Here is a 141097-nt window from a genome sequence, read left to right as displayed (position 1 = left end):
AAGCGAAGAAGGAAGTAGTTCAACATCGCTCTCGGAGTCGTTTCATCTTTGGTTAGTAGTTGGCAGACGGGCGAGCCGGCAGACGTGACGTCACTTCCTCGAGTTATTTCCATTTGTTTGTGACAAACGCTGGTAGTTATCTAGTACCTTATACAGCAAAGATAACGTTACTGTTGTAATCTTACAATATGTCAGGGTGGAAGCAGCACTACCTTTATTTTCTATGAAGTAGTGTAGGCAAATTATGTATACAATATAGCTAGCTAGTAGCTTCAAAACGACTTAGCATTAGCAAAGACAGGAAAACGTGCGTTCGCTAACAGAAGTAGTTGATCAGCTAAGGTTAGCTAGCTAGTTTAGGTTAATTGGCTAACTATTGTTAGCTGCTTTGTTCTTGATACCGCTGGTGTTGCAGTGTTGGTTATTACTACTTACTCACTATAGTTAACTGATGGAGTGCACTCATCTGAACTCAAACCTGAGCTGCGCTATCGATTCTTCCAGATTCCCCAACGGTACTCCGTCCTCCTGGTGTTGTAATGGTAAGACAGGCATTCGTCTTTTTTTTCCATTAAACGGTATGAAAATGAACTTTAGTGTAAACACAACATAGGTGTCTGTGCAACACTTTGAGTCCCAGCCTCTGGGCAGGCAACTGACGCTGCCACAATTGTGCCAGCTTGATTAACATTGTAGCTGGAAGTCAGCACAACAGCAATCACAAGGGCGAACCTCAATTCACAGCATCACTGGTATACATCCCAGTGGCACATTGAATGACTCAAAAGCAAATCACTGCAACGCATTGTCTCAGTAAACTGTGAACTCTCAACGCCGCTTCATCTTCTGTCTCCAGTGTGCAGGTCTAACAAAAGCCCGTGGATTTGCCTCACCTGTTTCATGGTCCATTGTGGAAGGTAACTTGGTTTCTTTATATTTTTGGCAGCTAAAGCTGAACTCACAGTAGCAACCATAACATATTTGTAACTTAAGTAGCCTAACACAAGTAGTCCAGTATTCATTTACATATATTACATGTATTTACATGTACATGTGTATTTATGTTCCTTGGTATGTTTATCTTTAGCAAATTCCAGATGTTGTTCTAAAATAAATTTGGATTATTTAGGTATGTCAATGGACATGCAAAAAAACACTTTGAAGAGAACCAAGTCCTTGGCATCAGCCAAAAGAAAAGTGAGAAAGAGAAATCCCATCACTCCGTGTGCATGGACTGCAGTAACTACAGTGTATTTTGGTAAGTGTCCTGTATGGCCAGTCTATCTGTGTCTATAGTGTGTGACTCAATGTTGGGCTCTGCAAAAGTACAGTTGTAAAAAACAAAATGCTGCTTATTAACAACTAGCATTTTTTAACTTTGTTATATCTATCTACTTTGTAATTCAACATTTGTCTAACTATAAAAGTGACCCAACATAACTGTTATATATATTATTTTACAAATGTTGGATGAAAGTCATTTCTAACTTATATCTGTATATACACATGTTCTTAATGCTACATGCTCTCACAGATGTAACATACATATATTTATCAATATTGTGTTTCTCATTGTTATTCAAGGTTTTGATAGGCCCAAATCTTAATAAATGTGTAGTGTTTCAAATAGGTGTGTGTTTTGATTAATGTGGATTTTATAGTTACAGATGTGATGAATTTGTTGTCAATGACACAAAACTTGGGCAGGTGCAAAAGGTGAGGGAACAACTTCAGAGTCTAGAAAAGTAAGTACATTCTTAGTCTTAAGTCTTTTAGACGATCATCACCACACTTATCAAACTATCTAATTAAAATTGAGTATTATTATGATAGAAAGTGTACGTTGTGTTAGGCCAGTAAAAGGCAATTTAAGATGTATCTGCTATAAGATTGGTGTGTGAAAAGTTTTTCCATCTTACAGCTCAGCAATGATGGGCGACAGACAGAGGAAACGAAAACTTCAGGATAGCTTGGCTCCAGACAGCAAGGTGTTAAAAGACAATGTAAGTGCCTGGAAATATTCAGATTGTTTTATTTTGTAACAAGAAGAAACACTGCAGTCTCTCCTTTTACGTTTTTTTTACAGTATAAGTCAGTATAAACCTTAAACATTTCTCATAAAATGTGATCTTTATCCAAGTCAATAGTGTCGTTATTGAGAATAACCAGGGAGTTTTTTTAATGTGTGAGTAGGAAAAAGGTATGTGAAACATTTGAATAATGACCTCAAAAAAGCTAATTGGAGTCAGGTGTTAGCATAGGTTAAGAAAATTAGCTTTCAGAAGATCTACAATCAAGAATTGCTGATTTTCAAAAAGGAAAGGGTTACAAAGTGATGTCAAAGACTTTAGAAATTCACCAGTTCTACAGTTAGACAATTTACAACTGGAGACACTTTGGGACTGTGGCTACTTTATCAAGAAGTGGGTGGCCAGTCAAAACGAGCCTAAGAGACCAACGAACACTGATCAATGAGGAAGAGAAAAAACTCAGAGAGACAGCCAAAGATTTTAAGGTGTCATTGGAACTGGCTAACATATGTGTTCATGGGTCTACAGTATGTAAAACATTGAACAAGCAGGGTGTCTATGGCAGGACACCACAAATGAAGCTGCTGCTTAATAAAAAGAACATTGTTGAACGCCTGAAATTTGCCAAAGAGCACACAGACACTCCACAGCTGTATCGGCAAAAGGTTTTGTAGACTGATGAAATTATATTAAATTATTTGGAAAGAACACAGAACACTACATCTGGCATAAAAGGGGCACTGCATATTATCATGAAAACATCCCAATCATAAAGTATGGTGGAGGAAACATCATGATTTGGTCCTGCTTTGTTGCATCAGGGCCTTGTCAGCTTGCAGTGATTGAAGGGAAGATGAATTCTAAAGTGTATCAAAAATGCTTCAGAATAATGTGAGAATGTCTGTACGCCAGCTTAAACTCTGTAGAAGAAACAGGGCAATTGCCCAAAACACACAACAGAATGGCTTTTAGAAAAACAAAATCCTTTTTGAGTGGCCAAGTCAGAGCCCAGACCTCAAACCAATAGAGAAGCTATGGAACAACTTGAAGAGAGCCACACATGAGACGTCCATTGAATATGACAGAGCTAAAGCAGTTCTGCCTGGAAGAATGGGCAGAAATTTTTTCTGAATGATGTGCAGGTCTGATTCACAGCTACAGGAAGTGTGTGGTTGAAGTTTATGGTTTATTTTATTTATTTAAGGTTGTTCTCAATAAAGACATGAAAGATCAGATTTCTTTGTGTTATTTTAGGCACATTATATTTAATACTCTTGATTTAGATGAAGATCAGATCAGAATTTATCACAAATTATTGCAGAAAACCATGAATTTCCAAAAGGTTCATATACTTTTTCTTGCCATACTTTTTCTATATGTAAAATATACACTTGTCTCTGTTAGGATGGAGCAGCTTTAGGTGCTACAGGCCTGAGGAACTTAGGCAACACATGCTTTATGAATGCCATTCTGCAGTCCCTCAGGTAAGGCTCTGCACTGACAAGGAAGTGGGTGGTAAACTGGGTTTGCAACATGGTTTGGTAACTCTGCCCCTATAGACCCAGGGCCCCACAACCAGTCATCCTTTATTAATACAGTCTGGGGCACAGTCAGGGGGATTACATGAGCTGCTCGGAAACAAGACACAGTCAAAGATCTGAATTTCCTAACACATGTTTTCTTGGTTGCTAAAGGATTATAATACTGTAGTGTGGGTAATAACATTTGTATCAAGTACATTTCACATTACTACAGATAATTTAATTTACAGATAATAATACAGGTTAAGAAAAATCTTTTTTTTAATGTACTTTTCTGGCACAGTAGTGTCTATTCATTTCAGCATGGTGTTAAAATCAATTTGCTAAAATTTGCTATGTGCTTCATAAATAATTAATAATGGTGAATACAGGTGTATCTATGTTGTGGTGTTATGTGTGGTCACAAGACTAAATAGCCACTAAAATTTAACAGAACATTTTAATCATATAATTTAATCATCACTAATAGTAAAATATTGGCCATTAATAATATAGTATTTCTTAATTTTGCAAGCAGCATACAAATAAAACATAAAATCATAGCCTATTCAAACTAAGAAAGGTATTTGTCATACTAATATGCAAGTTTAACTGCATAGGCGAGAGGGAGTAGAGAGGCACAACAATAAAATAACAATGTTAAATTGGAGAAAAATAAAATTATCCTTTTGCTCATTCATCAGAATTGAGACACGCACGTGTAGCTAGCTATTTGCTTAGTAGGTATGTTGTTACTATCGGTTATATTTCTGGCTTATCTCATCAATATGTCATTATTAAATGTGTGTTTCTTTGACAGCAACATCGAACAGTTCAGCTGTTATTTCAAGGAGTTGCCTGCAGTGGCTCTACGCAGTGGTAAGACGGCAGGAAGAAGGATGTACCACACCCGCAGCCAAGGGGACAACAGTGTGTAAGGTCCTCTTCTGGAGGAGGGAGAATTTATGGGCTCTTAGGGAATTTCAAATGAATATTAACAAAAATAGAATTGTTAATTGTCATGGAAAAAAAACCTTCTCAGCAGTACCTTCCTATTAGACTTCCTAGGGCCATAATGATGTTAATTCCACTGCAGTGCAAAACCCAGGGTACATGCTAAATATTACAGAAACTGTCAAAGTGAGTGACAAGAAACGTTTAAACTGTCTGCAGTCTGACATGAGATTATGGTGAGCGTTTGTGTGTTAGTTTCTTATCTAAATTGTAGGGTATCGCACAGGCTTGAGGTGCATTTTTTACTGTGTAAATGGTGTGGTAACAAGGTACTATATGTCAAACAGGTCTTTGGTGGAAGAGTTCAGGAAAACCCTTTGTTCCCTGTGGCAAGGGAATCAGACCGCCTTCAGTCCAGACTCCTTATTTTACGCCATATGGAAGATCATGCCAAGTTTCAGGTATAATAACACTGTACAGAGATGTTTCCAGAACTAAGCTCCTTGTACTGATCAGTTAACAGCATCTTTTTCAGAAAATGTTTCAGTTTATGTGCTTAAATGTAGCATATTGTTTAAAAAAGTCAAAGATGCAGTATTGATTAAACAAACTGTAATGTCATTTGGCATGCCATGTTTATGTGTCCAGGGGATATCAACAGCAAGACGCCCATGAGTTCATGCGTTACTTGCTGGACCACCTCCACAGGGAGCTGCAGTACAGCCGCAATGGGGCGTCTCTCCCAGTCTCACCTCAGGATGGGGTCAAACTCTCCACCACTGAGGGCAAATGCTGCATGTATGTTCATCTGACCTTAGAGTTTTTTTTGCCACTTGGTGTATGTTTGTATGTGTCCTGTGTTTCCAGTTATTTTATGCTGACATAGTAGACATGAGGCGTTACTGTCATGACATGGGTTATGAAATTGTCTTTTTTTTTTTCTCATATAATATATAATATAATATATAATATACATAAATATATTTTTGATTGAAATCATTCCTAGTTTTAGCATTTTACTCTTAGCTTTTAGAAGTTGTAATGATTACATCCAGCAACTAATTAAAAGCGCTTCACGTTTGTCTTTTGTTTCCCCACAGAAATGGAACTTCTAGCGTTGTCACATCTATTTTTGGTGGTATACTTCAGAATGAAGTCAACTGCCTGATATGTGGGACCGAATCTCGCAAGTTTGATCCATTTCTTGGTAAGACAACTAGATAAGTTATTCAGTGAATAACCACCCACAGCAAGGCAAGGCTCAGTTTCTCTCTTTTCCCTTATTTGTGCTCTAGCATGGCAATTTATACTGTCACTGTTTTTCTTGCTATTAGTGTCTCTCCTTGTCAGAATGGTAAATGAAATATTGTCAGTGGAAATGTTGATTTTCATTACTTTGTGTCCAGATGAATGAGGACAAAAAATACCCAGATAGTTTCTTAGTATCAGAAATTAATCAAAGGTGTATATAATTAAAGAACAGCTAAAGTAAAGCATGGCATAACATAATTCAATTTCTTTTTTTCAGATCTGTCTTTGGACATTCCCAGCCAGTTCAGACAAAAGAGAAGTAAGGACCAGGAACCAGGCCCAACATGCACCTTACGTGGTACGTTTCCCAGTGTCAGAGGTGACGACCTGTGACTTTTTTGTGGTATTATGTTCTGATTGTAAACTAGTGATATTACTGACAAACTTTAAATTTTTTTTTTTTGTGCTAGACTGCTTACATAGCTTTACCGACCTGGAAGAACTTGATGAAACAGAGTTGTATTATTGCCATAAGTGTAAAAAGCGACAGAAATCCACCAAGAAGTTTTGGATCCAGAAGCTGCCAAAGGTAGAAGACAGAAATTATTTCATCACAATTTACTAGCCTGACTGTTCATCGTATAATATCCAAGTAAAGGACAGTTAATGCAGTGTGTTTTGGTATAACTGGAGGTTTCATTTACAACTGTAGGTTTTGTGCCTGCACCTGAAAAGGTTCCACTGGACAGCTTTTTTGAGAAACAAGGTGGATACCTATGTGGAATTTCCTCTGAAAGGTCTGGACATGAGGGGCTTCTTACTTGAGGTGAGCTCAAAACAGGAAAAATGCTCACTATGAAATTTCATAATGTAGTTTTTAAGCTGTTCTTAGACAAGGATCACCTCAGGTACATACTGTAGAAAAAACACAAGTGCTGCAGCTTAGTTGGGCAAAGTCAACAACAAAGACCTCATTAATGCCTAACGACACAGTGAAGCACAAAATGTTAGCTGCAGTTTGCAGGAGTCACTGACAAAAACACTGACATGTCCTTTTAAATAAATTTGTATTATCAACTGCTTTTCTGATATTAGCTCAATTATAATTATCACAATAGCACAGGAGACTGCCTTTATGATGACTGTATGGTTTGTCAACTTAAAAAAAGAGACAGCAGTCACACTTTGGATAAATGCTAGACATCTAACTCGGTAAAGCATGTGACACACGATAGTGAGCTGTGATAACTGCATTCTGACCTCAGCAAAAACAGAGCAGCCGCAGACAGCGGGAAGATATAATATAAGATATTATTGAAGTTTTGTTTATATACACAAATTATTAAATTACAAAGCTCCAAAAAATAAAACATTTTTGGAGACCCTTGGAGATTTTTAGAGATCTCTGTTGGCCTTAGCATTACGAGAGATAACAGCACACCTGAAAAATAATGGGCATTATATTAAATGAACATTTTGCACATGTTAGTAGATTTGATTATTACAAATTATTAAAGAAATATAACTGTAAAATTAATTATTTACAGTATTCGGCAGGTTTGTGTTGCAGCACCAACGTTAGTGCATTTATTATTTATTACTTGGATCACTTGGTGGCACCTGCATTATTGTGTCCAGTCAACCATGTTGGAGGTTTGGTGCAGGATGCTCACAGTGGATCTAGATTGGTGTTCATAGAGCATCTGTTCAGTGCTCAGGAAAGCAGTAGAGTTGTATGCAATGTTAATTGCATTTATAAATGCATGAAATGCAATGCACTTCTGTGTCAAAGGTCAACTGAGAATTCATCTAGGTAGCTCTAGGGGGCACTGTTCTACAGCAATTATATTGTCCAACAACTCTGGCAGTGGGTACAAGGGGGGAAACTGGAATTTCCTTCAAATCCTTCTTTTAAATTGTCATTTTTGAGTTACTGTGGTTTCTGTGGGTACGACTAAGAGTGATGAGGAAGTTCTCATCTCACTCTTTTATGTTTGCAGCCAGAGAATTCATTACCAGGAAGTTGCCTGTATGACCTTGTTGCTGTAGTAGTACATCATGGATCTGGGTGAGTAGTTTAATGTTTAATGTTTAGCATGTTTATGGCTTCTTGATATTATTTCCTTATTCTATTTTTACAATGTCAAGTGACAAGAACATGCCATTCTCCAGCTGACAGAGAATCCCAGGGACTTTTGTCACCATAGTAGCAAAATTAACATTTGCACCCATATATATATATTTTTTAAAACACTTTAATCATTAATCCATACATTCTTAGGTGTCAATCAGCTCTTCTGTCAGCATTGACTGTGAGTCACCCAGTAACTGTAAAAACAATTCAGATCCAATTTGCTGAAAAGCTTTGTAAACAGCTGCAGTTTAAAAATTCATGTAGCCACTAAATGCTGAAAGGCTTTAGGCTGAGAGTCCTTGAAAATGCATTTAGATATGTTAAGAGGAGCTGTTGATCAAAGTGCTACTGTTCTACCTTTGACCTCTAGGTGGCGATGTTTCACAGCTGCTGTGAAGTGAAGCTAAACATACCCCTTCCACATTAGCAGAAGAAAATGAAGTCTTTAATAAGCCAGACTGCAGAACGTGATATATGTGTCTGTCTTCACAGGGTTGGATCAGGGCATTATACAGCATATGGCAGCCATGAGGGCCGCTGGTACCACTTCAACGACAGCACAGTGACTCTGACCAATGAGGACACAGTGAGGAAGGCCAAGGCCTACATCCTCTTCTATGTGGAGAGCACTGGCGAGGTTGCTGCAGACCAGACTGCCACAAACAGCTCATCCACAAACAAACCTGCTGTGGACTCTGCAACCACGGATGGTGTTTCATCAAAAGCAGTTTCTCAGGACAAGGTTGCCGCCGACGGCGTTTTGATGGATGCGGCAACTTCACACATGGTGACCTTGGATGAGGAAGCCCCAGATAATGCCACCCTGAAAATTGTGGGCAACAACATGGCTGCACTGGATGAGGCTGACATCACTTCAGTGGAGGCTGCAACAGATATGGATACCTCAGAAAAGGCTGCAACAGAGGAAGCTAGCCAAGCTCTACAAACTGTTGGACAGTGATTCTGTCGGACTTTTCTGCCTCAGACCAGCTCCTCACTCCATTTTGGCTTCACCTCAATCACATTCTCACCGTGCTTGATTATAATAGATAATTTTCACTTTAAATGTATGTGCAACTATTTTGTTTTTTTATGATCTACATGATAGCATCATGTCTAATTTGCTGCTTGACTTTTGTTTAGTATGATTTTTTTTTTTTTTTTTTTTTTTTTTTTTTTTGCGCATTTATTTCCTTGATATTGTATTCCTCAGTGGAGGTAGACCTCACTATGTGTAATAGATTCCAAAGGTGATCGTTTAATGTAATGAAGTAAAGCTTTAGCCTTGGAAAACCTCAGTTGGTCCAATGTTTAGCCTAGACTGATGAGATTCATTATGTCAACACACTGTGTCGTAACTATATTTCTATATTTGAATATTCTGTTGTTTTAAGTTTCTAATTTTATATTTTCCACCCCTTTAAAGCCTTAGTTATGTTTTCAAATTATTAGAGAAGATTTTAGGATTTAGATGCAATGCATTTATCGACTGACAAGTGCTTATTAGGGCTATAGCAACTTGTTTTAACTTCATGGCCGGAGCCAACGTGAAAGAATTGATCATTCTGAAATTGTTTTGTCTGTATTTGTGCAACATGTTTTGTTGATTTTAAATGGGCTTAGATATTGGGCCCCAATGAAAAGTGAGTATGACAAAATACACCAGAGAATCCTTTTTCAAAAGTTGCATGTTTTTTGTCTACAAACTTTACCAATTGTAGGAATACATGAATTACATTAGTCAGTTAATATTATTTAATGTATTAAATTAATTAACATTTCAAGACCTAAATTTGCAGACCAAACGATTAATCACTAATGATAATAATCACTAGTTACAGCCTTAAACACCAACAAAGTCGGATCAAAAAATGCTTAATGTCTACACATAACTTAAATATAGTACATACAGTTGATAGATTTTGTCCTCTTGATTATGTTTTTAAAGAGATTTCAGTAGCAAAAACTTAAAGTAAATATAGACATTAGGTTTTCAAACATGTATATACATTTAGTTTTCATGTTTTAACCTATATATGTGGTTTTATTTTCTAAGTTGGGCACGTGCACACAGGAAGGTACATTGTGTTTGTGTGGCCAGAATTATTGTCTCAACCCCCTTATTATGGCGGTTAATGGAAAACAGTCTTTGATATATCTCACTACCTTGGCAAACCTTTTTTAGCAAGCCATTTGGTTGTTTTTCTCCTTCCTCTATAGTGAACATCTGCACCCACCCACACAGAGAGACACACACACACACACAATTTAAAAGCTCCCCTTGGGACACGTGCCAGCCAGTCAGCCTCCTTGCTCAGGCAGGAACAAGCACTCCTGTATGTTGAGGAACAGCTGCTCTTCTTCGTCTGCTCACAGGTGGCTGTGGGCTCACTACTCTGTCCCCATTGCTAATACAAGTGGCCTTTTTTCCCTGCTTTATATCTCTTGGAGGCTAGATCACAGCTGCTAATAATAAGCTCACATTGCATTGTGTTTGTTGGAGCAGAGGTCCAGTTAAGGACGTCATGACACAGTGAGTCATGGTACAGACTGTAATCAGCCTCCCAGGAGTGGCATTTCCCAATGTCCTGCATTATTTTGGGAGTGGTGATAACAAGTGGAACAGAACACAACAGGTAATGTAGCATGGAGAGAAGACGCAGGTATAATGGTATTTTTCCTTTTGCCGTGTCACCAACTCTGCGTTCCAGCTGAGCAATTTCAAAACCACACACTGACTCATACTTCAGTGTTCCTTCAGGCAAATTCTTACATGGCAGTATGCTTGTGACTTTCACGTAGCCTTGCCAGGTTGAAGTTAGGAAATTATTAGGCTCCATAATTATAGTATATTAGACATGTTACAGAAAACTTCTATAAATATGTATTGTGCCTGCTTTTATTTTATCCTCTCTATTAGGTGTCTACTACTGTAAACACTACACTTTAACATTGCTAATATTAAATTATTCACCTTTGTTGTGCAATCTCCTTAAAAATTCCTCATGGATTTCTAATGGCCCAATGAAACTTAAAGATCCTCTCTGGACACATTTTAAGACATTTACAAACAATCTACTTGAATAATGCTAGTGGAAGAGTATTGTATTGTATTGCAGTACATTGGGGAGGTGTTTCTCAGTGTCTATCTGTATCTGATAACTAGGCCAGGACAGTGTAAACATCTGGCTCAGTCGAGAGCTCGTTGCCTGTTGAGAGCCGTGACAGATGGAAAGGGAGCGTATGGCTCAAACACTTCCATCTTTGACCGTGCCTGCAGTTGTCTTCCCAAAATAACCTGCACTCCACGGCCTTATATGTAGAGGCCTCCAGCGTGTGCCTGAGGAGGCATCATGTATCTAGGTCACACAATGCAGGCTGTGGGCTCATTGTTGCTGCCTACCAGCAGGCCCAACACTGCCCCAGGGACAAGGCCTTTCTTTCTGTCTTGGAACGGTTTAACATGCATCTTACCCAGCTCAACCGTGAGTGTCTCCTCCACCTTTTCTCCTTCCTGGACAAGGACAGCCGGAGGAGTTTGTCCCTTACCTGTCACCAGCTCCGTGCAGTCTTCCTGGATCCTTGCCTCTGGAATCTACTTCACTTCAGCTCCCCTTGTCAGCTGAGGAGGGACAACTTTGTCCTGGGACCCTCATTGCGTTACTTGACTATTTGCTGGTATTCCAGCAGGGTCCTGCAAGTGTGCAACATTGAAGACTGGCTGAAGAGCCCATTTCAGAAGGACATATGCAGTAAACACGAGAGCCTGGTCAGCAGTTTCCTGGCTCAGGTCTGCCAAATGTAAGTGTGTGTGTGTGGTTGCCCTCTGTTTGCTGTGTATTTTGGAATGATGGCTTTAAAATGTTTTTTTTTTTTTTTTACTGATTTCTAGTGATGAAATACACCCAAAGAAGTTGGACAAAATAGCCTATTAGTGTCCTTGTAGCTTATGACTACTTAAACAAATGTCCCATGTTTAACAGGCATTGATGGATTACTGCTACATCAACTAAAGTCTGACCCTCCGTGCTATATTTAAATATATTTTAAATGTTACATTATCCAACAATTCAAAGGAAAAAACAAAACACTTTGAAACAAACAAAAATAGAAATAGGTTTATTATTTATTTAGGATTTCACATATGAAAAATGTGTCTAGGTGATATGGTGTAACTTTAAGAAATATAAAAGTACATAAAAGGAGTCCTACATGAACTATAAATGATGTGCACCCTGATCCACGTGTGCATAGAATTGCACCTAACTGAGTAAAGAACATTAAGAGTAGTAGATTGTGATGTTTTTACATAGTAAAACATTAAAAGCATAACTGTGCAATGGGCCATATGCAGCAATACAAAAGTTGCACTGACATGGTGCGTTGTCCATGAGGTGGGACAAGAGTCTGGAGTGACCTGCGCTGAGGTCAACAGCAGAAGGATTAAACTGATGGAGCACAGCCTGTTAATGAAGAGGAGTTTTTAAAAACGTTTCTCTCTGGGGTGGGAGCAGTCAGCCATAATCTTTCCTCTATGCTTCAGGGTCCCACAACTTTCCAGAATATATCAGAAAACTTTACAGCAGCATAAGCGTCTCTGTTTTTTGTTACCCATTAACATTAAACTTAATTTTATTTTATTTATTTATTTACTTTTGGTCACACGTGTCCTTAGCGTAATCACACAATTTATGCCTTTTCAGGGTCATTCACACCCACCACAGGGAACAAAACTGTTTTCATTTAGAGGCACATGGCTGACTGAAACCGCCATGTTTAGCTGTAGGCAGCGATGAATAAAATCATTAGAAACAGATGGTGCATTTGGAGTTGGCTATAAAGACAGAAAAAATGTCACATCTGTGGGACATGAGACTGATTCTATTAACTAACATAACTGTGGTCAGATGTCAAATTGAATGATATGACAGTTGGATTTGATGGGCCACTGAAACGAAGCTCTGTTTGGGTCGTGTGTGTGCGTGGCTGGCTGCACGCAGGATACAGCCTGGAGAGGCGTAATGAGGTCTCTGGATAATTTCTTCAAGGCAGCCAGTAATAACCACTGATGTGAGGGAGCCTGGCCACTGCAGCTGGCCGGGACAAGAGGAGGGAAGAGGGGCTGTCTCGCTGGCTCAGTGTACGACCCTGTGAAGGTTTCCTGTATTGTGAAATTTGAGACGAAAGACACGAGAGAGTGTTAAGGCCGGTAAAAACACGAAACTCCTACTTTGTCTGGGTCCTGTCTCTCTCACCCTTAATACAGACTCATTGCATACTGATAAACCCTCCCTGAAAGTCTGAGAGAGAAGAAAGCAAGTGCACGTGACAAAGTGGGAGGGGACACAGAGAAGCTGTGGGGGTGATAAAGAGTGATTTGGCCACAGACCCTCCCAGTCAGCTGCAGACTGGAGATTTACGCAGGCAGGTGGAGCCTACAATTGGCTCTTTGTTGCTGTCAGAGGAATGAACATGTGCGTCTGTCTCTGCCTGCCTCTTCCTGAATAAGACTCTGACGCCAAGCTCACGTCTGTCTTTTTTTATCCTCATGGAAAAAACTATAAAACGTAGCATATCTTTAGGCCACTTCATAGCATGGTTTCCAGGGCCATATCCTGGGATGCCAAACGGCTACAGTTAATCACTTATCAAGAACTCAATTATTTGATTCTGATTATCTTGAGGTCACGGTATTAGAATTATGCAACATAAATAAACATGTCAAACATGCCTTGTAGTGTGGACGACACAGTGGCTTTTATAGTTTACAATATAATATATAATTTGTATGCACCATTTCAATAAATGGATGCCCCCCTTATAAAACAGGCTCAGGCATGTCTTAGGCTACTATTTAAGTTATAAGTTGTGACTTTCTGCTTGCAGCGTGCATGCAGTTTTAACGAACAGCTGCTTTAGATTGTGAAAGATTCCCCAAATCCCTGCAGCTTTACAAACCAAAGCAGCAGAATGTTAAATGTATGTCTTAGTTCTTTTTACAGTTCACTGGATAATTTGACCAGTCAAAATAACCGTTAGGAAACCAAACAGGTCATTAGAGACATGATTACAGGTTGGTGGTGCAGCATTCTGCTTTTGCTCAGACCGGATAGTCGTGCATGCCGTTTGCTTTAATGCGAACTACATCATGTCTCTCAGTGGAAAGGAGGAAACTCTGCAGACATTTTATGTGTTATCATATAGACAGACACATAGACTGACACACAGACTTCAGCCAATACAAATCTACCACCACACCAGCTGTAAGTCAGGTGCTTTACGCACTTACTGTACATTTCTGAATGTATGTGTGTGTGTGCAAATATGCGTTTGTGTGAAAATGTAAGAGGGGAATTTGATGGGACAGATTAAGGCATTGTTTTGTGCAGATAGTTGCATACTTGAGTAGAACACCACATACACAAATCTGCACTGTGTGAGAGGAGGGGCCGTGAGGGTAGATTATGTAACAAAGGTTGATGAAGTTTTATTTTTGTCATGTTTACTTCTGTTTACTTCCCTCGTGCACTGTACCATCCCTCCTGAAACTGTGGTAAATAGAGAGCAACTAAATCCCTTAACCACTCGCTTTGTGCTCTTGTCATTCCCCTGTTCCAGCTCTTTATTTTTATCTGGCTAATGTCAATAATGTGCAATCACATCACAGCTGATAAAGCCACACGCTGGCCGCATGCTACAATGAAACAGGACACGTGGACTGACTTTGCTATCCCATGTTCAGAGGTTACTGGGGCAGCACCCTCAACACTTGCAGGCAACTGGAATATGTTTGGCTCACATGCCGTAAAGTGGTAAGATTATATAAGCTTTATGTAATGTGCATCAGTGAATGTGAATGACATCCCTGATCTGTTGCCATCAGTGTGTCTGTCTGCCAGCTCTGTAGCCTACTGCTGGTCTGCCAGTAGGTTGCAGTGCCCTCCTAATATTGGGTGGAAACATGCACTAAACACATGTAGATTTACTGCGACAATCCACTTTCATCTTAATAGGTAATTCCTGCAAACGTAAGCACGAGCAAATGTCATTTTACCATGCTATTCATCAAACGTTCTGGTATTGTTCTCTGCAATGGCCTTATACTCCATTTATTCACAAAAGCTTGTCAAAGGATGGAAACATATGAGCCCAGTGGGGCAGTGTGTAAAGAAAAGAGAGTTGGCGTAGGTATAAAAGTGCTCTGTCGTTAAATGGATCGTGTTTCTGCCTCCCAGTGGTGTTGCTTTCCTCTCATTCACATATGGCTTGGATCGGGCCCCCTGATCTATATGCCCTACTATGTTATTTGATTCTGTTTGAGAGACCAGGGTAGTGTTCATCTGGAAGTAAGCACACACTTCAACAGCATTGCGTACTAGTCCTTATCCAAACAAACTGATGTCTCCTGATGTACATTGTGTCCTGGTGTGATGAGTAAAGCTGACACAACAGGTCTCATTGTCTCATTGTCACGTGTTCAGAGAGCTCTCGTTGTAAATGATATCACTGACTGATATCTGTGCCACAGGTGTCCCAACCTGCTCTCTTTAACCCTGTCTGGCTGTGGACACATCACTGACCAAGATGTGACCTCGACGCTGCGGAGCTGTAGAAAGCTGTGCTGCCTTCATCTGGAGAACTGTGTCCGCATCACTGACTGCAGCCTGGAAGGCGTGGTGGCTCATGGAGACAGTCTAGAGGAGGTGAAGGTGGACTTTTGCAGGAACATCACTCAAGCAGGTCTGCAGGCTGTCAGAAGCAAGAGGCCGGACATTCGCCTGAGTGCAGAAAGGAGCGCTGATATGATCCCTGACAGCAAGCCTGATGAGAGGGTGATGCTCAGGAGGACACTGCAGAAAGTTCTGCAGTTCTCCTGATGGAAGTGCTTCCACAACCCTTCATACGGAGCACAAGAAAACATATAGTGGTGTCATTTGGACATTATTTATGGACTTATTGATGACAGTGTTTGTTGTGATTTATATTTAATAGACATGTTTTTATACACTTTTGATATCTTTAATACGAGTCTTTAAAAACGCTCTTGTTATATTGTCTTCATTCCACGTTATCCTCAACAGGCAAAAATCAACTCACATTCATCTGAAGTATGTAATCTGTCATTGTATGAAATACATTCATGCTACTTTCTTACAGAGAGTTGGACGAGAAGAGCAACACTGGTGTCATTCAGTAAATATGAAGCTAAAGGCAGCATCCAGTTACCTTAGTATAATATGAAGTCAGGAAACCGAGAGAAATGTGTTATGTGGCTCTATCTATCAGTGAAAATTAAAAAAAAAATCTACCTGCAGTGTGATTAATTTACCAATATTTAATCTTTCTTTGTATTAGAACCTGGATTAAAAAATAAGAATCTGTCATTTTATGAGGGGTTATGTGCTGGGCTCTTTATTTCTTGGCCAGGAGCAGTTACTAGATGTGCACAGCCAAACTAGTAGTTTCTCCCTTTTTCCCGTCTTCACGCTGAGCTGTTTGACCTGGCTGCTTTCTCCAGCTGCTTATGTAACACACAGCAAGAAAGTCAATGAGGATATTTCCTGAAATGTTCAACAGTTAATTCCGTAGAAAAGGAATAATTTAATTAAAGATCAAAGACACATTCCCCAAATGAGCGAACGCAGAACTGCACAGCGTAAAATATCAAAAGGTGCATAGTTGAACTGTGTGAGTGTTGACTAGTGTAAGAGATGTCAGCGTTAGGAGGAAGGGCTCTCTAAAGGTGGCCTTGTGCTGGTGCTGCGAATGGAGTCACCAAAATTAAATTGTGAAACATCTGAAAGTAGGTTGATTAGGGGAGGGTGTCTGAGTCTGTAAATGCCATGTGACAAATTTATTGCAGGCTGCTACTGTAGGGCACACCATCTTGTGATTGCCTCTCTAAAAAAAATGAGCATATATTCATAACAAAGGTCAACTTAATACAGGATGGGGCTCCACCTCCGTCACCACCCTCTCTCCAACGAGAACATGTGGTTTTGCAAATACTCTGTGTTTTGTACCTATTTGTTTATTACAATGTTTTTTTTTTTTTTTTTACTTATTTATGAACTGTATCCTTTATACCATGTATCATAATGTTCTGTATATAAATCTGAATATTCATAATGGCAAAGACACAGAAATCAGACATCAATTTATTAGAACATCTTTCTGTTATGGTGCTAAAAAGAAAAAAAAAGATGTTTTTTAGACCCTTGGAAAAGCATTAATACTATTTCTTTAATGGGGAAGTCTAAAAATTTATATTAAATTAAATAGACGAGTACAACATTTTATAAAGGCCAGACTTTGTCATGCTATATTATTTACTATGAAGATACATGTCTTAATTACATGGTTGCTAGAACTGACCATTAAAAGTTATGCCTTCCAGGTGGGAAACCCCCTGAGGCACACCGGTACAGCAACAGGAAAGAGACATGTAACAACATGGCTGTATCAGAGTCACTGATCTGCTTGTTTCCAGTAGCGGTTGTGGCAGGATTTTCTTTTTATGGTTCTATGATTTCAAAGAAGACAGTCTTGAAAGACCTGTTGCCCAGATGTGTGTGTTTAAAAGCATTGCGTTTTGCAGCATTGGCTACTTCAGAATAAATCAGCTGCAGCCATTTTGTTACTTCACCAATGCTAATGTGTGAAACATTGTAAGGCTCCATATGTACGCTGCTCTTTCCATCTATTTAAACTGTGAATAAGGCATCCAGCCTTCACTTTGATGGAATTAATGGAGAAAGTAAAAAAAGGTGTTTTTTGTATGAGAAGAGTCTATTGTGTTAAATATTATCCTGTTGAACTATGAAATAATCATGTTATTTTTGTCTCTGTTATTTCACATTTATTTTATTTTGAAAGGAAATAAATACATAATAGGAAAAGTCACTGTTTCTGTCCTGTAGTTTAGTGGATCACTGTGGTTGACTTTATTTAGCTTTTTTTGGAGCTGTAATATAAATCATCAAAGCAAAAATAAGGATCCTGACGTGCATCTGTTTACACTGTGAAGTGTGAAAGCGCTCAAACGTGTTCAAGCAACCTGACTGGGATGGAGCAGACTGGGTTCGAGGATTAGGGCTAACTATGTCTTCAAACAAACCACACTCTGCAATTATATCCCTCCTTTATGAGAACGATCTGCAGGCAACAGTTTTCTGGTTTAACCATGAATTAAGATGAAGTGTTTTTATTTGTTTCAGAGGATACATTAAAAAGAAGAGAACAGTTTTGTGTGTTTGAGTGTTTGCATTGACACATAGGAAGTCATGGTTTTCTCCTTAACATTCTTTATTGTGCAACTCGTCCCCTGGGGAAACAACATGGTTTAGATTTAGCATCTAAAGTTTTCCTTGTTGATGTACTTTCCATAATACTTCAGCCAAATAATTTACCCAGCACATTCTTGTCTCTAAAAAGGGGTGAAATATTAATGTTGGTGGAGTATTCACATATTTTACTAAATTAATGTGCAAGTATGAGTAAAAGTATTCATTTATCACTCACTACATATCAGTATGTATTACTTTTTAATTCCTCTTTTTTTTTTTTGCTATCGTTTTCTTTCTTAATATAGGTATCGGGCTGTCACTGGATAGGACACATCTTAACTAAATGAACAGCATGATTTTTTACAAGAAACTGTATAAAAGACTAATTCCAATGAATTGATTAAATTAGTTATTCTCGCTCCATTAGAATAACAAATTTCATTAAAATTTTTCAGCTGAGGGAAACAGCTAGCTCTCTAATCACTTTAATTAGCTGCTCTGCTTTCGACAAGTGGGGTCACATGGAGAGACGAGAGACTAGAATGTTAATGATGTGGAATTTTTTGCACGTAGTTTATGAGATTCATGCTTATTTAGAGTCTAATGTGAATTACAAAATACAAAAATCTATACTGTAATCATTTGTTTTGTAATTTGTTGTTCTAATTTTTATATTAAAATGTATAATATTTAACTAGATTAGTGGCAGGTGACAGTAGTATAACAGTGAAGCATCATCTGTGGAAAAACTGATGTTCGAATTTACAGTAAGTGAAAAATGTGCAGACACGTTTTATACTTCTATGCATCCTTATGGAAAGTTTGCTCACTGTGTCTGTCTCCCAGTGAGACTGTTTTAGTTCTTCAGCTTTCACCAAATGACTTCAAATAGCCATCATTTAGACCAAAAGGGAATGTTAAAGTGGTGGAAATTATCCAGTGCAGTTACTGAGGTTTTCAACAGCTTCACAACAACTGTGTCTCCGGAGGTTCACAGTTTTTTCAACCCAGACCTTATAGAAGTACTTCATTGATTTAACATTGCACTGCTACAGTATATAGTCAAAGTTGCTATGGACCATTACAACTGATGCAACAGAACCAAATCTCTTTTTTATATCATTCTTCTTCCTTGTCAAAGCCAGACACATATATTATCCATGACTTAAAGCAGCCACCAACAGTCCATTCAGAGATTTTGGCTTGTTGTACTACTAGTAGCTAATGCGTCATCGAGCCTCTGGCCTCAAGAGCAGATGAGGACAGATCTGGTAAACCAATCTCCTTGTATGTTTTTAACTCCTGTTTTTCATTTTTCAGACTTGTGGTCTGACTGACACATTAAGTTTATCGACTTACATGACAAATCTGCACTTTAAAAACAGAAAGATTCATAATGCAAAAAGTTGGTAAGTACAACCCTTGCTGTCTATCAATAATTTGCCTGTTTCTGGATTTGCTGTAGGCCACAGGAGCAAAGCCAATACAAGATACAAAGTGTACAAATGACTTATTAGGGGTGAGACAAATAGAAAACCTAAACAGTAGGCCTGAAGCTCATTTGAGCGCATCATCAAGCTGCACCAGATTGGGGACTGTCAGTGGGGTTGTACCATCACACAACATCAAATGGTGGTGAACAACATTTTAATTGGATGGATTGAGAACATGTGAATATATTCTCTGATAAAATGTCAACAGAAGGGTAATGCTACTGTAAAATGTCTTTTAAATTAAATATGTACAGACCATCCGTACAGTGCAAAAACATTCTTCCTTTCATCCTGTCATAAGCAGAACAGATTCTCCGTATGATATATAGATGCTCTCAGCTGGCAAAGAACCAAGCGTGTTATCTTAAGGATCCATACTGCAAGATGGCTTTTGTTGAACGAGCTGCGCTGGCCTTTCCCCTGTGTGAAATATGAGCTGATAAAGACAGGATGCTGGTGGTAATAGAGGAAAGGGGGCTGAACCAATGGAGGCAAAAGGCAGAGGGGTGGGGGATGGGGGCATTTCAGTCCTGAAACCTGAAATCAGCAGTTTCTTGACAGCCTTATAAGGTCAGTCATGGGAGGCATTTCCAGTACGCACCCACTGATTACTCACCCATGAAGTGGAGGGGAGGGGGATTTAGAAGAAGAGAGGAAGGAAAAGGGAAGAAAAAAGGAGGGTTTGTGTTTTTAGGTGGTTGAGTACTTGTGTGTGTGGGGGGGCCCGTGACCAAGTGCTCGTCCTGAGCCAGACTCAGGGAGGGGCTGTGTTTATCTCTGTCTCATTCACTACAGAAGACATCTGATCCTCAGCGTGATATCAGATTCAGCGTCACTCATCAGTATCTGTACTACTTTTTACAACCCAAACTAATGGGGACGGGCTGTAACCTACAGTGGCAAGAAAACCTTTGGAACTTCATGGTTTTCTGCATTAATTTGTCATAAAAAGTGATTTGATCTTCATCTAAGTCAAGAGTATTAACAAAGATGATGTTCCTAAAAAAATAACACTTTCATCATACTCCATTTGTTTGACATCATTATGTAATCCTTTCCTGCTTTATGTAAATTATCAATTCTTGATCATAGATCCTCTGAAAGCTTATTTTAGTGAGGCATGACCCACTTAAGCACATTCTTCTTGTGGTTTTTATCAGTTGTAATAGTTCTTGTCCACACCCTCAAAATAATTTTCTTCCAGATAAGCTATTACCTGACTCTAATTATTTATAATAGGGCTCACATAATTCACAGCATTCACAGTTATTATTTTAGGCACATTATATCTGTTTGTTTGCGGACGCATGAAGAAACAAATGTAAACATGTTGGAATCTGAGTTGTCAGAAAACTCCTGGTTCTCGCTGTAATCGCATTTTGCCACTTGGAGCCTCTGTGTACTTCGGTGCTCGCATACACTGCTTGAGTGGATGTGTGTCTGTCTTCACAGCTGGATCTTCAGATGGAGAGACCATTTTAATAATGTAGCAGATCTTTGAAGCCTCTTTCTTGTCCTAGCACACTTCATTCTTAATATTTCCTGCTCTACTATCTCAAAGGCTCCCAATCTGAGACCTCTGGCCCTTGGGTGGTTCTCTGGAGTCTTCCTTGAGGCCACACTTGTGAATTATTTGAGAGCTGTACTCTTTGTAGCTTGTTGCAGATCTATACAAATTCAGCATACACAGAGTTGGTGCGGTTACATAAACCAGAGTTAGGAGCTAAAGAGCTGAAATGAGAGAGTTAAGCACAGGAAGAAGACAATGTTTGTGTCTGTCCCAACGTGACAGTCGTATTAAAAAAAAAAAAAAAAAAAAAAAACAGAAACAAGGAATGGCACAGGAGCCACAACACAGACGGGGGTTTGACTCAGTCATTGGCAGTCTCTCACCTCCTTCTTTCATGCACTGTGAAACCGCATCAAGAATGCATTCCAGTTTTATGTGCAGGCTCTGCTGCGAGAACTCAGCATGAATTCTCCACCAGTGCTTTGCTGAATGTACAGTTGGTCCTCACAGCTAAACTCAAACCATTTCCTGACCAAAAAATTAAGAAAAAAGAAAATTATATCTAAATTTAATTAAGACTTCACTTTTTACATGTTCTCTTAGTGTGTGTGCTGCATCATGTAATAATCTTGAGTAATCTAATTGTCAAACTAAAGGCATCCAGAAGATAAATGGCTACTTTTGTTTTCTCACTCACAATATTCACAGCTCGTTGTTTTCTTGATTTTTTAACACTGTAGAAATAAAGAGAACCCACAAGTCATTGCAAATCTGTTACAAAAGGTGATGTGAGGTAAATGCAGTCACCTACTTCTGCTGTTATTTTGTCATTTCAAATTAAATTGCCTCAGATGGTGTTACTGACTCCAGCTCCAGAAACCAACCTATTTTCATAACAATATGTATTTATGCACACATTTCTCTTTCCCTCGATATTTTCTGTACAATCTAATGATCCCAAATTTGATTTCCCTGTGGTTCTAAGCTAACTTGTTTTGGCCTAAGGCACACATGAAATAGGAGGCAAGAGCACTGAAAAGTGGGGCTACTGTTCCCCTGTGAGCTAGAGAATGGGTCTATTTGTGGAACTATTTCTGTTTCCGTCTGTCAGAGCGTCGACAAAGGCTGCCGAGCTCCGGCCAGAGCACATGTGAGGAAGTAACTGGAGCACTACAGGGGAAGACAGTAAAGACACTGATGATGCTACTTGGCTGGGCTTCAGGCAAGAACAGAATCAAACACAGAGAGGATATGAAGAAGCACACTGAGCTGATATTGTGTATCGTGTGCTGTTATAGTCCCCCATGTGCCCTGGTAATTAGGCAGGCAGTATGAGGGCCCTCTGTATCGGCTGTCGATCACAGCTTCTACAGAGAGGTCGCATTCTTGGATCAGGCTGCCTACCCAACTGGTCGCACCCTGCAGGGGATGTAGGAGGACAGCCAGCCTCCTCTGACGTCAGCATTGGTGGAGGACAGAGCAGCAGATGACATGTGCAAATAGGAGTGGGAGGCTGAATAAAGCATGCTCATGAGTCACAGCATGGGAACATGAGCGCACTACTTATAATGACAGGCTTTCAACTTGAGTTCATAATGCATTCACTCTTTTGTTGCACTTAAATTGCAATGGGAACATGGATGGAGGAACATAGAGAGCTGTAAGAGCTCTATGTATTTCTAATGCTATAATATGAGATTGTAATTGTTGTTGTAGTTGGTAGCAGTAGAGCTGATTTGTAAAGATTTTATAAAGTGTTGGTGAGTTTTATCTGCATGTAAGTCTATGTCTTATAGGTCCATTTATGCCTGTCCAAATATGTTCTTGTTTTTTTTTTTCATTTTGATTATTTTAGTATTTTCTTAAAATGAGTGTCCACATGTTGAAATGTTGAATGTTATTTTGTGTGAAATATACAACTTTTACGATGCACTATAGGCCAGTGCTTTAGAGGACAATCATATATTTTCTTTACAAAAACACAAAACTCTATAACAATTTTAAAAAGTTACTTAAACGTAATATGTCAGAGATTTAGTGGAGTAAAATGTGAAATATTTTCCTGAGAAATGTATAAAGTAACATGGTGTGGAAACACTTTAGTAAGGGACGTAACTGTACTTGGATACAGTACTATGGAAGTAGCACTATAGTACTTCTCCCAGTGAACCCGTGGACCTCTGACCTAATTCACACGATTCTCTGAATGACATATGGCTCAGCTGTGACATTTTTGCTGGCTCTTGTGAATGTTTTAGAAAATCAATTCACTTACAGGTCAAGCTCAACCTCACATTTCACATTGTGTCTTGATACCTTCTACTTAAAAGGCGATGTCAAAGGTCAGGTTGGGTGTGCTGAAAATAGCTGAAAGGGCTTTCTTGTCAGTACCTACCTGCAGAACCTCCATGAACAGGGATTTCCTTTTGACCTAAATTTTTCAGGACCCTATTGTAGTTATTCACAAAACGACGTGATGGAAAATATTTCACCATAGGTGAATATTTAGGACAATTAAATGTTTCTTGTGACTATAGACATTGTGTTTTTACAGTATAGTATTACTCACTGAGTGAACATAAGACATCAGGCTCAATAAACAAATGTCTAGTCATGCTGACAGGAATTTATAGGCTGGTTAAGTAATGACACATGAAATCATTACATGCCACTGTTTATTTACTAATTCCCTAATGAGGGACAGTTTGTTGTCTTTTCATTTGAATCAGTCCATCTTTGCTTACTGTACTGTATAATAAGTACACATTTGTTTTCTCTTTAGATTATTTTTGGGGCATTTTTCCACTGTTGAGGTGGACAAAGATATAAACAGAGAGCGGGGGGAACAACAAGTTTCTATCCTTCATCTTTATCTAAATTTAAGGAAAAAGTAATAAACTTATATACAAAAATGGGGACAGCAGCTTAGCATAAAGCCAGGAAAACAGAGAAAACAGCTGTCCAACGGCTGTCTAGTAGCTGCTGTAAGTGTAAAACGGTAACATTTTGTATTAAGGAAGGTTGTGCAGGATATTTAATCCTTTGTGCCATTACTTGACTGACCACAAAATAGTCTGACGCATACAGTACAGTAACAGAAAGGCAGACATTCTTACATTTAAACTGAGTCACTGGTATCCACCTGTTCCACATATTTATGTTAAACTAACTGGCAGATAGCGGGCACAATTCATATTTACAGTATTTACTAATAGTTAAATCAACTAATTATATAGGTGCCATTTACTGTTTGTATCTGCTTTCTTTCACAAGTATGTAACACGACAATGCAGTGTATGTAACTGGGTCACTGAGTAAGTAGAAGTTGCTACTAGACAAGCCTACTTAGGGTGACACTATTTAGGATTTACACCTAGCTCTTGAAATAATGCATGCAAAACTTAATTTGGAAAAAGAGGTGTTTTTCCTGTACTTCCAGTTATGCTGACAAGAAATCACAGCTGGTAAAAATGGCTTGAACCTTTACAGCTGTATGAAATGAGAGGACCAGAAGGAGGAAATGACAGCTCAGACCAGTTTTCATAAGAGAGCAATAGAAAAGCTTAACTAAAGTCAAGGACAATGAGAGACCGCTGTGTGTTAAGCACCAGCGAGTGCACAGCCACTTTATTTCTCAAGAGTATCTGAATTGGGTGCGAGGGAGAGAAGCTGTTCAAATTTGTCAATTTGGGTATAACTGGTGATTTTCAGTTATGCTTCTTAAACCTGCTACTGTAAACCTCCGCTATGACATAAATCTGAAGTAGATGTCCTCAAAACACAATTTCAGGTTGATTAGTCTTTGGAAAGTGGAAGCATATGGCTTTTAATCTAAATTTCCATTCAGACACATGCACTAATCCATTAAGTGGTTACTCTTAAAGGGACACTTACATAAACACACTAATGCATGAAGCGTTACGCACACAAATCCAGCATGTACACACGGAAATGTACACAAACCTATTGACCTGCTGAGTTGCCATCCTCGAATCTTTGCTCTCTTTGCTCAGAAATACCAGCTCCTTGATTCCTGGGCTCAACCATCTGTGACACACTGAAGCAACTGAGCTTGAAGAAAGGATTACCTGTAAATTTGTTTAAAAAATTGGACTGAACTCTGTCCAGAGGTGCAGTTGTGAGATATTTAGCTATGTTTTGAGGCCATCTATCCTTTCTGTGCAGTGCTTTACCACCATACACGTTTCTCTGGAAACCAAAATATATACGTGATTTCCATTACATCATGTAACCTAAATATATGTGACAAATTATACATAATTATTATTACATCATGTATACTCCTAACCAACAGTTTCCTTTGTATACTGTATGCCCCTATAATAGGAACATTAGTTTAAATTCGCAACATATGTGTTGCCCTGCCATAAATTGCACTTAAAAGTCAGACTTTTCTGTGTTGGATTATAATGTGTTTTACTACTTCATAGCTTTATTCTTCACAAAGAGGAAATATGACACGACACGATTACAATTGCAGACACAGAAATTTATCACAGAGGATGCTGAGAAGCTGTATCTGGAAAAATAACCCACACTCTCACTATATGGTCACATTTTATTGATCAAATGAATATAACACAGAAAGAAGGGGCCGGACTTTGGTGCACTCTACGCAACACAACTTGAACAGTACTATAGATGCACATGCTGAGAACATGCAAGGAAAATCTAGTGCTTTTTGGGCACAGAAACAAAGCATTTAAAAGTCTGGGGGTTTTTGACAAAGGAGGATTTAATGCAGGCTGTAATGTTTACTGTTCTCGACTGGCTTAGTTTGTGGCTATACATAATTAGCTGTGTGACCATTAACCTGTTTTACCAGGACCCCGCAGAGCTGAGCCCCAACTGTTGCTGTGCTAAGTCAGGCCTCTTTGGAAAGTTAATGGGCCATGGGGGAGGCTCAAGCTAAATTTAGGCAATGGCATTTCATATTGACTATGAGATTTGTGCCTAAGTCCACAGAATGCCCGACCCCCCACCCCCCACCCCATCACCGCTACGCTTTAGGTTGTTGGCAGATTAATTCGCACTTGACCTAGTTAATGTCTCTAGAGAGATGAAGGAGTAAACAGACGCAATTGCTCCTCTCCAGAAAACCTGGAATTTTCCACACTTCACACACCCAGTTCAGAGGCTAGGGTGGGCTAGTATCCCCACAAAGGAGAATGAGGAGCATTTTTGGCCTGTAACCTACTCGGGAAAATCCCCGGACTTTACAGCTTCATGACAAGTTAATGTTATACCAGGTCTGACCATACTAAAGTCATCAGCCTGCTATATATTCAATTAAGATGATATTTGAATTATTTTAAATTAGCTCAATACACGTGTATATTTACTATTCAGGGTAGTTTAAGGATCATCACTTAATTGTTATCTAGTCAAAGGAAATGCTATACGGTCTTTTTGCAGACATTTTGGCATGTCAGAGCAGGAAAAGCACTGCTATGTTTTTATTGAAGACAATAAAAATGACTGCATTGTGCATGGTGGCTCCCTGTCGCTTATAAGAGGTGAGCCATTGTTAATTACATTTGTTTTACATGTGCCCTTTCCTAGAAAGACAGTTCAAATGTCACTTGTGAAACATTTGTGTATAGTCATATTTTGAACATGCTGTGTGGTAAAATGCGTCAGACATGACAAGTAAGTATGAGGAACAAGGAACATCCACTATAAATGTCAATGATCCTGTCAAAGCAGATGAAGTAGGCCTGTTTGTTAACATAATGTGTTTTACCTGCCGGGCGTGACAGAGGTGGATCCACCCAAAGTTACATTTTGTCAGATCATTTCTGAACTTAAATGGCAAATACACTAAAAGACTGAACAGAGGAGTTATGCACTGAAGTAAAATTGTTTTATCTAAAAACCTTCTTCTTGTGGTTAATACGTTTTATGAATTAGTGCCCATGACTAGGCGTTAAATATATAATATTCAGCTGTGAATGCTGTGGTGTAGTTGTTACATCAGTCCAACCATTCTTCCATCCGATGTGCATACTGTGGGGCATGAAAGTATGTCATTATTATCAGTTTATAATTTTATTTAAAAATGAAACGCATGCTACAGTTCATCATTTCGTATAAAGCTTAGGCTTTTGTTTTGAGCTCTAGACTCTAGGTTTTGTTTTTCACTGCAGACAATAAGCCATGACAGTAACAATTACTGAGACAGGTCCAGATGTACTCCGAGAGGGGTGGGCCTGCACCAAGGCTTTGAGCTGTGTCCAAAATCACTCCCTCTGTTGCTAATTCACCACTCCCTGCACAGTAAGTAGTTCACTATTTAGTGAGCAGGAACCTGAGACTTTGATCAATGTGTGTGAATGATGACAGACAGATGAAAGCTTTCATAGCTGTAGCGATGATCCCTTCATGCTTAGAGCACATATAATCCCCTGTGCATGTACGTATGGTGGACTTTTTTGAGTGAATGTTCTATCATTCATGGTACATTTATGACCTAATATGACCTATTTATATAATATTATCATTTTAGCTAAGATGCCAGTGGCAGGTGAAACTGCTATCCGAATTTGTCAGCCATTTCTTTTTTTTGACTGTGTTTTCTGAAGCACATAGTGAATTGACAGAGAAAAAATCCTGTGGGACAGTTTCCACTGTCACCTAGTGCCTGCTCAAATGGGATTCTTGGGTTTTCTATAGAGTTCTGTATGAAATTATACTTTGTAAGCTCTTAGTAGCTATACACAGAGATAACTTCTGTTGTGATTTGGTGCTATACAAATAAGATTGGATTTAATTTAATTTAATTTAATTGTAACTTATGTCATATTTTTCCTCAACCTTGCAGTGACTTCAGAATCAAACAGTAGATTCTATAGTTTTAAGTTAGGTTGCACAAAATGTGTTAAAACATGCTTTATTGAGATTGGATTTGTCCCCAATGTTTGTCACATTGGGGAAGGATGGCACATGCATGTTCTTGTGGATTACACATGAACGCGACAGGACGAGCAAAAAGGCAGAGGTGACAGACTGAAAGATCTCTGACGAAAGTAGGAGAAGTGTAAAACTGAGGGGGCAGGAACTGGATTAGTGTACTGTACATAGAGTAATAGGAAGTGTGGGTGTGTGGCTGAGAGAGAAAGTTGGGGGCTGGGGAACGAGAAAGAGAGTGTCACGTGTATGCCAAAATAAGCACAGCGCTACACAGGGGCAATCTCCGGATGCAGCAGCGGCAAGTCAGACTCTCCGTCCCTCAGGTCCCTCATGCTCCTTCCACATGCACTTTCTGTAGCAACCACACTTTGACACCTGACCTGCTCCTCGCTTTATCTAACCTTGCCCCAAGGATTTTCTCTGACTCTTCAGCTGTCTCTTGAGAAGCACCCACCTAATGCGAACACAAATCAGAGTTATCTCTCTGCAGCCATTTAGTCTCAAACCATTTCCCCATGAAAGCAAAGGACCATGAATGAAACACTCTTTGATTATGTACAGTAATTTTAGAGTGCACGCTTTGGTGCAGAATGGCTTTATGTATAAACACTGTTTTTATTGACGTTCGACATAAGCCATAACACATGCTCTGCCTCATTTCGGCCCATGCACAGAGCATATTTGTGCTATGACACAGTACAGTCACCGCAATTGTCATCTTGGTGTTTCTGTTTCACAAGAGGTGAGGAAAGAGGAGTTATCTAGTCGATATTGAATCTCACCACTGCTCCTCAGTAGAAGGCTGGAGAGATGCCAGGTACTTTTTCTTTTTAAAAGGTTTGAATGACGTCCAAAATGAAGGCTGCAGCCCTAATGTTGGCCTCACAATGTTATGCAAGTGTATGACTAAAGCAGCAGCATGATATAAAAAAATACATAAAACCCACATTGAAGCTTTTTTTGTTCCTATTGGTGAGAAAAGCAGAAACCTCATACCTGGGGCAGGGCCAGGGACACGTGTTAGCCACAAACAACCTGCACTATCAAAGATCTGTTGAGGATGGAAATTTCGGAGTTCTGACTAAACAGCACTGTAAAGTAACTCTGAATGGGTGAGTAATGCATCTCTGCTACTCTGTGAGGTGTGACTATGAGGCATCTCAAGGTTAAACTGCACTCTGGCATTTTGCCTCCCAGATCTGGGTCCTGTTCTCCAGGTTAGGTAAAACAACAAACATTATTAGTGACATTCAACAGAACTCTGCAGGACTGACTTTGCAGGAAGACACGATGAGATGCTCTAATTATAACATAGCATGGGCGTTGATTAATCTCTTGTATAATTTAAATTACAGAAAATTAATCATATTATATATTATACAACAATTTTGATTTGTTTAAATACGTTGCTGCTTTTGTCTTCTTACGAATGTGGTAATATTGAATATTTTTGAATTTCGGCCTGTTGATTGAACAAAACAAGACATTTAATGGCATCATGTGGAGCTCGAAGAAACTATAGTGATGACCACTTTTAATAACGACATTTAATTTTAAAAAAAGAGTACGTGTGTGATACTGTGAGAGCAGGCCAGTGATAAAGTAGCAGGTAAAAGAACTACAGTATGATCACGAGGTCTTCTCCAAGTAAGGTTGGATGGTTGCCTACTAAGAAATCATCAGCCCATATCACATCACTTCTAGATAAGATCTCACACTGAAACGCCCACATAATGATCCCATAAAAGTGCTAGCAGAGGGAGCGTGGGCAGTTCTACATTGGACATAGATTTGGCAGCTAGCCTGTTGTTAACCATCTCTTTAACTCACCACAGGGAGCCTCAAGTAAAGACTTGGTCATCCTGTCAAGGAGTGTCTGTAACATGTCGACATGTAATGATTACCTAGTTATCTGTTGATTTCACGCCATATGAGCACAATCTACAGATCAATCTTCACTTAAGAATGACAGATACATGTGAATAGAGTTGTCTGTGCTTGTGTCAGGTTCACTTTTTTGATTCCTGCTTCTTCAATTTCTCAGACATCCCCTTATGTAACCCTAACCTTCACTTTAAGATTATATTATGCTGTTATCACTAACTCAAAATGTTACATCATCTGCAATCAATATTAATGCATTTGCTGATAGCAAAGATAAGCCGCAAAAAACATGAATCACAAGGGAGAGTCTATCTATCACAGTACAGTACAGTTTTTCTTTTTTTTTTGTGGAAACGAAAAATGTAAAATCTATGTATTGGCCCAAGTTTCAGTCTACTGAAGGAATTATTCAATGTGCAGAGAAAGCAATGCTTGCAGTGAGCTCACAGTCCTCTGCATCATGCGTAGCCCTCCTCATCTGTGCGTGGAGAGCGCAGGCTGGAGCACTTACATAACCCAGTTAAAATATACCCCAGTCACATGTAACGTTCAGCCCTGCAGATAGATATCCCACTGTCTCTTGAGCTGCTCTGGCAGCCGTTCAGACATTAGAGAGAATATAAACACACACACACACGCGCACACACACACAAACAGAGCCATAAAAGATTTGACAGTGATTGGTTGCCAGACATACTTAACTGCCTGCATGTGAACTGTCTGCGAGGAAAATGGTCAGAAAGCTTTCGCTCTGAGAGAAGCACATGTGACTGAGTCGAGTTGCACCAGGAAGAAGCCACAAAGGGAGAGGGAGGGTACATGACGGGGTGCCAGAAGTCCAACCCTTTAAAGTTACGAAAATGAGCCCAGTACCACTTCTCCTCTGACTACGTAACCTCTAACACCGACTCTAAACGCTATTGGCTGAGCCTTGCCAGACACAACTGGCACTCCCACCCCCCACGCTGCTGCAGCATGCCCACACAATGTGCAGTCACATTTCTGGTGTGTGGGTGGGGTTAACTCAGCAGAAGTAGCATTTACTGTAACAGGATGACATATCTGGAGGAGTAAACTACACTAGTAAGAAGTGGAAGACATGTTCTCTAAGCAAGATTAACACGAGTCACAGGACTCACTGATGATGCAAGAAACACACTTGTTTAAAACATCAATTCATTTCATGATTTCAGACTTTCTGTTACTGTCTACACGCAGGGCACCTGTGGAGATAATTATAAAACAAGATCATCTGGTTTTCCAACTTGTTGTCTGAAATCCAAGCTGCAAAGTTCTGTTCAGCAGAGCTGACAGCTGCAGTATGATTTTAATTCTTAGAGGCAGACATTTATTTATTTCAGAAGATGACAGGTGACTTGAAGCATCTGGTCCAAGGCCTTGAAACCCCTTACAGAAACCATTATGTAATCTTCTTATTACAATACTGTGAAATGCTGCGAGGGCTGAATGTTTTGTCCCAACATCACCCGTGTCCGCATGGCATGTGCTCGTATTGTAAAGGTTCAATCTGCACCGTCACAGCTCACATGTGTGTGTTTACGTTTGTGTTTGCCTGCAGCGGCTTCACTTGTCATCAACACAGTTATGAACATTCCGGTCTGTCTTCTCCTCCCTCCGGGCTCCAACCAAAACTTGTGCTTGGGTAACACTGCGGTTATTAGTGGTGAACAGTCAGAACGTGCACCATGCTGCACATTGCCTGCTGATTGGTGTCCTAATTTAGAGTGTGTACGGTCTGTGCACACAATGCAGACTCACACGTCACTATAGGTTCAGATTTGGGTACAGGACAGCCTATGGCACGAAGCCAAGGTGTGCTGAGCTGAGTCATACACGCAGCTCATTGTAGAGGACAGTTGCTGGTAAGAGAAGACACAGACAATCATATTTTTATTTTCACATACAATATACACCCATATCCAATTCTAGCCTACTTGCAGATAAGGCTGCACACTCTCAGCAGCAGCATCCATGTGAAACAAAGGTCATCTGAGGCTGACAGCTAGCACTCCCAGCTCCAGTGAATGTATTTAGTGGTTACAAACAGGTATGAAACCCACAAAGCTCCACAGGGCTTTCTCAACCCATGCAGTGCGATGTGGCATTGATGTGCACCCACGCACACGTGCTGCAATTTTCTGAAAGGGAGGGTTTGGACAGATGTTTAGTGTATGCCCTATAATAAAGTGGGCGTGAGTCTCTGATTTGGCTTTCATTTTTTTTATGAATGAGAGTGGGAAACATTCAGTCTCTGTGGGATCCAGAATCAGCCAGCCTCCCTAACAAATAGAAAATCACAGTGCCAGTTTGTGTTGTGTGAGTCATCTCAGATCCTGACAGGAGAATGCACAGATAAAAGAGTTCCCTTTGTGGGGAGATTGCAAATTGCAATGTTCTTTATGCAGATGACAAATTGCAGTGCAGCTGAAAGGAGTCAGATTATTGTTAATACATAAATGTTCCTGGAGATCACACAGAAGATTTACCGAAACATTCAGGATAATCTGCGATTTAATTCTAAACACTTTCGACAAACAAAGTAGCTGTGAGAATCCGTTTCATATATAAATACAGACTCGAGTATAATGTGCTTCACGCATGTGCCTAAAAAAATCTCTTTGATCAAAAAAAAAAAAAAAAAGTAGATGTCTCTTTCCTGTGCTTTGAAGTGGATGTGATGTACTCCACAGTGACATGTAAGCCTTGAAGACAAAAAAGGGAAATGAGTTTGCTGGGAAGCTGTAGGAAGTTCTCAGCCGTCACAAAGTCTGGGGTCACCAGAGGATCCGTGCCTGGGGAACAGAACGACAGGAGACTCTTTATGGGATGTTTAAAAGATTGCAGCAGTTTACAGAGATATTCAAAATTCAGCATGACTGGTCACCTCGACTGGCTTTATGGGTGCTGTGGGGTCTGTGGTGCAGATTGTTAACAGCAGGTTGTGAATAAAACACAGCAGTAATGGGTAAACCCACTGTTAGGACACGGTGCTGCTGTTGCCTTTGCCCCGACTACTCCTCACTTTGACAGCTTCACATAAAACAAAAATAGTCACAAATGTTCCTCTATGATCACTTGCCCACAAAATCTTCTTAGAATCTAATTACCGTACGTGCTTATTATAAAAAGCACACAAAACAGTCCAAGACGTCCTTTTGCACTTTGTTCTCAGACAACCCAGTTGTTAATGGTCTGGGCAGCATCTTTGGCTCTGTAAACAACTTCGAGTGCTTTTTCACATGTGACCTGTTCACTCCGCAGACGGGAGGGAAAGAAATGTGTTGTTTTAAATTCAGTTTGTCCTAGTTGTCAGTTGAAGGAGACGAGGAGAGGAGGCTGTGAGCTATTTCGTCTTTCGAGTGGGCGTCTCCCAAACGCACGTGATCACGTTTGTTGCGAGAGGGTTCATGACTCACTGGCTCCAGGCTCAGGATCCTTGTCTGGCCTCTTATCCCACCCTCTCAGGCAGTCAAACAGTGGTCGTGTGAGTCATGCTTTTACCATCAATGTGTCAAAAAAAAAAAAAAAAAAGAAATGCAGATTGAATATATATAAATATACTTACATGTCCAATTTGAACAAGTTCTGCTTTTCAGAAAATGACTATAGTAGGATTTAAATGAGCTTTTAAAGATGAACAAAATAAAAGAATTACTACTTAAATTGATTATTTATATCCATGTAAACTGAAAAATTAATTTCAGTGGCAGAAAGGAAGAACGTCCTTTGGCTTAGTACACATTTGAGGGTATTTCAGGGTAAAAATATTGTAGTTTGGACTTAGCTGACCTTAACCCACATGCACCGCCCCCATTAGGTGCTATTTGATTTTCAAATTCAAATTCTGCATAAGAAAACAAACCAGTTAATACATTCTGATGCATTATCATAGATAAATATCAGTAAGATTACTGTTTACGGAAACATATTAAAATTGGCAAACACTATTCCACATGATGAGTACTTTTAAAATTGCCACTACTATGATACTTTAAGTACACACAGTTGCTAAGTATTGTTAAGAGTATGGTTTTGTTACATTCATTTAAAACACAGGAAGATGATAAGAGAGTCTTTGTTTGAATGTAGCCTTGTCTGCTGAAGTGTCCCTGAGCAAACTTCACAACACTTGACGCAGTGGCTCCTGAAATGTGCTGACTGCGCCTTTAAAAACCCGCTCAGTGTGCTGGCACTCGGGCATCATCGTTGAGATGATATGATGAAGAAGAAATGCCTGCAGAATGACCAGAACTAGCCCTGGGTTGACTTCTTCACCCAGCTGCTGAAATGAAACCGATCCGCGTGTCCACGTGTTTGTGTCATTTCCATGTCATTTGCATATGTAAACCGGACGCGCCTATCGCTCCGCCGCTGCGCGGAGCGACGCAGCCGATTTGTCAGTCGGGGGCGCTGGAGGAGCAAATAGGAGAGGGGCTCCCCTCTGATCCCGCCTTCCCAGACACGTTGCCTCGGGAGAAGCAACACGGGCTCGATCGCTGGCTGAAGCTGCTGCCTCCTCACTCGCACGCCGCACGTCCAGCACATCAGCTGCTCTCGCACCGACAGTCCCGCTGGATTTTACCGCTGAACAAAGGAAGAGTAGGACCAGCCGCTCCATCCTGGGAAGGTACGTACCCCTCGCTAATCCAGACCTCCATCGTCACAGCACCCTAAGGACCACACTCTTATTATATGTGCGCAATAAGTGTGATCTTATTTTGTTTTTGTTTTTTTTTATTAAATCATCCAGAGGAATTTGACACAGGCGACGATCGCATATGTTGAAATAGTTACAGTATCGGCGTTGAAGGATGAATTATAGGACAGTTTGGACGTGATGAGGACGATTACATCTATTCTTCTATCATAAAACCCTTCAAATTACTACTAACGAGGAAGTCTATTGTGTCTGTTACCCAATTGATTTAAAATCTGCATTCTGGCGGACACATGGGGAAATAGATTTGTTAGGACTGATAATGAAATGATACCTCTGCATACAGGAAACTTTCTCATATAATCCATATTTATTCATTTCTTTTATATTAGTGAGGATATGTATTAAGCGGTATGCATCTCTGTCCACATGCCCCACCTACACAGGTGGATGGAAACATGGAGACCATAAAGACTCAGCTAGTTAATTCTCTCTCTCTCTCTCTCTTTTTTTTTTTTTTTAATCAATGAAATGTGTGTCACGTTAAAACTGGGTTTAACCAGAAGCTGTTATCAGTGCTACAGCAGCTATTTGAATTCCTATCAGAAACTGGAGGCCTGTGTGTGGTGTATTCAAAGTCCCAGGATACGTGAATACAGGAGAAAGTGTTGTGTGTGTGTATGTTTGGTTACAGAATGAATTGGCATTAAACATACAAAACACCTTGTATTATGTCTTTGCGCATATATTGAATATATGCCGGGATTTTATTTGGAAAGAGAAAAGGCAGTAGCTGCTTTTCCTGGTGTTGTATTGATATATTTATTTATAGAGAAGCATATGTGACAGAGAAGTAAATCTTATTATAGGATGCTGCTGGATCTGTTTGAGTTTGGTAATGGACAGCGTTCACAGATATGAATGTATATGTTTGTGTATAATTTTAAATAATACTGATGTAATATACTCTTGATATAATATTACACATTGACCAATGTATCACGACCGTGTCCCTGAGCACTGTATTCATTAATCTTTTATTTTCATGTTACACAGGATTTATATTTTAAGACCTGCAATAAGAAACATTTCTTTTTCTTTCTTTTTAATACTTCTGTGCTGGTGCAGTGTTAGAGCTTCTAAAATTAGGAAATCTCTGCTCCACCCTCCGCTGTAACAATGAAATCAGAAGGTGGTCGACCTGAGACAAAGAACAAGGGAGCAATTAACTTATACTCTCAAATTTCACTGGAAACAAGAGACGTGACAGACATTAACCATTCAAACACCGAAAATAATCCATGTGATGAGAAATGCTGTTCTCACTTCCTCTATCTACTGATCGCCGAGGAAACATAATGGAGAGATGTAAAGATCCCGGGAGCGGTTCAGTTCAGTCCGAGGTGATTTTATTCACAAGGCAGTCTTCACGTTGTAAACCCACAGTGCCAGTCTCTCTTTTTGTCAAATTCTTTTTCCCCCCTCACAAGTGTCACTTGTGTTGATAGGAGGTCTGTTGTCTGAGGCGCTGGTTGTCATGGTGGCAGACCCCTGCCCCTATGAATAAACAAGCTAACTGTGTTTATGAATGAGCGCGGTGGTAGCAGCTGGCAGGCCAGCTGACAGAGCCTGAATAGTGGGGAAAATACTAAAGCTGGCTGCTGCAAAATATAGAAAATTGTTCTTCTCTGACATCACGACGTGGAGATTTACAGTGACAAACACTGTCCTTGAGCGATCGAGGGCTGCGCAGGATTGTTGTTGACACTAGGATGTTTGGTGTTTGCTTTTGATAGTGGCTCCATGTTTACTGGCTCAGGTGTCGCATCTGCAAAACAAACAGGTCATTGTGGTCTCAACAACTGTGGTCTCACTGCCTCCATCTGCTCGGAGGGCTCTGCTGTGCCTCTGTCTGTATTCATTTCTGCCCAGTTGATATGCAGGGTATTTGTTTTGTTTTGTTTTAGGGTTCGGATTAGTCACATTTTAGCCTCAGTTTCTCGATGCTGCTTTTCGCTCCTCTGCGTTGTTGGGTTATACTAACTGTGACTATCTCTTTGTCAGGTCAGTGATGGTCAGTGCTAGTTAAAACCTGCAGCCGAGGATGTCTGCTACAGATTCGGACAACTCCATTGACTGGCTGGCTAGTGACAATGAGGACAATGAGAGCAAACAGGAGCCTGACTGTACCAGACAGCACAGCGAGACGGAGGCTTCTCCATCCCCCGGTGCCTCTCCACACCTGGGCCCGTCTGACAGCAGCTGCTGTCGAAACAGCGAGGTGAAGGAAGCCGACAGACACTTTAGCAAGGTCAGGGAGGCCTCTAGCCGGGGATCTCCCCCGAGCTGCACAGAGACCTGGGACAGAGACAGCACCATTGGACTGTATAAAACACAACAAGGAGAAAACACAAAAAACACTCAGCGAGCACTGAAGAGACACCACAGCTCCACAGAGGAGGAGCTCAAGGAACGGCAGCTCATTTCAAACATGTCAGAGAAAGACAGATTTTTCAGCAGCAAGGTGAGCGTCTCTGTGACTCATGTCTGTTTCCTACAGTAATGGGGGGGAGGGTTTTGGAGGTCAGCAAAAGTAGAGCGTGCCATTTCACCTATATCTGGTATTACAGAGTGCCTCATGCATGACATTTCCAGTAAAGATGACCCTCCCCTATAACGCTATAAGCAGAACTAGTCATGGTTTCTGCAGAACTAGAGTCATTCGACCATACTGTAAGTCAAACACAGTAAAACAGCAGAACAAAAGGCGGAGTTTAGGGCTTATCTAATTCACGTTGAGCAACTTTTATATATTGAAATAACTAACTGCTTGTAGAAGCCGGTCTGATATCAGATTGTTGAACACAGTTTGACAGAGATATCACATACAAATGAATCTATTGTCATTTTCAGTGCGTGGAACTACAATGCTACATCCATCCACTTTCATCAATCTTGAATGGCCTTCGTTCAGGGAGATACAGAGAACGTAAGTCGGTCCTTTTGTATCTTTTTCTGTATTCCTCATGAGAAAGATCTCCACAGATTCATGTGGTTAAACACAATCGCTTCTGAGCCAGCATCTCTTGCCTTTTTTTGTCTGTCTCTCTGTGCTCCTGTGTTTCTTGTGTCTCTGGGAGAAACAAAAGACTAGATAAACAGCGTGCCAGTCTTTATGGAATATGTGTCCCTGAGATTTGAGAACAAGATGTCTGAAACACGCATTGTTGTAGGACTATCAAGTAACCACAAGTATTTCCTGTGTGTGTGTGTGTGTCCATCTTTGTACTGGATTTGGTTTTGTGTAGAGGTTCATTTAGCAACTACACTGTTCTGAATATTCTCTTCAGGAGTGAAAAAAAAACAAATTTAAATGTTATTTTTTTACCAGTTGAACACAAAATGTCAAACTTCCTTGTAAATTAGCTCCTCAGTGGAGACAAGTGAGAACATACTGTACTGCAGTCTCCAGAAAAGCAGCTGCTGTATCTGAGTAGTCAGAAAGGCATTAGAAGTGTCTGTGGAAAGTAGCACCATGTTCAGGCAGGCTCTGAAACTGCTTAGTTTGGGAACTTTGTCAAACCCAAACCTTGTGTGACCCAACACTTCCTGGCCACAAAGGCAGGGAGTCTGTTCTCTTAAACACACACTTACATTTCACACAACCCATCTGCTCCACAGACTCAGCCGTGCTGTCAACACAGTTCATGCGGCTCATAGTACAACTTTCTCCTTCTGCAGGGCTCAGCAGTTTTCAGGAGAGTGTGGCAATGGACAGGATTCAGAGGATCATGGGTGTCCTGCAGAACCCCTGCATGGGGTAAGTGTCCTCAGATTGACCTACATACTGTTCTACAAATAACAATGAGCTCTATCTCATAACATTTAGTATATTATATATATATATTTAGCTACATTTTGAGATTTGTATACTCCTCCTTTATGACTTTTATGAAAATAGGACCTACTTCTAATCATTTCAGATTTACAAGTGTGATATGGTCAATACTTACATATGACAGACATTACAACTCCTAGGAACATTTGTTTGTTATCTGTGGGTTAAAGCAGCCTCCAGGACGTCTATGACACATGGTTCACAGCAGGCTTCACTGCAAGGAGCTACTACCCTGACACATTGAGGATAAATTTACTGCAGAGATGGCTTTCACTATAGCTGGGCATCTTGTTAAAAATGTATCAGGCTTCACTGTGGGAGCAGCACACTTGTGTCTGCTTGATTAGTTCTCCACTGGCCAGACAGTATAATGGAGTATGATATCACCCCTACACAGGAGAAAGTCCCATCCAAATGGCCTTGAGCATATGAGTTGATTATGACATAATTTATTTTTATTGTGATATGACTATCAAGATATCACTGAGAACATTTCCTGACTGAAATATGAATTAAGATATGTAAAATGAATGAAAATATCCCATTTATCCACCCAACAGTGGGAAAAACTAATGCGAATTCATTTATGAAAATGTAAAATAATACATTTGAGAAGCTGGGACATGACTGATAGCTGTCAAACCTATATGGGAAGCAATATGCGTCCTGCCGGGGCGGCCTATCACTGTGACACTTTGCATCAAGGAGTACTGATATAAAATAAAGTGTGCCGAGTTTGGCTCCTACTAATTGGAAGCCTCACCCACCAGCTGCTGCCTTCATAGGGGAGACAAAGAGTGGGTGTGGCGGCTTCCCTGCAGACAGCCGGGGCAGAGGCTGGAAGGTGGACTGAACCCCTCCTCCCCTCTACCGCTCCATGTGCCTGCTCTGTGTTGCCAGCTGGTGGCCCCGGCAGCAGCACAATGGCAGACAGGATCAAAGTGACTTTTTTAGCAGTTACTGTTGCGGATAACCTTTCAGATTAATTTAACATGTTCCGAATGGAGTATAGCAGGAAGGTCCTGATCATATGACATGGGCTAATCCCTACCCACCATCTGGTTTTGACGGGTGGGAGGTAATGGGATGCTGCTCTGCGCCCACCTCCAGCGAGAACTGCGTCACCACGGTTAGTTTATTCTCCCAGCGATGCAGTTTGAAGAGCGTTATGGCTTTGGTGTTTATATTTAGAGGCGAGCAGAACTATTACACCAGGGCACGCGTGAACTCAAAACATGTGAGAAATGTTCTAAAGAAACATGAGGTACAGGCTCTACTGAGTGAGAGTAGGTGTTCGAGATTGCATATTTCCTGTGTGATCTTGATGGAGAGATAAGATTACACAGAAGAGGTCGGCAACATTTGTGGAAGATTACTCAGATTTGTGTACAGTTTATTATATTTCTCTTCATTTCTTTCTCTCTACTCCTTCCTTCATCTTTTTCAGGGAGAAATATATTAATATCATTCTGAAAATGGAGGAAATGCTGAAGAGCTGGTTCCCTAATGTAAAACTCCAAGACGAACTCGCTACCACACAGACAGAGGAAGCAGTTTCTACCAAGAAACCGAAGGTAAAGTTGTAAAAAAGCTGTGATCAGTCAACTGTTGTGTAAGAGCTCTTCAGTAAGACAAGGCCTGCTGCCAAGAACACATGGTAATGGCGCAGTGAAGAGGGACTAAAATATCTATTATTATTTAAACACAGGTCTGGGACAGGGAAGGGAGGATTAAAGCTATTTTTACAGAGGTATTAGTGCAGTCTCAGGTTTGCTGAGAACAATGACAGAGAAGAAAAGGTAATTTTGGAGGAGTGTCCCTAAAGAGATCAGAAAGGTCAAGATCCCCTGGAACATTCCTCTGCATTTAATTGGTGAGGATTTATTTCACTGACTAATCCTGACACACCCTCTAATGAACTGAAATTTAAAGTATCATTTTTCCAGTCACCACAAGTAAGCCGTTGAAGTTAGTTAGCCAACTGTTCATACAGTACTTTATTTCATTACTTATTTCATTTAGAATAACAGGGATTTAGCACTCGAGTTCTCAGTTTCTTTAAGAATCATCGTTCATTGTTTTGGCGTCGAGGCCTGCAGCTTTACTGTTCTATATCAGCCTCTTTGCACTTATCAGCACTGCTGTCTGCAGACGAATCAGCCAGATATTTGGATTGGATTTGTATATAGACAACTGTTCGCTAAAAGCTGCCCAATTAAATATATAAGCGGTAATGTAAGATGATGTCAGTGTCATTACCTGTGTCCCCACAAGTGGACAGAAAAATCAATTTTAAAGCCACAATTAGATACTGTGTTGATGTTGTTTGATGATTATATTAAAGTAATGAAAAGTGGAAGTGGTACAAAATATGCTGTGTTTTGACCATTTAGATTGTTACATGTTTGTGTTAATATACAGATACTGGTGTATTATTTATGAGGTGCCTTCAATATGAAGCCAGAATAACAAGATGACTAACCGGAGCTGATTGCCACATTCTTCCTGACTAATAAACTACTGGAAATTGGATTTGAACCATGTTTCCTTCTGTTTCGACAGCTATCTCCAGTGTCCACCCCAGCAGCAATGAGCCCTGTCACTGTCAGTGATCCTCCAGTCGGCACCAAAGCCCTGAGAGTCACTGACCTCACTCCTCCTGGAGCCTACTCTGCCAGTAACCTGAAGTGGCTCCACACCTCCCCCATCTGCTCCCCCACAGCAGAGCAGGCCCAGGCTGGCCCCAGGCACCTGCTGTCACCCAGAGACAAAGACCTAACGCAGGACAACGTTGTGTCCTCCAGCACAGACAGCCACACTAAGACAGACTCTGTGCCCAGAGGGCCTCCTCCGGGCAAGATCAACGCACCCTGCCTAGAGAGGCTTCTTAAATCGACAGAAAGCATCATCACCCGCAAAGGGACGGGGAGTATGATGGACAGCAGCTGGTCTTAGTCCACACAGAGGGCTGGGTGTCCAGCTGTTAAACACAGTGCCGCACAGCCCAGCCTCGCCTTGCCCACCTTGCCAGGAGCCAGTCAGCTTGCTTAACCCATTCCAGCCTTCAAAAGGGATGTCATCGATTCCTCTTTAATGTGGTATCGAGTATCGACCAACGTGTTGTACTCTCTGTATGGGAATGTGCCCTCTCTGACATGACAGGTGTCTGCTTTAGTTCCCTTTTGTTGACCTATCTTCGTTTGTTTTGTTTTTTTTGTTGTTGTTGTTTGTTTGTTTGTTTGCAGTCTTGAATAGTGTGTGTGAGAGTGGGAAAGATAGATTTCAAATGCAGAGATCACTCGAGATTGTGATTTCATAACTCAGTTGTTCCCACCGGCTTGTAGATGCAATAATCCAGTTCAGTATCTGTGAAACCGCCATTATGCCTGAAAGAGAAGCAACTGCAGGAGTAGTTCGTGCTGGAAGAGAGTAGTTCAGAAATCCAGACCTTTCAGTTGTCTACATATTGTGCTGAAAATGTGGGTGAAATGTGATGTTATGCCCCTGAAACCCCCATGACTCCACTCAGTTAAGTTTATTGATGTGACTGTTACTCATTTGTATACTTTATAAATAAGTCTTTTGGTACAACTGTTCTACCTCAGTGGGCACCATGTCACGGTTAGTGAGTAGGAATGTGAACGCTACACTCAAAGTCTGGACACCTCACCAGATCTGCAGTGAGCCAAATGGCCTCCGACAGAGGGGTCTGCAGTACGAGTTGTCCCGCTTGTACAGACAGAGGATGCTCTCTCCACGGGGATGCTCTCGTGGCCTGACTGGTGCCATTGTAAAGAATGTCAACTGCAGATTTCTTTTTCGAGTCTCCCAGTAGAAGGCAAACAGTGCCTGTAACATCAAGCTGTGCCTGTAAGCCAGTTTAGTACAGAGAGAAAATACGTTCAGAATACTCGCTCCTCTGTGGGATGTACAAATCAGGAATTCTCGCTCTTCTGCCATTTTCCTGTATTGAGTAAATTATTCAGATCTTGCCAACTACTTTCTGTGGTGGAGTAGAACAATTCTTTTATTTTGCCACAGAACTGGACTGTATGCTAGACCACCAGAGAGGGACAAGGCATTTCTCTGTGTAAATCTTACAGAAAGGTTGTCAATTTACCCTGAAAAGTGGCCTTTATAGTGTGAAATTTTATACTTTCAAAATAAATGTGGTTATATTTGTTTGATGCAAAAATGGCTACAGTTGTTGTCATTGTGAACTTTCTCAATAGAGGTGTGATTAAATTATACATCTGTTTGTTTATGTTCCGCTCAGCTGTCACCTTTATGTTCAATGAAATCAATAACACTGGACAGTGACACAAAAAGGCTTATTTTAAAGGTTAAGACATGAGAGAAAAGACCAACTGTGTCAGCAAAAGGAATCTATGAAATAGTCCATAATAAGACTCGGCAGAGCTCCTAAGTCAGTCAATTAACCTTCAAAAAAAATAAAAAAAAGGGTGCTATATGATTTATATCACAGTTAGACCAATTATAGGGTGAATCGACCTGGAACACTTGAAGGGATCTTACTTCCTGGGGATTAGAATAGATTTACTGTTTGTGAGGCAGGATGTCATTTTCAGTACTTCAGCTTTGCTGTAGAAGAAATTTTCAGCTTTTCCAGGACTGCAGTGAAATATGCCACCTCAGTATCACTTCACATTTCTCAGAAAATGTTAACACTTTGGTGAGAAAACAGTTTTCATACGTACCCTGATCTGGTTTTGAATGCCTGTAGACAAACTATAGTATCCGACCTATAGTACCTACTCAAGAAATGATAATATAGAGTAAGAATAGAAAAGTCAAGTTAAAATATCAGGCAAATAACACTTTGACTGTCCCATATTACCTTTACACTAGCAGCTGAGTTCACGTTTGACTGTTCAGTCTCAGTCTCATGTCTCAGCACAGAATTTTCTGATTATTCTGCCTGGAGCTTCTGAGCCTCTGAGCTCAGCTTTTAAGAAAATTTAACTATAGTGGCAACTGACATGCAATGTTTCTGCTAACTAGAATTCAAAAAGAAATGACTATCTCCAAATCTAAAATGAAATACTGCCCTCTATGGGTGAAAAGTTAAACATAAGGAGTAGATCACTAAAGTAGTTTTAGCCTTATAGTTATAATCAAATTCATTCATAATGCTTTGACTCGGACTGTGGATTAAGATTCAGAGAATTCATTCCAGGCCCATGTCTGCAATAAAAACACAATCACAAGTTTGTGGTTGTACTGTGACCTGGAACAATCTGTGAGCAGGTTAAGGAGATTAACCATCGTAGAGGTCTGCTGCTTTTTCTGATTTATCGTTCTCCACATTACACAGTGTAGTCACGTGTCCCTTTTCTTCCAGATGAAAAAAAAAAAACAAGGGGTGATTGGCAGGAGGTAGAAGGGTCAATTACCCAGACTGCATTGTTTCAGTGTTGCCGCCCAAGATTAAATCTCCCAGGGTAAAGCAAACGGTTTGGACTCACGTGCACAGATGACCTGACAGCATCCATGTCCAGAGACAGCTGGAACAAATCTGCTTCGCACTCACCATGAAAAGGGAAGTTGTTATGAATGATAGGAAGAGCTGCATCAACAAAAAGTCACCTTTCTCATAAAACACTCTCAGGGAATTGGACCAAATCACATTGTGCAGTGATAAGGCTGCCAACGGTGAACATGTGGTGTGCTGGGAAACTGCACAGAAAACAAAGGAAAGGGAATATAAATGTAACAAAAATAAAAATGAGACGGTATCTGCTGATTTAATTATTTTATTTAGATGGATTACAGCACAAAATGTCTGTGACTGTGAAGTCTTACAAGGGCATAGGGAATATGTTTTTGGAATATATTTAACATATAATATACCATTGAATATTTTGCCTTTATGTTAAAATAATTTAAATGTGAAATGTATCCAAATAAGACTTGTTCTACATTACTGACAGCTTGTGAAAAAGGCAAGTCATAACAACAGAGAAAAGCCAGCAGGTACCAGAGTAGCACATAAGTGCCTATGAATTACATTCACATTTGTTCAAATTTGTATTTAACTGTATAAGTGGTGCTAGGATTACCTCGAAACATTATAGATCAATTTTACAAAGGAAAAGAAATCATATTGTGTTCCATTTTAAAGGTTCACAGAGGTTGTTCTTTACAAAACTGATTGATGTCAGAGTGTTTTGGTCCAGGCCATGTGCAGACAAAACTACAAAGACTAATCATTACTGGAAGAGCAGAGATAGGAACCTTTTGTTGAAAGCACTCAAAGGTGAGTAGGAGAGAAAAAAGGGAGGAGGACAGGTCCATGGTTCCAATTGCAAAAAGCTAAAAGGAATAATAAATCGAGCTTCTTTGACTCTGGCTAGCCTTTCATTGTAAATTGGCCTTGATTTGAGCTCCAGCTGAGTGTGAAGTGACAAGGCAATATGGTGTTGAATTAGAGCCAAGGTGAGGTGCTTCACTCTGCTGCAGTTATTTACTGTATATGTGTTGTATGATTCATTGTTCAAGTCTTTGTGCACAGAAGGAGGTAGATGTTCAGTCACCTCCCCAGTATCCAATCAAATTATGAATACCATAAAATATGTCAGGCAAAAGTGCATTATTTCACCCTATGAAAAGGTCCAATTACCTGTGTGCAGGTGGTGAATAAAGAGGAGATAATTACACTATCTCCCCTACACACTTGTTCACAGTCCTATTAAAATTCCTCAAGTTGCAAGATGCAATTTACCAACCACATCCCCATTTGATTGAACAGTTATAACGCCTATCGTGGCTGCAGTCTTTAATCCTGCAATTTTAGAAGGCCGTCACAACCATACAGTCATTATAGGATGTGACAAAACTAATTTCCTATCTGTACATTGTAGCCTGTTAGCATCTCTGACACAAACAGAGATTCAGTTATTAACTGCTTTAATAACTAAAGTCTCAAATGTCCTGGTCTTCAAGGAGCATTAAGGTTTTGATCTGAAGTATTATTTGAGTTTGTGGATAGAAAATCATAATCTATTGATTCACTTTGTAAATCAAAAGCAATTACATCTTCTTCTTTTGCTGAAAGAAAAGAAACGAAAAAGAAATATGCTGGTTTCCTTGATAATTTATTGGTTGTTAGATCAACAGGACTTGCAGAGAGGAAGAACAGCGTGTTTCAGGACATTCTGCACCTTTGAACGAGACTGTCACACATTTTGAGCTGATCCCCCGCAAATCAAAGCATGGACTCATTATGTTATTATGAACTGTACAGCTGATTCATTCACACCCTACGGAGTTAATGCTATCCTGTGTCACATAACTGAGCACCTTTAATTAAGAGACGTACGAACCAAGAATATCTCCTGCTCAATTATTAGAAGAGAAACTTCTACACATGATGAAACAGCCCCCGCAGTCTGTAGCAGGGGAGTTTCTCTGAGCTGTTTACCATAAACGCCGGGGAGGTCTGGTCAGTCATGGTATCAGATTGGGCTGTTGTAGCATTCTGCGGCGTACGTTACAAAGCAAATATCCTTGTGTGATTTATTATTTTGAATTTAATTTCACAGTATATTGATGTGCATAAATCAGTGTTTCATAAGCCTAGCTGTTGTTTCTTCCTATGGGAATTTGCTGGCATCTAACAAACCACCAAGTACATTCATCAGTGATTCGGACAGTGGCCTCTGCTATTCAGTATAGTACAATTGATTTTGCCTTCTCCAATAGGTTAACCTCAGCCATCTTAAGAGAAAGAATAATGTTCAAAGAGCACTGTGGCCATTCTGTGTGCACCTTTCCAGCAGAATTGATTTCAACTGTGGTTTTGATATTGCAATGGTAAATTGCACGTGCACAGGAAACTGATATAAAGATACATTTAAAAATGTAAGTAACTTATTACAGTGCTGCCTCTCCTGAGTTCCTCTTTGTGTGCATAATAAACTGTTATCTAGTATGCACACAAAGATGTGATGTAATACTAAGTAGGCCTAGGGGGAAAAAGCATTTGTCCCAAGTTACCACATCCAGAAAACTACTGCATGAATCAAGTCTGGGAAGAGTTTCAAAGCTGTTTCTTTTTGGCAGCATGATGTTGTGTGGATGCTTTGCTGCTTTAAGGCTAGAGAGACTTGCCATAAATAAAGGAAACATACATTTCACTCTACCAGTGACTCCTGAAGAGTCAGTCTTCAAATATATAATGATAATAATATATATAATTTTCTAATAATATATTGTATTTGTACTTTTAATATGAATTACTGAATTCAGTTCACTCGCTCAGAATGTACTCGCTCACTACAGAATATCTTGCACTAGCTTCTTGTTTCTGTGCAGTTTTCAAAATGTGCACTGTCATTACCTATGAGACTAATTATGTGAGCAAGACCTCGTCAAAAGCTCACACCACAACCATCCGCATGTTGCCAGTTAATTAACCGGGTAGCAGAGGAACAGAACTGAATCTCATGGGCTTTTGATCCCTCTAGAAGACTCGCTATGCTCCAAAGGAACAAATAAGTAGCATTTTAGTCCAGTTCACACATCATTTTGGGTGTAAATTTACTCCACATGGACCTGAGAGTGACTGTATATTTGGATGTCTGCGCCACAAAACTTGAGTTCAAAATATCAACCTGAGGATGTAACAGTTTGCTATGTAAGTCAGTGACACATTTTGCAGCTGTGTTAGATTCATAGTTCTTCTTTTAGCTGCAAAACAAAACTTTGATGATGAAAGGTCAACCAGTCATAAGACAGGCTTTCCTTTAAAGGTGCATATAGTCATCCTCTGTATCCTAATGAGCAAAACCTGTCATCTCCCTTGGGTCTAATCACGCACGTAAGGGAAATACAAAGTGCTACACAAGAAGCACAGAGTGGAATGAGACCACTAACGCAGACACACCACTCACTGAGATATCAAGAGCACAGAGCCTAAATATGGTCCCCCTTCATTAAGTCTCATTTCCAAGAATAGAGGGCAGAGTGCGCTCTTGTAGGTATGAATAATGGAATCAGCCTCCAGGAGCTCATTTCCAGGGATCATCATACAAGTGTGGCCTAATGATCACACAGATAAAGTGAAAGGCTGGCATTAATGATTAATGCCTTCATGATTGTCTCCAGAGCTACACAGCCTCCTCCGTCTGATCTTCTGACAGCTCTGTTCACTGATCACACTGCATCACCTAAAACAAGATACATCACTGGGTTCAGGACATGTATAGTTAATTTGTAACTGTGCACACAGCTACTTTTAATTCCAGACATATCATACTAAACACAGAACTAAAAGGTAATGCATGCAAAATTCATTCAGAACTAAAATCACTATAAACGTTAAACTTCAACTTAATCTATACATTAAATGCAGAATAATTTATATTCAACTAATGTTTAGTTTGTCACATGTTTACACAAACTCAGCTTGTATATACATAATAAAGCAAATAAGTAAGTAATATTAATTGTGGCAACATTTTTAAGCCTTTTGTTCATGCTTTGAAATGGAACTACTGTATTTAGCTTTATATAGTCCTCTACTGTAAATTACTCTTGGCCCCAGAGCATATAAATATAAATATAAATATAAATATAAATATAAATATAAATATAAATATAAATATAAATATAAATATAAATATAAATAAAAAATGACCACTAGATGGCACTGCTGTAAAAGAAAAAATTACATCACCCCAGGAAAACTGATGCTGCTTTGAAAGATACATTTTCTTTTTCAGTTTAATGGAAACCAGTCGATGAAATGCTGCCAACATCCCAACAAGGACAAAACAAATAAATGCAGGCTGCTTTGTAGAATCATAAAATGCCTGTGAAATAGTTTCATGCGTCACCTTTTTCCTCACATTTCACACGTGCAGGCAACTTGCAGTAAAGTTCTGAGTCAGAATTAAATTATGTCTGTCTTGGGCTCACCACATTGCATAGTACACTTTGGCCTCTGGACACAGAGTCCAGCAATCCTTCAAAGGTATCTGTGTCTCTGTTGATAAAGGACATAGTTTTGTGTTACACATACCCAGCATATGATTTCTGACAGCACACCTTATTTGTCTGTGTGAGCGACTCATCCATCACATCACCCTACCATAAGTCCGCTGGAATCCCGTGATCCCATAACCCTGTTGCTGTTTGACCACAGAATAAATCCGAATAAATTGGGAGTGACTTTGTTATATGAGATGCTTCAGAGTTAACTGTAATGTCTTACTGGAAGGCATGCCATTTCACTCTATACCAATGACAAAGCTACAAAGGACTCAGCTCATATTTCAGTGAGACATGACTGAAATATTTACAGCCAGCAGCCTGGAGATAGACTCCATCAGGCCGAATGGAGTCAAATGCCATGAACATGCTCTAAATGTTGTCTCTCATCTCGTCTGATGTCGGTAACTCACATGTTGTCATTTAACACACACACACACACACTACTGTGGAATCATGTACATACAGTGTAAGTATACTACAGTATGGACTTTAAATGTATGTAATAAAGTTAATAGTGTAGTAGTGTGATACTGTCCATTTCAATCTGATAGTGGCAGGTTTAGCTGTATAACAGTTTCACTTTATTGTAAGAAGCATCTCTATTAAAGAATAAACTAATATGTTTCCCACTTCAGAGGAAAACAGTAACTGAACACACTTTAACAAATCTAGTATACTTTATTTATTATTTGGAAATCGGTGTAACCATATGAAATGTGTCCTGCTCTGTGTGTGTATGTGCAGTATAATGGTAAACGCCACGTACATTGCCTTTCAGAGCTGCCGTGCAGCTGGCTTGGTCCACTGAGAGGAAACTCGGGTTCAGTGTCTTCTCCAGGGACACTTCAACATATGACAGGAGGGGGCAGGAATTAAACCTCTAACCCCAACCTCCTAAATCTCAACCACACATGTAGCTTTAGAATAAACTTTCTTTTTTCACATAATTACTTAATGTGCCAGTCAACTGGTCTTTCACATGCAAGGGCCAGTTCACCCATCACAAGGAGGGGAACTGCTGAGAGAGAATGTCCTACCTACCACTGTCAACTCAGTTTCAGGGTGGATGTACCCAACGCCGGTGGGTTCTACTTCACTGAGATCTCATACCACAACCTGGTCTCTCTATGACCGTGTTTGTATTTATAGAACCAACGTTGGTTCAAGTTTACTCTGAACTAACTTTATACTGCTTTGAGAGAAGTCGCTTGAACAAGTGCCTACGTTAGTGCATCATCATGTCCCTAACTGTCTCTAATTCATCAGACAGATGCTACAACAAACAACATATCAATAAGAATACGATTAATATAATGAAAACGGTTATTATGAAACAATATACGTTAAGTTTCAAAGTCAAATATTAAATTCAGGTTCTGGCATCATAACCACTGGAGCTGGAACTGAAAAGTCCAGCGTGCCAGAGCTGCTGGCAGCTGTTAAACCTCTCATCATAAAGGCTTCATCAGCAGCAATGACGTCATGATTTCACAGAGTTTATAAGCCTGTTACAACACGTCCACTGAAAGGCACTGAAATGGTGACTGAACAGAAACATGTCTGTCTAACTCGCATTCGAAGTCATGATGTATCAGCCTCGGTAGCTTCATTCAGATATGTTGTTTACACGGTGATTCACCCACTTTTACCAAAGTACAGCACTGAATATCTGGAGTGCCTCTTTAAATAGTTTATACATTGATAATATTATTCATTCTTAAGCTGAACATGAAGCACAGCCATGCTCACAGATTTCAGACTGATCCACTGGTTGATTAAGACTCTTTTCATGCCATCTGTGTGGAACTGGCCTGCATTGTGTCACTGCCAAATGTATTTAGTTCAGGTCAAATTACCCGTTCAATCTCTTTCAGCCTAACTGAGCCCAAACAACATTACTGTTGTCACACAAGGTAAATGACCAGTGGCTTGATGAAAAATCAATAGAAGTGCCCGATGACAATGAGTGGAAGCAGAACACTGGTGCTTATCTGTTTTCAGAGCGACAGGGACATTGCTTTTAGGCATCGCAGGCCTAAAAGCCCATTTAAATAGCATGTTCATAGTTGTCCCGTGGCATGGGCTAAACTACATCTATGAAATCATCTTATGAATGTCTGCATGTAACTGCACTTGGCAGACTCTAGTAAAATGTACTGCATGGTCACACCTAGATCTAAAAACAATCAAAAGAACATCAGGTTCAGTCACTTTCAATAAAAACTAGGGCACAGAAAACATTTTGTGTGTTGAAACATTGAATTATCCTTTTAATGAGCTGAGATACAAGTAAAACTGAACTTAAGACATTTAGCTGACAATTACGTATATTTACACCATAAATACACCAAAGTACAATAAGACATAAGAATCTCATTATAACTAAACTCTAAAATGTCTTTTACATGTGTATGTGACATCTTTAAATGTTTTTATATGTTCATAAGATGAAATACAATTGTCCCATTGGACGTGAGTAATTTACAGAATTCATAATATCCTACAGTACACAGATTGTTCCGTATAACGTACGGGCTTCAGGTAATTACTCTGGTGTGGCAAATGAAAACCGTACACAAACACTGCTGCTTATTAGCAGATAGACATGTAAACATTTGGTTACAAAGAACTGCTACCATCTTGTTATCCTGCAGTATTAAAACCATTTATCTCTCAACACTTTGCACAATACACCTTATGTGAATCCTCACATGCAGCCAGCACAGTGACAAGAAAATAATTTAAGAGTAAAATCATCACATTTTGAACAACATTGGAAGGATTTTTAAGACTGCAGCTATTAGAGGAAGCTGTCTCCACTCTTGTGCATGTGCGAACATTTACTTTTCAGTTCCTGTCAACAATAATAATTTTCATGCCAGAAAACACATTTAAAAATGGAAAGATGCGATTTAACATACAGCAGATGGTGCTGGTTCGGTGGGAGAAACAGACAAACAGACAAAGTTGCCCTGACCGAAGAAAATACTGCATATACTGTCAGTCAAAAAGATACTCAAGCTGATCCTCGCTGACAAGTAACAGCTGCAAAGTGTGAGTCACAAAGGTGCAGAGTGACTGTATTCAATGAGAAAATCATCCAGTGCACTTAATGCTGTGGTTGTTTCAGGAAGTGCTGCTTCTCTTTCTAGTCCTCGGTTTTCTCTTCTGGACTTCTTCTTCTTGGTCACTTTCACAATCTCTCTGAAAAAAAAAACAAAACAACATAAGGTGTTCAGAAACAGCTGTGTCATAATCACAGGTAGAAAGGACTCACAGAGTTAAAGTACCATTGGATAGCTGCACATCACCAAATAATGGCTGTAAACCAGTGCTGCAGAGCATCTGCTGTAATTCTGTCACTTTTAAATAAATTGTTCAAACTCTTATTTTTTCTTGAGAGAGAATTTGATAAGTTTTATCAGTTTTATAATTTTCATGTTTGTACCAAATAGTGATCTCACTGACGGACGCCTAGCAACCTCACACCAACAACGAGACAAATAGTTGGCCAAATGACCCCTCATAAAACCGCATGTTGTTTTTGTATGAAAAAGGAGATTTAATATGATTATTAGTGAGCTTCAGTGATGCCAATAGTGGGATTTGCTACCTTTGGACTGAGCCAGACAGGCTGTTTCTCCTTGACAAGTGTTAGCCTACTCATTCCTCACAATAAAAAAACTCTCTTAGAACTTGCACTACATGATGGTATTCATACGTTTGAAATGCCTCTTTTTTGTTTTTTGGATGAAATCTAGTTTTGCTCCAACATGATTTAAATGTGCTTGTTGTAAGTTGCTTCTGCAACATAAATTTCATGAAGTTTAGTTTAGCATACAGCACTAAACACCTCAATCTTTTGTGCTGGCAACAAAGCAAATCTGCAAAATTCTCCAAATCTTGAAATGTTGCAAGCAGAACAAACTATTCATCAGCTTTACAGCAGTTTGTACTTACCCCCTCCTGCTCAGGCAGGTTGTTCCCCTTCTTCATGATCCGCGTTAGATGGTTGCAAAGAGCCACAATTCTAAAGGACAGCTGTTGAACAAACGCAAAACAAGTAAGACATAAAATCAAATAAAAGTAAGATCATTTTTAGAACTGATTTACTGTTGTGAATTAATCCAGCTGTACTTCAAATACAGTACTTTACCTTCCATCTGCGTCTGGCATACTGTCTCTTAAAGTTATCCAGATTTATCACCGACAACCTCTTCACCATGGCTTGTCTGGGATTCAGAGGCTGCAGAGAAACAATGGGAGGCAAAATGGCAGAGGAAGCATCTTTCATGTTAATGTTAAAGTTCAGAGACAGGATGGTAACATGTCTGTTTAGTTTTCACCAATCAGTGGAATCTAGAATTCAACAGGAAATAGACTGAAATACACAGATATACTGCAACAATTCGAAAATGGTCCGTGTGATAAATTAAATAAATATTTATTTGAGAGTTTTTTAAAATAAAGGTAATAAAGGTCACTGTGCACATTAAAGGTGAGATCAAACTGTGCGAAATGTGTACGTGTGTTTAAATATATACCTGCAAGAAGTCACACATTTTCAAACACCCAAGCTCTTATCATGTGTTATGTTTCCTGCTGGCTCATGTAACAGCTCAAAGAAAGAAATGTTTAAAAAAGAGTTTTAAAATAAATAAATAAGTGAATAAATAAATTCAACCTTCATTAAAAATACACATTTGAATAAAAAACTAAAAAATAAAACAACTACAAAAGTTACTTTACAAATGGATAAAAGTGGATAAGCAAAATCTCAATATGTAGTCAACAAAAACTGGAATGAAAAAATAATCAATCGGTCAAAAAAAAATTAAGTTCCGATACATTCCATTGAAAAGAAGTGTGGTCTGATTACGTATAGTCATGTCTTCATAATGCAGTACAAACATTAATTAAACTAATTACATTAAACAGTCAATAGCAGTGATCAATTCCTAATATTGAGCTACAATTACAGTATTACATTTAAAGAAATAGCTCAACATTTAGGGAAATATGCTTATTTGTCGTGTGGAGAGTTCAGATCAATACCTCTCATATCTGTCCAGTAAATATAAAATAAACATGTAAATAAAATAAGACTGCTACTAAAGCAAAGACTATTGAGCTCTACATTCAAAGGCCTGTGTTGCTGGAAAAGATGAGCAACGTGTTGAATTCCAACATCTTATAAAAATGTGTCTTGGTCTCAGTGTGTTAGTCAGACTCTGTGAGGGACTGTTTGGCCTCATGACACAGTTCTCCTCCACGGGACTCATGCAGCAGCTCCTTCCGTGCCTGCTTCATGCCCATACTCAGACTGCTGCTGCGGATTTCACCATTGGCTCCTTGCGGATGCAAAGCGCTCATCATTTCCTGCATCCACTGCAATTCAGAGTTCAGCTCCTGTCTCAGAGAGTCTAGCTGGCTCTGCCTCCGAACGTACTTCCCACTGATACTTTCCAAACTGGAATCTACACCATTTATATCCTCCTGCAGCAGCCTCCTGGCAGCTTCCACTTTGCGAAACTCGTAGTGGACCTGCGAGAGCTGCTTCCTTGCAGTCTCACTCTCCTCCTTGTACCACGCCTCTTTGTCATTGTAGATGGAGAGCAGTGCCTCTATGTCACCTTGCAGAGTGTGGTGAACCCCTGACACCTCTGACAGCCCCGTCTCCATCAGGCTAATTTCTTCCACCACATGGGCAAAACGCTCAAAGTTGGCATATGTGTTGTTCTGCGGCATGCTTGAGTGCACCTGGATCGTGTACTCTTTCAGGCGCTCCGTCTTGAGCTGCTCTGCTTTTCTCTCGGCCTCGGGGTCGCTGTCCTCATCTATGGATCCACGGGACTTGAGACAGAAGGGTGAATGGGGGACACTCAGTAAGAGGCTGTCTCATTGTCTTTGAAACACTGCAGGCGTGGTACTGTAGGATTAGTGAATGACTCGAACAGCGAAAGCCACGGCAGGTAAGAGTGTCAAAAAACAGCAGGCATTCCTGTTGAGTGTGTTTTGTTTCCTGGCTTTGTGCTTGCGCATCCAAACAGGATGAAGAATCCACAACAAAACACCATTTCCATGCATTTCAGAAGACAATGTTGGAGTGGACTTCTTCAACATTGCAGACAGTCAAAACGTCCATGCCAGTAAAAAACACAAGAGATCGTGCTTCATGTTGATCACTTATATTTCCTGACAAATGAATGACTTCATAGAGTAAAAAAAAAAACAGATGTGCTAGATATGTGGAGCATGTTGACAGGAGAAACCTAAGCTTTTCAGCTGGTGGGAACTGTGGGAATTTGAACCTTTAGTCACTTTTCTGCTCCTATAACAAACAAACCTCTCACCCAGTTTGACATTACCCGTGTTATTTTACATGTCTGGCTGGAGTACTGACAACATGTATTAGGAATACCAAACACATGCCAGAAGTGCATACCTTAATCCAAGGATGGTTTAGGGCGTCGTGTATGGTCATTCGTTTTCTAGAACAATGACAGAAAGAAAAAGAAAAAGCAGCTGGGTAAATACAACTAATCAACCATCACACATGGATCACGTTGACTAGGAGTAGTGTAGTTCACTGCATGCATAATATTTAATTTGCTTATTTTATTTAGTAAATCACACTGTGTACAAACAACAACTGCGCCCAAATCCTTGCTCTAAATTTCTGTGGCCTGACGTGCTTCATTCTCATTTGGATCAACGCTGCACATTTAATGTGCTTACGCTTTCCTGCAATGAAACCTCTAATGCTGGGCTTCTCAGACTTGACCTTTGGCCTTCAGCTGTTTGTTACCTTGTGTTCTTCTCCAGGAGCTGCCTGATGAAGCTCTTTGCCAGCTCGCTCGTATTGCTGAATAACTCTTCGTCAAAGTCGTAGTTCACTGCTGAGATGTTTCCCAGCGTTTCCTGCTTCGTGTCACCAAGAAAAGGCGACGCGCCGCTCAAACTGTAACAGCATTGAAAACATTCACTCAGTGTGTACGCTAACTTTTATTATTGGCCTTTCTCTATTATCTTATAAGTACAATAAGATTTCTATCCAGAATATTGAGTCATCAACTTACAGTATATATGTGATGACTCCAATGCTCCTGTGAAAAACAGCACAAAGTTAATCCAGAGTTATCCAAACTATAGCCTGTTGTATGGAGGGCAGCAGAGTCAGAGGTAATTAAAGGGTCTTACCACATGTCTGCCTCCAATCCCAGTGTCTCATAGTTGACTATCTCTGGAGCTGAAAATAGACAGCACTCACTTATGCATCACATCAGTGCCACACCAAACATCAAGGCTCCTCTTAAAAGTCCCACAGTGCAAACAATAAAAACACTTACCGACAAATTCAGGGGTACCAAAAATGTCTTTGAAATCAGCCCCAGCTTCTATTTTGCGTGCTAGTCCAAAGTCTATGATTTTGATGCGAGGTAGAGAAACGTTCCTGTCAAGCAGCATTATATTTTCAGGCTAGAGTGCAAAAAAAAAGAAAACAGAGATTAAGAGAGATTTTTTTTCTAATGTCAAAATTAGGTTATATGTAAACAACAGTAAATAATATAAGTTACCTGGTGAAAACTGCCTTTTGCGAGAGCATTAAAGAAGATATGTAAGTTTATAGTAGGTTTATGAAAAAGAAATATTAAAAGTGGAAAGAAGCAGCCGCTGCAGAAAAGCAAGACACTCCGCTGTCATAGATAACATTGTGGTGACTGTATCTGAGAATCTGGACTTCAGTTTCAGAAAACAGGAAGGGTATGTGGTTCAGAAAAGCAAAGCTCTAAGACACATATTTTACACACCTGCTATATACAACATATTTCACTTCTGCAGTTCTGCTTAGTCATGCATGCACATAAAAGAAAAGTCCCAGTGGAGGTAAGGGAATCACATACAGGGGATACTATACTGTACCTTTAGATCAAAATGTGCAATTCTCTTGGAGTGGAGGTACTGGACTCCATCTAGGACCTGTTTAATAAACTGTGTGGCCTCCTCTTCACAGAGAGACTCCTTCTGAGCCAAGAAATCAAACAGCTCTCCTCCAGAGACCCTGGAATACATGTACACACTCACTCAGTGACTCATCCTGTGCGGGCTGATAATCTGGAACAAGAGCTCTCTTGAAATTTATCTCTAGTGGTCCTGGATGCCTTTAGATATGTGTGTTTGTGGTAACATGTTGAGTTTGTTTTGAGTTGAGTCTGTCCTTATGAATCAGCGTGGTAGTAAAGAATGCACAAGAGACCCAGTGATGCACAGTATGTGATCCTAAAGCTAACAGTATGTCAGTCAGTTCACCACTGCTGTCCTAATTGGGACCTGTATGTTCCCAGGCACTTGCTGGACCCAGATGGGGACCTCAGTGGCCTCTTTAAGGACTGAAGAATTATTAACTTAGTGATGAGTGAACAAGTGAACTTTCATTTATCTGCAAAAGTAAAAACAGTGCGCTGACTTTGTGTTTTTTATCTGAAACATTTCAATGATAAAAACCTGCCACACGAGAAGCCTGATGTTATTCTGTACTTTTAACTGTATAGATGTTGTGATGGATTGCTGAATGCTGCAGTGACTCACAGTTCAAGGATAAGCACCATATCTGTGCGGTTCTCGTACACATCATGCAGCGATACGATGTTGGGGTGCTGGAGCTCCTGCAGGATGCTCACTTCCCTCACAATTTCCTCTCTACTCACACCTCGCCTGCTGGCATGACTCAGGCGCTTCTTAATGAACTTGGATGCGTACTCAGTGCCTGTGCTCTTCTCTGTGCAGCGCTTGACAATGGCAAACTGCCCACTGTAGACACAAAAGAAACATGAACACACTCAAAGTGGCAAATCATTTCAATTCATCACTTAACCTTTAATGAAATTGTAACAAAGAACCATCAGGATGTTGCTGTGGGTGAAGAGAGGTTTCAGAGAGGAAGCTGTGTGTCAAAACGATCTGAAATATTGAGGTTTAATCCATCACTTCCTGTTTCCTAGCCAGACAGAGAACAATAAGACAGGGCAGCAGTGTGAGCAGAGTTGCAGTCCTCCCACTCCAGCAACCTTCCTGCCAAATTTCTAGCCATCCTCAAGTGATTAGCCCACTGCAAAAATCTCAAAAACTCTGGATATTTCACAACAGAGGTATGGCTCAGTGGACCATTGTTTCACATCTCACTGTGCTCTTGTGTTGTATGTGGGTAAGGCATTTAGTTAATGAGTTTAAATACTGAGATATGCAAACACCGGCTGTTTTTAGCTTTAAAATACGAGACAAGTTCATTTGGTGCAGCACTTCTCTGTCCTAATGTAACTACAGAGTCGTTTTACTCATAACTGACCCACGGACAGATTGACAGTATGTTCCAGCACCATCGCCCAGGTAATTATATGTGGTGAGTAGCCATAGTTTTATTATCAGACCAGCACCTGTAATCTTAGTCCCGACAAAGCCTGCTGCCACTCCTATTGCTTTAAACACTTTCTGCCTACGTGGGCTGACCTGCCCACTTAATACATTTAAACTGTGAAAACAACATCATGTTTATAGATTCTGCAATGAGATTTCAGCCATTTGGAAACAACACACAGAGACTACAGATACTAACTGGTCGGCATTCGATGTATTTTGGACATAACTACCCACCCAGAGATTCCCGGGTGGCTCTGACAGGCTATCAATACCCACCATGATGTCCACTGTTATCATAGTGTCTAAAGGGCTAAGAATAGGACAGCACGCAGGGTCATTCTCCACCTGCCACCTCTCTGTTGCTGTTGAGGTGAAGGAACGAGGTTGATGAGGAGTGAGGTTGAGAAAGAGAGAGAGAGTGGAAAGGGGGGGGGGGGGGGGGGGGGTACTGGATAATGGCTTTATCAAACACACAAGAGCCTAGAAACATACTGAATGGATACGAACTGTACTCCTGTCAGATTGATTGATTTATTGATTTCACATAAATCGCACTTAACAAAGCTAATCAGCTCTGTGGTTTATATCAACCCTGGTAAATTTTTAACAACAAACACAGTATAGTGGAAGAGGTGAGACAGTTTGCTCTTTTAGAGGCACACCCTGCCGTGTGGTTACTCCGTTCTACATTCATATCTGGCAGTAGCCCAGATGAAGATGCAAAGCCTGCTATTAATTTTGCCTTTCTCCAGAACAACAGGTATATTTTTACTGTGCAAGACCTTAATCTCAAGGACTGTTAAACTGGAAACACAACTTCCAGTATTATACAACTGAGTACAGAAACAACAACACACAAAGTATGGTCTCAAAAAATCCTTCTTACATCGTTTCATAAAAATAGCAACATGTGATTCACAAATGTGAAATATATTTTGTCTCAGGGCACTTGTTCTGGATTGTATTAGGCTGTACATGCGTTCTGAGTATTGCTTCACTTGTGTCTGCTCAAGTTCAAACTCTTATTGAATACATGAACTTCCAGGTTCTAGACTCAACTACACCACCCTAGGTAATAAAACACCATCAAGATCAGATTCCAGTGCAAACACGTCTGAACTGAGAATGCAGAGCAGGAGCAATAGTGTAGTGTGGGGGAGTGGTTTGCATTGTAATAATGGTCTTCAAACACTAACACACATGCTGCAAAAAGAAAAATAAGAACAGGTCAGGTAGGGGATGAAGAAAAGGAACAGGGTATCTCAAATGATCCCTCTTTCTGTGCTGTTCACAATATAGCTCCACCCCAGAGACATCCCTGAAAGCCTGCCTGTGCTAGAAACATCAATGACAATGTGTGAACTGAAGAGGAGGGTAAGGCATCCATTGAAAACAGACACCAAATATCCTTATTGCAAGAAAAGCAACCATGGCTTTGATTTGCCGATTACCAACCCCCCATGTTAATCGTTGCAGCCCAAATGCAAGAAAGTGCATCAGTATTCATATTGTTATGAAGTGTAGAGTAACAGCAGAGAGAGCTGTGATGCTGGGAGCGGTTTTCCACAACAGGTCAGGCGTGCCGGCTGGCTTAATGCTAAGCCGGCCACTGGGGCTGAAAGTACCATCTCTCTACAGTGTTTCCACTTCGAACAGCTGAAGGTCATTATCCACAGCCAAGGTTGGAGGAATGCTCCGACAAGTGGCGCCGGCCCAATTCTTGAACACATTTCTCATGTGAACAACCTCTGGGGCTATGTGACAAAGAAGGTCAGGTTCATAATTGACCGAGCCCTGTCCCTAACCAGTCCTATGATGTGTACATCAAATGGGAGGGGCGTTCTGATGAACCAGCTTAAATCAATAGAACAGGACTAGCGTGTATGCCTATTAAGCATTCAGGACACTAGAGTCATTCTGGTTTTGAAGTGGTCTGACATGCCAACCATGCATCTGTGGAGTAGCAGTGCTGTACAAGAGTGTGCTGACAGAAACATGGCCTCTAACAAACGGGACCTCTGGCAATGTCCAAGAAGTAAACATGGAGTTCCCTCTGCTAGGCTGCACTGAATAAACACATTTCCCACCCACTCAACAGCAGGAATGTGATTTCCCCAGAGCTGAAGTGCATTCTTGCCCCGGCTCTTGCATGTGCAGTTACATACTGTACATGCTAAAGATATACAGAAAATCCCTTTAGAGAAATCAAAGCACTTTACTGGGTTCATCAGGAGTCAGCTGTCCACCTTGTCACTGTCTGTTCTTTTCCTTTCAAAACATCTAATTTACTAATACTTCTGGCTTAAACGTGCATCACTGCCCTCCCTGTATCTTCAACAAAGAAAACAAACTTCCACAAACTGAAACATGTCTCCACATCATTTGTTCTACATGAATGTAACTGGTTTTATTAGAAACAGACAAACTGGGAAACAGTCCACAGCAAAGGCTGGACTTTGGACAGTGATGCTTTCAGCTAAATGATAACTTAAGTTTAAGCCAACAAATGTGGCATGTTGTCTGTTTTTAGCATAATTTAATTTAATAATTAGTATGAAATATGATGCAGGGTAGGTTGTTTTTAATGTTTTCAGTATTTGTAGTAATTCCTTGCTAGGAACAAAAATAAAAATGTACCCTAATGTTGACGCTAAATCAAAAGTCATACGAATGACCTAAGTGATTCATCTTGAGGTAGAATTGAATGTGTGTCCCAAATAAAAGAAACCGAGAGAACAACCAGCAAACAGCATCCATACAGCCAAACTGCAGGAATGGATAAGAACGCCACGTGCTGTAACAAAGGTAAAATGTGAAAGAGTCATCATGGTGTCACATCCACTATGATGTAAGTGCTGTATTTAACGGTATCAGTATTTAGAGGAAGTTTACAAGCCTCTTTCTTTTGTTCAGGCATGCAAAGACAAAGGCACTTCCCATCCAACTGCGCATCCTGTGAATTTTCCATTGGCACATAACAGAAAACAAAGATGCTGTTTTTTTCATTCATGGTAATCACAGTATCTGTTATCTCATAAAAGCAGTAGGTACACATTTCCCGAACAAAACAAACAAACAAACAAAAACAAAAAAGAAAAAAGGAGAGGAAGCTGTGTTTGACAGCTAGAGTTCACCACTTGTCCGTCTGGGTGGTGACTTGGACGGTGAACAGCTTCTCATGGGTTCACTAATCTCTTGCGAGGGCCAGTGGCAGCTGAGGCTGCATTTCCTACTATATATCATCACCCGTGTTATCACTCAGATGGTAAGTGAGCTACAGTCAGTAAATTTCTCACATAGCAAGCAAAATATAATTTTACATCTAGGTTTACCCAAGCTTTCCATTAGAAGTGGAAATAAACACTAAGTACAACTGTGGGGGGTCCTGTGACATCAAGCACACTGTGATTCATTGATTTTCCTGTAGCAAATGGCACAACGTTTTCATAGATCACAGAACATCAGAAATACTCCACGTCAAATCAATTCCTGACCTCCTTCACGAATTTCCTCACCAGTCTGAGTAACAGTTCCACTGTGGTGAACTGCGGACAGCTCTGAACTCACGAGGCTCTCACAAACCGTGGGCGGGGTGGGCTGCAGCCTCCAAAACTCACCCGAAAGATGTCACGACAAGACAGGAACTACAAGCAAACGTCCAAGTTGAATTAGTGATGCTACCACGCAGACATGTTCTCTGACTAACAGTCTTCTGGTTTTAATCCCAAATATCTGCAGCTTTTAACCACGGAAGCTCAGAGTTTCTTTTTCTCAAGATAGCGCTGCTGAGTGTGTACATAGCTCAGATCACATCTGTGTCTTTAAAACAACGTGTTTTACTCTCAACCACAACTAAACCTACTGTCAGTCTTTAAATTACACAATCACACACTTGTATTTCAGCTGATATTATTTTTCAGTGAAGCAACCTTAATAAAGAGTTTATGAACCCTTCATGAACTCCTCAGAAAGGTTGTTAATAAATGTATTTTGTTCCAGGTATTCTGTAGCTCTTCCTAGAAAGCACATAGTCAAACAGCTCATTTGACCTAGTACATTTAATCAGCACATCTGACCTAGAGCAGATCTATAAATTAGAAAAGTACTAGTAAATGCTTTATTAACCATTAATAGTCGCGATTTGCATCTTAGAAAATCTAAACAGTGCCAGTTATAAAATAGTTTCCCATTTTCTATGTAGCTGCATGTTTGTCCCAATCTTGAATTGTTTCATTCAAAGACGTTCACTTAATACATAACATCAGCATGTAAAATACAATGAAAGTGTAACTGCTGAATCCCCAAGGCATATATAAATGCAGCTGGAACACCCATCAGCTGATCATGGTTTGTTCTGTCAGGGTGTGTCAGATAGGCTCTACAGTAAATAGCCAGCAGACACTAGAACACTAGAGCAGTTTTAAAAGTGAAGTACTGTAGAGATGCTTTACTTTTCACACTCGTTATCTGTTCACAAGCGTTGCCCATGTCCGAGCTCTCCTTCCGTACAAAATGAATTAGTAGCTTCCTCAGTCCATATTGCAGTCTGCCAACTTCCTTTAATGCGTTTCCCTTTTCCTTGATGTCTAGGCTGTGTGCGCTTGATTAACACTCCTCTACATTACACTTACACAACACAGTGGTCCACCACACAGAGTCTGCTTTTGCAAAAGCAGTCAATTAAAATGTATTTATTTTGCATTTTTGAATTGCATTCTTGTAATTCTTGCTTTTGCCGTAAACTTCAACCTACTTTAACACACTTCCCACTTCAAGCTTAAACAGGCCAGTTGTTTGCATACCTATGCATGTACACAAGGTCTGTTTCCATGAAGACGGCTTTGAGGCATGAAGCGGAGAGATGAATCACACTCTGATTCACACAAACACACGCATTTTCTAAAAGCTCTTAATAAACATCTTGTACTGTACATGTTTATTAAGTGGTTTTGTGAAATACTCACCTTCCCAGTGTCTCTCCAACTTCATAGAAGTCTCCCACATTCTGTTGCTTGAATACAGCCATGCCAGGTGGCTTCATTGATGTAGTTTATCTTTATTTATGCACCACTTGAGCCTCTCGACTTCTCTATTCAGCTGTCTTCTTCCTTTTCTCTACAAGTCCGAATGCTGCTGACACAGAGAGGCGTTCCTGTTGATTTCTGACTGAAGTGATGTAAATGTCTACTACATGTCCAAACGTGCTGTAAAGTATTTCATCTCTGAGTTGTACCAACTTTCACCTTGTTGTTGAAAAAGCCTGAACATTAAAAGTACAAGTACACTTAGTCCAACTTTAACTAGTCTAAATACTTATTATTGGCATATTTTAAAGTAGAACTCATACAACGTTGCCAAGTTAAGCAGAATAATAGTGTTTAGTTGTTGTGATTATAGTAGGATTACAAATGAAAAGAACACTTTGGATAATTACGACAGGGTATCTGAAATTTGCCCTTGTTGCGAAACATTAACTGGCAGAAAATGATTATAGCAACATTTGTTTTGTAACTGTCCAAGACCTTTGTAACTTCATAAAGTAGTGAAAACAGAAAACACAATTAACTGTACAATACTGAAAGGGACATATAAGTTTAGAAATTATGAAGAGAAAAAACACAAATTGGAATACCACAAACTTCCTGTTGAAGTTTCATGTCACACATTAAGTGGCTACACAAAGCGTCTACAGTTAAACCTCGTCTTACCTTCTCTCACTTGCGCTTCTGACGATAAACTTGCATCGATTCCCACGTCTCCTACAGCTGCGCTGGTCTCCTCATAGCTGCGGCTCAGTTACAAAACAGCTCCTTCCCTGACTTGGTTGTTTTCTGTCACTTGCTGCAGCCCCATCAGGCTTTTGTATGAGCACAAGTCCCACCCCCTGATGGCTCTATTGGGAAACTGCAGCAGCAAAGTATCAATGAAGGCGACTGGCACATCTGGTGTTAGGTCTGCACCAGCATTTAGGGAACTGAGAATTACTAAAGCAAGCGACACCTGTAGATGAGACGCAACCAACTCAGGCAACCTCTGTTTATTGAATTTGTCATCAAAACATTCAGTGGTCCATACTTTCGTCTGTAACATACAAGACATGCACTTTTTATCTTAAATCATACGATTAACAATGGACAAGATATGGAGATTTACATATAAAAGGTGAAGTGCCCTATGATATTCTGAAGTCATCATACACTGGTGCAATATACTGCTGGGAAAGCAAAAGGAAAAAAGAGAAAACATAGCTTATTTATTGTGAAAGTAACATGACAGAAGACATGGACAATGCACACCAGGCTTATAATAAAAGGGCCTGTCCTGAAACATGAGAAGACTTTGAAACCTAGTGTGTGTACCATTTAGCGAAATAAGTGTGGAGAGAACACAACTGTCTTTCTTAAAATGATCAAGCAGGACAATTTGGATTCTAGAGAGACCAGCTCTCGTGATGAAAACAAATTCACTGTGAAAGTCTGCAGCTCATTTTTCATTTCCATCATCACATCAAGAGCAATGCTGCTAGTTGTTCACAAGTTGAAGTGTCAAAGATGTAAAAAGGTGGTTGATTTCGTAACTAATCAAACAAAAAGGAAAAGCTGCAGCTGGTTGTAAACAATACATCAGCACACGAGAGGAAAGACAAAGTGAGAAAAAACGTACTTGTCCCTCTTTTGTAAATTCAACCAGATGTAAACATGGTTTTTATATTTGTGAGGGAGTTACTGAAGTGTAATAAAGAATACTGTCACAGTTCTAGGTAATTTCTAAGTACCTGGATATCAAAGAAGGAAACATCTCACACACACGTTAACAAATCTCTTTAAAAACCTCAGAGATTGCAAATCATGTTTCCACTTTCGCACAATAACGAGACTGACTCCAAGCTGAAACACAGTATTATAGACCTTGAAAAATGAAACTGTGTGAGTGTGAAGCAGAGCGGGTGAAATGCGGATAGATAAATGTTATACTGCCACACTCTGGACAATTAATGCAAATACGTGTAGGTTTTAGTGGGAGAAACAGCACTTTGTTGAAAATAAAAGCAACACAAACACAAGTCAGCTCCCTTCTGCAGCAGTAATCGGAGGCAGGAACATTTTAAGGGCTAATAAAATACACAGATTATAGGGTAGTTATAATATAATCAGATCATAAAGTGGGTTAATCATTCGTAGAGAGCTACTGATATGTCGTTTTAAAGCCAAATGCATTGGAACATTCTGCAAACAAATCCTGTGGCTGCTACGTTACGTTAGTATAAAGTTTAAGTACAAATCAAAGTGCAAAACAGAACTTTTCAGATATGTCTTTGAAAACATTTGAGAAATGTATGTTTATGTGTTGTACTAATTTGTCAATGTTAAGAGTCATACTGCCAAATGCAGCCAGATAAACTGGTCTGAAACTGAAATCTGACCAACATGACTTCTATTCAAGACAATGCGGTCGACAGTATGATGGCTCCATTCGTGCATCTTTAGTTCGTGAAATCTAAATCCTGAGACAAACAAATATCAGCCTTCCCCCAAAATACACAAACACACACCTTTAAGCTGGAATGATATGTACAATATTGGAGTAACACTTTGATGCGAAGGCTCTAAGACGTTCAGCAAAATCTGAATTTCAGCATGAGTGATTCACGTGCATGAAGAGACACAGGGTTCAGACACGAAACATCTGTTGTTGAGTGGTAATGTGGATAGAAAAGATGTTTACGTAAACAACTCTAAGATATTTATGAGAGAAACTGGAGGCAGAGTAAGCATAAAGAAAACTAATGAAAACACAATTAAAAACAATTCCTTCAGCAGGCAAAAACTGCCAACTATCAAAAGAAAAAAACAAAATACTGATTTGGACTATAAATGTTGAGTTTGGCATTTTAGGATGAAGAATCATAGGACATTGCTATTTTGGCCATCACGTAAACATAGCACACAGCACATAAGGCATTTACATACATGCCTGTCAGGAATACTGATAAAAAGCCCATTTGGTCTGTAATGTATTGGTCCTGTTGACTGACTGTTCCAGTGCAGATGCAAAGATCAACACTGGGAAAAAGAAAAAAATCCCTTTACAACAGTAAAACGCATCACTGGCGTGCAGAAAGACAACGTTCTCTTCATACTTAAACTACACAGCGATGAAATGAGCTCAGTCAGCTAAGGTTAATTATCCTCCTCATCATCACTGACGAAGCTCCGTCCATCCTGATTTGTCTCCCTTTCCCTGAGGAAGGTCTGTCTGATTGCCTCCAGCTCGGTCAACTCCAGGCGAACTTTCTCCAGATGGAAAGAACGGCGGTTCTGGATTTGCCTCATGGGGAATGGATTCATGTCCACAAATGCGATGTTCATCAGCTTCCTGGAAAAAAAAGGGAATAATAAAAATAATAATAATAAAAAAAAAAAAGACATATTCCTGTAACAGCTTTCTATTGTTCAGCATGCCCTGTAACGTTCAGATTTAAGACGTAAAGACTTTAGACTTGGCTGTTCCAAGGTTCATTATCCTACTCCACCTTAGTTACTGCAGAAATAACACGTTCATATGGAAAACAAGCTGCAGTATCTGTACCTTGAATCCAGGATTGTGCGTGTGAAGTAACGAAGATATTTGAAGATGGCTGTGGAGTCCTGTAACTTCAAAAACTCCTCTTCTTTGTACTTAAAGAGAGCGAGGGCAAAGCGAAATATGATCTGTGGAGAAAAAAAATGATCAAAGAGCTGAAATTCACCTCGACTTTCTCGGGCAACTGGATACAATAACACATTGGCCCCTTGATGTGCTACACTCATTCAAGGTAGTATCTATTGCTCTTGGAGGAATATCTGAGCACAGCAATAGTTCGATCAACAGAGGTTTTCTATGAAAAAGCTCTTCAACTACCAGTGAGCACTACTTGCTCAGCATTAAACGACAGAGAGACAAAGTCAGCCACTACCTTATGAACAGAGAGGAGCATTTAGTAGCCAAAGAGCCAGATATTTCTACAGAAGTTCACAAAGACTGGAAATAAAAGCAAAGGAAAGTGAACATTGAAGTTATGTTCAGGTTATTTCAGATATTTCTCAATATCTGTTGGATGTGTAAATAGCAAACTGTTTGCTAACATGTTTGCTGCAACAACTTCAGATGGTGACTTCACCGATTTCAACCCCACTTCCTATTTTTCTAGTTTGGAGAGAACATGTGCATGAATGGTATTTAACTTCCCTCTACCCTCCCCAAATTAAACCATCTCTCCACTTCTAGCTGAAAAACTCCACATGATGTCATCTAGAGGAGTTCTAGAGGAGTAGAACATTTATTTATATTAACTATTTACACGGTCTTGAACTTCCTAATAAGCCAAAACTACAAAGTGCTAATACTACAAAAATACAAAAATATCTCTCTTTAGTTCAGTGTGTTTGACTTTTCAGCAGGGGGTTGCTAACTTTATGTCTGCTATTAGTTGCTGGTCAGATAGTGTACGGTTGGTTTATCATAGTTTTGTTAGAGCACAGCTGCTGCAGTTGTAGATTAGGTCTATGAGAGCAGAGTGTGTAGGTCATAGAACCACAACAACAAGCTAAAACCACAGAGTAGGGACATAATTTAATGTGGGTTTATCACAATGAGTTAAAGTTTTTCCATTACACATAAGCACTTGATCCGTTGTTAAAAAAGATAATAAATAATGTCAGCTTAATGTTGGTGTTTTGCTATAACTCAGTTTTGTCAGGCTATTAGAGATCTGGAGCAATTCAAGCACAATTGCTGGTGGGGATCAAGTTTGAGGCCCAGCGGGGTCATTTAGCAACAACAATAAATGTGCACTTGTGGGAACTTGTTTTCATCCAACCAGAAAACTAATCAGACCTACATCTATACAGGCAGACTAATTTGAACTCGGCCAACAGAATGTCTTTTATCACAACTTTCAAAGTCTCATTATCTTGTTTTTCATTTTTTCTGCAGACTCTGAGAGCATGTTGAGACAGAAATCAGGCTATGTGAGATCAGATCATCTACCGCTTACCTTTGGACCTTCATACAGAAAGGCATCCCAGATCTTGAAGAGGATGTCGCTCACCACACTGTCCACAAAAACCACCAGGAACCAGTTGAAGGTGATGAGAGAGAAGTCTACCTTGTACTGCTCAAAGTGTGCATGGAGCCGGGGTAGCTTCTCGCACATCAGGTCCTTGAACACGCGCTGGTCAACCTGCACAGACACAACCACAACAACTATTGGACTGCTTTCTTACTCTGTTAAGTCATGAGCAGTGGGCACAGTTACAGACAGTACCAGAGGAGGCATTTAACTGTGGTAAGAAGGCAGCAAGTTGTCCCTCTTCAGCGTCATTCAGCGTTAGAATACTGTCTAACCCTTCAGTGTGTTTACCTGTGAGCCTAGCAGAGTCTTGGTGTAATAATCTCTTGGCATGAAGACTTCCACAATGGCTATAAGGCTCCAGAAGGCATCTTCTTGGTCCAGATAAAGCAAGGCAATGGCTGCCAGCCTGAGGAAATTGCATGCAATAAAAAGGTTAGAGGGCACATAATGGTAGAATGATGAGGAGAGAAACTACACCCCCTCCAGTACCTGTTTAGTCCCTGGCAATAGCCAATATCTGGATTCCTCCATGAGAATGCGATCAGGACATTCCTGAGTTTCTGGATGCCGCCTGCACTGGGAGAGGCGTAGTGCTTGTTGTTGGGCAATGTACGCAGCAAGTCCAGCTCAATCTGCTTCGAGGCTGGATTAGGTTTTTCCCATGCCACATTAAGAAGAGTCTCATAATAGTCTGGTGGCAAGTGGTCTCGAAACTTCTTGACATGAAAGGAGACACACCAACGCCACACCTGGGAGCGGTGCTCGTGGGGAACACCACAGCGGATCAGGGCCTTGAGCTCAGGAGAGCGCATCAGGTCTCTGTTCATGGTGCTGGCCAGATAGTTCTCCCACTTTACTCCAACAGACACCTCCTGATCCGTCATGGAGAGTGACTTGAGCTCCAGAGCTCTCACCTTCGCAACCAGTTTCTCCTCTTCCTCTTCCTCCTCAGGAACCGTCTTGAAGCCATAAACATCATACTCACTAACATGAAATCAGAGAGAGCAGAGAGACAATCATCATCAATCACGGATATTTCATTAAGTGCAAGACTTCCTAATATTTGTGGGGTGCCTACATTTGCTCAATCTGTCTTCACCATAAAGGAATTTATTAAATTCCTAACAATATATTTTGACAGGTCCAAAATAAACATGCCTGTTCTTGCACAGGAGTCATGGCAATAACAGCAGAGACCTACATAACAATAATCAGAGTTTCCAGTCAAGAAAACATAAGTACAGGCAAAACAGGTGTAGAGGCTTCTGATATATATATTTTTCTCTGCTAAAATGGATAAAACATGATGTGTTCTGGAATTGTTTGAATTTAGGTAAAAAAAATTGTTTGTATAGAAATGCATGTTTTTTCACACTAATGACATTTTTGCATTCTAAGTTTCATTAAGTGGTATTTTTCAACTACTGTGCAGCCGTGCATGAAGTGTTAAACGCTCACTCAGCTGTCTCTGCAAAAAAAAGTGTAACTGTTAACATGCTGAACGTGATTTTTTTCAAGTGAATTCATTCAAATAAACATTTAAAATAATTTACTTTCAGAGGAAATATTTTTGCATGCTTTTAAAAAGGACAAAACACAAAAGCATTTATTCACAAGGCCCTTGGCACAGCTCATACCTAACAGTATTTGGTTTGAAGATTGGGTGTTCTTGCTGGTCGGGGCTCTCTGCCTGCAGAGCATCCTCTAATAACCTGGAAATGACCTCACGTGCTGGGCTCTGCTCTGAAGATGAACACACCGGAGTCTTCATTTCTTGAAGCAGCACAAGATACTTACTCTCCACCTGACATAACTTGGCCTCCAGGGCCGTGTACTGCAGCAAAGCAAAGAGGAGAGGTTTTAGGTTGCTGTATTTGGTTTAGTGGTCATCAGCTAATATAGATTTCCCCTACAAGGTAGACAGACTAGATAGAGTTTCTATTAGAAGTAATGCAACAAACAAAAGGTAACACCTTTGCTTCTAAAGCTTTTTCTCTGCTCTCTGCATTTCTCCGCAGTATCGTGAGTTCTAGGATCTCTTTGTTCAGGAACTTGTTCTGGGATTTGTAGCCCTGCAGACTGTCCTGAAAATGAAGAAAATACACATACTATTATGTTCAGTTAATCATAGTAAGAATTTACTTACAACATAAACAAATCATAGAAGAATCCAATACTAGTTTAACAATCACACTCTAGTTCCTCTTTATCATGAATGCTTCAACACTTCATGATGTACAGCTTTGTCACTTCCATCAACTAAAGGTGTGGTGTAAGTGTTTCTTTCTATACCTTGAGGACGTCGAACTCTTGCTGCACTTTGTTAGGAGATAGTGAACCGTTGTCATTTAGACTGGCGCTCTGCTCTGGGATTTCCTGCGATAGCTTCATGATAGCTTCGTCCTTAGCCTGGATGGTCTCCATGAGCATCCCCAGCTGGTCATTAATCTCCCCCACCTTAATCTTTAGGCCCTTCAGTTCTAGTTGCAGGCTTTCTTTTTCCAGGGCGAGACGCTCCATGTGCCCACACAGGGATTGGATCTGTCTGTCTCTTTCCTGGAGCAGGGCCTCCAATTGGGTGATCGCTTCCTGAGTTGCTACTAAAGTTTGAGTCTGGTCTGTGGGTGCAGCTGAATCTTGAGCTGCGGCTGGACGGTGCACCATCGGCCTTTCACACTGTGATGTCCTTAGAGTCTGCTGCAAAAGTCGAACCAGCTCCTGGTTGATAAAGAAAATGTTTGGTCAACATTTCAGCAAACAACAACTACAATTTAATATAATTGTTTTTTAATTTAAGTTTAACATTTCCTTATTTATACAATATCTGGGCATTGAGAGTTTAAGGTCCATGTTGAAGGTACGTCATTGTGTGTATTACTGTGTAAAGTCTTTCAATATAATCTATTATCTCACAGGTCCCATAATAGCCTGGCTTAAACAAAGAAGCTGTAAACATCACAAAAACAAACATTTAAAGTAGCACAGCTGCATTTTCACACTACAAAAACCTTTATATTGAGAGTGATAAGTTCAATTTATAACAACATTATTTAGACACAGTGCATCAGTGGCTGATCTAAAGGTAAAAACAATAAATCTGTATTCACAACGCTGTTTCTTCCAAATAAAACATATTTATCTACAAACGTTTTATTAAAAAATCATGAACATGGTTAACAAGTGAGAGTCAGAAAATGTCAGCTGAACTAACCCTTTAATGTTGGTCTAATGTGATTGATAAGTTCAGTTTAATTTTAGCTTTCACACACACACACACACACACACACACACACACACACACACACACACACACACACACACACACACACACACACACACACACACACACACAGTCAGCTAACCCAGTTACTCAGTTAATTCCTGCTAAACTGTGGGCTGGCAGTAAACGACCTCACCACAGAAACACACACGTCTATTTAATATATTATTTATTCATCTGGCTAGCACTGCAGCCAATTACGACCTATCAGTTATTGTCAAAACACTAAAACAAGAACAGAGAGGAACAACAGGGAAGGGCACAGTTGTATTCTTAGGAGAACTGCTGTTTCCTTGTTTCTTGCTTAAGCATGACTAAACATTTGCTGTCTTCCTGTATTGGTGAGAGCATCAGAATTATGTATGAATGTACAGAAGTTATAGTAAAAGCAAACCAGTCTGTGGTAATTTCCACATGATTAAGCACGAAATTTCCAGATTTGTACATCGAGGCTAATGCACAGCAATACCACAAAGTAAGAATACCACTAGCATAAGCTTAGTCTACTTTACTCACTTATTCTTGTACTGTGTCTCGTGTATTGTTGTGTAGATCATGTTACTTAATGTTCAATGTTTTTGTGTGTAATGGCTGCTGCAACACCAAAATTTCCCCTTGGGGATCAATAAAGTATCTATCTATCTATCTATCTATCTATCTATCTATCTATCTATCTATCTATCACTGACCATGTACAACAACTATCTATTTAATTTCTTTTCCAAATGCCATCACATTGGTTGAAACATTGAAAGGGATATAACTGTACCTTCTGGCTGGCCAGCTCCTCTCTGAGTTTGGCCTGTTCCTGCTGCATGCGGCTCAGTTCTTCCTGTTGGCTCTGGACACGAAGCTGCATGTCCAGAGGTTTGCTACCATTAAACTCCACTGGTGAGCTTTCAGCACTCCGTATTTCAGAGGTGCGGCCAAACCTCCCAGGGCCAATCATGTCTCGAAGTAAGAGCCTCTTAGATCGTGCTGGGTTGCGCCCAAAGTCAAAAGTAAATGTTGATCCAAAGGAATCTGAAGCAGAAGAGAATTTCATCACTAGATTCCTATGTGTAGGTAACACACACGAACTAAATTAAGCAATGCAAGTGACTCAGGGAAGCGAATGTAAGCACAAAAACCTGGAACACACATTGCTTTGTCAATGAGTCATAGTGCTGGGCAAGTGGCTGAAACAATGACACCATAAAAAGTAATTTTCTTTGGAATCTAAGGGCAGCTGAGGAAACAAGTGGACATACGCCTGTGTGTGTCTGACTGATGCTTCGGTTCACAAAAGTCTTTAGGCGGTGCATCGACCAGCTCCCACTCCTCTGCGCTGTGGTTGCCGGTGTAAAACACACTGCGCCTGCCTTCGCCTCCTCTGCCCGTCCGCAGAGAAGACATGGAGTTCCTGTCAGCACAGAAACAGGAGAGTGCATAAAGCCAAATCTGCTTTTACTGTTACAATATAACTGTTACTATGTACAAGCTGTTGAATTCCACAGGCATCAGGCATCAAGGACACAATGCTAATTGTACCATTAGGAACCAACAACACAAAAATATCTTTTGTTGTTGTTTGTCCTCACCACTTTCCCTCATATACGGATCACAACACTGCAAATATGGAGCGATTACAATGTACACAATACAGCTGAACTTCCTAAGTAATAGATGCATGTCATACACTAATCAAAAATAATCATCTAAAGAACCAAATAGAAAACAATAAATGTGAAGTAAGAAGTCAATTTTGAATAACAGGGTATGCAAATGACTGTAACTAAAACATGTGACACACCTTCACACATTTACAAGTTAGATTACTGGAAACACATGACCACTTAGCTGTGCGCAGCATAATAGGGCTCTTATCTGCCTCACACCTCGTCTACACCATATGTGTTTCAGCCTTTCAATTCACGCACATGTGAAAGAGCAGATACACTGTTCTGACTACAGAGGTCACAAAACCAACTATGTGCAACTTAACATTTGAATATTACATTTCTTTTTAGCTTCAGGTCCATCTGTGCTGATCCCAAACTGTCAAACTGTCTTCTACTAAGAACTAGTTTGCAGTTGTGTGAAACAACTAAATATCGTAACGCAGCGGGTTATATGTTCTACATTTACAAACAACTCACGCATATGAAAATGTGAAGAGCTAATTTCATCATGGAGTCATACGAAGCAAAGCAGACTGATATGGAGACATGCAGAGACATCACAGCTCAAGCACTCCAGATCCCTGTGCAGCTCACTAAGCGAACCAAGCAAATTCCAATCCACATGTCACATTTTTAGCATTTTCAGCATGTGTACCATCATTTGAATAGATGTGTTAAATGGCCAGAAGGGGAACTGTTGATGGCTGCTTATTAGAGCAAGTGGTGAACTTTCAATATAACCATTTCCTCTACTGAAATCAACTTCAGCAACAACTGAAGAGGTGTTTTGCTTCCTCATTACAGCTCCACTAGGGCACCTACTGTAGCAGACAAACTAGTTATGCCTGTTTGCCAAGGATCCAAAACAATGAGTTTAGAATTAACTTGTGTTTTTAAAACTATGAAAACTACAAAATGCTTTCATTTAGCCATACCTGAGTTCTGTACCAAAGTTTTTAAGGGAGAAGTTGAGGGGGTTTGTGGACACAGCAGAGGGTCCTCTGGATAACTGGATCCCAGCCGGTCCCCCGCCACCCGTTTCTGTCTCCATGGCAAAGTCGTGGCGGACCTGCTCCATGCTGTCACTTAGCTTCTCAAAGACGAAGGTATCTGAAACACAACAGACAAAGTTAAAGACAATAATGGCAACGCAGCAACTAATCTTTCGCAGAACCTTAGATACGTCTACTGTTTGCAGGGAAAATCAGTGTGATGACCCTGAATGAATTCCAAAATAATGTAATGTTTTCAGTTAACCAGAATACGTCACAGCAGGATGTCGTCTGTGGGCTCCTGAGCAAAACCCATCAGAAAACACAGCAAGGGGCATTCAGATAACATGCTAAATATAACCTCCTACTCCTCTATGGATGAAATTAGCTAGGAAAGTGTGGGAATATTGCATAAGAAGCTCCACAGGCACCACCAGCTGTGTTGCTGTTGTCACACCCAGGAGGGGGAAACCAGCGGCCACCAGCCAGCTGTTGTTGCACTGCAATTTAAGTATGGAAACGATGGGACACATTTTTTTGCTCTCATAAAACCTTTGAACATATTCAGACAAGAGGAAACAAATCCTTTCATCCTGTCTAAACCTTTGTCAGCTTTAATTAATTCAGCAAATTTTATTTAGGTTGATGTTTGCACATGTTCCAACGTGGTTTGTTTGGGTGTGCTACATCTACATCATTTGCGGTCGGTAGCTAATACTACTGTAAATCTTTTACTAGTTACTCACAAGAAGCTACAGTACATAAAACATTTAATCTCTATGGCTAGGGGGAAAATTCAAATGAAGGACACATTACTGAAACGGCTGATTTCACGTTTTTCCTGTACCTGCACATTTATCTTTTGCACTTTGTCACTTTCTCATTTAATTAATATTTGACATAACCACTGCATCATGGGCTTTTGCAGCACTTATGCAAATGTTAATCCATCAGATATAGGTGTTTGCTTGTTTGTGGTTCCTGGATGTGTCTGTCTGTGTGTGTGTGTGATTATGTGTGTGTGTGTGTGCGTACCATTGTCTTTGCCCACGAGGCCAGTGGAGGAGTAGGCCAGAGTCGGGGAGTTCCAGCTGTCTCTCTGGCCACTTCCTCGTGTGTTGCTGTACTCCCAACGTTTCTGTTGCAACTGCTGGAGCCAGTAATGCATCACCTGTCTGCTGGGCGCCTACAAATACAAACATGCATTTATACAAGGATGCTCACTTGGACACATGTAATCAAAGCATTAACTCTTTTATAAGCGCATAAGCGTTTTATAAGCTACTAAACATGATCATTGAACACTGCTGACACAAGTCAGTGACAGGCTAAAGATCAAAGGTTAAAGACAACTCAACCATCAACATTATTGCATGGACAGCTGTGGAATAAATATACAAAGCATCCTTATAGCACTTGTGACAGGTTACTATTATGATCCGTCATGTGAACGAGCGCAGACCCTTGTTTCAGTCTCAGTTCCGGCCTCGGGCTGTTCAAGCTGTTGGCCCTGCAACCACTCGCACCTTCTGCTGCAAACCACACACAGCCTTAAACAGACAGCCAGCCAGTCTGAGTGAAACCAGAGGCACCTGTGTCACAGTCATATGACAGTAAAGGCACCATCACATGAGCTGCAGCGACCCTTTCCAAAGCGCAGGAGACACGAGTGCGGATGAGCTCATGTGGATTTGAATGACAGTCTAAAGATATCTGAGTGTAAACACGGGGCTGACGGTGGGTTTGGGACAAAACAGCTGTTAATTAAAGAAGTCCAAATGCACTGATCCCCTAACGACATTTTGGTAAAAGTGCTCAATCGCATCCTTGCAAGAAGAAACAGACGCATGTGTGCGTAAAAACAAAGCTCAGACTGAAGACACACAGAATGGGTGTGTCTGAACAGAAGTGACATATGGCTGCGTTGCAAACTAGTCATGAACATGCTGAAAAGTTGTTACCTTCAGGAGAAACTCCTTTCCGGCCGTGCGGATCTCAAACTGACCCTCTTCCCCCTCCACATCGTAGCTGAAGCACGCATCGCCTATGTCGATGTGCCCGAGCGGCAGCGCATCCTGAGGAGTCTTGAAGTAATATAAATAACATTTCCTCGGATCGTACACGAACCAGCGCGTCTTGTAGCCCCTCAGAGGTCCCTTGCCGGTCTGTTTGTTCAAGTAGCCGCACAGCTTGGAGGTCTGCTCCTTCCCCGACTCGACCTCGGCCACATCCACAGACCTGGAGGCCACAATCCGCGGGCAAGAGTTCGTGTCGGTACCATCCTTCTCTTCATACATCTTCCCTCGAAGTTTCTTCTTCGTGCAGCCGAGCGGATGCCCACTCCTGTTTCCACCCGCATGACTGGCTGCCTCTGGGACAGGAAGACATGGGAAATGTAGTTCATTTTGTGTGTGTGTGTGTGTGTGTGTGTGTGTGTGTGTGTGTGTGTGTGTGTGTGTGTGTGTGTGTGTGTGTGGCGCAGTGGTGCCGCTTGGTGGTGGTGTTTGACAAACTGAGCATGAACCAAAGAGATAAAGAATATGAAAACCTCACATTGGACAATTAATTAACACTTTGAAGTGATAATTAAATGTTCCTATTAAATCTGTTCACCTGTAAATCGACATTTACAGTGAAGATCTGACACAAAATAACACAAGTACTCAGTTACAGTCTTTTTAATTATGATTTTATGAAAGTACACAATGATAATAAACAGAGTATCCACAAATAGTCCAGTAAAAGTACTTGTTAATAATAGACTAGACTAACAGGACCTTGTCATCTATAACAGTACCATCTTTTATCAACTACTTATAGGTTTTGTGTAAAAACATAAAGCTACCGTATGTAACTTTTTGTTTATATATTAATTTAAATAGACACGGCTCTGCTTCAGGACATATTTTATTAGAGAAAAGTGCCATCAAAGACTTCTATGATCCAGACTCAGACCCAGTAATGTAGACGTTTCCCTTTTATTCTAGCCAATCAGAGAAGGTCAGTGTTGCTGGTTGATTAGGTTCAGTAGCAATATATTGTAGTTTCATAACCGGAGAATGTCACCTGAACAGAGCATGGTGGTGCATGGGAAGGCTGGCCTGAGTGGAGTATTATTCTGAAATGTTGTAGGGTAAAAATATAAAGTAGCATAAAGTGGAAATTCAACTCAAGCACCTGAACATTTTCTTTTCTTTAATGGTTAATGAGCAATGGTTGATGGTGATATTATACTATAGCATTTATATTTGCATCATGTGAACACAACAAGTAGGACAAGCTGGAAATGCATTTTTAATTTACTCTCCTTCATGAATGAAATTAAGTTTACTTTTTTTATACAAAGCACTATGATTCAGAAACCACCTATAATGTCTACTAAATGTACAATAAGAGCATTTCAGTTGTATTATCATAAGATTGACCTAATCGTGTTTGTGAGGATGTCTGTTTTACCCTAAGGCTTGAAGAAAGTAAAAGTGCTGTGGTTCTGTTGTAATGACATTTCACAGGCGTTAACTGACATGTGACCTTTTAAAGACTCACCTCCCCCTCCCAAGTATGTCGCCAGAAGACTGATAAAAAATCTTAGAGACATTTGTCTGCTAAATGTCTGATAACTCAAGTTCCTTTCTTCTACCAGTTCACCTCCTAGTCCCTGTAAATAAAGTACATCTATGCTCTTAACACACTCATTATGCACACAGTTATGTACTACACGTACTATAGGATAAATGTCTTTACATACATGGAACGGTTGATAACATTTGACCCCAAACCTGTTCACACCCCCAGAGGTAAATAATGACTCACAAAGACAGTTAAAAGACAGACAGCACTGTTGAGATGATGGTGAAATTCTTCGTCATGTTACTGTAGCAATACTTAGTCATACATGGAACATATTTACTGTATGTATTTTATGGATAAATGTTGGCTTAGTGCACGGATAACACAACTATATATATATACCTATATAAATAAAAGCTGTACAATTCAGGGACTGTGTAATCAGCTGCACACAGACAGCAGTGGTGTCATCTGAGATCGAAGTTGGAGCAGTGTTTGGGAGTTCTGAAATCCAGTCTCATCCCGTTCAGTATGACACAGGCTGTTTCTGGTTATCTCCCCCACAGGGAGTTCCTACTGCTCGTCACAGAGCTGAAACTAACACAGGTGATTCATGGTGACTGTCTTAGCCATGGGGGGAATAAGTTAGCCCCATTTAGGACAACTTCAAAATAAGAGGGTTGGGGAATATCTGGTTATATTAGGTTTTGTTTATCTTCCCAAACATTTCCATTCTTTTACACATTTTCTCCCACCTTAGCAATCATGGTCTGTAGTTATTGCAAACCCAAGTCAGAGAACACAAAAGATCAACTGCTGACGCAACATACCTCCCATTACTACAGTAATCGCACAGTCTGTGGGTACAAATTCTCCTCTTGCAAACCAAATGCACTCATGTGCGCACAAACCACAGTTTCTGTACAGCTTACTTTCCGTTTCTCTTCAGGAAGCTCTTGTTTTTGTTCAACAGCCTTTAGCCGTCTATTCATGCAAATGAGCTGTATGAACTCCTCTGTGCCGTTGCCGAGCAGCACTGCTTTCCAAACTGGTGGAAAAATGTGTGTAATTCTAAATGTCATCTGTCTATATCTCCCATAGGGTCACACTCCCTCAGAACACTGTAGATTACAAACTGTTCACAAGGGGAGAGAAGCATATCAATGACGGCTGAAATGACTCCAGGTTCAAACTACACCCTGTTGTTCTCAAGGAGAGGTATGTTCTGCACCTGACACGTCTAAGAAAAGTGTTTGAGCTGTTACATTTAAATGAGACTAAAGAGGCATTGTCGATTTTTATTCTTTCTCCAGAGGCTGAAAGGAATTGCTGCACAGTGTACAGACAACAGAAACCCAGATCTGAAAAGATCTGTCACATCTCAGGGTCAAGGACAAAAAATCTGAAACATCCGAAATCACTTTGCCTCAGGACTTGTCTGACATTTTGTTTCAAGGTAAGGATTGCATTGGTCTTATTTACCGATTTAATAAGTAATGAGTAAGGTATTAACCATGTATCTCAAATAACAGTACATAATTAGTTTTACATTACACTGTGAAATTACAGCTGAAGTTAATGCAAATGTAAAAAACGTTTTTATTATTAAAACGAAAATGGACACAGTGGATTCTAAACAGGTTTCTTGGAGTATACTATTATTAATAGTAATTATTAAAAAATGTGATTAAATTAAACATAAAGTACAATATTTGTTGAGAAATGTAACTAAAAGTGGGACAAGGACCAGGGTATCCAGGGTTTTTTTATGTAGAACCAGCTTTTCACATCAACAATTAGAACATTGAGCTGTTTTTAGTGTCTGGTTGACGCCTCCAGGAAAATAAGCAAATTAGACTGTTATAATACAGCCTCACTGCATCCGCGGCCATGAATTCTGATAGTCTTCGCTGTGGCTTTGATTAGGGCCGAACAAAGATGGAGCAACCACAGATGGATTCATTTACTGAGGGAACTGAAGGAAGACTCAGGGAACTGGCATCAAAGTGGTTTGTAGAGACTCAGGTGCCTCTCATCATCCACAATGGCTTCTTTCCCAGCTGGTTCCGGGGCTTCATCACCAGAAAGTAAGTAAATATTAAGGAAACAGAGCAAACTTTAATTAGTAGTATTAGTGTATTTAGCAAAAACTGGAAATAACATTCGGCAGTGTAAAGTTGCCCTATTTTAAACTACTTGCCTGTTCATGTTTATTTTCATTTGTCACAAATGTGTTAATAATTTATTTCATATGTAGCCTAATAAAGAGGATACATGTATGTATTGTAGTTTATTACTCTACTTTATTTCATTTTATTTAAAATTGATATACAGCCTGTATAGCAGAAGCAGTTATACTTGAGTAAAGCAGATGTTAAATGTTAAGTTTAGCTCTGAAACTATGTCTATACGTTGTCTAGTTTCACATTCAACAAACTTTTTCTTTTTGATGGAAAGTGTCCACTTTGTAACACACCCACATACACTCACCTACTGTCCTTTCCTCTGACAGACACCTACATAAAAAAAAAAACGTACAAAGGACAGTTACGTCACAAGCTGAGTATTGCTAGTGACAGGTTTATGGAAAGGGCATGCAGTTTCCTTTCATACAGTGTAATTTCCAAGCTGAATTACATTATCCGCCTTTTTTGAAGAATGTACCTCTCTGTTCCTGTAATCTTGTGCCAAATGGACTTTCGGAAAACACGTAATAAAAAGTTAGGAAGATTGAGTTTCAAAGTCTGTCTTGGTTTGTCTGCAGGGATGCCGAAGAAATACTTAAAGAAAAGGAGGTGGGCTGTTTCCTGATCCGTCTCAGTGATAAGGCCATCGGATACATACTGTCCTATAAGTAAGTACTGATTTAGTCAAAAATGGCGATTATATTGTCATCTAGGCACTCTACAGCTACAGTCAGCTCATCTTCTTTTGAGGCAATTTTGACTTTAGGCCCCCAGAATATTATTCAGTTTATATATTACAGACTTGTGTGCATGTAATATTCATGTGTTGCTGCACAAATAACCTTTAGAAATTAATAATGCTTCTATGAGTCATAAAATGTATATGTAATCAACATTGTTAATAAAGTTGTACTAGTTTGTTTTTTTTATTTTTAAGACTTACGTTCTTTAGTTGCTTACTATACTAGTGAATATTCAAGGCTTAAAAATTGCACTAACCACATATTGTTTTGGTTCTGTCAACTAAACTACCGGTATTTGTTTTAATTTTTCAGCCAATAAAATTCATATGTCTTAACAAACTTTTTTGTCCTTTTGCAGAGGCAGGGATAGGTGTCGACACTTTGTGATAAATCAAAGTGAAGCAGGACATTTCGCAGTCTGTGGAGACACTAACAGACACGGCACAGTGTCTGATCTCATAGAATTCTACAAGACGAGACCGATTCAGCCATTTGGAGAGTACCTGACGTCTTCGTGCTTTGAGGTGAGACAAATCTCCTTTTTATGTTCTTTCTTAGTTTAACATGGATCAAGTTTGATGGTCTAATTGCTGTCTTTTTTTTTTTTTGCAGGAGCTGAATGAAGAGCTGTATGACATCATCCAGGTCAACCCTAAAGAAAAACCTGTGGCTGCTGTCAGAGCTGTGAAGAGTGAACAAAGACAACATACTAACGTGGCCTCAGAGCACACACCTACACAGACACCAAAGAACAACAAGACACTAGAGGTTAGTACAGTCCATCCATTTTCTCTAATCTATTTGTTATGCTGAAATTGTGACTGGATTAATATACATATATATTATATATATATATCTATATAATATATCTTGTTTTGTGAAACAGGCAGTACCACCTCTTCCTCGCAGGAGCAGACACTTTGATAGTGCCCCTCTGAATGATCAAGATGGGGTTTTGTATGCTTACCTCAACAAGCAATCATCCAGGGAGACACCAAGATCCCAAAACATGGAAATAATATATAGAAATAATCCAAGAAAGACTCCGAGATCCACAACCTTACAACAGAATGAGATCAGACGGTGTAGTCCTCCATCTTCACCAGACTGTGTTTATTCCGAGCTCAGTCTGCTAGCAGGCAGCAAGAGCAGATCTCTACCACTTCTGGACAGCACCTCTGAGAGGGAGCAGTATTACAGGCTGAGTGCACCCCCACAAACACCACCAAGACTTTGCCCCAAGCCCAACAGACAAGCCACTAGCTATGTCCCACCGTCAGAGGAGAGCTGCAGCCACAGTCTGGACTACATTAGTGACAGTGCCGTGTATCATCTGGCTGGTAGGCCCGGCAGCCCACATGCTACATCATCTGAGACAAGATCAATGACATCAGGTCACCATTGTAATTCAGTGTATGCTGAGGTCTCGAACGAAGCCCTTTGCCCTCAGGACAACACATATGAGCTGATTCCTGGGAACGAGGACAAAGCCAATGCTAAACCAAACAGCAACATGTATGAGCCTCTGGAAGAAATCAGACCCAAGCCCACAAAGGTTAGTAGCATAGTCTAAATGCTTTTTACTCCATTCTCCAAAAGCTGTTCAAAATATTAATTGCATTTATTTACTTCCTGCAGAATGACAACGGGAAATGGAAGTGGCTCTTTCCTGATGCCAAGAGGAAATGGTGAAGCTGGCATCTGTACCAGCACCTGAAGAAAATGTTTACTTATGTTAAACTTACACTACCGTGCTATTTGTTAATATACACAATGTGACAACTCTTTTTTATATAATATACAACATGAATCCTACATGTCCATGTCAATGTAAACAAACTGTAATTTTTGCTTGTTAATTATTTATTTAAAAATGATGACGTATTTTCTTTTCCACACGTTAGCCAATGTACTAAATGAAATACAAATTATTTACTGGAATTTCACAAAACAATTTATGCCATTAAAGAAAATCCATAAATTAGAGACTTGAGTGTGTTCTGATTCATAATTACAGGCAAAAATGGGCAGCCAGCATTTTATGTTAAATAGAAACCATGCAGTTAGATAAGGATGATTGAGGCTGCAAGATCACAAAATAATGACCTCATTTACATTATTACTGTAGCTGCTCTTTTAATCCTGGGTGCACTAGGATGAAAGATGTGGGGCTGTTAATTCAATATGAGAGGAACAGGGTGGCAACGTTCAGCAATAAATAACATAAAAATAACTATTCTTCATGATAAATACAGTACAAATGAGGACAGAAAATAAGGAGTAGTTTAACAGTGTCCAATTTATTGACAATTTAGTGTGTTTGTAGTGATCGAGTACCAAGTAACCAAAAAACTGCGATGCAATAGATAATTCCATCCCAGTGAAACAGGATTCCATTATACTGATTCAGGGAACTACAGTATTTGAAAGTGGAAACGAAGCAAAGCCTTCATGAGTCTGCTGCCCTTTATTCACAGGAAGCATAATTTGCATATTGATTTCAAGTGTCTAGATGCAGCAGCACAGGGGAAATGGGTCAAAGATGTTGAAATGTCAGTTGGCGAATTATCATGTTATCTGCTCTTTTCATTTCCAATTATAGTTTTAGTGAGGCCAGTAAAACTACAAGAAAACAAAGACCTCAAAAGCTCATCTGTTTAATGGAATGCTTTCTGTGGCCATAGTCATTTTCACAAGCAATCCAATAAAAATACAGAAAACGTATTATTGTTTTACTGTTTTGTAGCATATGAGCGATAGAAATAAGGAAATAAGGGGGTTCCTCTATTAAATATGAACCAGGATATGCCATCAGTGGGTTTCTGCACCTGTGAATAGCACTTTAACAATACACACCACAGTAGGCTTATACAAAATGAGCAAAACACTAGAAATAGTAGTAGTAGTGATACGGTATAGAAGTGAAAATTACATTAACTCCAGCAATTTAGCATTTAAATTCATAAGCACTTTATATGCTGCAGTTTTTTTTTAAAAGTACATTTTAGCGTTTCAATGAAACTATGTTTACAGTGTGTTATAAAAGTATGAACCATTTCGACAGCCTGTGCTTAAAACTCTTGAAGACATGCTGAAGCTTGAGGGTTTATGCTTGATCACAGAAATACTAGTTGAGATGAGCAGGTGGAGTTTGGTATGCATATTTGTTAGGCATAATTTTTGCTCCATGGAGAACAAAAAAGTATTAAGTAAATTAAAAGCTTTATCAGTAGTTAGTACTGATATAACTTAAGCTTTATGAAGGTGTATCTGTGTGTATTATAATCCATTCACTAATAATTATGAATGTCACATTAATGATGGATACCATTTTACCATTTATAAACAATTCATTTATTTTAAGAACAAGCAGAGTTCGTGGATCCTCCACTGTCATCATCATTATTCTCTCTGAAATCAGCTCAATTTTAAACAAACTGTGTCCCATGGAGAGGAATGGAGAGAAAATGGGAGTTTCACACACAGTTTGGCTCCTCTCAACCTTGGAAACAGTTGTTGACAGTAATGGCTGCTTTATAGCCTCAGTATCACAGTGCACCAGAAGTCTCCCTGCTGGAAGCATAATTAACAAACGTTCTCAGTGAGACCAGTAATTAATGAAACCACACAATCAGCACTGGATTACCCTGAGTGTTTAAAACTGCCCTCATAAGGACAAGTGCACATAATGAAAGGATGAATTAAGTGGCAGCCAAGTGATAGCACACTGCTTAAATAAAAAAATAAAGATAGACATATCATTTGCCAACATGACCCTCACCACAGCCCTGCTTGTTTTTTCCAGGTATAACTGCCCATCCTACCATGGATTACCTAAACCAGGTGTGATCAGCCAATCAGAAACTGTAAGTGCAGGGTCGACCTGGCCTAGACCATCCCAGCTTCTAAATGTTTATTTAAAGGTTTATGTCTTGTTTTGTTTGTTATGGGAACAACTTAAATGTAACAGAAAAGAAGAAAGGAGTCCATGTATAGATGTATGTATGTTGCCTGTTATGTTGTAGCCTGCAGCTAGCGTCCCATATTCCACATTGTAATGACGCCACTTTTCTCCGATTTCATCACCAATTAACCTGGTTATGTTTATTTGCATTGCACCTGACAACACAGATATAGAGATTACTCCACTGTGACTCTCATCAGCCATGACCTTAACATCTTAGTGGCTAAAGAAACAGTTTGCAAATACTCTACCCAGCATCCATTTGTACATGCATGACTCGCTAGTGCAACCTCAACTGAAAACATGATCTGTAACAAAAACACAGTACACCGAACCTGATGCAAATCTGTACTTTACAGCCCAGACACCAAACCTGTTAATCATCAACTAGCTGAGCAACATCATTTCCTCCAGCTTTCCCCTGACATTAACTGTGTATAGATGTATGCATATGAATGCTGAGGCAGCTCACGCTTAATGACCACATTAAGACGTTATTAAAGGCATAAGATGGGCTATGCAGAGGCACAGTCATTTCCTGCCATGCACACTCTTTGATCATCATGGGTGGGTGGGCTGACTTAAAGTGGTTATATGCATATAAGGCACAGTGCGGAACTAATAAAATTTGCAGGTCAGACCAGTTACTTGCGAGTAACCTCCTGTATTTACATGTTGTTTCATGCTTTTTCAGAAACAGCAATAAACCACACGTTTGTTTGACTAAGCTATTCACCCAAAACAAAAAGAACAAAACATTTATTCAAAGTAACATCCAAACTCACATGAAAAGAAACTGTCAAATGTATGTCCAAAGGACATCTATAACTAACATCTCATGACAACGGCTGTGGCAAAAGATGAAAATGAATTCAGATCACAGAGCCCTTCATATAACTGGAGAACATTAACATCTGACTGTTGTTATGTTCCAGTTCCACAAGCACACACAAAAGCAATACACCGCATGTGCAAATACTGCATAGCTAATAAGCCTATAGAATATCTGTGTGCCCTTAATAGTAACGTTGTGCTTTCACTTCAAACCTTGTTTTTAGCCTTATAAAGACTGAATAACTACTGTGTCATTGTAGGAAGACTTGTGTGGAGTTTCAAATCTGAAACACAGGTAGATTAGCTTTTTCTGTATTATTGAATGTAGTCTGTTAGCAGCAATCCAGAGTCTGGTTCTTTGTTTCATTGTTCAGTAAAAAAGAAGAAGTCTATTCTCCAAACAAGAGATAAATCCAGGCCAAGACCTTTGGTGGGTGGTTAAAGGAAAATACACGTTCATCTATGGTGAGGAACTTCACTGTCTCAGGATTTTGGCTTCAGTGGAGACTTCAGTGGAAGAGAGGAGGCTGGAGATGATCCATGTTTCTTTTGCTTATTTCTGACGATGGGAGATTGAGGAAGGATATGGTTCATGGAGAGTCCTGAGGTTTATCAAACTGCTGACCTCTCTACTCCTGAGTCCCCTTAGATTCGTATGTGAAAGGTACTAGAACAAAAAGAAAGATAGAATGAGGTATTAGCATTGAAATAGCTGTGTAAAGTCCCTGACTTTTTTTTAAACAAAATACTGTAGACACGGGAATCAGTAAAAGATGTGTTCATCATTTGAGTGAGAGCGGACAAAGGTGAGGCTATTTGCATGAATGGGCTGAGGATTAAAGTGATGTTAAGATGACAGTTAAATGATAAGAGTTATTACCATCCATCTGGAGAGTGAACACTGTAAGTAACCATGGACAGCACACAATGCTGCAGGATAAGGGACAGTGCATAAAGGTTTTTAAGCTATACCCACTCGTCCATTAGATGGTCATGGGGGGGGGTTATGTAAGGTACATTTATTTACCTTAAGAAGTCAGGAGCCCTAGAAATCATATTCTCAAAGTCGGCAAAGGAGAGTTTGTTGTCTCCATCCAAATCTGCCTCTTCAATGGCCTTCTCACACACCAGCTCGACCTCTTCAGGAGTCAGCTCCTCCTTTGTCAGCTTATTCAGAGTCTTCTCCAGGTCCTCTTTACACAAGTAATTATCCACATTGAAATCTGTGGGCCACGGCAATTAAAGCAAATACAGTAATACAGTATATTATAATACACTAATAACACAGTAATAAGTACAATAGTTCTGGTAAATTTAAAAAAGCACAGACGATCTTTTAGAACTCACCGTATATTTTGAAGGCATATATGGCTTTGAGCTCTCTAGGAGCCATTTCGCTGAGTACTGAGAACATGTCCACAAATTCATTGAAGCTCAGATTCCCCTGTCCATCCTCCGAGAAAGACTCGATAATCCTGTTACGGAATGGATTTTCCTACATACGAAGAGGACAACAACATTTACATACATCAGTATGTAAATATTCAACACTATAGAGATGTTGTTTAGATAAGACAAGAAAATTTATGAGAAACACCCTAATGTCATGAACCACTGGTTTCATGACTGCGGTATATGTGCTGTTGTTGGTTTCACATAAGGTGCAGAGGTGTAAGCTGCCAGGTGTATTCTGCTGATCACAGGGCTCAGCTGAAAAAAAGCTGACTCCTTCTCATTGTGGGCATAGTGAAGCTAATATTTTCTTCTCTGTTGCTCAGCCATAAACTCGGGTAATTCCCAGGTAATTCGCTGATTTGACAAAGCTTGTAATCAAAAAAATAAACAATAAATCAAAACAGATGTAGAATCACATTGACTCTATGACTGTACGCAATCTAAGCACATGTGTTGTCCTGACCATGGATACCGTGTTTGAGCTCAAACTGAGTCGTGTGAAGTGATTTCACTGGATATCCTAAAACGCATCAGTGGAGCCTGAATCACTCGAGCTGACTGAACACGGCTCATTAAAATCGAGTTCTCTATGAAATAGTAATGCATTTATGGTTATGAAACTGAAGAGAGCTCCTGTTAACTGTCTGTTCAGGCCTTATAATTCTGCCTTAACTGGTCTCCATCTTTCTGCTGCCATCTTAACAGCCTCACAATGATGTTTTACAGACGAGGACCAACTATACCCAGACGAAGAAGTCACCAACCTGGCTAAGGATGTGATGCAATGTTATGCAACATTCATAAACTTTCTGAATGATCTTTTCAAATGGTAACTGCTTAAAAATAGGAGGGTTTGTTTCGTGGCACATCAAGCTGCATCAGACATTTAGATATGTGTATTGATTAGGCATCGACCCATACAAATAGTAGGTGCCGCATTTATGTCCCAATATCACTAGCCAAAAGGTAATTACAATACAGTATAAACAGAAAAACAATAATCAGGTAAAAAATCTATTTCTCTACCTTCAACTCTGGCATGTTGACAATTAATGCTAAGGGCAATTTACATTCAGGATCATTGGTGTAGTCCATTGGTACAAGATGAGGAGCCAACTCGTGGTATCTGCTGTGTAACCTAGAACAAAGAATAAGAACTATTTCTGAGCATTTCAGTTTCTTTTCCTGCTTCTGGTTTGATGACAAATCAGACAAGATCAAACCATTCGTTTTTATATTTTGGGCTGTTTCTGTCTCCCTGTTCAACTCTGTAAAAATCTATAATTGTATGCTGCATTAAAATTCATTTATCGTAGAATAGAAAGTCTACTTACTTAGAAGACTCCTGCTTGCCTTGAATGACACAACCCCCATCCTTATTTAATATTACAAAATATGACAAAAGACCAGTGAAATGTGATCACAGGTTACTGCCATTAATAAGAAAAGCAAGTGATTCGTCTAATTTATCTCTGTCTTTATAGAGGGGGTGTCATGAAAAGAGAAATTGCACTTTCCAGTCAGATTATAGCTGAAGCAATAACATTTACCTTTCTTTTTTTCTAGTATTTAAGTTGAACACGTTGAAAGAGAAAGAAATGTGACACTTCGCTGGGTGGCATTGAAAACAACACCACAGTCAAAAGGTCAACATGACTTTCAGGTCATGAGGTTTGGGTAACAGGCTGATACAGCTACACAACAGAACCGTCTAGATCTTTAACACCTGAAACATGTTACTTATTACAGTTAAACGATTCCAAATCACATTTTCAAGTGAGACCTATTAATTCTAATTTGAAGTAAAACCAATCTCAGATGTTATTTTATAAAAAAAAAAAAATGCACATTATAATTTAAGCACCAAGTAGAGTTCTCTAGCAAGATGGCTTACGTATGCGTACACAAGAGTCAAATGTATTCTGAACTGTTTCATATAGTACAGACACATTTTGGTAATGTGTGTATGATCTCATGGTTCAAACATGTTGTGAAATACATGTATGTCGTTTACAGCTGATGAACAGTAAATCTATGAGCACAGCATCAGATTTAAGAGGTATAGTTAATACAAAAACTTACCTCAGGATTTCTTTACGAGTGAAAAATGTACAGTCCTGCAGTAAGAGAAAAACTGCACGTCAACACACACACATGAAAAACACATAAGCCTTCTATAAGAGCCCTAAGAAGCTGTCAATGACACATCTGTGAGTCACATAAAATAACCTCACATTTCCTCTACAGTTGTGTGATCAACTCTTACTGTAAATAAAGTAAAGGTGTCTGATTTCTCTTAAATGATTTTGTAGGCCAGCGTTGTTACCTGCCACTTACTACAAGAAATATGGAGGCAGGGGAACTGTTGTTGCTGCTGTTGTCTGACATACATGTGTTGGTTGGCACACACTTTATGTGCTCCCAGCCCTATCTGAGTGCAGCCAGCTGAGATCCAGAGCCAAAGTGATCACTAAAAACTATAGCTCAGTCAAACTGGGTTTTACATTTTAAATATCTGATCCTAAAATAAGATCTGAAGTCTTTTTGAACCCAAGAGGGAAACGAATTACTAAAGGCAGAAACAGAAAGGAACAGTATTGAGAGCAGAGAGTAACCAGAGAGTCTCTTGAGAACTTAACTGTCTCCAGAGAGTAGAGTTTCATAGCATATTAAACTGGCTTGGCATCAATTATTAAGTCCACACCTAATCACATAAACCTGTGCAGAGGCGCATGCTTCATAAGACCGCCTTAATAAATGTTACAGGAAACAAAAGCTCAGATCTTCCCAGATTATGACTCAACAAGCCCTACAACCTGCAGTTGGCAATGAAATCAAAACCTTCTCATCCAGCAAGACGATGTCAATATTTAAACAGTGTGGTCAAAACTGATGGCTCCTAGAGGGAATTGATTATCTACATGTCATTATATCTGGGGGGTCGAGGACCACCTACAGGCTTGATCAATACAAAAGTGACAAAACACACACACACACACACACACACACACACACACAAAAGAATATATTTGTGAATGTATTTAAGCAGGATTTTGCATCTGGTCGCAACAAAGTGCACAGGCACAGACGTGCAAGCTTACCTGATAGGCATCAAGTTGCTCATCGGTAAATATTGTTTGTTTATTTCCCATCTTAATCAAGTAATTTGTTGCAAGTACACATTCACAGCACTGAACGTCCGACGCCTTTTCTCAATGAAAGGCATTGAGGTGGTCCACGGAGTCCAAGTCTCCGCACAGGACGCGTCCACAACGCTGCAAACCCTTAAAAAAAGTATTTCAGTGTGCTTAAGAGGAGATATCCGACATGACCTCGAAATTTAGAGGATGCACAATTAAAACAACAACAACAACATCTACAGAAAAAGGTCCAGTAGTGTCGGAGCCAATGGAGGGTGTCTGAGTCCAAGGAGTGCAAGCTGATCTGCTTCTTTAAGCACTCTGCTGCTGTCCACAGGGGCCAAGACAAGCCAATAGGACCTCAGGCAAATAAATAAATAAACAGTTAAGTAAGTAAGTAAATAAATAAATAACTGGTGAACTAGCATCTGCTGGTAAGGTGAAGAAAGCAAGCTGTGCACTCGTGGAAAATGTGCTATGATCCTTGAATGAAGTAGTAGTTTACATAATAATAATAATAATAATAATAATATATTATTATATTATTATATTTAGGCTATATATATAACGAACAGCATTCCCGTGGGTTTAGACTGTGTGTGCACATTTGCATACGCACCATTACTATTTAACTCTTATTCCGTGTTGCCAGAGATCCGCATAGGAGGATTCCTGCACCCAATAACAAGTGTTGTTCTTGTTCATTGTGCTTTAACAAGAGCAAAACTTTTTTAACTGACGCCCAGAACCTGTTGCACAGAAACAGCACCTAACAAACGCATTGTCTTCCCCAGCCAGGCTGCCTGTGCCAGTGTCCGCTCACACGCCTCCCTCTTCGCCTTGTGCAGAGACCGAGGTCCGTCTGCTCCACCTGCGTGTGAGCGCAGCACACAGCAGCGCACTGAGCTGTCCCCAACTACACCCCAGGACAGATGCCAGTTTCACATGTAACCCAAATATCCACTGCCTTGCCTTGTTGCTGCATTGGTTAAGCCCCCGGTTTTCGTTGCGTTAGGCAGCTTCACAGGCAGCAAAGTTGTTCACAATGGACTCTAAGCGAGAAAAGGATCAAGGTAAGTTGTGATGGATAGCTTGTTGCTACGTCGCTATGCTAGCCCCTAGCGACGTATGCTAGCTCGCCGTGGCTAAGATGCGGCTAACAGCAGATCGTTTGTTACACAACATTCTGTGTTATCATCAGAGAAAGAGGACAATTTCCCATTTCCTTTGATAACCCACCCACTTCCATCCGGCTGAATCATCCTCATCAAAACAAACAGCCGTTGCCTCACGACGTCCATTGCTAAGACACAGGTAGCTTACCAGCATTAGCAGACGTTACCAGAGGCTGACCATCAAGCTAAGCTAAACTTCATCTTTATTTCTGCATATGCAACATATGTTTGGTGTCCATAGTTCATCCACCCACGCTCGTTTCCACCATTTAGTGGTGTTATAGTTATGGGCCCTTATGTAAGTGACATTAATTTGAACTACACTGAAGTACATCTGAAGATGCAATAGGATGAAATGGAGCAAAACAGCATAATTATCTCAGATTAACCTGATGAATGTTTTTTCAGTGAAGCTTTTCTCTGCAGGGAGCGAGTTTTTTTTTTCATTTGGACAGGCTCATGAAAGAATATTCATGTGTACACAACTGTGGCACGATGATGCAGCCTTAGGAAATAAACCAAATATAACTCCTTCAGTTGTTAGTCATGCATGCTACTGGAAAGCTAATCTGGAAACCATCACAAACTACTCACAGAACGGCACGTCTGACCATTTGTGACTCTTTCCCCTGGAGTTGGCAGAAAAAGAGCCGCAAAAAAGAAATCCATGGACTGCTTGAGTAGGTATTTACTATTTAGAGATGTTTGCTTGTTTCACCCTAAACTGAAGCGACAACGCCTCCAGCATTCTGCTCCTAATCCTGACTCACAGATAATCTGATGTTGTGTCACATCTATAAGAAAAGAAACGTGCATTTGTCCTGTTGTGCTGCAGTCCCATTTCTTTTATTCTTTCAGATGCAGAATTTGAGAAGATAACTGCTGCACTGCTCAAGTCAAGAACAGGAGAATTTGATCTGGAGTCAATACTGTTTCTTAAACTGAGGAGTCATGGTAAGGAGAAATTGATATAACAGCATTCAAGAACTGATCGTTGTTAATAATTTTGTGTGGTGTTGGATGTCTTGTAGGAATACATGATCTTGGATGCGTCGGGGAGTGTATAAATTTGGAGAGACTGGACCTCTCTGGAAATAACATCACAAATTTAGCTCCTTTAGCGTCTCTTCGGCTTCTTTCTGTACTCAATTTATCTGCCAACAGGATTTCCAGTTTAGGTAAGGAAACAATAACATCTTTACTTCTGTGCCTACACCTACTAAGAAATAGACTTTTTTTTTTTCTTATTAAATTTCTTTGCTTTTGTCATTTCAGAGCCACTGCGCAGTTGTGACAACTTACAGAACTTAAACTTGGCCGGTAATATCATAACCAGGTATATATGAATTATTCAGACAAACATGTCATAGTAATTATATTTTTAATGACAGTATTTAGAATTGTTCCTGTTGATTGACTGTTTTATGTGTCAGCAGTGTTGAGAGCCTTCACTGCCTTCAGTCCTTGAGAAAGCTTGAAAATATACGTCTTAAAGACAACACTTACAATTACACTAATCCAGGTAATTTTAATGGCATTTAATACAATCTAACTTATGGAAAATCTTTAGAAGTGAACTCACTATTACCTTTTCTATGTCAGTGTGTAGGAACACATCATATAGAGCCATAGTTCTTGAGATGTTCCCTAATATCAAGGTGTTGGATGGTAGGATTTCTTTGTTTTATCATTTTGCATATGTGGCATTAGCATTGACACAGAATGTTCTCCAACACTGATCTGAATGTTACTTAAGGTCTCTTTGAATTGTAGGTGAAAGAGTGGTTGGTCGTGGGAGTGACTTGTACCAGTTATGCAAAGACATTGATGATACCATCAAAGGTAAATTGTTAACTGTTATGCTAGTTTAAAATGTTACTTATTATCTTGCCGTACTCATAAGATTATCTTGTAGAATTGATCTTTCATGCAGTTTTCCACTGACTTTACAGGCATGTTTGTGATGTGTTTCTGTTAAGTAAAATGTTACCGTCCGACGTTAAGTTGTTTTTTCTTTCATTATTTAGCTGGTTTATACAAGAATGGGCAGCTTATTGAACATCCTGATTGCAAACCATGGGTGGAAGATAGTTACTGGGAGATAAAGAGATCAAACAATGCCATCATTGAAGAAGCCTACAAACAGTTTAATGGTAAGAGGGCTTACAGGACCTTGTATTTATTTATTTATTTTAACAAAGTGCAGTTGTCAGTTGCATTTGCTACATTATGGTATCCTGTTTAATCCTTATCCTAATCTCTTCCTACAGATGTTCTTCATGAATGCCGACTCCTCAACAATAGAGCCATTCATGTAATTTCACAAACGGAAAGATCTATGAGCCTGAAGAAGCAGCCAAAGCAGTATGCCATCTGAACTGGGCTAATTTGTGTGCAACATTTCTCAACTTTCTGTTGTATGGTATACCATAGGCTAATGTACTGTAGGTTTTTGAAATTACTAAGCTATATCCAAATGCTTGATAATTATCATTGCCATACACACGTGCTCTGTGTTGCAGTGTGAGGCATTTGTCGATATTTTACTGCATTCTATGCATTTGGTATCTGACGATACTTGCACCTGGTTTGAAAACCTTTATCCTCACTGACATCCCTCAGTTTGGTTCAAAGATGTCCTTACTTGCACAATGTGCATTTTGTACCATGTTGTAGCCTGCATTTATGCTGAGAGCTATGCTGCTTAAGGATTTCTCTAGGTTTTCAGCAACTAAGAGCTTTTTTCCATTTTGCATTGCTGGATAATTTTGGGAGTTAATGTGTCCCATGCTGTGTGCTTTCTTTGTAAGTTGAACTTTTGCAAAAAGTGATTGAATGATTGTTTCAGCTATTTCTACTTGTTTTATATCATAAAGTTAATTGTGGACAACTAACTTGTGGAAAATACAGTGCTTATAAAGATGTAAAGTTGTACTTCACATCTTTGACATTTACTCACATATTAACAGTATACTTTAATACAGATACACACAGTGCACTGTTTGCACAGCTAGAATGAATATGTAGGTTAAGAAAAATGCAGAATTCATTTAGGTGACATGGTGCAATTCGTCGACTACCATAAGCAGTCCACTAACACCTCCTGGTGGTAGACGTCCTGCAAAGCTAAAGCGTGTGTTAAGACGCATTGAACCAATTAACTAAATGAAATGGTACAAAGAATTTGACCTTTCAGCATTTTTAAATAACAAATTGTTCTCATACCTACTTATAATATTGCATTAATTTTTTTATCATGTGGTGACACTCCACACTATACATGAATACACGACCTTTTACTACGCCAATCCCGGAAGACGTTAGGTTAGGAGTAGGAGGGTTTGTAGTCTTTTTAGAATTGTTAAGCATAGGAGAAAAGCCCAATTTAAAGTTTGCACTACAAAATTTAAATCCTTACGAATCATGTTATAAAATGAATAATCGTGTGTCATTATGCAACGTGAATTTGTTTAATACGGCTTTGCTCATTGACGGTCATACTTTATTTTGAAAGGAAATGGTGTGAGTTCAAAACGGAAATCCGGTTTGTATTACGCTAGCTTGACACAGGTACTGCCTCCTCGACCTTGGCTGTTTTAGCATGGCAGGGAAGATGTGGAGGTCAGCGGTATGTACGAGACAAATATGTAAATCTTTGAATCAAATGCGTACTGTACTGTACTGTACTTGTTTGCATCAGCTGTTATTATGTTTTAGTCAAAGGCTGCAGCAATACCAGTGACCGCACCTTCTCTACCGCTAACTAGCAAGATGCTAACGTATAGGCTACTTGCTTGTCGTTACCGTAGCAACCAGCTGTTTACCTAGCTAGCAAGTTAGCTAATGCTACATGTTTTCTATGATAATGCATAGTAGTATTAAGTTCTAACTATTACTGCTTTATACAACACATGTCTATGAAATGTTCCTCACCTGCAGATTCTTAATCTACTAAGACAATGGGGTTTATCGGTCAATGGCAAGGATAAAATCAAGGCACAGGAAGTAAGTTAAGTGTATGTTTAAAAAGGTGAACTATCTTCGCTGCGTTAGGAGAAGAGCTAGCTAACGATTTCCCACTGTAGCAAAGCTATTTAAATATAAACTGAACGTTTTGTTTTGTCATCTCTCTATGACAGAGCGTCTTTTTTTGTTCATCTGCAACTATTTTACATTGAAGCCTGAGTTGTGCTCCAAAGCCAGGGTTGCTTCAGTTGTTGTGGTGGTGTATGGGCTATTACCCCTGCTATCCAGACGCTATTCCCTTGTGTGTTATGCACTTTTATTGCATATTATATTTAGTAAAAATGTCAATTTACATCCATTAAAAGGGCATTGTTTATCTGGGCATCATTTGACAATTCTTGATCCCTGTTCTGCTTCTCTTTCCGGATAAGTGTTGCTCAACACTACTCCAAAAAGCTATGCTATGGGAAAATGTTTGATGTGTACATGTAAAAACTTGAGCTTCTTTTTGACTGTCAGCTGTCACGGGTGGTTGGTGCTTTGACGACAGAGACTCCACAACCCAGGACGTTCATCCGTGGGGTATGTATCCTTCCTCTTGAAGACTACCTTAATGGTAAATTATTTTAGTTTATCATTTCTATAAAACTTTGAGTCTGCCTTTGAAGTGCTTAATTATTTGTACACCATATATTAATATTATCTTCCTTTGTTTTGCTTCACAGATGCAAACTGTTACTTTAATTCCTGGTGATGGAATTGGTCCAGAGATCTCCACTGCTGTCATGAGAATATTTGAAGCAGCTAAAGTTAGTACCAGAGTAGCAGAAGAGCACATCACTGTTCAAGAACATTAACTAGAAAGGACTGGTTGCAATATATAACAATTTCTGTGACCCAGGCATTTACACCCGCAAAACAAATAATATCAAATGAGATATGCAGTTAAAGTTTATTTGTTATAAGCTCCTAAAGTTTATTTTAATTGAATCTAGTGCTTCTGTTTTTTGTCCATTTTTGTTCTAGGCACCCATTCAGTGGGAAGAGAGAAATGTTACAGCCATCAAAGGACCCGGTGGGAAATGGATGATTCCCCCAGATGCCAAAGAATCAATGGACAGGAACAAAATTGGCCTAAAAGGTAACTTTCTTAAAACACTTAAAAACTACAAAATTTGTAAGGTTTTATAAGTTGTATTCATTTAGTTTTTTTTATTCTTATGACCAATGTTTTTATCAGGAGCTTTACCCCCCCCCCCCCCCTTAAATTCACACAGCAAAAAAAGTCAAATTGATATGTTACTGTTCATTACAAAAAAAAGGTTTTGACCTTATCTCTACAGGTGCTTTCATTTAGTGTTGGCAGGTGAACTAGTAATTAATTTTGAATTGTTCGACAATCTACAGGACCTTTGAAGACACCAATAGCTGCTGGTCACCCCTCAATGAACCTGCTACTGAGGAAAACCTTTGACCTGTATGCTAATGTGCGCCCCTGTGTGTCTATTGAGGGTTATCAAACCCCCTACACTGATGTGAACCTGGTGACCATTAGGGAGAACACAGAGGGGGAATACAGTGGAATTGAACATTTGGTAACATTTAACAACACACCTTATGAGTAGTTATTCCTTGAATTAATGTAGGCATATTGCATTTCTTAAGATTTTTGTTTTAAATTTAAGACATAAAACATTTAGCACTTTGTTTGTTTGTCACTGTTTACTGTGTACTGTTTACATTCACTATTTATTACAGATTGTTGATGGAGTTGTGCAGAGTATTAAGCTCATTACAGAGCAAGCCAGCCAACGCATTGCAGAGTACGCTTTTGAATATGCCAAAAACAATCAGAGGGCCAGTGTTACTGCTGTTCATAAGGCCAATATTATGTAAGTTTTGTTAAGTAAAAATACTTAAATTAATTTGAGATTTCACCGCTATGTATTAAAATTAAGTTGTTGTCTCTTATTGACATCTTTTGTAGGCGCATGTCAGATGGACTTTTTCTACGGAAATGCAGAGAGGCTGCGGAAAAGCACAAAGATGTGAAATTCACTGAGATGTACTTGGACACTGTGTGCCTTAATGTAAGTGCCAACAGCTTTTGCTGTGCATTAGATCATTGTGTTTTAAGGGTAATATGTAACTTCTGAAATTGTGCTATAAAAAAAAAATTGACATTTTTCAATAGTGCCATTCTTAACACATTCTTACAGATGGTACAGGATCCCACGCAGTTTGATGTATTGGTGATGCCAAATTTGTATGGAGACATTTTAAGGTAAGTTAAAGTAAAAGTTACAAGTACATTTCTCAAATTTAACTTAGAGTTCAACTTGTTTAATTTGTTGCAACAGCACATGCAAATTGTAGCAAACACATAACAACAAATCCTTTATTTTCTCAAAGTATTGTAAAGTATCTAATCTTAAGTATTTTGATATGAAATAGTGAGCTAAGACAAAGCATTTAGGGTAACCTGTGCAATAACCACCATCCTGCTGACAGAGAGACAGCTATTCTGATGACAGAGATGGTGAACAGTGGTCAAATTAGGTGTGTATTGAATGGATCAAATACTTTGCTAACAGGCTCACACCTTGCTTTTAATGTGGATATCCAAAAGCAACTAATAGAAGTAAAGAACTATGTATATGGAAATTTATTGTGTTGATGCAAATTCCAAAATGTGATCGGACTGATGTGATCGGCATTAGCTAAAAACTATAACTATAACTATAATATGTCCATGAAATGTAATTATCGAGGTCATATGTGTGCCAAAAGAGTAATTATGTGCTTACTATTACAGCGATCTTTGTGCTGGACTAATTGGGGGTCTTGGAGTAACACCTAGTGGAAACATTGGTGCCAATGGAGTTGCCATATTTGAGTCTGTATGTTTTCATTATTGCAATTTGTCACTCAGTTATTGAATTAGTTAAACCACCTGAAAGTTTGGCCTCTACATGTTCTTTTCAGAAATGTGATGACACATTGTGGTTAATATGTCATGTCAGGTTCATGGAACCGCCCCAGATATAGCAGGAAAAGACATGGCCAACCCCACCGCCTTGTTGCTCAGTGCAGTCATGATGCTGCGGCACATGGGCCTGCGTGACCACGCTAAGAAAGTTGAAACTGCCTGCTTTGACACTATTCGAGATAAAAAGGTAACCTTCTTTTCGTGACATTTAGACATGCATTAATATTTATATGTTCTCATCCTGATTTGTAATATTTTATCCACGTTCAAGGTTCTAACGAAAGACCTGGGAGGAAACTCAAAGTGTTCAGAATTCACAGAAGCAATATGTCAAAGAGTGCGAGACATGGACTAGAAACACGTCAAAGAGTTCATTATTGCCATTTGGTTCTCTTTAATTCATCATGTAACTGTATCTGCACATTTTTAACCAAAATATTTATTCAAAATGCCTTATACTCTATATACTTATAGAGTTTAAGGTAGTGAATGTTTTTTGCACACCCCAACGCACTGTCATTTGAACAAATGTTATTGTATATGTACATGTAATATGCCTTTTATCATTATTTATTGACTGCATAATCTGTGATGCATTTGGCCTCTCATCATTTTGACAATAAAGACACAATCATATTTGAATAGGCCATGTGATTAAAGTTATAACTAACAAAATACTGTAAAATATCGTGTGATACAAAAGGGGTGAGAGGTCAGAATTATCATGTCTGTATTTTGTCACCTGAAGATGAGATATGTATGAATTAGAGGCAATTATTTCATTCTGTGAGCAAATGCATCAAAATAAATGGTGTGACTCTGTCAAATTCTGAGTATCGTAATGGCAAATATTATTCAGTATTTAAAATGTAATTTTGGTTTACTCCAAATATACAGTATTAAAACAAAATTAAATATTGTTCCTGTTTTAATTCTGTACATAACATACTGATACAATCAAAAGAATGATGATGACATAAAGAAGAAAATTAAAATAAAGTGTGGTATTAGATTAAATTAGTTTTTGTATTATTTCTAATGGTGTTTAAATCTCATGTAAAGAGGCTGTATACCTCAATTTGGTATTCACACTGTGCTGCTGTGGAAATGGAAACGTAACAGCAGATTACCTTCATGGTTAAAAGAGTGGACAGAAACATTTTCTTGTCCTTTGCAGCATGGCATTGCTGATCAGAGCAAGCTCATTTTTCACTGCTTCCTCTATGGGAACAGGGGAGACATTCAGACCTCCAGCTGTGATGATCTGCTCTAAATGGAAAGAAAGACGGCACACTGACATTACAGGTGTCTATGACTTATAACATGGACAATGGAGTGATATACACAAGACTACAAAGCTGTGGTTAATGTACAGAATGTGACATGATAACCTGAATTAAGCTATTTTCCCACAATAGTCTTATTGTCTGAGATATCTTAACTTTTTATTCTCCTTGTGATGTACAAGAAAGCCTATTCATCGATCTTCCTCGGGTCTCCTGTATGCAGCCATCATCTTCATCCTAAGCTCCTTCCATAATAGAAAGCCACGACAATAACGTGTCCCCAAAATCAAAATGTCCCAGTCAAATCTGGCCATTTTATATATGTGGAAACAATATTCATTCTGTCCTTAGATTATAGATACAGCATTGAAGGCTTTAATTACAGTTGTTCCGATCATACAACACTTATTTTGGTAGTTTGTAAGCTTGACATGACTGATCTGAATATTACCAAGTAATAATGTGACAAGAAAAGAAACCAGTGTATCTGCCACATACAATTAATAACATCTGAACACAAAGAGCTTAACTAATGTCAAACAAAAGGCATATGTCATTATCACAGTGCAAAGGTTTTAACAAACGCATGGGAAAGAGGTTATTGAATGTGTCACTGCAACAGGAACATGTAAAAGGTTATGTGGAAGTTGGGTCATGGCAACTGGACTTCCTTCTTGTTCAGTCAAGTTGCCATGACTCAACTTCCAGAGAACTTCATCTGGAAAACTGAGAATCCTCCTCCAATGTAAAAGGTTGTGGTTAATGCACATTAGTACTAATAAATATCATGCATAGGGCAACTCCTCATGCTTGCTTTGTTTGTGTGTCCTCCTGAGATGAGACAAACAGCTAATCTAAAAAATATATCTAGTCCTACTTAAAAAATAAAATCCTATAAATAAAACTACTACTCTGCTGATGAAAGGCCTCCATAATGATGCAGGCACGATCCATCCTTGCATTCAGCACACAGCACTTGGGGTTTTAATCCAGTTAAAGTACACGCTGCTCTATAGTTAGCACTTTCATGTATTGCAAAATCCAACATCAAACCAATTGGACAAATACATTAAATATTATAATCATTGCAGTCTGTCTACTTGTTATGTAACAGCACACTGTAGCTCCAATTTATCATAATACACTGATGTTAGAGCAGCGAATAGCGCCCCCAGCTGGGACTGAAGGGATACTGCGTTCTGGATAAAACGCTTCAACACATGTTTAAGTACTTAATAATAGTAATATTCCCTCTTACCCTAAAATAGTTTTTAATGAGTTTCATTGCATACTGTGCAGATTTACATACAGGATATGTTTGGTGGATATAAAGCCTGATCAAACGAGCTACCTTATTTTAAACCGTGGAATAAAAACACACTGGTGGATAACTTTAAACATATTTCATGCACTAATACGTTCATTTACTACTTAACCTAATTAGAAAACGTGCAAGTTGAATATCCTGGTGACCCACTAAACTCATATCCTAGGTAAGACATGCCTAACTATGGTCAAGAGCACCTTCAGAGAATGAGGTTCAGCTCTCCGAGCAGCTGATCTCGCTCCCTCCAGCCTCCTCCCTCTTGACTCTCAGGTCTTTTCTAGACTCCAGCGGAACATCCGGCCCCTGTTCCTCAGAGCTCTCCAGAAGGTTCTGCGCTGTGGAGCGGCTATAAGAGCCAGCCATCTTCCTGCACCAGCCTCACAGGAACTCCAGCGACAGCGAGGACAGCAGGAACACCTGGCAAGTAAGTCTCTGCTGTTATCCGACGCCATGTAGGGAGCACACGTAGCTGTACGGCTCCTGAATGCTAGCGGTGTCATTCAGGTTTAATATGATATACCGCTAGTTAAGCTAATGTTAACGTTAGCACACAGTTCACAGCCGGACATTTGCCCACATATGCTGCCAGGTGTTGTATTTAACAGAAATGTTAGCGTTGTTCTAACGTACGTTTTAATGTCTATATTTAATTGTCATTTAATAGTATTTACAAACATGAGTTAACGCTAACTAGCTAGCTAGTTTTGTTGGACGGAGTTAACGTTCGCTAACGGTAGCAGTGGTCTGATGTTAACTCCATGTTAACGTCTGTGGATTAAATAAGCCACATGTGTAGCTGTGTAACCTGAATATGTGCTCATTACATATAATATTAACACTGTGTGTGTGTGTGTGTGTTTCTTCTTTAGTTTAACTGTGAGGTTTTCAACATGGTCCACGAAACCGGCTACTACGACCTCCTGGGTGTCAGCCCCAAAGCCTCAGCAGAGGAAATCAAGAAAGCGTACAGAAAGCTCGCCCTGAAATACCACCCAGACAAGAACCCCAACGAAGGAGAGAAAGTGAGTGGACTGTCGTGTTACATGTAACACTAGACGGCTTCAGGGTGTCCAAAAATGCCCCTTCTAATTTTAAACTGCGCCGCTTGGTGCATGGACTCCGGGAACTTTCTGGAAAGATCCAGCGTCAGTCGCAGTCGCTCTGTTTGGGGCAACGTAACGTCACATGGAGACTATCTCAGACACTGTTCACGTTGATCATGCAGTTAATTATTAAGTGCAGTTTTTATTTTTAAACCAAAGATTCACTAAGCATTCATTTGGAAAGAACGTATTTTGATGTAATACTGATCACCAAAGTGACAGTAAGTAAGTTTAGGCTGACAAGTATGATCAATACTCTGTGACAAGAAACTCAAAGTAATTTTAGTAATTTGTTGTTGTAAACCTTTAAATTGCTTTCAAATTAGATTCATGGTTTGTGTTTTATTTCCACAGTTCAAGCATATATCTCAAGCATATGAAGTGCTGTCAGATCCAAAGAAAAGAGACTTGTATGACCAAGGAGGGGAACAAGCAATCAAAGAGGGTGGTGTAGGTGGAGGAAGTTCACCAATGGACATCTTCAACATGTTCTTTGGCGGCGGGGGAAGGATGCAGAGAGAAAGACGGGGTAAGATCTTTTGTCACAGTTGTTAATAAAGTCATCCAGCAGTATGCAGATTGTAAATTTAGGTATTTGAATTTGACAACACACGTACAACCTATTAAAGCACATGTTTATGTTTGTCCTGTAGGAAAGAATGTTGTCCACCAGCTTGGTGTTACGCTAGAGGAGATGTACAATGGCACAACTAGGAAGCTTGGACTTCAGAAAAATGTTATTTGTGAAAAATGTGATGGTATGTATTGTTTAGTTGCTGTTTTTTGATCACACAAATAATAACAAAATGTCAATAACTAAATGTAAATGTAATAATCATGTTTGCTCAGTATTTTAGAAAATGACATAGCCCTGTTTGTTATAGGTTATGGTGGTAAGAAAGGTGCCTTAGAGAAATGCTCCAACTGCAAAGGAAGAGGGGTCCAAGTAAAGGTGCAACAGATTGGGCCTGGCATGATTCAACAGATCCAAAGCATGTGTCCAGACTGCCAGGGACAAGGCGAAAAATTCAATTCTAAGGACCGGTGCAAAAACTGCAATGGAAACAAAGTAGAACGCAAGAAGAAAATCCTTGAAGTTCATATTGACAAAGGCAAGCCTTTTCCCCATCTGAGCTACTCCTTGAAGTTGTACTTGGTAGTAAATGTGTTTTGCAATGTAAGTTACATTGAAAATGAATGTTTTGTGCAGGTATGAAAGATGGTCAGAAAATTACATTCAATGGTGAAGGTGACCAGGAACCTGGACTGGAGCCTGGGGATGTTATCATTGTGCTGGATCAGAAAGAGCACCCTGTTTTCCAGAGACAAGATGATAATTTAGTTATGAAGATGAACCTCAAACTTGTTGAGGCCCTGTGCGGTTTCAAGAAGACCATTCAAACGCTAGACAACAGAACACTCGTCATCACCTCACAGCCAGGTAACTGACTGAAATCAGCTGGCCTCCAGTGCCGACATATCTGTCATGTTTCATGGTGAATATTTTTATTTATAATATTTTTTGTCTTTAATCAACAGGTGAAGTAATCAAGCACAGTGACATAAAGTGTGTACAAAATGAGGGCATGCCGATTTACAGGGATCCTTATGAAAGGGGGCAGCTTTTTATTCAGTTCATGGTAAGACATTGACACTTTTGCCACAACTCTTAATATAATTTCTTGATTCTTTTGTTAGAAAATATTGATTTAAAATCATTTATTTCACAGGTGGAATTTCCAGAAAAACACTGGCTCCCAGAGCATCTGATGTTCCAGCTAGAAAGACTGCTTCCTTCACGGGAGGATGTCATGATTACTGACGACATGGAGGAGGTAGAACTCAGTGAGGAAGATGTACGGACACAACAGAAAACCTACAGTAGGGAAGCTTATGAAGAAGATGATGAGGGTCCCAGAGGTGGAGTGCAATGTCAGACACAGTGAATGTACTGTAGAAAGCATGTGGGATTTTGTTTTGTTGTTTTTTCAACCCATGCCTTTAAGTCCTTTTTTTTGTTTTTTTTTTTTTTTACACAAGGTAATGGACTGCTAATTAGTAACTTTAAGTAGCTTGCATCATTTTGCATCATCTTTTTTGTGACTTTCCTTCAACACAGACAATTTATTTGGGCTTTCAAAGTAATGAAAACTGTATTTAGGTGTTACTGACTCATACTGTATGTTATTTAAGATCTGTGTGTTTTATATGTACAGTATATTTCCAATGTTGTTTCTTCCATTCAGAAGCTGAAAGGACCAATTTTATGCTTTCTGTGAAGGTAATTTCAGTCATGAAAAACATTTTTGGTTCTTTCTCAATAAAAGTTCAAGAATCTTCTTTCTTTGATCTTTGGCATCAGCGCTCTTTATTGAGTTGGTAAGATTTTACTTTTAGTATTTTGAATATAAAATTATTTTATTAGAAAGTTTATTAATTTGTCTTAAAAGATAAACAAGTGACAGAACCAAATGCATAACTACATGGTAATCACTGGAATACAATGGATCGATCAAAAGTATGACATAATTGCAGACATCATTAAGTAGGTAATTCCCTTTAGTGTAGCTTTCTCCTGAAAGAGCAACCTGTAAAATAAAAATTTAAATCAGCAAGATCTCTTTTTTCTCACAGAGATATGTGAGCTGAAGGTACTTGGATGTACAGGCTACTAATATCTTTTACAGTGGATACAGCACTAGCAGTAATGTAAGTCTTTAGTTGATGTTTTACCCTCTGTCAGTCTGGCCTTTCCTCCTTTTGGCTGGCACAGCACAGTTGAGCATCCCACACAAAGTACAACTGTCTGTGCATGGCTGAACACAGTGGTGATCTTGTAGCAGCCTGCAATGATCCGAAGTCAAGTGTAAGCAAACAACTGGTTCAATACATACTGCTATGTGAATAAGGACGATGTACTCAGCCTAGTTAATGTTACAAATACCTAAGTTTACAAAAGTATTGTACTTGAGTATATGTAATTAGTTACATCTCACCATGGAATGTCTGACAATTCGTTATTATATTAAATATAGTTAAAATTTCTGTAAAACATGACAGAGGTAACGGGCCAGTGTATGACCACAAGTGACTACACTACTACACAAATAGTCAAGTTAAAGTACCTGCTTAAAAATATACTTCACTAGAATCAGAAGAACTTAAGTACAAAGTGCATCCTTTAAAATTTACTTTAAGTAGAAGTAATCCACATTGAAACTGATTTCTTCCTTTTTGGTTATAGTTTATACAACGCATTGGCCAATTGAATGCGAGTTAAGCCATCCCACGTGACTTCACTTAGCCAATCGATTCTGTGGATCGTAGGCAGTAAAATTAGAGACTCAACAGTAGATGAGAGAAAGTTGGAGGTTGGAAAAAAATTAATAAACAGAGATGGTGATAACAGAGAAACAGAGAGGAGAGAGACAGACGATAGAGAGGAGAGATACAGACGATTGAGAGGAGAGGGACAGACGACAGAGAGGAGAGAGATACAGACGACAGAGAGGAGAGATACAGACGACAGAGAGGAGAGGGACAGAGAGGAGAGAGACAGACGACAGAGAGGAGAGGGACAGACGACAGAGAGGAGAGAGACAGACGACAGAGAGGAGAGGGACAGACGACAGAGAGGAGAGATACAGACGACAGAGAGGAGAGGGACAGACGACAGAGAGGAGAGGGACAGACGACAGAGAGGAGAGGGACAGACGACAGAGAGGAGAGATACAGACGACAGAGAGGAGAGGGACAGACGACAGAGAGGAGAGGGACAGACGACAGAGAGGAGAGGGACAGACGACAGAGAGGAGAGATACAGACGACAGAGAGGAGAGAGACAGACGACAGAGAGGAGAGGGACAGACGACAGAGAGGAGAGGGACAGACGACAGAGAGGAGAGAGATACAGATGACAGAGAGGAGAGGGACAGACGACAGAGAGGAGAGGGACAGACGACAGAGAGGAGAGAGACAGACGACAGAGAGGAGAGATACAGACGACAGAGAGGAGAGGGACAGACGACAGAGAGGAGAGAGATACAGACGACAGAGAGGAGAGGGACAGACGACAGAGAGGAGAGAGACAGACGACAGAGAGGAGAGATACAGACGACAGAGAGGAGAGAGACAGACGACAGAGAGGAGAGAGATACAGACGACAGAGAGGAGAGATACAGACGACAGAAAGGAGAGAGACAGACGACAGAGAGAGAGACAGACGACAGAGAGGAGAGAGAGACAGACGACAGAGAGGAGAGAGAGACAGACGACAGAGAGGAGAGATACAGATGACAGAGAGGAGAGAGACAGACGACAGAGAGGAGAGATACAGAGACAGAGAGGAGAGAGAGACAGACGACAGAGAGGAGAGAGACAGACGACAGAGAGGAGAGATACAGAGACAGAGAGGAGAGAGAGACAGACGACAGAGAGGAGAGAGACAGACGACAGAGAGGAGAGAGACAGACGACAGAGGAGAAAGTTTATAAAAGGACGGTGAGACTGAAAAAGGAAGAGATAAATATAAAAATGTCCAAAAAGAAAAAAGTGCACAGTAAAGAGTTTTTAATCCACAATAGACAGACTCCTTTCTGTTCATATTACCACTGGGAGCAGTAAACCAGTATGTTTGATATGTTCAGAAACTGCGGCTCTTATTAAAAGTGCCAATGTCAAACTGCATTATGAGACAAAACACAAAGGTTTTGAACACACATGCCCACTAAAATCTGAAGTGTGATCACAAACAGTGGCTGTCCAAAAAAAAAGTTACTCAACGGGGTTAAGGTCTGGACTCTGTGGAGGCCAAGTCCATGTGAGAAAATGATGTGTCATGCTTCCTGAACCAGTATATTCAGGTAGTCAGCTTACCTCATTCTTCTGGCCCATAACTCTGGTGAACCTAGACCTGACCAACTACAGCAACCCCAGTTCATAGCACTGCCCCCACAGGCTTGTACAGTAGGCACAAGGCATGATCACTTCATCTGCCTCTCTTCTTACCCTGATGCACCCATCACTCTGGAACAGGGTAAATCTAGACTCATCAGACCACATGAGCTTCTTCTATTGGACAGTTTATAACAATAATAATTTGACCCTTCTGAAACAGATTAACATCTTTACCACGACCACAGGATGTCTTCAAACACGGCTGTTAAGAAATGAGAAGCTACTCCCTGCATCAGTTAGAGTATCCATGCAGTTATTATCCAGTGGGAGGCTCTTACCTATTTGCTTAGTTAAATCCAGTTGGTGACTTATTTTGGACGGGCAGTGTAGTTTAGTTAGCTTATACTTGGAGCTGGCTCAGGTGACTATGAACCACATCTTAGTTATACTGCTACGGAGGACCTTGATTTTCCTGAACTCCTCGCCTTTATATGCCTTTGTTGCATGTCATTAACTTTTTATCTTCTTTCTGTTGTATTCTTCTTCCTCTCTGTACCTTCCTGCAGGTTTTTGCTGCTTGTTCTTTTCTCTCTCCACTTTGCACTCACCCCAGCCTGCAGAGGCAGATACTTGACCACTAGGAGCCTGGTTCTGCTCAAATGGGATAGAGTTGGGTTTTCTATATAATTTATAGTTGTTTTATTATATTCAGTGTGGACTTAAACCTTACATTGTAAGTGCCTTAAGATGACCTTTGTTGTCATTTGGTGCTATATAAATAAACTAATTTGAAGATATACTTTAAGTACCAAAATTAAAGTATTCATCATGCAGTCAGTGTGTATGAGACCAACCTCATTCATGATAATAAAAGTAATAATTATACCTGGACACTTCACGTCCATGAAGTAGGAGTTAGGACTCTGAACAAGTCTTTTCTTCTTGTGTTGTCTTCTCCTGAGGTCAATAGAAGGATGGAGGAGGTCTTTAGCCAACTGGAATGAAATATTAATACAAATCAGGCACATTTACTTCTACAGATGGCAAACATTTGGACATAAGCCAGCGTCAGTGAAGTCAAATAGCAATAGAGATTTTAAAGGACTTTCATGCACAGCCTTTCTAACATTTCTCACATAATAAAAGCATATATCTACATCTCTCTGCTCATCTCAGAGGTAGGGTAGGGGGTCGTTGGTTTTGTTTTTAGGCTTCTAGCAACACGTCATATAACATTATCTCACGTTGAAACGACACCACGCACGAATTATTTACTTCAAGAGACAGATTCTCCTTAAAAGCAGCACAGATTAATTTGCCTTTATGTTTGTAAAGCGCATGTGAAGAAAGAAGCCACATTGCCGAATGTAAACAACATACAGGTGCGGACTGTTTCTTGGTCCGCTAGAGTTTATATCGCTGACAAGTTTGATCGTGTTGGTTTTCAGCAAGTAGTCGCCACCCGTGTGGCACAGAGCTAGCTAACTTCGGCTGCTGCTGCTAACAACGCAACTAAGAAGTTTCAAACCGCAAACAGAAGAAAAAACGCTGACAGCTGACAAGTCTGCATATAAACTCAAAAACAACCAATGGCCACAACAAGTTGTAACTTACAGGCATTTTCACCGTGCTAGGTTTGCTTTTCTGCGCATACGTAGGTTGTTGGACAGGAACAGAAACTGAGCAGCAGCAGGAACCGTGTTTCCAGGCTAAAAGGGCTGAAACACAGCACTGATTATTTTTATTAATCATCAGTGTTAAACCTTGACAACAGCCTGGAGTGAAACTAAAAGTGTTGTGTCAGTGAGGATCAGCATTATCTGCATGAACAGATAAAGGATTTTACCGAGATAAACTTTTTTTCTAAAATGATTCTTAAAATATATGTTTATTTTCGCAGTTTTATCGTGCGTGTATCATGTTTATATAATTAAAAAATCAGCCATCTACATCCCAGGTTAATCGCAGCATTTGTTCAGATCGATGGTTCAATTAACATTAATCATATTAATCATATTAATATTAGTGAATTTTGTGCATCCTTCAGCTTTCTGCAGTGTTATTTTTGGGATTTGCAAAGTTTCGAGCTTTAGTAAACATTTTTGATATATCAGAACATAACATAGCACATACACATGAGATTTTTGATCAAATATAAAGGGAAAAACACAATGTTTATGTGTAAGCCTTCATTTATTTAAGCATCACTAGTTAGCATTTAAACCCATTATTGGGCCTAAATAAATAAATAAATAAATAAAGATAAGGTAGAGTTAATGGTCAATTGTCGTATTTTGTTTATAAAATCCATTTATGTTTCGTAAACAAACTAACAAAACACTACATGTCGAGCTTAAACTACACGGACCATGATGCAAAGCAGGAGGTGACGTCACTAACTCGGCACCGGTCTGCTTAGTCCGCTACAGACAGCCGAGGGTTTCCAGACAGGGGGATCCCGGCTCAGTACGGCCTTGTAATATCGACACGTCGGGGTGCACATTGCGTTTAAATGGCGAAAACGTACGATTACCTCTTCAAATTGTTGCTCATCGGAGACAGCGGAGTCGGCAAAACATGTCTCCTGTTCAGATTCAGCGAGGACTCCTTCAACACCACCTTCATATCTACAATAGGTGAGTAGCCTGTAGCCGCCCCTTAGGATAAATCTGACATAATGCATGTCCATATATTAACAGAATACACTGTAATGTGCTGTGGTCAGTGTATATAGGCTGGTAATAGTATCCTACAAGTAATCTGTATTATAATGTAGACCCCTGATGTTTTAAGGGCCATAAGAGAAAGACAATGGGATTGAGAGAGATATAACAATGATCTCTTGTCCTTGATCAGGGGCACTGGGGAACCTAAATACAAAATGGAATCAAAACTATATGGTGTTTGACCCTTGAAATTTTAAAATAAAAAAATCCTGAAGAATTGGTTCACTATAATCTTGTTATATACTGCATAAAGCTTTACTGTATTCATTACTGTATTATAGTGCAGTAAGTTTCGGTTTCAATTATATTTTCAAACTGTGCATCTTAGTCATATAACATCTTTTATATTAGGTAACTAATACAGTAAGCCTCAGCTTATATCATTCTGCTTATTTATTCAAATGCAGGAATAGATTTCAAAATCAGGACAATAGAGCTGGATGGAAAAAGAGTCAAACTTCAGATTTGGTAAGTGTCATGCTATTTTCTTTCTTTTAATCACACTAAACAAAACTTCCATCTGGACATTGTGTTTACTTCAATGTTCCCAGGGACACTGCAGGGCAAGAGAGGTTTCGCACCATCACTACAGCTTACTACAGAGGAGCAATGGTGAGTCCTTGCTTCTTCATCCTTCATTTGTTCACTGTAGGTCTGTCTGACAGGTCACATGGTGTAAGATAATGTTTGTTTTTCTTCACAGGGCATTATGTTGGTGTATGACATCTGCAATGAGAAGTCCTTTGAAAACATAAAAAACTGGATTAGAAATATTGAAGAGGTGGGCAATAAAACGGAAACATTTACAAGTTTAGTTTACACCATATGTCTTAATATATGTATTATTGTGTACTTAGAGAAATGTACTTGGTATAATGTAGTCTTATCTTCTCCCAGCACGCCTCATCTGATGTGGAGAAAATGATCCTTGGTAACAAATGCGACATGACTGACAGGAGACAGGTGTCCAAAGACAGAGGTGAAAAAGTGAGTCCATCCATTACTAAAAATCAGACTCAAACTTATTCAGATGAAGTGCATTTTTAACAGTTTGCACTGAACACTGACATTGTATTTTATCTCACGTAGCTGGCTATTGATTATGGAGTTAAGTTCTTGGAAACCAGTGCAAAGTCTAGTTTAAATGTAGAGGAGGTAAGCAGAAACATTTAACGCTGAAAATACCAAGTAACATGTTGAACATCCATGTATCAATGTACATTTAACACGTGTTTTTTTTTTTTTCTTGTCATTCAAGGCTTTTTATACTATGGGAAGAGATATATTACATAATCTGAGCTCAAAGACAGTAAGTGGACAACATTTACTTATAAGAGAACTACACTTCCTTTGAAGCTCCCACTCTGTTTATTAATTGTTTTCACTATCATATCTTTCCTTTCTAGACAGACAACAGTGCTGGAGGATCTGGCAAACCAGTCAAGATCACTGACAAAAAATCAAAGAGAATTAAATTATTCAAATGTTCACTCCTCTAGACTGATGGTCTCTAGTGTTTAATGCTCAAGGCGAGTGAGACTTTGCTGTTTTGGAGCGTTTCTCCCTCCTAGACGTCCTCACAGCAGCAGTAGCAGAAGTGGTCATATTGAGCAGGCCTTATTGCCAGCCGATGCTTACAGGTTCACGATTGGTTGAGATGCTATCTAAATCTACAGACAAGAAGAGGATCAATGAGGAATGAAGCCTGATACTGTATATCTGCTCATGCAAAAGACCTGTGCGAGATCATCAGCAGTGGTTTGTAGCTGGCCCTGCAGCTTCTGCTCGCAGCGATTCTGTCGGCAATTATAGTACCTCTGTTGAAAATATCTCAATTACACATAGTTGTCTTATAAGTGTAAAACAATTACAAAACATAATCTTTCATATTCATTTCATAATGTAGCATTCTTTTATACGCACTACCTATTGTCATATTTACTGTGATGATGCTGTGAGATTGACATACCAAGTCTCAGCATTGATTGTATTTGTCTGTGTGAATTAATGTATATTAATACGCCTATGGTTCTTCAACATTTCTAAATGTGCAATAGATAAGGCACATATATAAAAACAACCTACTGTATTTTTATTTATTCTTTTTAATGGAACCTTTATTTAAACAGGTTTCTATGATACTGAAATGTAACTGTGAAGGGATTGTTTATTTCTTGCAACCTGTACATAATACATATTGTTATGCAGTTGTCAGTATTTGCATGAAAGTTGCAAGGGTACCTCTATTAAGCACATTTTACAATATCTGAAAAGAACATGTTTACAGTAAGTGTCAGCCATGTAAAGAAAACTTTTGCTGTTCACATAATGCATATGTAAGCACAACTAACTGTTGTGTACAGTATTATTTCTACCTTAAACTGTAGACATCCAACTGGTTGCCTTTAGATCGCCAACAGGAAAACATGACTGGGAAAAGCTGTAAACTGAATGATTGTCTTTGTAAGATACTGTATGTTACTGAAATGAAAAGTAAAGACAGTGAAGAAAGTGAATCTTTAAAAAGAGTGCATTACAGCATGCTGACTTTGACTACTGCACTTACAACTAACTGTATGGTTTAAAATATTGTAACCGTTATTACTATTCTTGTGTTTTTTATCATGATTGTGTTTTATAAACCAAGTCAGTGGGTCACTGTCTCAATTTGCACAGTTCTCAGCCTCACTGGCAGCATGCAGTTCATCTTCCTCATATGTTTGTTTCCCTCATTTGTTGTTGTGGCTGTCATTTCTGTTATTGTGCCTCGTCTTTTCTCTTTTTTACCACCATCTTCTTTTCCTTATCTTCCCGTTTGACAGCCGAAACCTTGAAGACTTCAACGAGGTCTCTCTCACTGTTAGAGGCTCTTGGTTCCTTGTTAACCAGTGAGCACTTTGCTTTCCTCTCACTGGCATTCCAGCTCTGTGACCTGTGAGATGGAGTATACCTTTCATCTACAGTCAGACAGTCAGCAGTGTCTGAGAGGTTTCTCTCCACCTTGATCTTTGTTTGGTCCTCAGTGGGTTCGGTTACTGGAAGAGTTCCTTTACTTTCTAAAGGAAGTTGATCAATCGGATTCTCCTCTTTTTTAGGCTCTGTGGGTGATGTGCTTATTTGAAACTGCTGGGCAAGAGTTCTGACTGTTGATACTTTAGGCATGTGTCCTAAGCTGGGGTGCACCTGGTACTCCAAGCTTGCAGGCCACTGATTTGGTGTTTTAGTGTCCTGCAGCATATCATTAGCAGCCTCATCTGGATTGTAGATGATGCTGCTCATAGCCCTCTTCTTTGTGAATGGGGAAGTTCGACTTTGTGTTTCCGCAGGGATACATCTTAGAGATTTTGTCCTCTTTGGAGAAGAGGAGGTTATTAGCATTTCATCCTTGTTTGTGGGTTCCACTGTTTCCTCTGGTTCATCAGGAGGGCTGATAACGATCGTGCTCATAGACCTCTTCGTGAGAGGGGACTTGGGTTGGTCTTCAACTGGATAGTGTCTTAAAGATTCAGTCCTTTTTGGAGGTAAAGAAGGCTTTAGTCTATTCTTGTCTGTTATGCTATTTAGCAGCATTGTGCTGCCATGTTTTATGTTGGTTAAGGTCTCTTCACTTGATCCTGCAGAAGCAGGCTTTTGCTCACACGGAGATATGAGGATGTCCACACATGAACTGGGTCGTGATCTCGCCAAGCCAGCTACTTCTAAAGTCTGACCACCTTCCTTCGCGTTAAGCGTACAAATGCTGGAGGCTTGTCGCAGACTCCTCTGTCTTTCCACACCAATCTTTGTCGTTTCATCTGTGTCCTTCTGCTTCAACGCAAACTCCTCCATGTCCATGTGGAAGCGGTAAAGGCTGTAACCATCAGCGCTGTTAATACTGCCCTGACGATGGAGGGAGGAAGGGTCACACACAGAAGAATTTCGTGAATAGGTTCTAGTTAGCTCCAATCTGTCCACTCCGGCAAGCTTTTCCAAAGCAACTGCCATTCGTCCATGGATTTCCTCCAGTTGGGCCAGACGCAGATCCACCGTCTGCAGGGAGGCCTTCATTGTGTTCTCCCTTTCGTTCACCTCCTCTAGACGCATTGACATATTCTCAACTCTGCCAAAAAAAAGGAACAAAATTCATGTAAGCATGAACTTTAAATTCAGAAATGTCTAAAGCACGCTTTAAAATGAGGTTCACCTCTCTGAAGTAACCTTGATTCGCTCATCACTGGAGGACTGCTGTTCGTCCTCTTTCTCACGGAAATATTCCTCCACACACTGTTCTTCAAACTCATACAGATTTTTTAGCTCCTCTGGATTCAATCTCAGCTCTGGTAGAAACAAATCAAGATACCATGTAAGTCTATGTGTTGCTTTTGCAGGATTAAAAAAAGTATGAAAACATTTTTTAGCTTTAGTAACCCATATCAAATAGCTTTATACAGTACATGAAGGTTCTGTATGCTTAGGTATCATGATGTTATTTAGACTAACTGAGGCCTCGATCCTTCTCATCAAGTTCCCCCTTCCTGTCTCTTCCTGGCACATCTGCGAAAAAGCCTGTTGATGAGGATGTAGAGGTGGCTGAAGATGATGAGAGGTGGAGGCAGGATGGGACGATCGTGGAAAGTCATGATTAGCTGATATCTCTGGAACTTCCACACCTGATTGGAAATGGACTTGACTTCAAAGAAGGTGTTGCTGTGGGCCAGGACACACAGATGGATAAATACAAACTGCAATGGTACTGCAGAGGTTTCTGGTAGAATAATATAGCTGTCAGACATTGGAACACATATTTACTTGAAGACTGCAATGAGTAAGTTGACCAGGAGAATGTTTGCTACGAGGAGATAACAAGCCATAATAGCAGGTGTGAGCCAAGCGCCAGGGATGCATGGAGGCAGTTTCTTTCCATCCTCGTCATATAAATGTTCACCACACGGAGCTGTAGACAGAAGAATTTATGGATATAGAATTACTTCTGACAACACAAGTTATTTGATCGCATTTGCATTATTGACTTAAACTACTCACGGTTAATTTCCATTGCATAGACTTGAGAAATCCAAAAGAAAAACGCAGTCACACAGAAACATGGAGAAAGTGTTAAATACCAATATACATTTATAAGACACAATTCTGTCAAGCTAAAGCTAATACATTTTTCATCTTTGGTTGTGAAGCACAATCAGAAATGCTGCGTATTTTGTTTTTAAGAGTAAAACATGCAGCTCCAAATCACAACATATAGCAAAAATAAATCAGACAGATGTATTAGAAAAATCCTCAGATAACTACTGAGGACAACAAACAACTTTACTCCTGTTTAATTAAGGGTTTTCAATAGCTGTTTGTTGAAGAAATACTGACAGGAAAAAAAAAATCAAACAAACTTGATGGCAGATGATCGTGATTTAGGGCAATGACTTAACAACAATTATTAATGCAAATTATTGCCATTTATTGAGTTAAGGGTCTGTTATAAAGGGGGGGACTAAGTATTTAGGGGTTACAGTAGTGATATATTTTGACTAAACATCCCAGAATTGAAGACAGAAATGAATGCAGCACTGATCATCTGCCCAGAATCAGGAAACAGAATCTTACTATGAATTCTAGTCTTACGGTCTATCGAGTCCGCAAAGACCTCTCCATAGATCATCCAGTAGGGCATGTAGAAAATGTTTCTGGCTAGGCGCCAGGTTGGCTCTTCATCAGGGTGAAGGATGGCTTGCCGAGCTACCCCAAAGCTCATGAGCACCACCAGCATGATCACCACAAAGTACATCATATCAATCATCTGAAAAACAAGAAACAAACACATTTGAACTTAGTGTGAATTTGCATGTTGAGTCCGTTATATTATGTGTTTGACTGAGAATAAAACACTGGACTACATTACCATCTTCCCTATCATCATCACATAGGGTCCTAGGTATTTGTTGACTCCAAAGATGTCCAAGACACGAATGTACCAGAAGATGATGTCTATACAGTAGATGACCCTCCCGTAGCCCATATAAGGTTCATGCTGCAGCCGTAGCATGAGCCCAAGGAGGAAGGTGGAAATGGCAACCAGGTCTGTGATGTTCCAGTACTCCTCCAGCCACACGCTGATTTTCTGTTTTAGCTTCCCCGGTTCTGACATCAGAATCTAGAAACCAGTGTTTGAAGGTTATTCAGAAACCACATCATCCAAATCTGATCATGCTGGTAATGTTGTGTGGCTTTTACCTGTCTGACTTTTTCAGTGCCAAGTGTGAGGATGTATGCAATAACAGTCCACTCTTGTATAGATGGCCATCGTTCCATTTTCACCAGGATTATGTAGTTGTACAACATCAAATAACCTAGATAGGAAATCTAAAAAAAAAAAAGGCACGAAGCAATTTTAATGTAAATTGTAAATATTTTTAAATGCTGAACATAATTTTTCTCACGCAAATGAAAGGAACTTACAGTGTTGAACCAGAATTTGGTGAACGGTGCATCGTAAAACTCGAAAAACCTTTTGCCAATGGGGATTTTGCTAACTTTAGTGCTGCCCTCCTCTTCATCTCCCTTTCGGGAAGTTGCATCAGTATTCGGTTCCTACGAAGTAACAGCAAACTCTCAGCTTGACAACAATTGCAATTAAAGCAAATGAATCAGACGAGGTCAGAGTGAACCAGGACCTTGCTGGATTTTGTGTCATCATCCTTTTCTTTTCCCTCTTCTTTGTCTCCAGGAACATGATAGGACGCATCATCTCCAAGGCGAAAATCCAAAAGAAGAATCAGAGGAGGAAAGATGATTCCCAGAATAACCTAGTTGAAAAAATAATTGTAAAATACAATTGGGTTAGTCTTTGACAGGGAATTATTATCTCTAAGACAGTACTGTGGCAATATTACAACCACTGATACATTACGATAATTGTAAAGTATGTTTGGTGGTCGTTTGAATGGAAACATTTTCTCAACCTTGAGACCAGGGTTTTTGCCAATCCTTAAACATCCCATCCACATGTCAGTAAGCAACATCTGGCTGCAGGTGTGGGCGATGAAGTCACGTTGCTTAGCAGCCACAGCCAGCTTCAGACAGGTGGAGTTACTCCAGTTTATCAGCTCATATGTTAAGAGTTTCATGGCCACCTGTTCATCGTGCTTGTAGGACTGGTCCAACAGCTCATAGGCCAACTGGCCAAATTCTCTATGAAAGAGAGGGAACAGTCCTAATCACTGGTATACAGCCGTTCTACGAACAAGTTTGTGTTACACATAGTGAATATAAACAAATATTTGAATACAGGAGTATCAGAAGCTAATTTTGCATAACAAATATTATACAGTCTAAACAGTTAGAGGTTAGGGACACAAAAGTGTGCTTTTATATTGGGAAAATAACCTATTACATTGATTTATTCAACTCAATTCCATTGAATTTTATTTATATAGTGCCAAATTACAACATCTCAAGGCACTTTACAGAGAGATGTTTAAGGCCTTACAAAATAGAACTGAAACCTATTCAAGACGTTAGCTGTACTGACTTGGAGTTGTTCTCCAGGTCCTGGGAGATGTCATCCACCAGTTCACTCTCAGAGCACTCGTGCGCCATGGCTTTATACAGTTTGCAGGCCACCAGGGCTTTGGCCATGGCTTCTTCTCCACGCTGCCAGAGGAACAGCGCCATCTTCTGGCGCTTCATCAGCACTGCCCACAGCATCAGCTCATGGAACGGAAACTTGAATCGACAGACCTCAGGGTCATCCACGTCAATTTCCACTTCTTCCTCTTTCTTCTTTTTTGCCTTTTTCTTGCCTTTTGGCCTTGGTTCATCGTCCTAAGAAGATTAAAAATGATAACAGGTTAATGTTGCTCAATGGGTTTGATCCGAAACTCTTTTATTTTACCATCGAAAGGACAACTGACCTCCATCCCTAGAAGCTTTAGGGCCTTTGGCTGCAAGTACAGAACAAAACATGATAATTAATATCAAATGTTACTTAGTATGATGAACAAGCCATTATCATTTATTTTCTTCCACCTGTGCATACCCTTTTTAGTCCATACAAAGTATTATAGAGGTTCCGGAAAACCTTCCTGGTGTAATTGCTCCTGTACGCTCCACCCATGAGATACTCCAGCACCAGACCAATATCAATCAAAGTGATCTGATAATCTGGAGGAAGGTTGCCCTGCCAAATAATCAGAGTTATACATAGAACAGCGCAGAAGTGTCTGAAGATAATGTAAAATTTGAAATGTCAGACATTATTCAGCGAGACCTTTAATACTGTAGGAAAGATCATTTTACCTTCTTGACATCTCTAACCACTGCATGCAGTGTATTAGCAGGACCAAGTTTCTGAGAGAAGAGCATAGCGAATATGAGAGGACGAAGAACCTTTGTTTCACTTTTGTCACATCTCTATTTTAAGTCTTGAAATCAAAATTTTTATTTGCTCTTGTGTATAAGGCCCACCGTGTTGTACAACTCCTCCAGTCTGGGAATGGTGAGGAAGTGGTGAATGTTGACGCCATTCTCAAGGAGCAGTTTCACAAAGTCTACTCTGTCCAGCACTAGAGCATCCATCATAGCCTGCTCCAGTGAGTTCACCTACGAAAAGGTGAGTACATGAGACAGACTAATTATTCTTTGTGCCACACAGCCACTCTGTCGCTTTTCCATCAAAGTGAATGGTTTTGTCATGAGTCCCACTCTTACCCATCGAATCAGCTCCAACTTTCTCGGGTCTGTTTCCTCTGGAGGTTCAGGCTTCGCCTTTCCCTTCCCTTTCCCCTTCTTTGCCCGGGTCTTGTTGCGGGGAGCGCTGGCAGGACTCTTCTGCTTTTCCGGATGCTGGGCTGCAGAGGTTGCAGTGTGTGCAATGGCACCGGCAGGCTGATCACATATAATAACAGGGGAAGGAAGCTGTAACTTCTCCTCAAACACATATGTCTTATTTTCCTGCTATTATTATGACTTCATTACATGAAATTATAAAATGTAGTGTGTCAAAGAAGCAGAAAGGTATTTTGTACATCACTTAACAACTGTACTGCCCTCATGTGGAATAGATAATTTACACTCACTGGTAAATTGTGTCCATAAACAAAGATGTGATTACGAGCAATATCCACTCTGTTCCAGGCCAGAGCCAAACTGAGCTGGTCTGCTGCTGAGGCATTTGTGCCTGAGATCCAAAACAGATAGAGTGTTATGCTTGTAAGGTAATACATGAAAGCATGTTCTGTAAGTCTGATTAAGGTTATACCTTTTAACAAAGCAGTAAGAATGGCCATTTCAATATCCTGTTGTCCCTCTGAACCCATTCGAAAAACTGTGATCTACGTGTGAAAACACAAAAAGAGAAGCATTCACGAGGCTGTTAGTCATGTTCTGAAATGTTTGAATCTCTTAAAACAGAAAAACAAAATAATAAAAAAAAGGAAATAATTAATAAATAAGTAAAATTGTTCCTGGAATGTATTTGTACTGTCAATGTAGCTGCAAACATGTGGGGTCAGCTGATGGGAGGTTTATTTTTTTCAGCGGTGTCCGACTCTTCGAGCACAGACAGTTATTTTACTGGTCAGACAGACTGATAGTACTTGCCTTGTTATAAACTCAGCTATATCAAATTAAATTATGCTGACAGGCCAGTCACATGTGCAGCCATGCTAAATAAGATTAGGTTCGCGAGAATATGTTGCACGGCACCATCGAGAACATTACCGATGAATAGCCTGCATCAGACTGCCATGAAGAAAAGTTGTGTTGCTCTTTCAGACAGTTGAAGGGTGTAGTGTTGAAAATAGAGAGACTTTTGTAATGACGACCCATACCTCAGTTGAATGGTGTGTCCTTGTGTTACATCACAGCACATTTCAGCTTTCTAAATCAGTGTTTTTATTTGTCTAACCCAGCTGCTCACACTGGATGCACTTAGAGTGAAAGGATTATGCGGGGACTAGACATGACACTGATTCACCTGTAGGTTAGTCATGGCACTTTAGATTAAGAGAAAATGGTGTGACCCCTCAGTTGTGTATAAAGAGCTCAAACTACTTGGCAGTCCTGTCACATTGTCTGGGTTTAGTATCAGTAAAAACTAAATGGTACAGGGGGGAGAAAAAAGCCCACTGAAGTCTGATCTTTGCAAAAGCTGTTTAAGTTGCTTATCTGAGTGTGTTGGAGCATTAGGCAGTCTAATACATCAGGGATGCAGAGTAGCTGGTGAAGTGATAGCACTCTGGGCACTGAAAAAAAGCCAGGGGGAGTGGAGAGAGACAGGAACCTGGCTGAGGATTAGGGAGATGAATCCTCTCCTCCATCTGTGTGCTACATGCTTACTGTGAATGGATGGAGTAAGACCCTCTGCTAAGCAGGTGGTAGTGTGTGTTGATCTTTCCCACCCAAATGTATGGAGTCTGGAGATTATATGCTCTGGGTATTACAAGGTACTAATCACATCACTTATTTCTACGGAAATCGGCTGGAGATGCACAAATGCGACTACTATTTGTGCACTAAGGTCTACAGCACACTTCCACACTTTGGAGAAATCCTCTGAGCTCTGGCGTTAATCTTCTATTTGTGGAGATTCTTTTGCTGAACTGTATTGTAACTTTAAAGTTAAGAGTTCAACACTGTACAATCGGATGCCCTGGACCACTTTACAGCTGTGTGCTTATAGATGAGGGTTTATGATGGCCTACAGTGAAGCCCTGGGTTACACGACATACCACACATGACCACAACAAAAAGGAGAAACCACAGGAAAGTTGTAGGGATTGAGTTTATTCAATATGTCAATGAACATACACAGATGAGTATGAATGACAATGGAGACAAGATGCTTTGCAACTTATATTTATTAATTTAAACAGATTCTTTATATCCATAGCTTATTTTATCCCTTTTATGATCATTTTATTATTCTACTCACCAGTTCCCTTTTCTTCATGCACTCCATTATCATGAGCAGGATCTGCTGTGATTGGCTTTTGCTGTAATTAAAAGTCTTCTGAATAGTCACAAGAAGTTGGTCTCGGACATCATCATTAACCAGGCTGAAAGAACATTTAAAGAAACCATTTTCAGCTTCTTTAAACGAGGAATGTTAACAGTGCAAAGTAGAATTAATCCAAAATCTCACCCTCCATCCTCTGAGAACTTGTGTGCAAAGGAAATAATATCAGAAGCACGGCCGCTGCCATCACAGACCACCACAGGGATAGGAGGCTCGTCTCTGAGACTCTCCAGGGCAATGGAGATAACATTGGGACCTCCCTCCACGATCAGACACACCAGAGGGACCCCCTGACCCAATCCTGGAAAACACAGAAAAAATTGTCATTCAACGAAATCCGTCCATTTCTCTCTGATTTTACCGTAACAGCAACAGAACGTTGAGAAGGAAATACAGCAGCCGAACACAGCAGGAGGGAGGGAGTGAAGTCAGAGGTGACAGCTGAGCATCCCTTTGCTGTCCCTGCCTTATCCGAGCTCCAGGCATAGGATGACAAAGGGAAGCCCACAGGTCACAGAGGAGGTCTCCATCCACATGTCCAACAAGACTGGTTCACATTAACACACCACGGAAGGGGAACAGTTTAGGACGCCCGTGGAGCACTATGAGACTTACGAGTGTTGATCTTCTGCAGGGAGATGTGCTTTTCCAATAGTCGACGCAGTTTGACCTCAGAGCCATACTTCCCACAGGTGCCATTGTCCGTCAGGATGAAGTGGGAGTGGCTGTTGTTGAGTACGGCCAGTTTGCTCAGTGGGTTTGCCATTGTCTGATAGGGCCTGGTTACCTATAAATAGAGAAGAAGTTTGAAATGTTTCAACAACATTTAAATTTTTCTAGAAACTAAATGCATAAGCAAATGTACCCACTTCTTTTCCAAGGAGGTCCTCTTTGTTTTCCAAGATCCCCCATGGAGCAATTCCTATTGCACACACCTTCCCTCGTGACTTGGAGGAATGATCCTTTAAGGCGTCTCCAACATGACGGATCACCCCTAAGTTGTAGTAAGCAAAATACAGCCACGTGAATAATGACTTTCAGCTGCCCAGTGAGAGTGGATCATGGGACACACTGTGGTGACTGCACACAAAAGTCCACACACAGATTGTCATTTGTGATTAATGTTCTCACAAAAGCTCTAATTATATTGCTTAAACCTGTGACAATGGGTTGGTCAAATCTCTCCCAGGAAATTGCAGAATAGTTATTATGCAATACCAATTTAGAGCAAAGGTAATCTTCTAATGTCACAAGTTGTTATTTGTTAAATGAACATTAAAAGCATTATCCCAACAGTCAGCGTCCTACCCGTGTTAACTCCACCCGTGAAGATCCAGGCCCCGGTTGTGACGGCCGCTTTGATCAGGCCTTTGCCAAACACTTGCTTGAGTTTGGGCTGGAGGTCGAAGTTCTGTAGACCTCCGTGTACAGAAATAAGCAGCGTGGGGAGCTCCAACTGCCAGTCCTTCACCATCAAATGCAACAGGTTGTCAGGCTTGGTGTCATGAGAAACCCGGATATACTTGTACAAAGAAGGGAAAAGCACGGAAAAGCAAAGAAACTGTTAAGAACGCATCACATCCAGTCACTTTCTCGTGCTTTCGTTTACTTCTAACTAAGACCAACTACGTTAGACAAGCATCATTTTTCAGTGACTGAGGCTCACCATGGCTTTGTTGATGAAACCGCCACCCTGGAACTCGATTATGCCAAAGGCATCGGTTGGGTACGTCCTGGTGTGCTTTATCACAGTCCATTTATCCTTTGGGGTGTCAATCTGCACTAGCTGGTTCGTTTCCTCTACTGAGTTGGCACCGGGAGGGATGGCCACATGCTGTGTAGTGAGCTGACCACAGGCACATCTACATAGTTGACAGAAAATGAATAATTCACTTAACCACCTCTACTGGGCTTCACATCACCAAGTGGTGGTCTGGTCCCTAATTTCTGAATGTAAACTGTTCTGGATATTCACAGAGATTGAGAGAAGTACTAATTTACTCTCCAGTGTTATCAAGAGTATGAACCATGACTAGATGTAAAAGAGCCAAGTCAGAGACTTGTTTTCTGCCCACGAAGGCTGTGTTTTCCTAGAAATACACAGTGCACAGACATTTTCATGACTGTGCCCATTTCTGGGAAATGCTTCATACTCTCAACAAACAATGGGCTTCACTGCCTAGCTGCTTTGAGCCTGTTCTCAGAGCCCAGTGCACTAATCATGTCCTACAATACACTGGATTAGTTAATCCTGATGAAGTATTTCAACTGGTGGTCATATGTGTCATTATTTAGTAAATTAATGAATTCAAAGAGATACATTAGTCACATATCTACAACTCTGTCATGAGTTAACATGGGCCCAGATGACAGAATATAAAGTTAATGCCACTAAGGTATTATTCTAAAATTGACAGAAAAGGTTTGGATTCATGTTTCACATGTTATATCATGAATAATGACATGAATAATAAATAATGGCACGGTAGCTGTTACAACCTAACACTATTATATTTATCACAAGTAATAACCATTATAACTAAATCGTAATTTGAAGACTGTAATTACCTGGTTGGATCTTTGCTGGGAAATATGTGAATACATTCTCTTTTAAGAAAGGTCCTCTCAATCCAAACTCTCTGTGCCTGTAAAGACAAAATAAAAAGAGGAGAGAAGACGTTAGTTCACATTACACCCTGTCAAGCCGCAGTCACCGGGAGCTCATACTTGGCAATATCTGCACCTAAGTCCTCCTAATGGTAAAAACATGAGAACTGTTAAATGATAAATTACAAATACATATGATTAAAGTGAATTTATTTCTATAATGCTCGTTGACTATAGCTAACAGACATTGTATACGACGCAGTACGGTTGACAATGTGCTGTTGTTCCTGAGGTTATTGGAGCACAATTGATGTTGACTACCAACTCTGTGGAATTAAACACCTTTTATTATCTGCACAAGTTTGATTAGCAGCCAGTGAAAAGCATTTGCTGTCTGATCTTATTCCAGTGCCAAGCAAAAATAACCTCAGTTCAAAGCAGAGTTTCTCTGAGGGCCATTGTTGACAGTGGAGACCCAATTAAAACTGAAGCACTGGAAGCAAGTCTTTCCAGGAAACCACTCGGAAGTTAAATAGAAAATGTTAAATATTTTAACAATATTAATAGTTAAAAATCACAGTGGAGGCTTTGTGCTCTGTCTCTTCAGTTAGGTTAGTTGCAAAAAATGTTTTTTTAAAGTTGATATATGTTCAAAATAAAAAAGCAAAGTAGACACCCATTCTATATAAATATAAAATAGATAGAACCACTAAGTATTGTTTTTGCTGAAGCAGGAGATGACAGTAAATTTAAGTACTCCTGTTAAATTTTTTTATTTTAATGTTTAGTTGTTGTATTTGCATTATTTTTAAATGTTAAACTATTTGTTTGCTTAACAATTTGGCTATGTCTAAATTACAAAAAGTTACAGAACTGTTGGTTTTGTCTGAGGCAGTGTGTGGCTGTCGGTTTTTGTGCCTATCTTGTCTCAGACGTTTTTCACCTGCAGTGGTATCACGCGTGCAGCTCTGCTCACATTCACCACATCTGAATTCACTTTCCAAGCTCCACAATTCATATCATGTCTTTAGCCAATCACTTAAATCTCTAGTTTCTCCTTTGTAAAAAGATTAAATTAAGCTTTCAGGGTTGCAGTTACAGGCTGTAGATACACTTACATGCAATTGTCTGTCCAAACCGCAGAGTCCTATTGCTATTGCTGGTGGAGATTAAGCCCAGAGAGTAGAGAGTCTGCTGCTTGTCTGCCTCAGCTTTCTCCTGGTGCTGCACTCCCGGTCAAGTGCCCTCATTGAATCCCACAGGACATGAAACTTCTTCACTTTATGAGGGCCAGTTAATATGATGAGCATGTGAGCAGGGTCTTTGTTCGCCCAAGTCTCATGACTCCAGTTCAAGGTAATCCTTTTGGGAGTCCCATGACCCCTTCTCCATGCCCACAGGGTATTTTCATCCTTCGCTTGAACAAGGCACAATAAATCTACTTTGATTACCGGCCCCTAATCTCCCAATTTGTTGGAACTCCTTTCTTTGTGTTCACTTCGTAGTGTGGAAGCTCGCAGCTTGTGCGAGAAGACAGAGTAGCCTCCCTAAAAGTGCTGCAGTCTTGTCCATAGGCTCCACAACTTCCAGTTTAAACATTTTCTCCCCCTTCAACTACTTTTGATTTCAACCCAATTTGCATAATTGAGAGAATTGGATGCAGCCATTCTTTTGGACGGCGCCTTGTTAAGACTGGTCTCCAGTTGGGGGCAAGGTCAGTCAATACTAATTGCAGTTAATCTCTATTTCCACCCACCCCATTTCTGTGTGAGGAAAAAGAAAACTCAGCAGACCAACTTTGCAATATTCTCTTAATCTTCGTTTTTAATTTTGATAATGCTAAGTGGATTTGCATTTAAGAAACTGCAGTGATCTTGTCACCTAGGAGGCTGTGAAAGGATGTTACTGTTTCAAAAACTCCCATTTATCCTTCTGGCTGTAGTCAGATATCTGTAGAGTGTTTATAACTATTTAGTCTGGAGACTAAAACCACATAATGGATGTAGTCTTCTCTTTAGATAGGGAAAAGTTCATTCTGACCAATTTAGATCATTTTCAAATGGATCATGTTTGTGTCACATGTGTTGAACTTAATCTAACCACTTAAATTATTTTAAATCTTTCAGATTCACATTTAAATAACAAAATGAAGACATTAGCTGAACTAAAAGGTGAGATGGAGTTTGAAAGCACATCTTATACATTTATTTAAAACCTTTCTCATGTGAAATGGTTTGATAATCACTCCTTTTATGGTTGAAGTGAGCAGTTTGCACCCAATTGTAACTCAGTGAAAAAGACCAAGGTGGTTGCTGGTTGATGTCTCAGAAAAGCTGAGGGAAAAAAAGACTAACATCCCCTTAACTTCCCCCCGTTTTGGTCCTACTCCAATAAAAAATAAATAAAATACACATGAACCACTGTTAATTATAGCTGAAGAAAACAAAGCACATTTGCAGAAGGGTTTGGCCAGAATGACGCAGTTATTTCAGCTTACTTAAACTCATTAACCACAGCAATTAAAACCCAAATCCAGTCGGCAGCCAGCTGCCTCGTTAAGAGCAGCCTTTGAGCACTTCACAAAAACCTTAAAGACTTAGATATTGCAAAATCAGATTGTGTCGCACCAAGCAAATAAATGAGAATTAAGACAAGCCTCAGAACAATAAACCACATTCATTACAAAATGCGGAAGTTTGTGAAGAAAAGATTGTTTAAAACAAAAGACATTTGTTTTAGATGAATATTAAAATAGCTGAAATGTTAAGGAAGACAGAGAAAACATAGAAAGACATTTATGATGTCTTTTTTCTACCTAGCTTATAGCCATACTGACGCAGTGATGCATTTTTTGCAAATGCATTATAACACATTTCAATAATATCTTAAAAGTCTGTTAGAATAAGTATTTCTACACATTTCATAATGTTAATACCATAGTGTTATTAGACAAGACATCCACATATACTGTATGCCATGGAGTCACGCCTGTCTGCACTGGAATCACATGGTCCTGGTCTCCTGACCCACAGCTTAGTGAACTAGATCACAGTAAAACGTGTTCCAGTGCAGCCACAGTTACAGATTATACAGCCCCTATTGTCAAATGGAAAGAGTATATTGATTATTTGTAATTCTGTATCACTGCATTTTTAATTGTTTACGTAGTATTAGTACTAGTATATTTCTATATGTGTGAAATTCATAATTTATTCTGAATTCATACAACAGTAGCCTCTTTAGCAAAATTGAAAAGGATCAGAAAGGATTTGGGGGTTCTATGAGGAATGTGAAGTCACCAGGGTTGAACATAAAAGCAACTAATTGCTCTGCTTTGGTACTGAATGGAGATGTGGTTAGAGCTTGATTCAATGTGACAAGAAGGAAACCCTTGTAGATTTCTTTACTATCCAAATAAGAATATTCCAGATGTCGAGTCCACGTGTACCAAATAACAAGTTGCCTTTTAGATATTTTCACTTGAGGGGAACGATTTGGACAACTCGAGTTACAGGCTCTGGACAGGCAAATTTGCATTAACTATGGGGCTAAGTGTTTTCAGTTAGCCCTGTTCGTAAATGCACTCATTGTCCTCCTGGATTTGAAAATCCAGTTAGCCATCACATGAGTCCTACATGTCACTGATTATCCTCAAGAGTGCAGGGAGTCATAAGACATGTTTTAAAGCTGCTGTTTTTCTGTGTTTTCCCCCAAAGGAAAAATGGGAATTTTAAAATAAAACCATCAAAATCTGAATAAAGATAGTGCCTACTGTACGTGCACAGAAACAGGTAAACCTTCAGGATCTTAAAACATACGACAGCAAATACAGTAACAGATGATTTCTGTGTTTTTGACTGTGGTTGTGTACTGTAAAAAGTCTAACATGCCATATTACATTTTTTTAAAATGGCAACACTTAATTAACCAACTCAGAGGACTTTTTCCTTAGATAATGAATTCATTTGAACTTCTCTTCGCTGCTGAACGGTACAACATTCGAAGCTCTTATTAGTTTAAATTCAATTGTTCACATGCTTTAAGAACTCAGACATTCTTGGCTCTCACCTGATATTATCCCACAGCCATGTGATCTCACATCTCAGTGTGAAACCTGTAGGATTCCTAAACTATTTAGATGCCTACACAGTTTGTTTTCGTATAGTTAATATGATTTGAGAATGAGAGCATAAAACACACCTACAGTATAATTAGCCACCCCGTCAAACTTCATATGCTCTTAGGTTATTTCTTTCTTAAAGTATTGAGCTTTAAGCTAATAATTGTCAGTGAAAAGTACTAAGGACAGTAGACAGTAGAGGCTGCTGATGAACAACATATCTATAATAGGAAATGCAAATTAATTAAATTAACTTAACTTTTAAAAATAGTGCAATATAATGTAAACGAATGTCTCTGAAGGTGCCTTTACTGTCCTTCTAATGTTCTAAACCATTAGTGTTAAGTAAAGGCTTCATACTGTGACCCACTGTAAAGATGTATACACATATCATTTTTATTTAGCTGAGAAATCAATAATAAATCAAAACAATAAAAAAAAATGCAGAAAAATGGACAGTGCTATCTCATACCCGTCTGGACTGTGCAGCTAATGCATTTCCATTCAACCACATATACTATCTCATTCTGAGTGCTGCACTATTCAGCTGAAAGCCATGGCATTGATGATTACTTTACAAAAAAACAAAAATGCTATGGATTATACAAAGGTTGTTAATCTCACCAAACAATGCCCACTCTAATGTATAGGGACTCATCACACTGAATTATTTTAATGAAGTAAGTGTCAGATACAGGACATGGGCAGATTTAACTGAGAAGCGTTTTCACCAGGATTTAAATAACACATATTCTTTGAAAATTATGGCTTATAAAATGGTTCTTTACAATTTATATAATTATCTATTATCAACTATGAACATTTTTGTTCTGCTCCTTAGATTTTCAGTTCTGCTGCTGGTTTGTTGTGTGTTTAAAGCCCAGCATACAATTTACTTAGACTTGGTGTAGAAATATGTTTATGTTTATATAAAAATCAACTATTTTTATGATTTTAAGATTATATGAAACAATAGTGCCCAAAAAGTATATTTAGAAAAATATAAAAATCCTTAATAGTATCTACTGTGGTGACTGTGGTCATCTATACTGGTCCATCATTGAGGATTACATTGCTGTACTGGAATGAGTAGTGTCTTAGCTTTAAATAACACTTGGCATAGCTTTTGCAGGGCTGGGAATGCCAACCGTGTGCTTCCCAATATTCAACTAGTAGTGCTGAATGGTGTATATGATTATACCAGACACAGAGGATCTAAAATGATTAGTTTGGACCTGTAATGTACCGTGACTATTGTAGTGGCTCCACGTGACACAAACTGTGCAGCACAAGTCATCCATAGAATAATTACATGGCATTGAAACACATAAACTGTAGTTGTCGTTCATTTACCACATTAAACTCTCAATTTAAAGGCCTTTGAGGATAGAAAAACAACAAAACACAAATTAAAACACTCCACATTGAACCACATCACCTGTTGATTGTCATACTGCCTCACAGACTTCATCTTACCTTCTGCGAGCCTGACGTGCTTCGTTTGAGGGAAGACCGTTTAAAGGTGCCACTTGGGCCCTTGGTCTCCATGTTGAAGAGACTTTAAGTCAAACGAACTCAGAAAAGGATCCTCAGAGAGTAGAGCCAGGTCAGGGTTAAGCAGGACTGTCAACATACCCTACATGGACACTTGCAGAGCTAAGGCCTGACAACGACCTATCAATTAACTCTTGAAAAGTTTCATCATTATCATTGTTGGTGCTTCTCTCTCCTCCTCGCAGCTCTGTCCTGTCTGACAAGACAGAGATCCCAGCCAGAGATATAAATCACTCGATGACACTCTTGACACATAGACCTTTTTCCACAAACGGGCATCCCATAATCAGGCTTAATGCGGCCAGCTCTTACGAAGCCTCAGAGTCTAATGGATAGAGATTTAATAAATGGTTATTGAAGGTAAATCTACTTTGGCACACCACAACCACAAAAAAGGCTTAGAGGGACTGTGGAAGCTGTGAGGCTAAAGTTGGCTGGCAGAAAGCCAGAGGCTGTCCCTCCAGATGAGGTTCAGTGTGTCTGACAGAGGAAGACAGGAGGGTCCCATCAGGGTGCAAACACAAAAGTATTCACAGAGAGGCTGATGCAGCGGGAAAAAAAAAAAAACATTACTTTGAATCAACTGAAGATACACTGCCTACCTATTTACCCCAGAGTAAACTGGGACAAATGTAGTTTTGCCAGTATTAGAATATAGCAGAGTATAGTGCATCTTATATTTGATTTTATTTCCACTTGATTTGGTTTTGTAGCTTTGTTCCACATGAAGCAGTATCACCACACAGATTTAGAGCAGCTTGATGTTAAGTATTATGAAGAGTTTGACCTGTTACGAAATTAATGGAAAATAAAACTATTAAGGCTTAATACTACACTGCATTTGGCCAAACTCTTCAAATGAGAGCATCTATTTTGCTATTCATTAACAGAGTCTGAAAAAGAAACAAGTAAAACCATTAGTAGTAATGAATTGTTGTACTTACTTACTTAGCTACTGCTTATTTAATATAAAATTTAACACTAAAATCAACTGACACCTGTTATGTAAAATTATTACGACACATTATTTCTACAGACTATTGAAATTGCTAAAAAGAAATTGTGTCTGAACCTCTGCAACCAAGAACCTACACTATGGGTGAGCGGATAGCAGACCTCTTACAGGACGTTACATAGATAAACACAATACCATCTGTAGATATTATATCAGTTTATATAGTTGTACTTAAAGAAACCTTTTGAGCCACAGATGGAAGAAGAGACAAGTTTCAGATCAGTTTAGGACAAAGTAGAGATCCAGCAACTCCCTCTACTGGATAGTAATTGGTACTGTTAACAGCAAGAATAAAAATAATGTAGTGAAAAACATACTGCTGCCAACAAGGGGATAGTCTATGACGGTCTTCCCGAGGGAATATTAGTTTTAAAGCGCAAAAGGCAGATTATTTAACAGACAAAATCTGAAACTAAAGTCAAAGTCAAACTGTAGCAAACGACAATACAGACAAACCATGCGTAAGCAAAGCAGGGAGGCAACTGATATTATTACTCACAGCGTAAAAGAGCTTCAGAAAACAGCTGGAGCTGTTGTGGTCAGTGTAGAAAGTCAGAATCTACCCTCAGGTCATAACCTCAGACAATAGACACACGAGCATGTTTTCAGTGTGAGTCTCTGTTGTCTGGCCTTAAGAATGGATAATGCGTAATTTCTCCTAGTAAGCAGACACAAATGAGCTTTATCATCTGTTGGTGGCTTTGGATGTGTCAGTGGAGGAGATTATTAGTCTCCAAGAGAAGGCAGAGCGCTCAGCGGAAACTTGATTGGAAAGTATGGTGCGATTAAACAGAAAGGAAAAAGAAAAGCAACCCACATATTACTGGGAACGATATCACTGCAATCTCAAATATCAGATGAAACAAGTAGTAGTACTACTACTAACTACTACACTATCTGTGACACCAAAGATCTAAGATAGAGGTGCCCACAACAAATAAACATGATGCTGACACAGAGCAACAACACCTCTTCACCTGTTAGAAATGCATTATTGAACAGGCTGTTGTTGAGGAAGTGACTGCCTTCCATCCAGCCGCCACTAAACAGATCCTCATTGGCCAAACTTTTCATTATGAAGTTGATTTTAAACTATTTAATTTAAGTAAGCTGGACACAGTCTTTATCTCATATGTAATGTGCCACAAACTAATTGGAACTAATCTCTCCAGGAACAAGTGCATGTAGAGTAGTTAGTTCCCAACTCCAACCACAAGAGGGCCCTTTGACCTCTCGTATAGCCCCGAGATGTGGGCTTAGCTCTGACCACGAGGTCACACAACAGTTGTAAGAAACACTTTGTGCTTCAATTCTCCTGCTTTGCATTAAGCTCAGTTTACCTACAGCTGTTTTACTTGATAATCTGTTAAATGTCTTGTGTGACTAATTTCATCAGCTGAGCCAGGTGGAATAAAGCCAACAGCTGGAAAGTAGGTTAGGGTGAAACCACTTCCACATGTTACACTCTGGAAGGAGACACTATTCAAGAAAGAGGAGATGTTTCACCTGGTGCAGTGGAAGTCTTTGTTTGTTCACGTGAAGTGCCAGCAGGCACCACCCCTTGCAGGAAAAACCTACATAACTAGATGCACCCAACAATCTGCAGGTGAAAACCACTGAGCAAAGGCATTTACATCTGTTTTTGTTCGTGTGTGGCCTCTGGTTCTTATCAAGGTGATCTGCAGTGACCTACAGTAACAAAACAATAAAATGCGTGCCTGGTTTTGGACTCTGTGAACATCCAGGGTGCTCACGTGAGACCTTCGCTGCTAAAGGTGTGTTCAGTTCCTTCGAACTTCAGTGAACGGCAAACAGTTTGGCGATAATATACAAACATGCACGGAGCTGCACAGATAGATTACAAAATGACATGTGAAGAGGAAAATAACACACCACAACGATGTGTGTATGGGCTGACATTTCGTGTCTTAACAAACAAAACACTCTGCCTGAACCTAAGGGCAGGAAATAGTCTTTAGTGGTTTGCCAAGAGTGCGTCATGTTAGGACATGCTTCCTCTGCTCTCTGCCTCTATGGGTAGCACCTTGAACTCCCCTTCTAATAACAAGTAATTGGGCTCAACAAAGTAAGATTTGTATGTGTCAAACCCAACAAAAGAACACATTAAAGAGGTGTGAAGTGGAGGTCTGGATGTAAATTACTATCAACTGTGAATTATAAGCTACTCATATTACTTAGCATTAGATATAAGTAGGCATTAAATGTCACAGTGTAATTGGAAATTGTTTTGTATTGCAAAAGAAGGGTTAGGGTTAACAAGTGGTATTATTTAGACTAATTCTACTGTATTTACTCTTTGTCAGTTGTGTCCACATTATACAGCAGCTGTATTCATACTGTGCTGTATAAAACTGTGTTGTTTGCACATGTCCCAGCTACATCCATTCACTGTCCATTTAGCTTTAGTATTATTATGCACACTTGTTTATATATTTACTATTTATAGGAACGGTGTTACTGTTCTGGTTAAATGCAGACTACATTTTGTGTTCAGGGGCAGTAAATTGAACCAAATTGTATAGTTCTGTATTGTAAGCCTATAGGACAAAATGACAAGGAAAATGACTGTGTGAAGTAGGAAGCCCCCTGTGGGTCACCTCTTGAAGCCGCTAGGGTAGAGTCTTAGTGGATTAAAAAAAGAGGATGTTTACAACAGAGAACAGAGTGGGGTAAAGGGTAAAACTGCATAGGCAGCGAGCCATAGGTCTTTCTGAAGGTTACGGCTCACGAGGATAACACCAATGACAAGACAAGTGTATATGTTTGGAGGAGTGGTTCCTCTGAACTCCGCTGTCAGCATAAAATGGATTTTAAGGAAGTAGACAGGAAAGAGGCGTGGCAGAATATAGGTCTGCTCATGGCTAACAGCTTCTCTGGTGAACACCAGGGCAGACGTGCACACCCAGCTGTCTGCTTCTGCACACGCACTGGCTCATAGTGTGCTACTAGAGCAAAGCTGTTCCTGGAAACCCATCTCCCGGGAGAACTGTATTCCATTAAATTTCCGGTTGAAGAAGTTAAACGGATACATGTACATAACCAGTTCAGCAAATGTAGTTAGCAAATGCCAGTGTGAGGCATTTCCAGGACCCAGTGGGCTCACAGAGGTTAACAGATAATCCATATGCTGCCAAGGGGCTGGAAACAGGAAGTTAGTCCAACCTCTTACTCCATTTGACTTGATGTCTCACTGAGCTAAGCAGTAGCTCCTTCCTTTTATCTGAGAAGTTTCATAACCCCCCATGTTTGTAGTTAGAGTGTCTGTGCAACTAGGGGGAAGCACATAAGCCTTTCCCAGGGAGCAGCGACGCAGATATTTCTCATCGGAGGAGGGGGTGTTGAGTAATGCACTCAGCTGCGTAAACTTCCAGAATAAACTTATCGTCCAACAACCAAACAACCAGATGTGGGCTTCACACTCAAAAGCCTTATTTCCCCCTCACCCTACATCTGACCCTTTAGGGGCTGACACTGAGGAAAGGTCTGAGCTACTAGTTGATGGGAACAGAGAGCTAGACGGGGCTGCAGGGAACTGCTGATCAACACTTTCACACCAGACACCAAGCCACATGATACAGTTGTCTTTTGCGTCAGACAGTGACCACAGTTTAATAGATGTAAATGAATGTCAGGATTTGATGTAAACAAGCAAAATCAATATTCAGCGCTATGTTCGTTTGATTACCTCTGCAGCGACAGAGCTGCTGTGAGCGGGATTACCGAGCATTACGAGCCAAAAACAGTCAATATTTTCAGTGCTACATCGGAGCCACAGGCTGCTGTTAATGCCATGCCGGCTCTGTGTAATCCACAGAACTGTGCCTCTGACTGGGTCATACGTAAGACACGCTCAAGTAACTAAAGCACCAAGCCAGCACAGACATACTGTATATACAAAAAACAATGATGATTATGATAACCAAGCTGACATTAGGGTTCATCTTAAGTTCATCACCTTTAGTAACCAAAATCAAGGTGAAATGTGGCCTGAGAGTAGCTCACTAAACTGTGTATAAACTGTACTTATATGTTGTCCAAAGTGGAACAAGTTCATCTTCTGGATGTTCTCAGATTTCCTGGCAAAAGAAGACGCCACTGAAGGACATGTCAAGGGGTCGCCGGATACATTTAGGATTATCCACAGTTTTCACAGCATAATTATGCTGATAATGCAACGTGTAGAAATAAGCCTCTGAATACATTGAATATCCATCATATTATATCATATATCGTAGCTCTGACTCGGCTCATTAACAGTTGAAACTGGCTTCATAAAGTAGACTAATAACCACAATGTATTTTGTGATTCACCTAAATACTCAGGGTGATATGAACAGACTGTACTTTGATTCTGTGGGAGGGAGGACCAGCATGAAGTGTGGGAATCCATCACAAGCACTTTAAAAACTATTATCACTGAAAATAATTCAACTGAAACACTAATTATCATGTTTCTGTGACGCAACCCCACTCTACCTCTGTGGGGTGGAAGAGAAACACGTGTTTGTTAAAGGAAGTTCATGGAAACTGCATTGTTTGTGCGTCTGAGCAGGAGACAAAGAGTCAGTGAGGTTCTTATCTGCTCATTGATTATCCAGGGTGTGTTACAGACCATAAAATCCAAAGCTAGTTGACAAGCACCTGTCTAATCCTGCTGATCATAGCAGCATTGTCATTATCTATGGGCCCTTGCCTGTGACTGTAATTAGAACTGCCTTGGTTGATCTGAAACACAGATGGTGGCTGGAGACTAAGCTAGTAAGGTAATCAGATGGGGCTGCGGGAGTAGACCAATCTTTAAAGACCTGAGTGGACTGAGGCCAAACACTCAAATCTTTGAATCTAGTTAGGAGAAGCCAATGTGTGACAAACGGTCAGCTACATCACAGCTGTGGGTCTGAATGTGCATGTCCACTCATCTTTAAAAGTCCAGCAACACCTATTTGCGAGCGGCATGTGCAAGTGGCTCATCCACAGGTTTTTACCTGAGACTTTAATTTTGTATAGTTCTGTTGCGAGTTAATTGTTTGTGCGTATCAAATCATTTCCCTTAAAAACAAACTGTTTCCTCACATTCACAGGAAGTAGGGTTCGACTGAGACAATGCTGACGTCAAACAGAAACCACCTGCAGCAAGGCGTGTACCTTGATGATTCTGCATGAAGCACCTAAAACATCAAAAAAGGAATCATAACAAGGGTTTAATAACGCCCCTCAAAACCAACACTGCTTGTTTTAAGTTATAAATAGCAGGTTAGATGAAGCTCTTTTCATACTCACTGCATCACTGCTGAAACAAAGCGTTTCACTTTCTTGCTTGTACTTTACAGTACTGAATTTTGCAAATGTTGTTCATATGGTACATGAAGCAAGGCAACAATAATAGGAAACAAGTAGTCAGGACAACACCCCTGGGAACAGCTGATAACAAAACAATCTTGACTCAAGTTCAGTTTACTTTGAATCATAAAAGTTTCACATGGTCTTCATCAGCTTAAGAATGAACTATCACATGACGTCTTAGAGGCAGAGGTGGAAAGTAACTAAGTACATTGGCTTCTATATGAGTGCTTTTACCTTTTTGTCATGTGAAAATGTGCATCGGCCACAGTGAACACCTCAACTGTTGAGCTTGTGGAGCAGCAACATAGTCACAATATAAAAAAAGGACATATAAGAAAATGTCAGGCTTAATACAAGCTCCACCACTGAGTGAGACTGAGGCACAACAGTTTTTTTTTTGCAAGATAGTAATATGGAAGGATGTACAGTATGCATTGCATGAGAGTGCTTTTCTTCCAGTGTGCTTCGGGGGCTGCCTAAGTTGTTTTACTCTTGCTGACCTACATACAACATTGCCATGTCAGCTCTCAGAATCAGCCAGCCCATAGATCCTCCAGACAGGAGACTCCCAGAGAACATAGCAACAGAAACTCTCCTCCCACCTCTCTCCCCGCCTCTCTCCCTTTGGAGCTATACACGCCAGGCTCCATAGCTCTAGCCTCACTTGACTCCAGGACTGGGGGGAAGGGAATGAGTTAACATATGGCTTATTGTGCATTGTAGGTTATGGCTTTAAGCTCATCAACATTGGCTTTCCTCCAACTGTGTTGGATTGCTGGGCTGGAAAATTGCACTGTAGACGTTGTCGCCCCTCTTTTTTTTTTCCTGACAGACTGACTCACTCCATGTATGCATTATGTAAATAAAGGCTAAATAAGGTTTGATGCCAAACTCATTAACTGTCTGAGTTATTGTCATTTAGACTCAGCTCCTACCACCTTAATAACAATGTGTGTGTAACACTTACAAGCAGTAATCACATTGGCTGTAACAGACAGCTGGTGGAAAATGATGACTACCTGTTTTATAACCATGTTTGCTTTGGAGGAGAATGTGTTGCTGGCACAGTTTGTGGCTCTGTTGCGTGTCTAGCAAATCGGTCCGCCACAGTTTGGTGACGCAAGGGGAGCTATTAATACTATCTGAGGAACGGGATGTTCTCGCTCCAGCATTGGGGTCATTTGAGGATAAACAACGCGCCTTCTCTTACGCGCGGTGCGAGAAACGACGCAGCGAGAACGACGCACACCGCGAAGTTGCGGGAGACGTCGCGACTTTTTCCCTTTTCATGCACGACCCCCCCCCCCCCCTGGTACAGGGAGCATCCCTGTGGTCGGCCTGGTTCATGCACCGACATGAGATTGTATACCACCACAGTCTGCGTGGAGCCTCTCCCACTTGTGAACCCGGTGACTTTGGAGCGCGCTCTGGTCAGAGCAGTGAAAACAACCATGTGATGTAACGTTGCCTCTTAGGAAATCGTAGGTTTTCGAAATGTAACCTCGCTGTTTTCGCTTTGAGCACCCTCACTGCACCACACTATAGCCTATACGTTTCACTAGACCTATATTTGAGGCCTTAAATGCATCAGAACAATACAAAATGTGCATGTGAGGTTGCAGTCGAAAGCGAAACTTAATGAAGAAAAGATGGGGAAATGTCAGGATTTGCATTAAACGCAGAAAAAACAATGCACAAGGAAGAAAAAAAATGTGTAGTGGAGCCAAAAGTAGACATAGACTTATGGTAAACCAATTTTTGAGGTTTTACTGTCTGTGTAAATAGATTCCTATAGTCCTACTACCATAACTGAGGGTGCTGAGGGTTTGCAGCTTTTCTGTTTTAAATTGCTATATACAAAAATACCCAGATTAATCATCCACGTAATAATAATCATTTGCAGCTCGACTGTTTTACATGAAGTTAATACTATGCTTTCATTATGCTGCAGTGCTTGACACAGTCTTGCATAGATGTGAGCGTGATCCAGGCTCATTCCTCTTGGAGGACATACCACAGGCCTATAAGTGCTTGTGTTGAATGGCTTTAGAGTAGAGACCCCCCTCCACACACACACACACACACACACACACAATCCCTAAAGTATCTCCACAGTGGCTTAATGCAGTGCCTGCTATATCTCACCACCCAGCTGAATGGTGCATTTCAGAGTCAGGTCCCCTCAGCAGTGGCTGCGAGGCACATCCCTCTCTAGCCACTGTACTGATCAATGCCTTCTGAATAGGCCCACTACTGACCAGAAAATGGTGCACTAACAAAACTGTGTCCGCTTCACTTTGCTCTTTTGAACTGTATTATGTGGTGCAGACAAAGCCACCACACTGTGATGTAAAGGGACAATGACAGCTGCATGTAGTGAGGGCGCCGTGTCAGCCGAGGGCCAAATGAGTGACATGGATTTCAGCTTACGTCCATGAACTCAACGCGCTTGGCAATCGTCACTTTCACGTCATGGGTTGGGGCAGTTGTCTAGAAGAGGCTCTTCTTCTTTAAAATTATACAGCACCCAAATCAACATGTTCTGTCAATGAGTGTCAGGCAGCACTCTGTTCTTTGTGGTGGTGTGCAGGGGAGGCAGCAACAAGGCGGAGGAGGCAGGCAGGATTAACATACTGGTGAAAAAGACTCCCTCTGTTGTGTGGCTGAACACGGAAGGCCTGGAGGCACAGGCAGAGGGAGGATGACGACCAAACTGAACTGTCTTGAACAACACCTCCCACCCTTCTGTCAACCAAAGCAGCAACCCCCTTTTAAGCCTCCACCTCCTTGCTGCAAGGTACCTGGACAGAGCACCTCTGAGGGCTGTTTTTATGGCATCACACTTTGCAGGGCTTCATTGTCTTCTTTCCAGCTTCAAGTTACTAGTTGTTGCTGAAGGACACCTCCATGACACCAGCTATCCTATCGCGCTTTTGTGTATTAATATGTGTATTAGCTATATGTCTGCAGGTCACTGCTGCCTTACAACCCAAAGTCTTTACTGTATATATAATATATACTGTATAAGTCCTCCACATGAACATTTTATGTCTTCACAGCTACTAAAGGCAACATTTTATTTACTTCAATGAATGGTTTAACATTTAACAAGCATACTGTTGGTTTCTGGGGGTTTATTTATAACAGCATGGTGACAGTTAGCTTGGTGTAGCATAAAGATTAGAGCCATGGATACACAGCTAGCCTTGTAGCTTTTGTACATGACAAACAAACAAGATATATAACATGTTAATTATTGATCTTTAGTTGTGCTGTTAGGTGGATTTTATCCCTTTATTGGACTATTGGACCACTCTTCTCAGTTAACTGTCTGCTTACTGTGGCCTTGTATTGGCCGTCCAGACCTACTCATCTAAGTCAAATAAGAAATAAGAAATAATAATAATACTACAGCGATTAACAGAACACGACTTAAATGGTTTGGATTAAGCCGCAATAGAAATGTCCAGGGCATCATATGGTGCAGCTGTTTGGCTCCAGATATTTTTCCTATGTCCTCTTTGAATAAAACTGGATCATTTGTGAGAATGACATGGAAAAGAGAACAGAGCTATGTGATTTTATTTGTACACGTGCCAGGTAATTGTACAAGTGCTGTCCTGTCAGTAGCCTTTGTTTAGTCTCCTTTTGCACTATGTCTGCCTAATGGTAATGTTATGACAGCAGAGTTTTGATGTCAAGGACCCAACAGCACAGTAACTAGTATATCCTGCTAGACAGAAGGGAGGTCACACGTTGTAACAATAACATGTAGTTTGGACTTGTTTTCTCCTCTCAGGTACGCCTGACTGACTCATTTGACTTTATGCAATTAAAGCATTCATACATTCTGTCCCTAATCTTGTGTTTTTTTTCTCCCTCCTTCACTCAGAGGTACAAGGAAGAAATACTTCACCTGTGGCCTATTGAAACACGTGTGTCTCACTGTTACACAGAGGCTCAAGTGGGTGTAAGATGCAGTCATCTCTATTACAAGAACATGGTTATGTTTATTGTTTTATGACTGAGTAATCCTCCTCTCTTCGGTACAGGTGAAACTGTAACCTGTTACGTCAGCATTAGTCATGTCACCCGACTGTTGGTGTGTCACTAGGTTTTACTGAACAACAAACATGGGAGACAGCACAGCCACACTACAGCACCTATTGTTCTGAATCACTTCTTACCATTCAACCAGAACTTGTTTTAATCAGCGAGCTAAAGTCTCGGGTTTACTTGGAACCACAAATGCAACTTGTTATTCCCTTATGAATCGAGAACAGATAAGACTCGTGACCTTTCCAGAAAGACTGGCTCTGCAGTTAAACACCCTTAAGTGCTTTATTACTTCTTTTGTTCTGATAAGAGTTGATTCATTTAGGTTTAAGGGAAGTGTGACAAGCTGGCGTGATCCAACTCCAGGACTGGATTAAACCCAAGAGGAAGTTCTCAGTTAATAAATTATTAAGTTTACAAGAAAGGTTGTATTTAATGAAAACCTTTTTTTTTGCCATGCTAGTTCTATTAGCTTTTGCTTTATTCTTAGGGCTTATTGGCAAATGTTATTCTAGCGCCAATGCTAAATTAAATAGACTTAAGATGGCATACATTTACTAAGTGTTACAAGGGCACATGTTTGAATTGTAACCTGCTATAACAAAGTGGTTAAACATGTTTCTGTTACCTCCAACTTGGTGTGTCTATGTTGGGATTAAACTCTGATGTCAACACCCTCCACTGAACATCACCACCTGCTGCAGAGGAAAAACTCAATCCACATCTACTTGTGGTGTTTCATGCTTTTACAGGTCTTGACATGACAGCTCAGCCAGATTGTTCTAGTGGTCAGGCTGTTCCTGTGCTTAAAGAGGATCTCTCCCATCACTAACAGAAGTAACCAGGCCAATCAAATAGCTGTTCCTGCCTGAGAACTTTATGTCAGTGCCAACCAGCGTGCTGTTCGGGGCTTCGTGCTGGGATTTGGGAACATACAAAAGGTCTCTTGAATCATCACATTGCTGCAGCACTGCAGAGAGGCGTTTCACTGTTTCACTCCGACTGAAATTATTTATAAATGACACAACTTATACAGCTGCTTGTTACCTTCCGAGAGCTCTGGTTGTATAAGCCTCAGCTGATTTCCTCACTGTCTTTTTTGGCTTTCTTGTGCTTGACACCCAGTGGGAGTTGATAAATACAGTTTCTACACAGCTCTGGGAAATAACCCTGTGAAAGAGGAACTAAACCCTCTTGCTGTTCTCTTGTTAGAATAGATCATCAGAGAACCACATGAAACACAAGAACACCACGTTTTTGTGGTGAAAGAATATGTAAAATAATACAGCCAGATGGCCTTCTGAATGCCACATCGCCTTGCTTGCACTGAACACTGGGAACTTTCTAGTGTGTGCTGAAAGTGTGCATTCATTCTCACAGGATAAAAATCAGCGGTTGCAGGGATGCAGCTCTAACCCTGTATGAGTGCATGTTTATTCTTACACTTAATACATGTGTTTCAACAAGCTATGTAATAACACTGTAACTAAGTGGGATTCAAGCTGGATAAATAAGAGATGAGAAGGCCGATCACTGACAGAAACTATGCACAAAGCAGACCCTTGTCATGCTCCTAATCTGAGACAGACGCATTCTAACGTTGTTGCTATGAGCACTGGGTTAATTCTGCTATATGAAGTTCAGAGGGACATTCAAACGCGTCCTCTCTGTTAGCCACTAGCAGGACTTAGCTGGCACCAAGCTTCTTTTTCAGTAGAAGCAACCAAGAGTTGAAAACATATGAAAATAAATTCCTATTTTTGGACTTAATCACAGGATTCTGGAAATATGTTCACACGGACCAGCAATGAAACAAGTGATCGTCTAATAATGACAAAATGTCCACATTGCACAGCTTTGTGTCTTGACTCTTTTCTCCCCACAATGGTGTCACTTGTCTCTCGCCTGCGGATAAATTAAAGAAGACTTTGGCTGTGATGGCTGGCTGGTTTTCAGTTGGCAGAAACCAC

At 39.9% G+C, this 141097-nt stretch overlaps 13 protein-coding genes across 22 annotated transcripts; 8 read left to right on the top strand and 5 right to left on the bottom strand.

Annotated features, from left to right (window-relative positions):
• Nucleotides 1-74: 74 nt before the first annotated feature.
• On the top strand, nt 75-9549 carry usp3 (ubiquitin specific peptidase 3). The gene is made up of 15 exons (XM_026366531.1): nt 75-542; nt 857-917; nt 1130-1258; nt 1662-1745; nt 1922-2003; nt 3435-3514; nt 4371-4484; nt 4852-4965; nt 5153-5302; nt 5605-5711; nt 6033-6113; nt 6226-6344; nt 6468-6581; nt 7756-7823; nt 8382-9549. The coding sequence occupies exons 1-15, from the start codon at nt 452-454 to the stop codon at nt 8848-8850; spliced, it is 1863 nt and encodes a 620-aa protein (XP_026222316.1). The 5' UTR covers nt 75-451; the 3' UTR covers nt 8851-9549.
• Nucleotides 9550-11117: 1568 nt separating this feature from the next.
• fbxl22 (F-box and leucine-rich repeat protein 22) lies at nt 11118-15962 on the top strand. Its single transcript, XM_026365973.1, is given in 3 exon segments — nt 11118-11165; nt 11167-11690; nt 15418-15962. Coding segments are annotated over 3 exon segments (921 nt in total). The 3' UTR covers nt 15767-15962.
• An 18509-nt stretch (nt 15963-34471) lies between these two features.
• LOC113165896 (circadian-associated transcriptional repressor) lies at nt 34472-42779 on the top strand. Its single transcript, XM_026365693.1, has 6 exons — nt 34472-34640; nt 36735-37194; nt 37584-37659; nt 38412-38490; nt 40016-40142; nt 41131-42779. Exons 2-6 carry the CDS (start codon nt 36775-36777, stop codon nt 41521-41523), a joined length of 1095 nt encoding a protein of 364 aa, XP_026221478.1. The 5' UTR covers nt 34472-34640; nt 36735-36774; the 3' UTR covers nt 41524-42779.
• An 8050-nt stretch (nt 42780-50829) lies between these two features.
• On the bottom strand, nt 50830-63862 carry dapk2b (death-associated protein kinase 2b). Of its 3 annotated transcripts, none has more exons than XM_026365462.1 (12): nt 63708-63861; nt 62964-63129; nt 57172-57393; nt 56506-56644; nt 55932-56061; nt 55783-55831; nt 55662-55688; nt 55391-55543; nt 55028-55073; nt 52739-52828; nt 52543-52623; nt 50830-51786 (listed from the first exon to the last, which is right to left on the bottom strand). In XM_026365462.1, exons 2-12 carry the CDS (start codon nt 63038-63040, stop codon nt 51709-51711), a joined length of 1092 nt encoding a protein of 363 aa, XP_026221247.1. In that variant the 5' UTR covers nt 63041-63129; nt 63708-63861; the 3' UTR covers nt 50830-51708. The 3 variants fall into 3 exon arrangements, with proteins under 3 accessions (XP_026221247.1, XP_026221249.1, XP_026221250.1); XM_026365464.1 differs by having other exon boundaries at nt 62964-63132; nt 63708-63844; XM_026365465.1 differs by lacking the exons at nt 50830-51786; nt 52543-52623; nt 52739-52828 and adding an exon at nt 52835-54442 and having other exon boundaries at nt 55026-55073; nt 63708-63862.
• A 158-nt stretch (nt 63863-64020) lies between these two features.
• Nucleotides 64021-76404, bottom strand: tbc1d2b (TBC1 domain family, member 2B). The gene is made up of 13 exons (XM_026365799.1): nt 76008-76404; nt 75082-75232; nt 73990-74164; nt 72644-72795; nt 72163-72416; nt 70406-70831; nt 70087-70197; nt 69751-69947; nt 68603-69097; nt 68402-68519; nt 68036-68221; nt 66589-66710; nt 64021-66375 (listed from the first exon to the last, which is right to left on the bottom strand). Exons 1-13 carry the CDS (start codon nt 76341-76343, stop codon nt 66180-66182), a joined length of 2919 nt encoding a protein of 972 aa, XP_026221584.1. The 5' UTR covers nt 76344-76404; the 3' UTR covers nt 64021-66179.
• A 2122-nt stretch (nt 76405-78526) lies between these two features.
• LOC113165326 (SH2 domain-containing protein 7-like) lies at nt 78527-82529 on the top strand. The gene is made up of 8 exons (XM_026364735.1): nt 78527-78834; nt 78930-79072; nt 79543-79703; nt 80381-80470; nt 80904-81069; nt 81158-81313; nt 81432-82100; nt 82184-82529. The coding sequence occupies exons 1-8, from the start codon at nt 78780-78782 to the stop codon at nt 82235-82237; spliced, it is 1494 nt and encodes a 497-aa protein (XP_026220520.1). The 5' UTR covers nt 78527-78779; the 3' UTR covers nt 82238-82529.
• A 1336-nt stretch (nt 82530-83865) lies between these two features.
• cib2 (calcium and integrin binding family member 2) lies at nt 83866-90678 on the bottom strand. Of its 2 annotated transcripts, XM_026366300.2 has the most exons (7): nt 90558-90678; nt 89900-90082; nt 88881-88915; nt 87825-87936; nt 86691-86838; nt 86371-86566; nt 83867-86010 (listed from the first exon to the last, which is right to left on the bottom strand). In XM_026366300.2, the coding sequence occupies exons 2-7, from the start codon at nt 89948-89950 to the stop codon at nt 85989-85991; spliced, it is 564 nt and encodes a 187-aa protein (XP_026222085.1). In that variant the 5' UTR covers nt 89951-90082; nt 90558-90678; the 3' UTR covers nt 83867-85988. The 2 variants fall into 2 exon arrangements, with proteins under 2 accessions (XP_033181925.1, XP_026222085.1); XM_033326034.1 differs by lacking the exons at nt 88881-88915; nt 89900-90082; nt 90558-90678 and adding an exon at nt 88133-88183 and having other exon boundaries at nt 83866-86010.
• Nucleotides 90679-90766: 88 nt separating this feature from the next.
• On the top strand, nt 90767-94003 carry lrrc61 (leucine rich repeat containing 61). 5 transcript variants are annotated; one of them, XM_026366299.2, is made up of 10 exons: nt 90767-91011; nt 91710-91793; nt 91972-92067; nt 92145-92291; nt 92389-92449; nt 92547-92635; nt 92716-92781; nt 92887-92955; nt 93141-93266; nt 93384-94003. In XM_026366299.2, exons 2-10 carry the CDS (start codon nt 91781-91783, stop codon nt 93488-93490), a joined length of 774 nt encoding a protein of 257 aa, XP_026222084.1. In that variant the 5' UTR covers nt 90767-91011; nt 91710-91780; the 3' UTR covers nt 93491-94003. The 5 variants fall into 5 exon arrangements, with proteins under 5 accessions (XP_026222084.1, XP_026222083.1, XP_026222081.1 ...); XM_026366298.2 differs by having other exon boundaries at nt 91651-91793; XM_026366296.2 differs by having other exon boundaries at nt 91540-91793.
• Nucleotides 94004-94610: 607 nt separating this feature from the next.
• idh3a (isocitrate dehydrogenase (NAD(+)) 3 catalytic subunit alpha) lies at nt 94611-99084 on the top strand. Of its 2 annotated transcripts, XM_026365604.1 has the most exons (12): nt 94611-94741; nt 95053-95118; nt 95599-95661; nt 95805-95888; nt 96106-96220; nt 96487-96674; nt 96838-96971; nt 97067-97169; nt 97299-97363; nt 97895-97979; nt 98103-98255; nt 98340-99084. In XM_026365604.1, the coding sequence occupies exons 1-12, from the start codon at nt 94715-94717 to the stop codon at nt 98421-98423; spliced, it is 1167 nt and encodes a 388-aa protein (XP_026221389.1). In that variant the 5' UTR covers nt 94611-94714; the 3' UTR covers nt 98424-99084. The 2 variants fall into 2 exon arrangements, with proteins under 2 accessions (XP_026221389.1, XP_026221390.1); XM_026365605.1 differs by lacking the exon at nt 95053-95118 and having other exon boundaries at nt 94669-94741.
• Nucleotides 99085-100944: 1860 nt separating this feature from the next.
• dnaja (DnaJ heat shock protein family (Hsp40) member A) lies at nt 100945-104133 on the top strand. 2 transcript variants are annotated; one of them, XM_026365602.1, is made up of 8 exons: nt 100945-101105; nt 101551-101703; nt 102139-102313; nt 102438-102542; nt 102669-102896; nt 102995-103225; nt 103324-103424; nt 103515-104133. In XM_026365602.1, the coding sequence occupies exons 2-8, from the start codon at nt 101572-101574 to the stop codon at nt 103728-103730; spliced, it is 1188 nt and encodes a 395-aa protein (XP_026221387.1). In that variant the 5' UTR covers nt 100945-101105; nt 101551-101571; the 3' UTR covers nt 103731-104133. The 2 variants fall into 2 exon arrangements, with proteins under 2 accessions (XP_026221387.1, XP_026221388.1); XM_026365603.1 differs by lacking the exon at nt 100945-101105 and adding an exon at nt 101253-101270.
• Nucleotides 103760-108434, bottom strand: rps27l (ribosomal protein S27 like). The gene is made up of 4 exons (XM_026365607.1): nt 108295-108434; nt 107567-107675; nt 104518-104628; nt 103760-104372 (listed from the first exon to the last, which is right to left on the bottom strand). The coding sequence occupies exons 1-4, from the start codon at nt 108430-108432 to the stop codon at nt 104344-104346; spliced, it is 387 nt and encodes a 128-aa protein (XP_026221392.1). The 5' UTR covers nt 108433-108434; the 3' UTR covers nt 103760-104343.
• A 684-nt stretch (nt 108435-109118) lies between these two features.
• Nucleotides 109119-112047, top strand: LOC113165204 (ras-related protein Rab-8B). The gene is made up of 8 exons (XM_026364565.1): nt 109119-109316; nt 109814-109874; nt 109958-110018; nt 110110-110187; nt 110304-110393; nt 110496-110561; nt 110665-110715; nt 110813-112047. The coding sequence occupies exons 1-8, from the start codon at nt 109193-109195 to the stop codon at nt 110903-110905; spliced, it is 624 nt and encodes a 207-aa protein (XP_026220350.1). The 5' UTR covers nt 109119-109192; the 3' UTR covers nt 110906-112047.
• Nucleotides 112048-112163: 116 nt separating this feature from the next.
• On the bottom strand, nt 112164-128686 carry LOC113165688 (transient receptor potential cation channel subfamily M member 1). Its single transcript, XM_033326018.1, is given in 28 exon segments — nt 112164-113505; nt 113590-113722; nt 113886-113916; nt 113918-114092; nt 114195-114339; nt 114429-114449; nt 115002-115194; nt 115297-115548; nt 115629-115757; nt 115854-115985; nt 116069-116200; nt 116357-116585; nt 116926-117218; nt 117308-117337; nt 117433-117573; nt 117693-117743; nt 117861-117995; nt 118104-118280; nt 118472-118572; nt 118654-118726; nt 120328-120451; nt 120538-120712; nt 121027-121198; nt 121281-121405; nt 121720-121933; nt 122078-122273; nt 122980-123056; nt 128615-128686. Coding segments are annotated over 28 exon segments (5070 nt in total).
• Between the last annotated feature and the right edge of the window lie 12411 nt (nt 128687-141097).

This window comes from Anabas testudineus, chromosome 6 (assembly GCF_900324465.2).
Source record: "Anabas testudineus chromosome 6, fAnaTes1.2, whole genome shotgun sequence".
Lineage (NCBI taxonomy): Eukaryota > Metazoa > Chordata > Actinopteri > Anabantiformes > Anabantidae > Anabas > Anabas testudineus.
The sequence above is the reverse complement of the archived record's forward strand: the minus strand, read 5'-3'. Positions and strand labels throughout refer to the sequence as shown.

Excerpts from the sequence above, each read along its gene's own strand:
- rps27l (XM_026365607.1), bottom strand. The coding sequence starts at position 108,432 with ATGATTAATAAAAATAATCAGTGCTGTGTTTCAGCCCTTTTAGCCTGG. Across the intron at positions 104,629-107,566 it reads CATGGACGTGAAGTGTCCAG|GCTGCTACAAGATCACCACT; the intron begins GTATAATTATTA and ends GGATCATTGCAG. Across the intron at positions 104,373-104,517 it reads AAAGGCCAGACTGACAGAGG|GTTGCTCTTTCAGGAGAAAG; the intron begins GTAAAACATCAA and ends TTTATTTTACAG.
- usp3 (XM_026366531.1), top strand. The coding sequence starts at position 452 with ATGGAGTGCACTCATCTGAACTCAAACCTGAGCTGCGCTATCGATTCT. Across the intron at positions 3,515-4,370 it reads GCCATTCTGCAGTCCCTCAG|CAACATCGAACAGTTCAGCT; the intron begins GTAAGGCTCTGC and ends TTTCTTTGACAG. Across the intron at positions 5,712-6,032 it reads CAAGTTTGATCCATTTCTTG|ATCTGTCTTTGGACATTCCC; the intron begins GTAAGACAACTA and ends TCTTTTTTTCAG.
- cib2 (XM_026366300.2), bottom strand. The coding sequence starts at position 89,950 with ATGGGAAATAAACAAACAATATTTACCGATGAGCAACTTGATGCCTAT. Across the intron at positions 86,839-87,824 it reads TCAACATGCCAGAGTTGAAG|GAAAATCCATTCCGTAACAG; the intron begins GTAGAGAAATAG and ends CTTCGTATGTAG. Across the intron at positions 86,567-86,690 it reads ATATGCCTTCAAAATATACG|ATTTCAATGTGGATAATTAC; the intron begins GTGAGTTCTAAA and ends CGTGGCCCACAG.
- tbc1d2b (XM_026365799.1), bottom strand. The coding sequence starts at position 76,343 with ATGTATGAAGAGAAGGATGGTACCGACACGAACTCTTGCCCGCGGATT. Across the intron at positions 72,796-73,989 it reads AACTTTGGTACAGAACTCAG|GAACTCCATGTCTTCTCTGC; the intron begins GTATGGCTAAAT and ends CTGTGCTGACAG. Across the intron at positions 70,832-72,162 it reads AGGAGCTGGCCAGCCAGAAG|GAGCTGGTTCGACTTTTGCA; the intron begins GTACAGTTATAT and ends TTTATCAACCAG.
- lrrc61 (XM_026366294.2), top strand. The coding sequence starts at position 90,984 with ATGGACTCTAAGCGAGAAAAGGATCAAG. Across the intron at positions 92,636-92,715 it reads TTACAATTACACTAATCCAG|TGTGTAGGAACACATCATAT; the intron begins GTAATTTTAATG and ends TTTCTATGTCAG. Across the intron at positions 92,956-93,140 it reads CATTGATGATACCATCAAAG|CTGGTTTATACAAGAATGGG; the intron begins GTAAATTGTTAA and ends TTCATTATTTAG.
- dapk2b (XM_026365465.1), bottom strand. The coding sequence starts at position 63,040 with ATGAAGCCACCTGGCATGGCTGTATTCAAGCAACAGAATGTGGGAGAC. Across the intron at positions 56,062-56,505 it reads TTGCACATTTTGATCTAAAG|CCTGAAAATATAATGCTGCT; the intron begins GTACAGTATAGT and ends TTTGCACTCTAG. Across the intron at positions 55,074-55,390 it reads CTCCTGGAGAAGAACACAAG|AAAACGAATGACCATACACG; the intron begins GTAACAAACAGC and ends TCATTGTTCTAG.
- idh3a (XM_026365604.1), top strand. The coding sequence starts at position 94,715 with ATGGCAGGGAAGATGTGGAGGTCAGCG. Across the intron at positions 94,742-95,052 it reads GGAAGATGTGGAGGTCAGCG|ATTCTTAATCTACTAAGACA; the intron begins GTATGTACGAGA and ends CCTCACCTGCAG. Across the intron at positions 95,119-95,598 it reads ATAAAATCAAGGCACAGGAA|CTGTCACGGGTGGTTGGTGC; the intron begins GTAAGTTAAGTG and ends TTTGACTGTCAG.
- dnaja (XM_026365602.1), top strand. The coding sequence starts at position 101,572 with ATGGTCCACGAAACCGGCTACTACGACCTCCTGGGTGTCAGCCCCAAA. Across the intron at positions 101,704-102,138 it reads ACCCCAACGAAGGAGAGAAA|TTCAAGCATATATCTCAAGC; the intron begins GTGAGTGGACTG and ends TTATTTCCACAG. Across the intron at positions 102,897-102,994 it reads TGAAGTTCATATTGACAAAG|GTATGAAAGATGGTCAGAAA; the intron begins GCAAGCCTTTTC and ends TGTTTTGTGCAG.
- LOC113165204 (XM_026364565.1), top strand. The coding sequence starts at position 109,193 with ATGGCGAAAACGTACGATTACCTCTTCAAATTGTTGCTCATCGGAGAC. Across the intron at positions 109,875-109,957 it reads AGAGTCAAACTTCAGATTTG|GGACACTGCAGGGCAAGAGA; the intron begins GTAAGTGTCATG and ends CAATGTTCCCAG. Across the intron at positions 110,019-110,109 it reads CTTACTACAGAGGAGCAATG|GGCATTATGTTGGTGTATGA; the intron begins GTGAGTCCTTGC and ends TTTTCTTCACAG.
- LOC113165896 (XM_026365693.1), top strand. The coding sequence starts at position 36,775 with ATGTCTGCTACAGATTCGGACAACTCCATTGACTGGCTGGCTAGTGAC. Across the intron at positions 37,660-38,411 it reads TTCAGGGAGATACAGAGAAC|GGCTCAGCAGTTTTCAGGAG; the intron begins GTAAGTCGGTCC and ends CTCCTTCTGCAG. Across the intron at positions 40,143-41,130 it reads TTTCTACCAAGAAACCGAAG|CTATCTCCAGTGTCCACCCC; the intron begins GTAAAGTTGTAA and ends CTGTTTCGACAG.
- LOC113165326 (XM_026364735.1), top strand. The coding sequence starts at position 78,780 with ATGACGGCTGAAATGACTCCAGGTTCAAACTACACCCTGTTGTTCTCA. Across the intron at positions 79,704-80,380 it reads CGGGGCTTCATCACCAGAAA|GGATGCCGAAGAAATACTTA; the intron begins GTAAGTAAATAT and ends GTTTGTCTGCAG. Across the intron at positions 80,471-80,903 it reads GGATACATACTGTCCTATAA|AGGCAGGGATAGGTGTCGAC; the intron begins GTAAGTACTGAT and ends GTCCTTTTGCAG.